This window comes from Panthera leo, chromosome C2, assembly GCF_018350215.1.
Source record: "Panthera leo isolate Ple1 chromosome C2, P.leo_Ple1_pat1.1, whole genome shotgun sequence".
NCBI lineage: Eukaryota > Metazoa > Chordata > Mammalia > Carnivora > Felidae > Panthera > Panthera leo.
In genome coordinates this window covers 74,712,320-74,856,498 of record NC_056687.1, presented here as the reverse complement: position 1 = coordinate 74,856,498, position 144,179 = coordinate 74,712,320, and the positions used below count along the sequence as shown (strand labels likewise).

Here is a 144,179-nt window from a genome sequence, read left to right as displayed (position 1 = left end):
ATTGTCATAGGTATTTTGTTGACTAAAAGGCATGTGCCATAGTGCAATTCACACTTGAAATATGGAACTTTAATAGGTTTGGTTCGTTATCGAAAGACTATTGCTTACCTAATAGATTTCAGGCACTAGACACACTGAGCAAAAATATTTCATTAAAGTAACATACCAAAGAAGGGATGCTCACTCACCAGTCTGCAGCACCACCGCCCTCACGGTCCCGGAGCACGCTCCCTTAGCTTGGATAACCTCTGTCCCACAGAAAAGGACATGCCTTTTATAGTCGGCTTCACTCTGCGTTTTCCAGGGCATGGAGCTCTCCATCTTGGGCAATGGAGTTTTAGTGACTGGAATACTTTCTCCTATAGAAAACAAACATCTCATTTAAATCACGTATGCACTCACTAGGCATGCGGTGGACGTTTGTTATAAGCCTGCAGGGGGTGGCAGGGACAACCCTAGGTATTAGGGATACAAGGAGATTGTTTTTTAGGAGACTTTTAGTCCCAATAAATAAGAATAATGTATTATAAATACTATAAGTATTGTAACATCCAACAAGGACATTAAAGAAGGCTAGAAATAGCTGTGTAGGGAATAGCAAGTTGTGAGGTCCAGAATGTGGGGCATGGGGAGTGAGGGGCCATGAGACCTGTGCAGGAAACCAAAGCAGGGAAGCCCTAGGTGCACATATTTAAGTGTTTACATGGTTTTTGTAGGCATTAGTGGCAGAAGGGAGTGGGGAGATATTTAAGTGTTTTTTTCAGGAGAGTAATATCATATTCATGTACAAGAGAGAGAGTACTCTATCTGCAGTACAGGGAATGGATTGAAGTCTGGTGAGGTTGGAAGCTGGACATCCAGATGGAGAGAACAAAGTCTGACTTATGGCAGCAGGCAGTGAGAGTAAAAGGAAGTCCAGGAGCTGAGAAATAAGAAGGTAAGAAGTTACAAAACTTGGGGAGAGTTTTATATTGGGAGGTCATAGGAACAGAGAAATTCAAAATGGCTTCTTGGTTTCCAACTTGGGGAAATGAGCAGAGGGTGGCATTAGTCATCAACAGAGGGATTTAGGAGGAAGGAAGAGTTGCTTTATGTTCACCATGAGTTGGAGATGTCTTGTGGGATGGCTATGTTGAGACGTCTTGCATTTATTTATTTGAGTCTGGAGTTCAAGGGAGAGGCCTAGACCAGAGACATTTAGTCAAAGTTCACCACCTTACAGGCTATGATTAAAGTCACAGGAGAGAGAAGATTACTGAGGGACCAAGAGTGAGGATAGAAGAGGATAGGACTAGGACATAGCTCTGAGCACTACCAACAATCAGGAGCAGCATGGGCAGGGCGCTATCTTGGACAGTTAGGGAGAAGAGAGTTTTCCAAAAGGAAAGATGGTCAGAATCATCAAAGGCAGCAGAGAGGTCAACAAGAAGAGAAATCTAAAGAATCCATTGGGTTTGGCAATTGGGACATGGGTGACTGCTGCCAGTGACATGGAAGGAGCAGATGGCAGTGGGTTGAAGTGCTAATACAGGGTGGTGAATGATGTTGAGGAAGTAATTAGGGTCTGATCTGTGGAATAAACCTTGTAAAGCCTTCCACTGGCCTTTGAAAAGTGGGCAGTACAAAGTCAGAGATATGTCCCACTGTAGTAGGGCCACTTTTTGCCAGAAGAAAGGTACTTAGCATTGCAGAGGTCCCAGCACTAAAGGAATTTTACAAATCTACGGATTCCTTATATGAAGAAACATGGCCTGCCACGCATTAAAAAAATTGGGGTGGGGGGAGACCATACGCCTGGGTGGCTCAGTCGGTTGAGTGTCTGACTTTGGCTCGGTCATGATCTCACAGTTCGTGAGTTCGGGCCCCATGTTGGGCTCTGTGCTGACAGCTCAGAGACTGGAGACTGTTTCCGACTCTGTGTCTCCCTCTCTCTCTGCTCCTCCCCTGTTCATGCTCTGTTTCTCTCTGTCTCCAAAAATAAATAAACATTAAAAAAACCTTTTTTAATAAAAAAATAAAAAAACATTTTTTGGTAACGTTACATAGAAGAAAGATACATGTTCTTGTCTCCATTTCATGCCTTCCTGGTCTGTCCTAGAGAAATGGATTCAATTTTGGCTTCAGTGGGAACCACAGTATGTCAATGTGTCTTCTCAGCCCCCTAGTCCATCTGTGAAAAAAACTTTATGATTCTTCTTTATCTTACAGAAATGTTGGCACAACATCTCCTCAAATGTGCACTCGTGAGAACTTGAAGCACTGTGATCTCAAGGTCTCTTCTCTCTGGACCTCAGCTTCCATATCCATGAGATGCAGTGACCTCTAAGGTCCCTCCCTGCTCTAGCAGCATACTACTTAAAAATGAAATTCAATTAGTCCTAAAGTCCCAGTGTGTTTTCAGGCAGCAGATGTGTGACAAATCCTTTGTCGTGAACCTTTTCACATATTCAAGCCAAGGCAGGGAAGAGCTTGGACTTGACCTTCTGGGTTTCAGGATGTCATCAATAGCTTTCATATCTTCCAAGTTTATCAAAAGATACAATTTATGTGAAAATACGGAACATAAAAGTCACAGATGATTTGAAATGTCTAATGATCTCTACAGTCTTTTAAGGTAAAGCGACAGGGTTGCAATAACCTTTGTTCAAGAAGAAAATGCTAAGCACTCAGAAAATTACAACTGTATCAAACATAGGACACAGAAAGCAGCTTTAATTTGAACTCTCCCATCCAGAGCAGGACAGTCAAGTAAGAATTGTGGGAGTGTAATATCCCACAGCAAGCCCCAGCTTTGCCACTGTTGTTCTGATAGAGAAGGAACCTGGGAGAGCTTGCCAAGGCTGTAAGTCGTGAGACAGAACCGTACCTGTCAGCATGCCTTCATCTACCACACAGCTGCCATCAATCAGGATGGCATCGCATGGCATTTGCACTTTGTTCCCCGTCAAAATTAATAGATCCCCGGGTACCAGGAAGCGTGATTCCAGCTCTTGGATTCCAGCTGAAAGTGTGAGATGGCAGAGTCAAGTCAGATTTTTTTCTCACAACAACTAGTCCAACATCTAGCTTAATTGGAAATCAATGAAAAAGCAACGTGGATGGAACTGGAGGGTATTATGCTCAGTGAAATAAGTCAGGCAGAGAAAGACAGATATCATGTTTTCACTCATAGGTGGAATATGAGAAACTTAACAGAAGACCGTGGGGGAAGGGAAGGGGAAAAATAGTTTCAAACAGCGAGAGAGGCAAACCATAAGAGACTCTTAAATACAGAGAACAAACTGAGGGTTGATGAGGGGGTAGGGGAGAGGGGAAAATGGGTGATAAGCATTGAGAAGGGCATTTGTTGGAATGGGCTGGGTGTTGTATGTAAGCAATGAATCGTGGGAATCTACTTCTGAAGCCAAGAGCACACTATATACACTGTATGTTAGCTAACTTGAGAATACATTATATTTTTAAAAAAGGAAACTATTCCTCAATGTTGATTCAAAATCTGAGAACAATAAGAGAAAAAAGTAATAAATTGCATAAAATGAAAACAGAGAAAAAACCTAAAGACAAGTTTAGAAAACATATTTGAAATTTACAGTACATTATATTACAAAAGATTAATATTCCTAATATATAAAGAATTCCTGAAAAAAGAGATGTACAGCAAATGACTATAGCAAAATTGCTAGAGATGTTAACAGTTCATACATGCACACACACACACACACACACATACGCATAGAGGCATACGCACAATGCAAATGGCATGCTAAACATTTGAAGAGATCTCATTCTTACTCATAATTTAAAAAATGAAAGTTCCTTCCCTCCTACCTACCTTTCTTCCTTTCCTCCCGTCTGCTTTCTTTTACTTTTTTCCTTCCTTGCTCCATCCTAAAGCTAGAGGGGTTAAATAAGATAGGCATCCTTGCAGAAGGTTGGGTGGTGTGGGGTGTGGGGGCAGCCTGCTACAAGTTTTGGAGCCTAAGCAGAATGGACAGGTGTTTACGTGACCCGGCGCAGGGTGTCAGAGCCCAAGGAGGGAGAGAAGGGCCACATTGGTGACAGTGGCCTGGTGTGGGATGTTGGAATCCAAGAAGGGTGAAAAAGGGGTCTACATGGAAGTAGGGGAGGGCATCAGTAATGATGGATGTTGGGTTCCGCTCAGCAGGGATTGATAGAATAAGTAGATATAATGAGGCTAATAGGAGTCAGGTTTCTCATAAAGAAAGGAACTTACAAATATAGATGGAAATAAACCTAGAATAAACTCTTTGGTATTAGATTAGAATTAGAGACAACAATGTAAACTGACAGTTTTCAATAGATAAATAGGGAAATAATATAGATGTAAATGTATGTGTATGTAAGAACACGCATATATAAAATACGTTTGCTTATCTTTTGATATACATATATTCACTAATTCTGTTCTCTGAGAGGGCCTGGGGGCAGTGAAACCCCAATAATAATGTGCATATCTAGTGCCCAAATTTTGGTTTCTAAATTCTATTCCTCTCCCCAAAAAGAATCCTTATTCCTTAAGGAAATGGCTGATTATAAGGCTGGGTCAAGAAAAGTATCATATAAGCTAGAACATTTTGTTGCTCAAGGAAATATGGAGAAAGAAAAAACATCAAAACCAATTTAACAGGCTTTCACTGCCTAAATGTGTAACAATTTGAGCATCACAGTAAATAAAGATAAATGAACTATGACCCATCAAATAAAATAGGAATTCATGAGTCCATATGATATAAGCACATGGATGAATAAATGAGGAGAAAGATAGTTTTTTCCTACAGTAACTTTACAATTAATGTAGGAGAAAAGATAAAATTAGAAAATCACCATTTGGCAACCATCAAAGTAATAATTTAGCCAAGAAATAGCAATGGATACTACAACTAGTGGGTAAATTTAATGAGGAGAGTTTATTTATATCATCTCAAAGTATCTCTCAACAAAATATTTATTAATTACAAAGGGGAAAAGAGTAAATTTACAGTGGAGAAACCTGGCAGGTACTATTTAGCAAAGTAATCCAAATTAACATCACCAGTAATAGGACAAATTTAAATTATGTAGCACTTGAGAGGAAGCAACAAGGACATAGCATCACTTCTGTGATATCCAGCCAAAAATGCATAACCTGAATTTAACTATTAGGAAACATCAGACAAATCCAGATTGTGAGACTTTCTACAAAATAATCAGAGTGAAAGGAATCAAAGTCATGAAAATCAAGGGAAGATTGAAAAATAAAGAGATATGTTGAACAACACCATTGTGTGATCCCAAATCCTTTTCTATTAAGAACATTATTAACCACTGGGAAAATTCAAATAGGGTCTGAGTATCAGTTTCTATTAATATATCAATATTAACTTCCTGATATTAACGGCTACACTGTCATTTATGTAGAAGAACGTCCTTGTCTTTAAGAAACACACACTAAAATAGGTAAGAGTCATGGAGCCTTAGTTTGGCAACTTACTCTCAAATTGCTCAGGGAAAAAGTTATTTGAACTATTCTGGCAACTTTTCTCTAAGAGTCAAGTTATTCCCTTAAAAAAGAAAAAATAAATAAACATATACATATAACATTGCCCATCTATCTAATTAGAAAAATCTAAAAGTTTGCCGGCATAGTCCGTTGACAAGGCCATGAAGACACAGGCACTCTCACAATTTCTGGTGCAAATGCAAGTTGGTACCATCTCCATGGAAAGAAATTTAGCAATATGTACCTAGCAAAAGTACATACACACATCCATCCTTTAACTCAGCAATTTTACTTCTTGAAATCAATGCCAAAGATAAACTGGTGGCAATATGAAAAGACATATGCACAACAAGCCTTTTTACTTCAGCACTATCTGTAATAGTAAAAACTAAAAAACAACAATAAAAAACATACTTCAATAGAGAATTGGTTGAATAAACAATGGCTCCGCCATACACAAGAGTACTATACAGCTGAAATCACACACGAAAACTATTTCTTTATCCCATTATGAAAGACTCTCTATGAAACACAGTTAAGTATATAAATACACCTGAAACTAATATAGCATTCTATGTCAACTATACTTCAATTAAAATAAAGCATGTAAAACATACACACCAGGAAATGTAAGTTAAATGTGTACGGTATATCCCTGTCATCTAAACAGCAGTATAAATATATATAATCTTCTGGATACATGCGATACAGATATGGATATTATATATAACTTTTGTATCCGTTAAATGTAAGAATAAATCAAAAGCAAACAAAAATGATTCCTATAGAGATTATACAAGGTAGATAAAGAGGGATAGGAGCCTGACTCTCCCAAATGTCTTGTCTTATGGATTTAAGACCTTTAAGATCTTTTGAACCATGCAGTTTATGTAATCATAATACACATTTTATCTAATTTATAATTTATACATTATATATATAATTTTATTAAATTTATACATTTATATTTTATACAATATATATTTGTGTAATACCTACATAAGGGAATACAAAAAACAAATTTGAAAAGCTAACACTAAAAACCTAAGGCAAAATGAATGGGATGACCCTATCAAATTGTTGACATAAACAGAGAAGAATCATTTTGAGTAACTCTGAAACATATTTTTTTTTTTAAAAATGTATAATTTGTACATTTGAAATGGCATATCATAAGTGGGAGAAAAGAAGAATTCCAACAAAACATGAAATTGTTTTTAGGAATTACATTCCCGCAGCGTGTCTTGGTTTGCTATTCTAAGATTAGTGTGTATAAGGAACAGAGCAAATGAGTAATTTGTTGCTATCATTGAGAATCAGGACACTTGAGATAAAGGAGAGACAATCAACAATCAACAATCAACAATCAACAAAGTTAAGTAAAAAGCCCATAGCTCTAAACTTGAATTAGAAAGGCCAGTATGAACTCATAATGTATTGTATCTTTAAGAAATTATTTCCTGGGTGCCTGGGTGGCTCAGTCAGTTAAGTGCTGACTTCGGTTCAGGCCATGATCTCGCGGTTCGTGAGTTCGAGTCCTGCGTTGGGCTCTGTGCTGACAGCTCAGAGCCTGGAGCCTGTGTCGGATTCCATGTCTCCTTCTCTCTCTGCCCCTCCCCTGCTCACACTCTGTTTCTCTCTCTTTCTCAAACATAAATAAACATTTAAAAAAAGAAATAAATTATTTCCTACATCTGTCTCCTAAAAAGGCCTAGCAACAGTGACTAACACGTAGAAACGAGCACTTCCAGTGCACTGTTTGAGGTCTCTAACTACCATTAATTACTAAGAGCTCTTTGGAAAAATGGATGTGTCCAGGTTTAGAGCAGAACTGTTCCAGATGAACGTGGAATATCATACCATATCAGAAAGCAATAAAATTTTCAAAGACTGCTGAAGTCATGGCAAAAGAATTCACAAGCCAACCTGAGGAGGCACTCAACGGCCAAAGATGAGACAATTTGAGCACAGTAAGAATAAAAATTGCCATGGAGAGAAATATACCAACAACGTTTAACATTATACATCCATATTGACTCTAAAAAAAAAATTCTTTGGATAATGCTAGAGGATCAACCCATTATTTTGAAAGCTGGTACATAAAAAAAAAATAATCAAATATTAATCTTTTATTTCTTAAACAAACTGAATCTCAGGGTAATGAAATAGTTGAGGAGGGTTTTTCTTTACTGAAATATTCCGCTTAGTATGTGAAGATGGTATGATACAAGTAGAAATTTGAAACTCCTAATGAAATAGTAAATCTAGGTCATAAACATTTGTTTGCTAATGTCACAAAAAGAAGATAATCAGATAGTATGCACCTCCCATTTTAGAAGTTCACAATATCAGAGTGCCTGGGTGGCTGAGTTGGTGAAAGGTCTGACTCTTGATTTCAGCTCAGGATGATCTCACCATCCTGAGATTGAGCCCCACATCTGCTCTGACAGTGTGGAGCCTTCTTGAGATATTCTCTCTCTCTCTCTCTCTCTCTCTGCCTCTCCCCTGCTCATGAGTTCTCTCTCTCCTTCCCTCTCAAAATAAATAAATAAACTTAAAAAAAATGTTCACTACATCAACTATAAAGTATTCTTGCCAAAAACTCAAGCCTTGGATCTAACTACCAATTTACAGGAATTGCAAGCAATAGAAAATCAAGTTAAATAATTTTATGAATATGCAATCAACATAACCCAAACTGTAGAACCCACAGGATGAAGCACTTCCTTTCTTCAACAACAACAAAAAAATGTGCAAGGAAAATGTAAGATATGGAGGAGGGGATGTGTAGAGTTAAAATAAACTTGAGACTTGGGGCCCCTGTGTGGTGTAGTTGGTTAAGCATCTGACTCTGGATTTGGGCTCAGGTCATGATCGCACAGTTTGTGAAAGTCGGCTCCATGCTGACAGTGTGGAGCCTGCTGGGAATTCTCTCTCTCTCTCTCTCTCTCTCTCTCTCTCCAATGCTCTATCTCTCTAAAAATAAGCATTTAAAAAATTATTATAAAAAATAAACTAGAGGAGACTTACCAATCATTTGCAGTATGTGGACTTTATTTAGATCCTGATTTGAAGATGTATATACATGTATAAACACACACTGGTGACTCAACTAAGAAAGTTTGAATACTTCTATATAATTGATTTTTTAAATTATGGAGCTACTTTATTTTTTTTAGGTAAAGAAATTTAAAAGGAATTGTTATATTTTGCATATATACTGAATTTTTTTTCAAATGAAATCACGTGATATCTGGAATAGCAACAAAATAAATCTAGAGTGAAGGAGGTAGTAAGACAGTTGGAAAAAAAAGATTCAATGAGCTGATAATCATTGATTCTGAGTGAAAGCTACATGGGTGTCATTGTATTCTCTCCATTATTGTCTGTATGCGAAATGTTTCATCATAAAAAATTAAGCAAGAAAATGACCAGGTTATTTTTAAAAGGTCAAGATTCACTTCCAGCCAAGAAGTAGTAAAAAAGAACAGATTTATCTTCCCACCAGAAACAACCAAACCCATACAAAATATGTGAAACAATGGTTTTGGGGCACTGAACATAAGCAACAAAAGACAGAAAACAAGTGAAGGTGCCTTGCAATTGCTTAGCTTACTGCCTTTAGAGACTTCCCAGGCCACTGTGCAGGGAAGGGGAACCCAGACAAAATCCAGAGGTCTCTATGAGTTCAGAATACAGACCCAAGAGTGCTTAGAGATGAATCATCACATGCATTTGAGGAAACTACTGGCAAATGAACAATTGAACATTTACATTTAAAAATACCATTCACAAGACCATCAAAATCATGAAATATTTAGGAATGAATCTTAGAGAGTATGTGTAAGGCCCACACACCAAAAACTGTGAAATACTGCTGAGAGAAAGAAGACCAAATTAACCAAAATCAAATAAATGGAGAGACATACTATGTCCATAGGTCAGAAGACTCAAATTTATTAATATGTCAACTTTCCACAAATTGATCTACAGATTTCACACAATCCTAATCAAAATCTCATCATGGTTTTTTTTGTTGTTAGAAATTGACAGGATGATTCTAACAGTCCTATGAAAATGCAAAGGGCCCAATATCACCAAAGCAACTCTGAAAAAGAGAACAAAGTTGGATGACTACATTATGCTATTTTAAGACTAATTATAAAGCCACCTTGTGGCTTTGGTATAAAGACAGACAGATCAGTAGAATAGAATAGGGAGTCTAGAAACAGATCCGCCTGTATAAGAACAACCGATTTTTTACCAAGATGCAAAGGCAACTGAGTGAAGAAAGGATAGTCTTTTCAACAAATGATATTGGAACATTTGAATGTCTATTTGCAAAAAAAAAAAAAAAAAAAGAACTTCAATCTTTAAAAAAATTCAAAATACAATATAGATCTAAATAAGAAACCTAAAACTATGAACATTCTAGAATCCAATGTAGTTTTTGTTTGTTTGTTTCTATTAATCTCTGAGGGAGACTAAAAACCAGAACCTTTACCTGTCTATCATGAATTTAACGTTATCTGATATGACTGGCCGTTATAAATTATGAGTTTCCAACAAGATTCAATTATCAAGTAGAAGAGTTATAAACAAAATAAGACTCAATCAGATTTTTAAAATCCAAGTGAATTTTAAGAACATTTTTCTCATCTCCCAACATGTCTTCCCAATTTTGTCATTCTGTTGTCTGTTCCTCATTGTACATCAAAGACCTCAGGCGAAGTTTTTTTTGTGATCATTAACAGACAAGAAAGAATCCCAAATATTTCATGGTTTTAGATCCTGGCTTAAAAGGGTCCCAGAATGACCGTGAAGAAGAAAAGCTTCACAGCAGGCAGAACTTTACTTATTACATTAATTTTCCTATTGTGCCTGAAAGGAGAAATAACTAGAAGACCAGATCGATACTAATTTACAGTAGGAAGCAAAGGATTGTCCTGAAAGATTGAAAGTATATTTGTCCATTAGAAGCCTCATTAATGATGTCTAGTCTGGAGGAGGCCTTTTACACCTGGAGAAAAACAGAAACAAAAACAATACATTCATGGTTATCAGCTAGCCACCAAGGACTTCACCGATTGTCTCATGAAAGGAATATAGTGGCAGTGTTGCTGATTATTTATGAGTTCAAAGACGTGTTCTTCCACTCACCAAAGCTAAGTTGGTTATAAACCCTGCTAAGCACCCAATTTGCCAGCAGCAACCCCAAACTCTTAGCCACCATAAGTAAATAAAGCTAAGCAAACAGCCTGGTTTTTGCTACCAATTGTTCAAACAAAAACACGGCACTTAATTTAATCTGAATGTGGCTTTTTTTCTCTCTCATGAAGGACATTCCCCTTTTGGAAAGAACCCCATCACTTGGAGGTCTGAGAGGAAGGGTGACAGGGGGCATCACCCTGCATTCTATGTAACATTATGATCCTGGGACCCAAATCGTTTCTGTTTGGGCTACAAATTTTATGGCTTTTTGTTGCTTGTCTGTGTGATAGAAAAGTATGCATTGTAGTTGTTAATTATAGCCCTCTCTCCTCCTGAGAACCAGGTGTGTTCCAACCTAAGGGTTGGATAAAGAAAGACTAGAATTTTGCCACCAGGTTATATTCATAATTACTATCCCATTTTGAAAACTATGGATTATTTCTTGATGAAATGAGTTATTCAGACTATTCAGTCCTTTAGGAAAGTGTCCTACTTGTACTCCCCAACTTCATATGCAACAAAGTTGTTAAATATTGTTAAATCTGTTCAATCTACCCTAACCTTTAACAAATTTCCCAAATGTGGGGGATTTCCAAGGAAGGTACCAGCTTGTAACCCTTCATTTTGCAAAGGATGTCTCATGTTGGGATGAGCACTGGGTGTTGTATGGAAGCAAATTGGACAATAAATTATACTTAAAAAAATAGCACTCTTTCTAAAAATTAAATATTATAGGTTATATAAAATACATCTAAATAAAACTTTTAAAATTGAAAAAAAGAAAATAACCAATATTTCCCATTGTATGGTTATAAAAATACATTTTCAAATAAAAAATACCTCACATCAATTTATTGAGTAAATATTCATTAAGAATTTATGTATTAAGCACTTATTTACATTAGGACAGCACAGAAAAGCTTGATAACCTTGGATTAGACAAAGATTTCTTAGATCTGGCACAAAAAGCATGATCCACAAGAGGAAAATTTGATAAACTGGACCTTAACAAAAGTAGAAATATCCACCCTTTGGGAGACACTGTAAAGAGAATGGAAAGCTAAGTCCCAGAGTGAGAAAAAGATATTTGCAAGGCATCTTTGTGACAAAAGATTTGTATTCAGAATACAGAAAGAAATCTCAAAAGTCAATTAATAAAAGTGAATCTAGCAGCACAAAAATTTTAACTTCACCAAAGAAAATACATACGTAGAAAATAAGCACTTGAAAAAGTGGTCAGTGCCATGAGTCATTGAGGAAATGCAAATTAAAATTACAATGAGATATTATTACACACCTGTTAAAAATGGCTGAAATTAAAAAGACTGAGCATACCAAGTGCAGATAAGAGTATGGGGCAACTGCAGTTCTCATACACTGCTGTTAAGAATGTAAAATAGTACAAACACTTTCTAAAACAATTTCGCAGTTTCTTAAAAAGTTAAACACTTACCTGCCATATGACCTAGCCATTTCGCACTTTTGTATTTTCTTTTTCTTCTTCTTTTTCTTTTTTTAAATGTTTATTTATTTTTGAGAGAGAGACAGAGAGCAAGCAGGAGAGGGGCAGACAGAGAGGGAGACACAGAATCCGAAGCAGGCTCCAGGCTCCGAGCGGTCAGCACAGAGCCTGACGCGGGGCTCGAACTCACAAACCGCGAGATCATGACCAGAGCCAAAGTCGGTCACTTAACGGACTGACCCAGCCAGGCGCCCCACAGTTATGTATTTTCCCATAAGAAATGAAAGTGGATGTCCATGCAAAAACTTGTACACAAATTTTCATAGAGGCATTATTTATAATAGCCCAATACTAGAAACAACCCAAATTTCCATCAGTAGGTGAATGGGTGTACAAACTAGTCTATCCATACACTGGGACTCTACTCAGAAATAGAAAGGAATAAACTATTGATATACTTAATAAAATAGATGCATTTTAAAATAATTATGAACTTTGATTCCAGTAAAATTAACCCAAAATATCTTATAAAAGACAAAAAATGCCCACTGTACAATGCCATTTATATAAAATTCTAAACACGCAAGGCAGTTGCTTGAGGATGGGGTTGGGTAGGGAGAGGTTACAGACAGAAGGAACTTTTGGGGGCAATGGATAGTCATTATCTTTATTGTGGTAATAGTTTCATAGATAGTTACAAGGATGTACATAAGTCAAAATCTATCAAATTGTATCCTTTAAATATGTTCAGCTTATTGTATGTCAATTTTACCTCAGTAAAGTTCTTTTTAAGGTGAAAACATCTCAAGTCCTTCATTCCTTTAAGTAAGTGCACCAGAAACACACACACACACACACACACACACACACACACGAAGAGGAAAGTAGTAGCAACAACCAGGAATACAAGTTTAAATCCCGTTTTGATTCCTTATGAACAACACACAGATCTAAAATAATGAGACTTACCTCTTCTCCCACATACAGAGACTGTAATGCTATTATGTGACTCAACTAGGTGGTGGAGCTTTACAGATTGCTGAAAAAGAAGAAAGGAAAATGGGAAAAAAGGCTTTTCTACTTGAGGAGAAGTCCCAGGTATTAATTCAGTAAAGTGCTAGTCTCTTTAAAGATAGAGCACTGACTTGTTCCCAACTGAATGCACTGGCTAAAAATGAAAGACCAAGCAGCCTATTAGTTACCTGAAAAGTCATTCAACTTGCTGTGCTGTTCACCAGCAGTAAGAAGTATGTGTTCTTGGATAGAAAGAAATTTCCCAGCATGCTCTGTTCACTCAAAGTAGTTTTTGATGACCATAAATTTGTATTTAGTTCTTTCAGCAGAGAACATCAAGAACTTGAGTCATTCAAGATAAATGTTCATACCTAAATAGCTTTGAGAGCTAAGCAATATCTCAGTTTTGAGTTATTCCACATCAGAGTTCTTAATCTGTAACTTTATGAGGAGTTTTAGTGGTGCCTACTATTCCTCATAGTATACATTGTTTTAATATATGAAATACACAGGACGTTGACAGTGAATCAATAAGAGGATAAAAAAGAAAAACACAATAAAATTACATTTGATTTCACATTTTTAAAGAAAGTGTTGTGTAAAAGAGGGGTTCCTGGGTGGCTCAGTAGGTTAAGTGGCCGACTTCAGCTCAGGTCATGATCTCAAAGATCGTGGGTTCAACACCCGCGTCGGGCTCTGTGCTGACAGCTCAAAGCCTGGAGCCTGCTTCGGATTCTGTCTCCCTTTCTCTCTGCCCCTCCCCCACTCACGCTCTGTCTCTGTCTCTGTCTCTGTCTCTCTCTCTCTCTCAAAAATGAATAAACATTTTTAAAAAAGAAAGAAACTGTTGTGTAAAAGAACTATCTGTTTCTAGGGGTTAAAACTCCTAATCATCTAGTGTATTCATTTTTTTTCTTCTGATTTTGCCATTTATGACACCGCCTAAACCTTCTAGCATAAATCATTTATAAATCTGATTAATATGTCCTAAGAACAATTAATAGAGTAACACATAGTGAAAGACTGTTTTGCTATTAATGTATCCTTTTATTCATTTTTTCATCCACTCAGCATTTATTACACACACTCTATGTGTCAGGGACTATGCTAAGAGGTGGGGATAGAATGTTCAAAAAAAAAAAAAAAAAAGAAAAAGAAAAAAAAAGATATAGTTCTTACTAGCAAGGAATTTACAAACCACTGGGAGAAATATATTTATCAAATAGTCACAAACGTAAATGTATCATTACAATCAATAATTAAAAAAAAAAAGGTATGCTTTTGGAGCATATACAGCCCATAGAAGCAATAATAGAAAACTTCCCTAAATAAGTGACTTTGAATCAAATCGGTTGTTGCATCTATGAGTCTCAAACTCAAAAGAAATGTTTGGACTGGAAATATATACAAATTTGAAAGTCATTTTAGAACTCATTGGTATATACAGCTATCAGAACAGTGAAGAATCTCTCAATATACATACATGAAAAGGCCATGAAGACATACTATTATGAATAATAATAAAGCAAGGTTGGAGATTACATAATGATGCTACCTTTTACATAAGAAAGAAGGAAAAACAAGGTTCATATATTTGCCTTTGCTTGACTTGCCTAAAAATTTCTTCTGAAGAAAACACAAGAAATAAATGTGGTTGCACAAGTGGAGGGGAAGAGAAAGATAGAACATACATTGTATATGCGGTAGAGTATACATTGTATAGTTTGCATATTGTTTTGCTTTTGAGACACTGCCTCCCCCACAAAAGGCCACTAGAGGAGGATGAACTATAAAAAAGATTGAAAAAGAGCAACTAGAGAGGATGGAGAGTGTGTTGTCTCTGAAGTCTCAGGGAAAGAGCGCTTCAAAAAGAAGCAACGGAGCAGTTAACTATCAATTGCAACTGAGAAGTTTAATAAAAGCTGCAGCGTGAAAAAAAAAAAAAAAAAGTGTCCGCGGTAGGAGGGAGACCATGAAATCAACAAACAAAAGACCAAAAGTCCAATAAAAATTAATGAAGGACACAAATACAGTTCACAGTGAAAGAAATGCAAATAGCTTAGGACATGAGCAAGTGCTCAACTTGTAATAGAAAACATGCTGTTGAAGTTATGCAATTCTATTGTCACTTATATTGGCAAAGATAAGGGAAACCAACACTCCTCTACTGTTGGGAGGAGTGTAAATTAGTATTACTTGTTTAAGATGCCTTTTGAGGATGCCTATGAAAACAATATACCTAGTTTATAATTAAGTAATTTCAGGTATAAAAATTTTATGTCTCTATGTCAATATATATAAGCACACATATGTATACTTGTTATATCCATATGCATGTGTAATATAAATACACATAATTTATATATATTTATAAACACACATATATGTGGATGTGTAAAAAGATACATGTGCAAGAATTGTGATTGTTTTAACAGCAAAAGACTAGAGATAATCTAACTATCCATCAACATCAGACTGGTTTAAAAAATTATGGTGCATCTAGAGAAAACATATTTGGGCAGACATGAAAGATATTTAACATATATTAGGTGGAAAATGGGAGCGAGCGCACAACAGTGCACATAGTGTTTCCATTTGTGTGAAACAAATTAGTGCCTGTGTGTTTAATACTGCTCAAGGTCATAGAACTTTTGGTCTCAGTGAATGCCTTTGGAAAGGGAACCTGGATACTGGGAGATCCAAACTGGGAGGGATATTTACTTTTTATTTATACCGTTGTGTTCTATTTGAACTTTTAAAAAATCATGTGCATATATTACTCTTTCTATTAAGAAAAAAATAACTAGTTCAAAAAAAGGAAGTTTTTAATTTTTATTTTAAAAAGTTTATGTATTTATTTTGAGAGACAGTGAGAGAGCGCGCATGTGAGCAGGGGAAGGGCCGAGAGAGAGGGAGAGAGAGAATCCCAAGCAGGCCCCAGGACCAGCTCAGAGCCCAACACCGGGCTCAATCCCACGAACCGTGAGATCATGAACTGAGCCGAAATCAAGAGTCAGATGCCCAACTGACTGAGTCACCCCAGGCGCCCCTTAAAAAGGAATTTTTAAAAAAAAATGTTATAACCACCTATGGCCTTAAGATTATAGTGGTGATCTTAACAAGAGTTCTCTAATGGAGTCACCAGAGAGGAAATCAGGTCAGTATAGTGAGAAGAGACCAGGAGATCAATAAGTGACAAAAGCACACATAAAGAAGTTTTGCTGTAAAAGGGAGAAGAGAGGTAGAGTGGTAGCTACAGGTGGAAGCGGGGTAAAAAGAAATGGTTGCTTCCTTACTTGAGCACATTTAAATGCTAACAGAAAGGCCCTTGGGGGAGGGAGTGAGGAGGTCATTGAAGGACCACAGAAGCACCCTGAGCAGGTCAGAGAGGGTGCTTTGGCAAGCACAGGCAGGGGCCCTTTCTCCTCCCTAACGGGAGAGCAGGGCGGGTGGGAGGCAGAAACAGAGTCCTTTGACAGTTGGAGAGTGGGGAGTTGAGCAAATTCCTGTCTTCTGGCTTCTATCTTCCTTGTGGAACAAGTGGTGAGATTATCTGCTGAATTAGAGAAGTGGACTATGAGATGAACAGGAGATCTCTCTCATGGAGAAATATTTGGTGTGAATTCTTAATTTTGAGAATGGGACAGTGCATTGACCAGGGACCTACAGAAAGCTTGCCCAGATAAGGATGGAATTCATGGATTTAGAGTGTCATCAACCAATCTGTTCTACAGGACTTTTTCCCAACGGCACCTAGATCCCCTGGCGTGGGTATAAAGAAAGCCTAGTGTTGGACTCAGGCTTTGACAAATAAGTACTGACCAACTAGAAAAGGCAAAGAGTCATTATGAAACAGACCCTTCCACCTTGCACCCTCTCCCATCATCTTCAAGATTCGACAGTATTCTCTGTACATATTTTTTCACTTATGCACAATTCATAGATATTTGTAAATTCCTCTGGCTGATCAGCCTGAATAAACTAAAGAGAGGAGGAAAAATAACTTGGAAGGTTAGGAATCAGGATGTAATAGAAGGAAAAGGACTAACGTTGTTGAGTATCAATATTTGTGCTAGATATTTACAAATTTGGTCTCATTTATTGTGGAGTGGGCAATGGCTATTTCCTGATTCTTCTTTCTAACAGTATTTCAATAAAGGTCCTACTGTTCCCTTTCTGTGGCCATAAGATTGGTGGGGGAAAAACTCACCTCTCTGAGATCATATACCGTCAACGCTATGGACGTGATGGACATGATTATGATGGCAAAAGCATATTCCTTATAGTCTTCACTAAACCACAAACAGACACTGAAGAGTTGAAATATGTAAAATGGATTTAAAACCTGTTGGCAGACACAAAAACAGGAAGGCAATGGGGATATTTAGTCTTCGCCCTGAGCTATTCATTGACTTGTTTGCTTTCAAAAGCCTCTCTGTGACACCAACCACCCCATACAATATTCTCATTCTTACTGTATTTATTCAGCAATTGTCACGTGCCAGACACTGTGCTTAGCAACTTTACCTGAATTTTCTCATTTAATTTCCATAATTACCTTATTACCCAGAAGCTTTTACTTATCTCCATTGCAAAGATGGAGAAGCTGAGACTCAGATCTCGAGATCTGAGACATGAGATTCTTGAGAAACTTGCTGAAGGTCACACAGCTGCAACAAATCACAGAGTAGGCCTTGAACCTGGGGAGCTGACCCTGGAGCACTTACTTTTAATCACTGCTGCACCTTATCATTCACAAAGTAGTGTCTCGTGGGTCCTCATGATGACCATCACAAGGGTGTAGGGTGTGGATACTATGAGGTTTAGTTCACATGTACTGGCCCTCAGAAGGGTGAAGTTTTAGTTCAGGTTTACGGAGTTAAAATGCTCTCGAGTCTGTTGTTCTTCCCTCGGACACAGCATCTGCCATCTTCTAAGCCATCAAAGTACTTAGATTTATGGATAAGTTGAAGACTACATTTGCTCATTAGTAGAGAGCCAAGCTGAAACTGGGAAACTGTCCTTGAACATCTAGGACACTGTGGAAGAAGGGAGAGGCTAACTCCACAGTTGTTAGCCTGCTTTGGTTTAAGACATTTTGTACCCTTATTCAAATGCTCTCCAGTTGATTTCCATCTGTCTAAGATGGGAACAGTAATCTTTGCCTCTGGTTGGGGAAGGAGCACACAGAAACATTTCCTATCAGTTTCTTTTGCTTCCTTTCTTACTAGAAATATTGAGAAAATACCTTGGGTTTAGTAAGTTTTTTCAAAAACAAGTAGGAGTAGAAGTAAAGTTCAGAAAAAGACCCAGGGTACAGCTGTATGGTTATAGTTTCATAATAATCACTGCAAAATGAAAAATAAGCTCAATGGTAGACTCAAAGAGGAAAAATTCAACTTAACAAATGATGGTCAAGTCCTTTTTTTCCCTCCCACACAAACATTGAGATCTAGAGAACTAATAAGGCTAATGCTGAGGAAATTATGTTGCCCATAAGAAATGTCTTGAGTTTTTAAATTTTTAATTATTATTTTAGTTTCACAAAGTTGGGAAAGGCTAAGAAACATTGGATTAAAAAGGAAAGAAAGAAAGAGAAGAGGTGCACCCAGTTATTAAAGGATAAGTAGACACATGAGTGTCATTATACTGTGCCAGGCAACATGTGCAAAAGATGGTCTCCAAGGAAAACAGTAGAAAAGAGATATGAAGAATCTATCCTTTGTACTGTTTTAAAATATCACAAATTACGGTTACTTATTAACAAGTAGCATTCTTGATTGTTTGACTAGAACTCCTTTAGCCTCTATTTAGCGCCAAGAGTAAGTCCTGCGTACCTCTTTGATGAGTAGTTTCCAAATTGGTGTGATTTCAACATCGATAGTATTAGGCCCACATATTAACCTCCTATAGGGAGAGATCATAGGTCAGTCAGTTACAACTAATAAAAATGAAGCTCATTTTTCACTCATTCGAAAAAAGGCCTATTCACTTTCTCCCAGTCAAGGTAAGCCTCCCTTGTTCCATAATATCTTCATCCTTCTCAAAATAACTGAGTGGGGAGGGGGTGGTTCCCAAGGACAAAAACAATAAACATGATCCTATTGCATCTACTAAATTAGATTCTTCCTGAGGTCTAAATATTTCCCTGATGGCAATTTGGGTATTTAATATTAGTGGTTGCCTCATTCAAGTAAGTTTCCAGATTGGCACTCTCTCAACTCTGTCCCCAACTGTGGCTCTGTGGATGTGGGATGGAGAGATCATTGCAAGAAAATAGTTTTACTAGTAAGAAGTACTGGACCTACCTTCCTACTCCTGTTTAGTTCTGGGAAGCTGTAGAATTTATTTTGATGTTGGGATCTCAAAGACAGCTCTATACACAAAGTTATACACCCTTTAACTGAAAACCTAGAGGTATATTTCTTAGATTATGCAGAGCAAGGACCCTTTATGAGTTATTTTGCTGTTGGGAACACTGACCACACTCTCTGTGCCTCCTATGTAGAGATTCAGATCAAGTAGCTTGGCCAAATGTATTAGAGCAGTGTCTCCTGAGATTTAGCGTTCATACACATGACTTCCTGATCTTGGTAATGTGAAGATTCTGATTCAGAGGGATGATGTGTGGTCTAAGATTCTGCATTTCTAACAAGCTTCTAGGTGATGCGGATGCTGAAAGGCTCTGGGTCCCTTCAAAGTACTGGAAAATGGGGGTGCAGGGGAATATGAGTATCACAGAAACTTAGGACCAGCAAGGTCTTTCCAAAGTCCTCCTCCCCTTTTTAACAACTAGGGAACCAAAGCCCGGAGATGAGAAGTTCCTTGCTCAAAACCACACAGTGAATTACTGATAGACTTGACATTCAACACTGTGCTCTTCCTCAGCCTGGTTCCTCTGCCCTGGAACTGCTTTGGAATCATGGAGCTGCAGTTCTTGCACAACAGTTTCTGCTGCTCTGAAATTATTATTCAACTATGTGATCTTGGCATAAAATATATTTCCTGATTACAACCCAAACTGGTTCAACCCCATTATTATAACCTTGAGAAGCTCTGTGTAGAGTAGAAAGAGGACTAAACCTGTGAGACTCAGCTCTTCAATCACCTCCCATCCATGTGACCTTTGTTCAGGCCATCGAACCTCTGTGAGCCTCAGATTTCTCATGTATTATGTTGGAATGATGGGGATATTCATTCTACCTCCCCCACAACGCTGATCCGACGAAGCAAGAGAAGGTATGTGCATGCATTGAATCTAACAATACTGAATAGAGCATTACAAAGTTTTCTGATATTGACCAGCTAAGATAATGATTTGCTAGGCTCTCTATTTGGCTGATGGCAACCATCCTCTTGAGCTGATGTAGAAAACAGTAGGCATGGTACCTAATCTCTTGTTCTTCTCTTGTTAGACCTGATCCAAATTTCAGATGTATCTTGGCAGAACTGAGCCAGTCTTCCAAAGAACTGAAATAATAATAATGAGAAAGACCTATTTAGAAATGATATTTTTGAGATAAGTTTCTCTGTTTCAGATGAAATTACTGAAATGACTTACCCAATTTTCTGGAACTGTCCTTCTAAGTTGTTCCAAACATATCTTATTTTCTGCACTTTTATACATCTCACCTGGAAAAGAAAAGTACTAAGAAAGTCTCTTATGTAGGGATCAGTAAATACATAGCAGTTTGGTGGCTAAAAAAGTGCTTGCAGAAGAAGCAAAATGGAGCTCTAATACACTTCTTACACTCCTTTCCTAACTTACTGCAACTTTCCCTGCTACACAAGTGGCATTCTTTCTTAGGAGTTTTCATTCAGTCGAAGTGTATCATGCGTGGGCTTACTATGCAGATGAGTATATATGATAAAACTCTGTCTCTGTGTTCCACTAGGTTATTGATAACCTAACAAAGGAAGAAAATCTGTTACAAAAGTGAAAACTATACCATACAGTCCAATATATATATGTCAAAGAAATAAAAATATGATCAAGATGTATGGTATTGAAATGCCGTAGAAATGTTGAGTGGGCAGATGGTTGAAGGCATCAAGGAAGTGATGGCGTCCGAGCTGCAGCCTTGAAGGGCTGAAAGACTCCTGCCCAGATAAGAAGGAAGGAGGCGATGTCAAAGAGAATCTGCAGAATTCGGTTTTGAGGAGGGGCAAATGAGTGGGTCTACTTGACTGCAGACTGGAGAATGAGGCTGGAAAGATAAAGTTCTGAGTGTACCATCTTAAATGCTAGGGTGGCGTATTTAGGACTTTGTCTTGTGGGCAATAGACATTCAGAGAAAACTGTGAATAGACTGTGAACAAAATTAGCCTGGTAGCATGTTCCAGGAAAGAGTGAGGAGGTTTTTGCAAGAAAATTTTCTCCAGGAAGTGAGCGTAGATGTCAGCAGTGAAAACGAAAGTTAAAGTTAAGGCTTATGGGAATTATGCCTTCTTTTTTCTGAATTCTTTAAGCAACTATATGTGAATCTGAATTTCCATTAACTGGCGACCTAACTGAACAGAAAGAAATATAGTGCCATGTTTTTATGGGGCAATAGGTATAACCTACTTTTGCCCATTGGAATTAACTGGAAGCTTTAAATACTAATGCCAAGGTCTCACCCTCAGACATTCTGATTTCACTTGTCTGGTGTGCAACCTAAGCATAAATTTGTTGAAATTTCCTTAGATAGTTCTAATGTGCAGCCAAAGTTGAGAAATATTGTATTCCTTTTACCTCTACTCTGAGAATTGTGTTCTTGAGAAATTCAAGTAAATTTCTCTGCACTATAATTTTCCCAGAATAAACTGAGGCAATTGAGCAGATTATCTCTAATTTCCACTGCACTCTTCTGTGTATGTTCTATACCTCTGAATAGTACAGTCAGTATAATCAGATAAATTCTAGAACTAAGAGTATACAGCTGAAAACTAAAAAGAGTTCACTATATGTTTTTTGGTAAAGAAGTGAAAGCATGCTTTTAAAACCACATGAACATCTAGAAATAGAGGTGAAATCCCTAAGCTCCAAGATCTGGAGTACAACAAATCAATCTGAATCCTATTCAATAAATATATGTGCATGCACACGAGTGGGCACACACACGTGTGCATGCACACACACATTCATAGTTACCAGTGAGAGAATTAAGTGCTGTATATTTTATTTTACAGGATCGATTTTTTTCAATGAGATCGGTTGCAAAGTAACTTTAAAAAAATCCTATTTTCCTATTGATTTTCTGTATAAAATTTAAAATTGGAGTGCACTGCCACTGGGAGTGATTCTCCCTTCACAAGCTGCAAGTTAGAAAGAGGAAAGAGGGACTGAAGGAGATTGGTTGCCATTGTCCACTTTGCAACCTCATGTCTCCTAACACCTGGCTGTCTTGTTCAGTCCCGCAATTCTGCAGAGCTGGACTGTAGGGTACGTGGGCTTTTGACACATCTTTAGTCTTTTTCATCAATCTCTGGTAGACATATTCTCACCTTCATATCTTTAGTTCACTTTAGGACTTTTGTCCAAGATCGCATCTAGTAAGCAGGGATTGAATTTTAACTCAAGCCCAAATGGCTCCAGAATCCCGTCTCTTAAAGGACAAGATAGTCAAGCTAATCTCAGAAGAAGGTATGAAAAATCCCATAGCTGCCAGAATTCAAGTTGAATTGAGGGCTGCCTCCTTTGTTCCTTCTGTGGTTTCACAAATCTGGGTTAGAACATTTTTAAAGGACACACTGTGGGAGGATATGAGGCCGCTGGTCAGAGAACCCAAATCCAGAGGATGTGAAGGCACAGACTGAAATGAGAAGCTTATAAAACAGCAAACACGAAATGTCAGCAGATGAAGGCAGAAATAATGAGGAATAAAGAAGTTCCTGCTAAGTTTTATCTCAGGTCAGAAAATAGAAGATTCCATTATCTCCTGATAATTTCTTCTGTTTAAAAAAATTTTTTTTTCTTTTTTTCAAGACAGAGAATGAGTGAGGAAGGGAAAGAGAAAGGGGGAGAGAGAGAATTGCAAGCAGGCTTTGTGCTGTCGGTGCATAGCTGGATGGGGGACTCCAACTCGGAAAATGTGACATCATAACCTGAGCTGAAACCAAGAGTCAGACACTCAACGAACTGAACGACCCAGGTGCCTCTATTTGAATTTTAATATTTCAACATGACTTTTGGTATAGCTTTAGTGAAACTTTATTAAGCCTTTTGTAGACAATCGTGGCATTAAAATTTTGTAAGAGCTTAATAACTGTCAATTGGTTTATTCAACAAATATTTATTGATAACTTACAATATGCCAGGTCTAAGCTAAAAAATTAAGAGATTTCACTGTAATGGAAAAAGGGTAAACCATGATCCCAGTTCAAGAGGTGCTAATATTCAGATGGAGGAATAAGCCCTTAAATCATTAGTTTGGGAAACACACTCAAATTTGCCTCCACCGGGATTGACTTGCCTTGAAAAATCCTGCAAATCCTCTAAATCCAGCTCAAATCCTACTCCCTTCAAGAATCCTTAATCCTTATTCTGTTCGGCCAAAAAAGGTGTCTATTCCATCTATCTTCTCCAGTTTATGTAGTAACGACGTGTTCATCCCTTTCCTCCATTTGATTTCATCTTCTTGAAGGCGAGACCCTGTATCTTATCGATCTCTGTATTCTCCAGTTTGGCTAGGACAGTCACTTTCATGTAGGAAGCACTGAATATGTATGGAATTCAAGTAAACTTTGCATTGATTAGTTCTCACTGAGATCCCATATACAAATTTCTTCTCTTACAAAACAGGAAGATTAACAGATGCAATAAACTTCTAGTTAATAGCCTTAATTTGGATGAGATATTATTTGCCTGGACTCTGAGAAAAGATGATAGGGAGGTTTTAATTGTAATAGTATGGTAAGGGTATATTATTTCCACTGAAATAAGGAAAATGTAAAGAATTTTAGACAGGAATCATTGTCACTTGAAACTTAGATCATGGATTACACCACACTACCTAGAGTGTTCAAGCAATACAATGATAACAGAGTATTTTAATTACTTTTTAAGTTTATTTTGAGAAAAAGAGGAGAAACACATGGGTGTAGGGGCAAATGAGGGAGAAATTATCCCAAGCAGGCTCAGCACTGTCAAAGCAGAGCCCGTCATGGGGCTCAAACTCACCAACTGTGAGATTGTGACCTGTGCCGAGATCAAGAATTGGATGTTTATCCTGAGCCACCGAGATGCCCATCTACACACTATTACTGACTGCGTCTGGGGAAGTGTGGGTGAGGCTACCGTATAGAAAAGAAGGAATGTCATGGATAAGACTTGAGATCATGGGAAGAAAGATGGAGTAGGAGAGCTGTGAATGGGAGGAAGTTTTAGCACTAGATGCAACATAGAACAAAGGCCAGTGCAACTGGTCATTGAAAGATCTTGCCGTCTGTGGTTACATCTCTTTCATGTCCCCTTCCTGGGCCATAGTTTGAAGTGAGATTAGGCTTGGGACTGTGCCGTGAAGACTCTACATCGAAATTAATCATTTTCAAAAATAAAATGGTAGAAAAATGTTCTGGGAAAATAAACTATCCAATGGATTAAAAGGAAGAGAGCTTGGGACAAGAAACACAGTTAGGAGCAGCACTTTCTGTTCCAGTAGGGGGCGGGAAGGTGGCGAGGGGGTGAGAGTAGATAGTAAAACGGAAGAAAGGAGAAGGAACAAGAAGTTCAAGCCCCAGACAGCTGAAACTGCTCCATTGGCTGAGAGGTCAAGTGCCCTCTGCAAGCCTTTTCATTTACCAATGACTTTGTTCGGTGCTCCTTTGGATGGTAAGCATGCTTTGATGGGGAAGGTGCTATTCAGAGTACTGAGGTATGAAAGATTTCTTCAGTACTTTGCAAAAGTTTCCACACAATGACCGGAAAACATGTTCACATGTGCCCAAGCCAAAGGCTTTTAATCTTTGGCCCAGAAAAGCAAACGAGGGATATCAAATAGTACCTGAAGAACTGGCTCTTCCCTTCTAATGAGGGAGAAGCAATAGAGACCGAAATGTTCTCACCACGTTTTGTAAATTTCACATTTTAGTACCAGATGGCATTAACTTGCTAGAAATGTCTGAGCTAAAGTTCATTTGAGGTAACGTTTTTGGATTTATTTCATTTTAGTCCATTCCTTTGTTTTCAGAAAACAAAAATTATTGAAATACGTGGAAAAAAAGAGAGAATATTCAAGACAACAATAAAAAACAAGCAGCTGCATTCAATTTTGGAATTAGGATCTTAAAAAAAGACAAGCTGTTAAATTCTAGTTTTTCTAATATAACATGTTGAGAAATAGAGTCTGGTCATTAAATCCAGACCTAAAATTATTTTCAAATATTCTTCCACTATACACAGTTCACTGAAAATATGCTTTAAGCCTGATATTTCCCTAGTAACAAAAGGTGAAATGGTAATATTCAATAAAATGTGATCCTGAGGAGTATCTAAACAGAATATATTGGCCTCACCATTGAGGGCTTTTTCTCTCACATCAATACAATTTTCTTCCAGCAAATATCCTTTGTCTGGGTTGATGGAACATCATTCTGCCATTTTTCATGAGTTGCTAGGGAGTCCGTTGAAGCACACAGACTGTATTGTGACAGACTCGTGTTACTTATACAAGGTATAAATTAGGGAAATTGTAGACTTGGGCATTTTAAGATTCCACAACCCATTACTAATTCATCCTTATTTCTTCTCCATTCCAAAGCCAGTACTTTTCCTTCCACCACGGTTCAGGCTTAGTTTGTATTCAAATTGTCCCAAAATTCATGGGAATTTGCTTTTGTGGAATCGCCTCTTAAAAATCTTGAAGTTTATAAATTTTTCAATGATAAACGGTCCCAGGTCCTGTTCCCTTTGGCTTTCATACACGTTTTTCCTATTCTGAATCTACTATTTCCCTAAAAATGGCAAACATTTTATAAGCTTTCTTATAATTCTCTTGCCAACTCTTCTAATCCCCCATATTGAATACATTTTCCTTAAAAGGACTGTTTGACTTCATCTTGGTAACCTATTATGTTCTTTAGAAGCCAAAGAAACATAAATGTAAGCATCTTAAATTTCAGTTACTGCAATCCAGAGGACTCTGGTGAACTTTATTCCTGCAACTCAGTTTGATCTCACTTGGCATTGCACAGCCCATCTAAAAGCAGGCTAACTGTCCAGTCCACTCTAATAGCGCCAGTTCAGTGTGGGTTAAAATATTATCAGTTCAAGATTCTCCTTTCCTCTCCTCCTCCTATGGGGATGGCATTTGGACTTCAGGAGAAGTTCACTGCAGGGAGCACTGAAGGTGAGCTTGTGGTCCGTGACAACATCCCCATGGTATCTTTTACTAACATAACACATAATGTGTCCTCTCCCGCTGGGTCTTTCACGGTGACCACTCTGTGGTGCGTTGATACTTAAAAGATTTCAGCGCCTCGGTCCCCAGCCAGTGGCTGAAACCACACCTTTCTTTAGTGTATGTTTCTTCACTTCTTTGAAGGAACTTTTTGGCAGATAATGGCTCTCGCTTTCAATAAATTTCCATATTCTATTCATGAGTATGAAATTTTGGATCTCTTTCTTACCGTCTGTGAGATACCAGGAAAATTTAGGAAGGGGCTGTCCTTAGGAATCTGCTGTCTGTATTCATTTCTGTCACCTTACTGCTCCCTCCCATGGCCAGGTGATAAGGGGACTTGCCAGAAAGGAAATTGTTCTCAAAAATCTTCAGCTGGAAGCTGGTCCTGGGATTCCCCAATTTTTAATTTGTTTTTTTTTTAATTCTGTTATTTAAGCACCTAACCCTCTCCTCGACTCTCTGCTACCAGGGATGTTTTTAATAAAGAAGGTGAGGAAAAAGTAACAGAAAATAATTAGTTCAACTGGATGCAAACTATTTTAAAATCTCCACCTCACATCAAAATCATGGACTGTTTACCAAAAACTTCTCCCTCCCAAATTTGATGTTTTTGTCATTATTCTTGCCAACTTCTTTCTCATCCATCACAGGGGCCCAAGTGCTTCTGGGTTCAAAGGAGAGAGGTCATAGAGGAGAACTGCATGCTAATTAGTGTAGTCAGAATGTATACTCTGCTCCCAGCTGGGGTTTCTAGTAGAATTAAGGTTGAGGTGCTGGTGGTAACAATGGAGTACCACAGGATTCAACTGAACGTCCAAGAAAGTAAAGGTTTCTCAAGGTGTATGATGAGTTTTGACTGCACTTGGGCCTAATTAGGAGAACATAATTGTTGTTTGGGGGAGCTGTGTCTCATACTTTAAAATGTCAACCCAGTGTAAGCTGTTAATCAGGGAAGTAGGATAGCATTTTGCGTAGAACACCAGAGCAGACTCTAGCCACACAATGGCAGAAAGACTGCATGAGAGGACATCATAAATCCACTAGGTACAAATAGCATGCGAAAACTCCTTTCAGAAGAGCGATTTTGCACACAAAGAGCCCCGAGGGAAGAGATGGAAATGGAAGCATCCATCAAGTAAGGAAAGGGTGTTTAGAAAATTGCTCTTCCGACTTCATCTATCATACTATCAGAGACTGCTGTGTTAATCCATTTACCACCACTGAGTATGAGCCCAAAGACGAAATGCAGAAATGCTCCTTGGGGAGAGCGTTCAGCAAAACTTCTGCAGAGGCTAATGTGGACAATGGGGATCATCCCCATATCATATCCAAGGAGTATTGACTGCAACTTACACACCAACATGCAGCTGTGTGTGGTTTTTCAAATGAGTCCTTTCTTAATTCTTTGGCTTAAGGAGCATGTTTTTGAATATATGTGAATACATATATTCATGTGAATACATGCTGTAGTTTTATCCCTGACTCTTCCATGGTGTTTGAACTTGTTAATTCTCCAAGGGTTAAAAACCAAATAAGGTCTTATTTCTCTGAATGCTACTGTGATGTATTAGTTCTCCATGTATATATAAAAAAAAAAGAGTGTTAATTAAAAATGTTACAATGATTATGGAGAAACTTTTACAATGTTACTCTCTTAGCTTTTATAGTTGCCCAAAGGAAGAAAAACAAATGCCAAGTGCTCACTGTGCTGCTATATGTTACCAATTTCAATATTAACACCTTGATAATGAAAATAATGTCTTTTGTTTTTACAGTACTTTTCTCTTTCTGTAGTGCTTTCAGAACTTTTATCACATCTGGTTCATTTTTATGAACATTTTGAAAGCTAAACACTTCCTTACCCTATTAACTATTAGTTCATTCAAATGATTGAAGAAATCCCAGTTTTTGTGAAGATCATGTGAAATTACAAGACGGAAACTGTTTTTAGGCCCATTATGCTTTGGTGGTTTCATTGGAGCCTTAGTGACGTGTGATTCTGAGTGACAAAGAGGCCATCCCCTGTGGAATGACCAGGAGTTGCAAAGGCAGCTTAAGAGAGCAAACTGTGCAGCCAGTGTTACACTAAGAAGGATCATTCCCTATAGACAATGGTCTAGGAGAATCATTCATTTATGGTGAGTGCTGATGACCAAAAAGGAGACTTAGCTTTGAATCTCTTCAGGAAATGCATACACTACTACAATTCACTTGTGATAAGGATTACAATACACGTTTATGTTAGTGATTTCAATCTTTTCTGAGCAGAGCCTGTTTTGGACATAAAATATTACACAGATGGGGTGCCTGGGTGGCTCAGTCAGTTAGGCGTCCGACTTCGGCTCAGGTCATGATCACTTTCGTGAGTTCGAACTCCATGTCGGGGTCTGTGTTGACAGCTCGGAGCCTGGAGCCTGCTTCAGATTCTGTGTCTCCCTCTCTTTGCCTTTCCCCCGCTCGCACTCTGTCTCTGTATCTCTCAAAAATAAATAAACGTTAAAAAAATTTTTTTTAAATATTACACAGATAGAATAATACTTGCCTTTATATTATTTGGACCCAAGTCCAACGTTCTCAGGGAGAAGGACCACATCTTTTTAATTCAGCGATCCATACCTTCATAAATATTTGGGTTTTTTTTAAATCATCACACCATCATCTACATACACTTTAGGTAAAAGTACCGTGTCTTTGGCTATGCTTGGTTAACATGCAGATTCTTATTATAGATCCAAAGACCTCAGAGATTTTCGACTCATCAGCTCAGAGCCTCTATCGTTCAACATCAAGTTTATATCCACATATCGATTCATGTATTTATTAATGTGTTCTTTTCACAATTTTAAAGTATTTCTTTTTTTTTTAATTTTTTAGTGTTTAGTATTGACAGAGAGAGAGTGAGAGAGACAGAGCATGAGTGGGGGAGGGGCAGAGAGAGAGGGAGACACAGAATCCAAAGCAGTCTCCAGGCTCTGAGCTGTCAGCACAGAGCCTGAGGCGGGGCTCGAACTCACAGAAAGCGAGATCACGACCTGAGCCGAAGTCAGACGCTCAATCGACTGAGCAACCCAGGCACCCCATAATCTTAATGTATTTCACATGATATACTTTGCATTGCATGATATTGGGTGCCATGGAGGATAGAAATTGCAGATTTAACATAAATGGGGGGAAAATCAGTAAACAGCAAGTAGAAAAAAATATTCAAATGCTTCTCAGAGAGAAAAATAGAAGTTCTGAGAGTGTGAATAAGTGATATGGAAGAGAGTGAACAATTTGGCATATGTCTACCTGAAGTTATAAAAGAAGAGCATAGACGCAGCAGGAGAGAGTCAATATGTGAGGACTTAGTGTCCAAAAGTATTTCAAATGTATTAAAAAACTAGACCTTGGGGCGCCTGGGTGGCTCAGTCGGTTAAGCGTCCGACTTCAGCTCAGGTCACGATCTCGCGGTCCGTGAGTTCGAGCCCCGCGTCGGGCTCTGGGCTGATGGCTCAGAGCCTGGAGCCTGCTTCCAGTTCTGTGTCTCCCTCTCTCTCTGCCCCTCCCCCGTTCATGCTCTGTGTCTCTCTGTCCCAAAAATAAATAAGCGAAAAAAAAAAAAAAAAAAAAAAACTAGACCACTAGACCTTATTTCAGAAAACTGAAAAAATGTTGAAGAGTTTATATAAGGATAAAAAGAAATCCACAAGTAAATGTAGTACAACAGAAGACAAAGACAAAAAGAGAGAAGACAGATTATATCCCTATAGAGAGAAAAGGCAGATTTTCTAAGAGGAATTAGTAGTGAACTGGAAGCAGCTGGAAAATTTATATATATATAATATCTTCAAGGTATTGAGAGCAAAAACCTATCAATCCAGAATTGTATACTTCATAAAAGTATCTTCCAATTTAAGGGGTAAAATTAAATAATTTTAGGAAAAAGTCCTGAGAAAAGGTGCCAATAACTGACTCTTACTAAAGACATTCAAAAAGATAGAAAGGTTAAGGTGCAAGAAGGAATAATGAGCAAAGACAGATAAATATATGAATAAATCTAGACAAAAATCAACAGTATAAAATAATAGTTATAATGTCTATTTTGTTGAGTTAAATAGGTAAAATAGAACCAAAATTCTGTACAATAGTAGCATGTAAATTGGGAGCACCTGATCAGCATTAAAGTCCTCTGAGGTCCTCGCATTGTTTATGAAGAAGGAAAAAATCATGACTTACTTTAAACTTTGCACATTGAAGTTTTTAGAGTGAGCACTAACAGAATAAAAGTATAACTTTCAATTGCTAGAGGGAGAAGTGAAATGAAAGAAAAAATACAGCAAACCCCATAGCTTTGTTATTAGCTATGTAACAAATGATCCCCAAACGTATCCCCTTAAAACAATCATTTATTGTCACTCATGAACCTGTGTATTGCTCATCAGGCAGTTCTGCTAACCCGTGCTAGTTTAATGGTTCTTGGGTGGGATCATATATGTGACATCACTGGGGGCTTGGTCTCTGGGGGCTGGCTAGTACGAGCTGGACTTATCCAGGACTGTTCATCTCTGCTCCACATGGACACTCATCTCCCAGTGGACTTACCTGTTCTCATACACATGGCAACTGGACAAGTTCCAATAGAATGAGTGACAGTCCTCTTGAGACCTAGACCACAGGTTGGCACACTTTTTCTGAACAGGTCCACACAGTAAATATCTTAGGCTTTGTGGGCCATACTACTGAAGAGTTGGAACTACTCAACTCTACTATTTTTCAAGAAGCATTCATAACCAATTCGTAAATGGATGAGTGTGGCTATGTTACAATAAATCTTTACTTACAAAAATAGCATGGCAGATCTGTCCTATGGGCTGTAGTTTGCTGACTCCCAGCCTAGACTTAGAACTGGATTAGTTTCTCTTTCACCTCGATGGAAGGAAATACAGTCTTACTGCCAAAGGGATTTGCATACAGGGAGAGAAATAATTGCATCCCATTTTTAACAACAGCAACAACAAAATCCACCATAATGTCAATAAATCAGAAAGAAATCTAGGAAAGAAGGGGAAAGTCCACAGAAAAAGTAAAATAAGACAATATAAGGCAATATAAATAAATCCAAACATCATTATTCACAAATTCACAATGAATGTGAGGGGAATCATCTCTCATTTTCAAGCTATAAAGCGAAAATTGCTAGAACTGCAAAGAGGAATTTTAAAATTCATCATCACTGCGGGAGATTTTAGCTCATTTCTCTCAGTAATTGATTACGCAAATGACATTATGGAGTGCGGCTGAAAACATACACCCTGCATAACTCTGCAGTTCTTGTCCCAGATATATATTCTGAAGTTATTCTTATCTGTGTTCACCAAGATTCATGTACGAGGTGCCCCACAGAATCAGTGCACGTAAAGCAAAATAACTGGAAAGAACCAAAATGTCAGTCGAAAGGAGAAAGAACGAAGAAAATAGGCTTCAGGCCTAAACTAGAATCCTGCATGCTAGGAAAAATGAGCTTCACCGCACAGATGAGTCTCAGGAACTGAGACTAGAGTGTCCAAAGCACGTTGCAGAAGAACACACACTATCTGATGTCATTTACCTAATGTTCGGAACATGCAAAACCAAACAATGTATCTTTAGAACTAAATACATGTATGACAAGACTATTAAGATGGCACCTGCCTTTGTAGGTTAGGGATGGGAATGGGATGGGGGGGCATGTAGAAGGCTTCAAATACCTCTTAAGGAGAGGATCCATGTTAGATTATCTCTTTCCAATATAAAACAAGTAGGTTTCTCTGAGTTTCCTCTCCTCTCATCCATTACTTCATTTGCATAATACAGACCCTGTGAGGCTGCACTCCTCTTACTGAAGGAGGCAGAGAAAGAGGTTATGTGGCCTGTGACAGAGGACACCATGGGTTTTCATATAAAAAAAATTCTCTTTCACCTTGTAATTACATTATCCAGTTTTTCTGCTAAGCAGAAAAACTTTAAATACCGTTTTTCAAATCTCATTACAAATTATATTTACGCTCAGTAAATATAATTTGATTTTTATCCTTTGTTACTTCTGGTCTTTATATTTGACTTTAATAAATGTGTATTTATGAATTTTTGTACGACTTAATTTAGACTCTTCAAGCTAAAGTCTACCAACCACGTGTGATTGTTTAATCTACCAGGTAAAGTGTGTTACTGTAAAATTTACTCTGGTGTGGGTATTTTCCCTAACCTGACGCCATTAAATCAAGTGGTCCACCTATGAACCTTGAACCCTTCAGGAAATAAAATTGAGTCCTGGGCACGCCAGGCCTCCCCCTATTGTTTGTCTGGAATCCTCTTACTCACTCATTCACTCTTATTTGAGTGGGGTGGAAGGAGAGAAGGAAATTTTTCTAATCTCAACCAAGCCCTCCCTGCAGAGGTGACACCTAGGAACAGAGGGACAGGGACCACTCTCCTGAGAGATGATTGAGTTCACTCCTTCCCTTGTTTTGTCCCTAGTACCGACACAGCTTTATTTTTTTTAATTTTTTTTTTATTTTTTAAAATTTACATCCAAGTTAGTTAGCATATAATGCAACAATGATTTCAGGAGTAGATTCTTTAGTGCCCCTTCCCCATTTAGCCCATCCCCCCTCCCACAACCCCTCCAGTAACTCTCAATTTGTTCTCCATATTTGTTTTGCCCCGCTCCCTGTTTTCATATTATTTTTGTTTCCCTTCCCTTATGTTCATGTTTTGTCTCTTCAAGTCCTCATATGAATGAAGTCATATGATTTTTGTCTTTCTCTGACTTTCACTTAGCATAATACCCTCCAGTTCCATCCACATAGTTGCAAATGGCAAGATTTCATTCATTTTGATTGCCGAGTGATACTCCATTGCACATATATATATACCACATCTTCTTTATCCATTCATCCCTCGATAGACATTTGGGCTCTTGCCATACTTTGGCTATTGTGGATAGTGCTGCTATAAACATGGGGGTGCATGTGTCCCTTCAAAACAGCACACCTGTATCCCATGGATAAATGCCTAGTAGTGCAATTGTTCGGTCGTACGGTAGTTCTAGTTTTAATTTTTTGAGGAACCTCCATACTGTTTTCCAGAGTGGCTGCACCAGCTTGCATTCCCACCAACAATGCAAAAGAGATCCTCTTTCTCCACATCCTCGCCAACATCTGTTGTTGCCTGAGTTGTTGATATTAGCCATTCTGACAGGTGTAAGGCAGTATCTCACTGTGGTTTTGATTTGTATTTCCCTGATGGTGAGTGATGTGGAGCATTTTTTCATGTGTCAGTTGGCCATCTGGATGTCCTTTTTGGAGAAGTGTCTATTCATGTCTTTCGCCCATTTATTCACTGGATTATTTGGTTTTTGGGTGTTGAGTTTGATAAGTTCTTTATAGATTTTGGATAATAACCCTTTATCTGATATGTTATTTGCAAATATCTTTACCCATTCTATCAGTTGCCTTTTAGTTTTGCTGATTGTTTCCTTCGCTGTGCAGGTTTTTATTTTGCACAGCTTTAAACCTTGTGGCCTTGACCCTAGTCCTGATTCATGCTTGCCAGTGGGAGTTGACATCAGAGGTGAATTTCCTGGGCTTGCTGCTCAGCACTCCCTAGCCCAAGGTTTTCACCTGCCTCGGGCTCCTTCTGTATGTGATATTTCGAGCACCACCCTGCCTGACATGGATCTCCCAGTGAGTCAGAGCTACTGAGAACCCCTGCAAGTGAAGTTTACATAATATTATGGCTAAATCTTCATTTATTTGTTCACCCATTAAATTACCACGGATGGTTAAGAATGGTGCCTCTAGAGCAAGACTGCCCTTGGGTCCCAATCCTAGCTCTATTACTTATAGCTGTGTGATCTGGGACAGGTTTTCATGTCTTTGTGCTTTGGCTTCTTCTTTGTGAAATGGATAGAATAAAAGTACCCATTTCATAGGTTTATCTGAAGGGATTAAACTAGTTAAAATATTATAAAGCATTTAGGGCATGCCTAGAATGTAGTAAACACTCAAGTAGTCTTCACAATTCTTACCATTGTGTTTTAAAGAAAGTTCTAGGTACAAAGCGGATTTTATATCTAGAGGTCAAGTATGAATTTGAGAGTGTTAACATTAATACTGAGCAGTAGTTCTCAAACTTTTCATCCCAGGATGCTTCACATCCTTAAAAATTATGTAGGATCCAAATAACTTTTGTTTTTGTGAGCTATATCTATTGACACTTATTAGAAATCAATACAGAGCGATTTTTAAAATATCTATTATTTAAAATATTAATAATGCCCTTTGTATAAACATAATGTTTATTAGTATAAAGTAATAATAACTGTTTTACAATAATTTTGTAAAAAGTAACTGTTTTACAAGGCAAAAATAACACCGTGGTAAAAGTGGCATTGCTTCCCATTTTTTTTCAAATCTCTAACATCTGGCTCAGTACAAGACAGCTGGATTCTCATACCGGCTTTGGAATCAGCCTGTTGTCGTATCACAAGTCCTGTCGCCTTTGGAAAACACTGTATACTTGTGAAAGAATTAGTATGAAAAAGAAAAAAATAATGACTCAGCGTTAGTATGAAAAGTGTTAAGACCTTGTGGACTCCCTGAAAGGGTCACGGGGAACTCTGGGGTACACAGATCATACCTTGGAAACTGTTGTGCTAGAGCATGTAAGAGTAGGGAAAACAAAAACAAAACGACAAGCTTAAGGGTTGGTCAGAAGTGCTGCAAATCCTGGGGCTTTCCTGCTTTGCAGCCAAGGGACCTCAGGGCTGTTGTGCTTACCGGAGCCTCCACCTGGCACATTCCACTCCTGCGTCTTTGCATGGAGGGCCCCTTCTCTTTCTTCTTCGTAGCTTAAATACCACCTCCTTAGGGAGATGGTCCCTGACTGCCCTACTGAAAGAGATCCTTTATTTTGTAGCATAGCACTCTGTTGTTTCCTTTTTAGTACTGATCACAAACTGTAATCACATATATTTGTTTGCTGGTTTATTGGCTGCCTATCCCACCAGTAGATAAACCCCCTAAGGTCAGACCCTTGTCTGTTCTGTTCATCATTGTAAGAGACATCTGACCCCTCTCTTTCTTCCATATCTCATATTCAATCCATCAACAAATCCTGTTGACTCCACCATCAAACTATACCCGGAATCAGGTCATTTCTCACCTCCTCCATCCTGCCACCCTAGTCCAAGTCCATGACCTAGTCGTGATCTGTTAAATAGCCTTCTGAATGAACTCTCCCACCCCTTTCCTTGCCACTTGCTATCTTAACACAGCCAGAATGATCCTTTCTAAACAAAACTCCCTGCTCTGCTTAAATCTTTCCATTACACTTAGAGTCAGATCTAAAATCTGAATCATGTTCTATAAAGTCCAACCTGATCTATTTCTCACTTCTTCCTTTACGTTAGTCATACGTTTTTCAAACACATCAGGCATACTGGAGTCATTGTACTTACTGATCCCACTGATGAAAATACCATTCCTCGAAATGACTAATTGCTTCCCTTCCTTTAGGCCTCAGTTCAAATCTCAGTCATCTTATTAGAAAGATCTTCCACAGCTACCCTCCATAAAGCAGCAACCCCACACTCCCCAACCTTAGTCTATATACCTCTTCACCTGTTTCCGTCTGCTTATTAGCGCTTATTGACACCCAGCATGTTATATATGCTTTTGTTCAAATCTTTCCTCTCTCATTAAAATGTAAAATCTCTGAGCACAGGATTGTTATCTTTTTTTCATTACTACCTGTTTCCTGTGCCAAGAACAGTGCCTGATTCCAGTAGGCCATCGCATTCTTTCGTTGCATGCATGAGTGAAAAAGAGGTCGCTTGAATGCTATGACACTTGATTTCTTGTTCTACGTGATGCGGGAAGGTCAAAGGGGTCTTGTAGTTTTGTTGCAGAATCAGGACAGAGAAGTCATTTTGCTCACCTCCAGGTCTGGGTCAGAGGTTCCCCGAAGAACTCTCCCCGCACTCTATTATGTTTGTGGTGACATTTGGTACAAAGAGCTTGCTTGCTTTTTTCTGAGGACTGTCATAGCTCCGGTGCCTAGCCCAGGGCCTTACCACATAGTGGATGCTTAAGCAGAGTTTGACAAATGAATTATTGCATGAGCAAATAAATAACATGGAAACCAAGGTTTCTAAAAGTAATACATGGTAGCATCTGACTCTTGATTTCAGCTCAGGTCATGATCTCACAGTTCATGAGTTTGAGCCGCATATTGGGCTCTGTGCTGACAGTGCGGAGCCTGCTTGGGATTCTCTGCCTCCCTCTCTCTCCGCCTCTCTCTCTCTCTCTCTCAAAATAAATAAAGCACTTCAAAAAAAGAAAAGCAATACATGGTTCTATGCATATTTAAGCTGTTGTATGAGGAAAGAGGGCTAACCTCTAAAATCAGACTCAAACTGGGGGAAGTAGAGGAGAAACAGAGACCATAAATAACAGCGGCAGTCGCATTTCAACTGATGAAGACTGGAGTAGAAAACCGAACAAAACACTTAGTAACTACAAACTATTTCTGGTCCCAGTTACATAGCTGATCTATAGCAAGTGCTATCATACCATGAGTCACAATTGTTCTTTTAGGAGCAAATCATATTACAGTTCTTTTAGTTTTTACTTGGTATCGATAAATAACAAATTAAAACCCACAGCAACATCACTTGCTCTCAGCAATATATATTCTTTCCTAATGAACTGAACTGGCTAAGGAAGACTCTCCCCCCACCCCCCGCCACCCCAACCTGTGCAAGATGGCTCTGTGAACACACTTCAGTGAGAAAAATCTGGCTGGATCCAATGTAATCTACACTTCTTTATTGAGAAGAGATCATACAATGTCCTCAGTCGGCAGTTCTTAGCCTACCAAACTATCAGTCTATTTTGGGAAAACATGTCAGATTTGCTTTTATTCTCGTAAAAAGGAAAAAAAATGCATTTTTAAAATTTGTAATGGAAAACCTACTAATCCTGGAGAGAATACTCCTGTCTAGGCTCTGCGATTTACTAGCCATGTGACCTTGGTTAAATTATAACCACTCTGACTGTAATTGCTTCATCCAAAAAAAAAAAAAAAAGAGGAATTGTAAGAGATAACTCCTGTGGGTCTCTGGCCCACCAGTTCCTTTCCCCAGCACCTAGAAAAGTGCTTCAGACCCGGAGCAAGCTTGATGAATGTTTCGAGAATTAGGACATGTGATACAGAGAAACTGTGATCTTTCATCTTGTGAATTTTCAGAGTATCCACTCCTAGCACATCAGTGGAGCTTAGAACATGTTTATTAAAAAGGAAATGATTTTTTAGTAGTAATAAAAAGATTAAGATGATGCAATTCAAGTTGTGGGTAATTGAGCCCAAATCATTTTTAAAATATATTATTTGAAAGAAATAAGTAGATGTAGACAAGTCAGTAAATGTGACTTGCTCTTTCCCAATCTTCCCTTGAGAGGCTGGCCAGGTGGTTTTCAGTAACATGCCTTAGTAAGGGATTTTCTTCACACAGAGGAACACCCCACATGAGCTCAAATCTGAAGATCTCAGGACATAGTTCTCAACATGGAAATTGGTGGGAAAGTGAGGTTTTGGGTCACTTGCTTTCGGATTCAATAATACACGTGTCACATCCACAAAGAAGCTCTCGCACCAGCAATAGAAGGAAGGAACTCCCTTACGAGGTACTATCCTCCAGGAGAAGAGCGACTCCTGTGGCATTGGTAAAAGGCATCTACTGTCCGGCCCAATCAGAAAACTTGACAGCCCTTCAGGTAGACACAGCACAGCTAGAAGGTTGTGAGCAGAAGCACTAATTAACAGTGGCTTCGTAGATACAAGAGTTTTTCCATATATCTTGATCTCTAGATAAGACATATGAAAACTCTGTTTATGTCAATCTGCTACACAAACGTGTTTTCCCCAAGATGACCTTCTCACTCACGGATATAAACCAGGTGGGATCTATGAGGCCCTCAGCACTAAACCATTCATCTTGCTGAGAAAAGAATACTCCGAGAATGTTCTACAGATGAAGCGTGTCATTCTCATGTATGAGAAAGTCTATTTCTGTGTATCCAACTGCTACTCATCATTCAAGGTCCAGCTCTCTGGTCAACCCTTTCTGTGAATCCTCTCCTAATCTCCCAGCTGAAAATGAGTTTTCTCTTCCCTTAGAACTCTGTTTCTCAGGGCCCCTGGACAGCCCAGTAGGTTAAGCATCCAACTCTTGATTTTGGCTCAGGTCATGATCTCATGGTTCCTGGGATTGAGCCCCGATCGGGCTCTGCACTGACATCATGGAGTCTGCATGGGATTCTCTCTCTCCCTCTCTACCCTTCCCCCACTCTCTCTTTCTCTCTCTCAAAATAAAATATTAAACATTAAAAAAAACCTCTTTCTCTCTTGTGGCTTTGAGAATTCCTTCTTTTTATTACAGACAGTGTTTCCTTTTTCTTTCCAGTTTTATGAGATATAATGGACACATACATTGTATTAATTTAAGCGGAACAGCATAATGATTCAATATTCGTATATATTGTGAAATAAACACCACAATAAGTCCAGTTAACATCCATCACCTCATAAAGTAACACATTTGTTTTTCTTCTGACAAGAACTTTCAAGATCTACTCTTATAGCCACATTCAAATATGCAATACAATAGTCTTATCTATAGCCACCATGCTGTACATGACAACCTCAAGATTTATCTTACAACTGGAACTTTGTACATTTTGACCACCCTCACCTCACGCATTTTGCCCACTCTCCACACCTTCCTTTGGCAATCAGCAATTAATTCTTCAGAATTATGTGTTTGTTTGTTTTAGATTCTATATGTAGTGAGATTGGGCCTGTGTTTTTATTCCTCCGCTATACCAAGGAGCCTCCTCAGCAGAGCCAATTGCCTGCCAAAGGCCTGTTTAGCATGCAGTTAATAGTGAAAAGGGAATGAATGAAACATTAATCTAATATTCAGAATTAACTATTGCCTTCTCATTTGGATAGAGTCTATTTGATACAGCTTTAGGAACTAATTATACAGAAGCCCTACGGCTTAGTAGCTGAAGTTAGACCTGGAAGTTGGGAGATAATTCTTACTGCTCATTTACTAAGGACCCTTGAGGAAAATACATTACTTATCATTTCTCTCCTGGAATACTAGAACTGAAGGTGTCCATAAAGGTTATTTAGTCTATTTCCTAAGACACCCAGAGGAAGAGAGACTTACACAGATCAGCACTGTATATTAATGATCCAGTCAGAGCAGAAGCCTGCTCCAGACCCTAATCTATGCAATACAAAGTGGAGGTTACTTTGGTGAGGGATTGGCTGGTGAGAGGGGCAAGGAAACTATCTTAGGGGACAGAAATACTCTCTATCTTGACCGGAATGGTGCTTGCTGGAATGTATACACATCCCCCCAGTTCTACACTGAAGATTTGTACATTTTACCAAGTGTAACATACTTCAGGGGAAAAAAAATTAAGCATTTTAATGAAACTGCATAGTTCCTCATCCATTATTTCACTAATGCTATTTAATTTTTTTAAAAAAAGTTTATTTTTCAGAAAGAGATAGACAGAGCGTGAGTGGGGGAGGGGAAGGGGCTTGAACTCGGAAAGGCGTTATCATTATCTAGACCCAAGTCAGATGCTTAACTAACTGAGCCACCCAGACGTCTCCCTCACTATTATTATTAAATACATGTCCAAAATTTTTTCTGATTACAAAATAATACATATTTAGTAAAAATTCCAAAGTATCAGAAATGTAAAAACCTAGAAAAAGATTACCTTTCAAAGAACCACTCCCCACAGAAAAAACAAAATATTGTGTTTACTATACAACCCAGGTTTTATGTTTATATTTAAAAAAGCAGCTTTTTTGAGAGGTTGAAAGTGCTACATGTTGTCACCTGCTCCATAATCTACAGGACATATTGAGTAGTGTCATGCTATTATCTGTGACAACATTGTCCCCCTGCTTCTTAAGTACTTGTGATCTACATCAGAGAGATGAGAAATTCTGCTATCAATTAGAGATTCAACAAGGATATAGCACTAAATCTCCTTTTGAGTATTGATGAATGTCTGTCATTCTACTCTCATGCCATACTTATGTAGAAAATGTAACATTTCATAAAAATCGACCATCAGAGACTTAAATGTTCTTTCTGATAAATAGTGACTTAAAAAAAACTCACCAAGCTTAGAATTTTCATATTCATCAACATGACGAACTCCCCAACCTTCCAAGTTGTCTCACTTCTACGGTGGCCACCTTAACACTGTTTCTGGAATCAGTAAGTCAGGAACCAAGCAGAAAATGGGGCAGTAAGGGAGGGGTGGAAATCTGTGTGGATATTTGTGGTTGTCACATGACAAAGAGCATTTACTGATATTTAGTGGGTAGAGACTGAAGTAACTAGATTGCACAACACTTTGGCACAAGGAATAAATGTCCCGTGTATTACAATATGACTGAATATGTGACTGGCCACTCCTCTGAGTCTGGAACTTCTTTCTGCTTAAGTTAAACGAGAGAGAAATTTTGCAATACAAGGTATTTTTTCCATAAGTTATCAGTGTCAGTCCTCGCATACCATGTTCTTTGATTTTATTTATTTGAGAGGCTGAAAGGCTTCTCATCTTCTGCCACTGAAAGTTGACTCTTTCATGCTAAGTAAGTGCACACTTATGGACACTTTATTGTATCTTTTTGTATAGTCATGGACCGATTATTTACATAAGTAAAATACGTACTATTGTAAATTTACTTCACCTTTTTGTTCAAATAGGGCACAATATTACATATTTTTGAAATTTTGTGCATGGTAAATCATATTTTCTATGAATATCTGGATTTAAAGAGAGAACTATAAGATGCTTAATATCGTAAAAGAGATCTGTGGTTGATCAGGATGAGAAGCATTGCTATAGAAAATTAAACAATTAGCAGAAAAATTCTTTCCCACTTTTTTTTCACTTTTGCACGCATAATTCAGTGTTGGAATCATACAAAGAATGATCATACAAAGGACAGTGGTGTGAGTTTAAGTCTTTAATACGGAATGCAATCCCAATAAACTCTGTATCCTTATACTACTGTGGAGGTCTTAAACTGATTTTCTTTGTCAAGTCATGTCAGCTAGATCCTCTTTGTGTCTGTCATTGCAGATGGCGTTTAATGATTGCTTTAGTTTGAGCTATCCTGGTAACCCCGAGCCAGGGGACTTGATTGAAGTGTTTCGTTCTGGCTATCAGCACTGGGCACTGTACCTGGGTGATGGTTATGTTATCAACATAGCACCTCTAGATAAGTTTTGTTTCCCATAACTCCTGGAGGTTTTGAATTCTCTTGTTATAAGAAGGAATCATGAATGAAATCTTTAAAAAAAGAAAAAAAAATGTAGAAAGTAGATATATTTATCCGAAATAGGTTTAATGAAGGACATAGTAAGACCAAAGTGGCTTTGGTTAAATCACAAAGACCAATTAACATTAAAATGTTAACCGTTTAACATTAGAATCTAGTAAACTCTCTGGATTAAAAAAAAAACATAAAAAGGAAATAATCCACTGGGGAGAATATTGCTCACCAACATAAGCGTCAGTGTCTTTACCTATCACACAAATCATTTCAATTTGTTCAACATCTATTTATAGATTACCCAGTATGTGCCAAAAGCTATTCTAGATACTGGGGATACATAAACAGCAAAATCCCAACAAACATATGGGTAAAGAACTATGAACAGTATGTAGAAGAAGAAAAGAAGTCAATACACATCTTTAAAGGGACTGATCTAGGAATTGTACAACAGAAAAACACATTTTATGCCTATCACATTAGCAAACATTTAAAAGTGATAAAAGCTAGTGTTGATAAGAGTATAATGAAACCAATGCAAGTATATTGTTAAAGGAAATGAAAGTGGATAACTTCATTCATAAAAACAATTTATTATGGCATAAAAACAGACACGTAGACCAATGGAACAGAATAGAAACCCCAGAAGTAGACTCACAAACGTATGGCCAACTAATCTTTGACAAAGCAGGAAAGAATACCCAATGGAAGAAAGAGAGTCTCTTTAACAAATGGTGCTGGGAGAACTGGACAGCAACATGCAGAAGATTGAAACTGGACCACTTTCTCACAAATTTCACAAAAATATACTAAAATGGATAAAAGACCTGAATGTGAGGCAGGAAACCATCAAAACCCTAGAGGAGAAAGCAGGAAAAGACCTCTCTGACCTCAGGCATGGCAATTTCTTACTTGACATATCCCCAAAGGCAAGGGAATTAAAAGCAAAAATGAACTAGTAGGACTTTATGAATATAAAAAGCTTCTGCACAGCAAAGGAAACAACCAACAAAACTAAAAGGCAACCAACAGAATGGGAAAAGATATTTGCAAATGACATGTCGGACGAAGGGCTAGTATCCAAAATCTATAAAGAGCTCACCAAACTCCACACCCGAAAAACTACCCAGTGAAGAATTGGGCAGAAAACATAAATAGGCACTTCTCTAAAGAAGATATCCTGATGGCCAACGGGCACTTGAAAAGATGCTCAACGTCGCTCCTCATCAGGGAAATACAAATGAAAACCACACTCAGATATCACCTCACGCCAGAGTGGCCAAGATGAACAAATCAGGAGACAATAGATGCTGGACAGGATGTGGAGAAAAGGGAAACTTCTTGCACTGTTGGTGGGAATGCAAATTGGTGCAGCCACTCTGGAAAACAGTGTGGAGTTTCCACAGAAAATTAAAAACAGACCTACCCTATGACCCAGCGGTAGCACTGCTAGGAATTTACCCAAGGGATACAGGAGTACTGATGCATAGGGGCACTTGTACCCCAATGTTTCTAGCAGCACTCTCAACAATAGCCAAATTATGGAAAGAGCCTAAATGTCCATCAACTGATGAATGGATAAAGAAATTGTGGTTTATATACACAATGGAATACTACGTGGCAATGAGAAAGAATGAAATATGGCCCTTTGTAGCAACATGGATGGAATTGGAGAGTGTGATGCTAAATGAAATAAGCCATACAGAGAAAGACACCACATGTTTTCACTCTTATGTGGATCCTGAGAAACTTAACAGAAACCCATGGGGGAGGGATAGGAAAAAGAAAAAAAGAGGTTAGAGTGGAAGAGAGCCAAAGCATAAGAGACTGTTAAAAATTGAGAACAAACTGAAGGTTGATGGGGCAGGTCAGAGGGAGGGGAGGGTGGGTGATGCGTATCGAGGAGGGCACCTTCGATGAGCACTGGGTGTTGTATGGAAGTCCTTCGATGAGCACTTGGCATGAGCACTGGGTGTTGTATGGAAAACAATTTGGCAATAAACTTCATATATTGAAAACCAAAGAATTTAAAGAGTGTGTATTGAAGAGTCTTAAAAGAGTTCCTATGCTCTGACCCTGTAATTTTACTTCTCTGAGTCTATTTTTCAGAAATATTTATAAAGATGTAGAATAAAATTCAGCATAAAGGTATTCACTTCTATCTCATAACAGCTTAAAAAACAGGCAATGGCAGAATAACAAATGATGTTGAAGATGTGGAGAAAAGAGAATCCTGTACTGCCATTGGGAATATAAATTGGTGTGGCCATTGTGGAAAACAGTATGATATTTCCACAGAAAATTAAAGTTTCCTCAAAAATACCAATGATCCAATAATTCCACTATTGGATATTTACCCAAAGAAAGTGAAAACACTAATTCGAAAAGATGTATGTACCCTTGTGTTTATTGCAACATTATGTACAAGGGCCAAGATAAGGAAGCAACCTAGGTGTCCACTGAGAGATGAATGGATAAAGAAGATGTAATATATATACTCGCTCACAGACACACATGCATACACACAAATATATATATATACACAAGAAGTTATGTATATGTATATACACATACATATATACATAATATGTAATATATATACAATGGAATGTTAGCCATAAAAAAGAATGAGATCTTTGCATTTGCCTTAACATAGATGGATCTAAATGGTATTATGCTGTGTGAAATAAGATAAAGACAAATACCATGTGATTTCACTTCTATGTGGAATCTAAAAAAATACCACTCACCCAGAAAAAAAACAAAACCCACAAAATCACAAATGAACAAACAAACCAGAAACAGACTCACAAATACAGAGAGCAAATGGGTGGTTGCCAAAGGGGAGGGATAGGGGGATAGGTGAAATATGTGAAATGGGGGCGCCTGGGTGGCGCAGTCGGTTAAGCGTCCGACTTCAGCCAGGTCACGATCTCGCGGTCTGTGAGTTCGAGCCCCGCGTCAGGCTCTGGGCTGATGGCTCGGAGCCTGGAGCCTGTTTCCGATTCTGTGTCTCCCTCTCTCTCTCTGCCCCTCCCCCGTTCATGCTCTGTCTCTCTCTGTCCCAAAAATAAATAAAAAACGTTGAAAAAAAAAAAAAGAAAAAAGAAATATGTGAAGGGGATGAAGAGGTTAAAAAAAAAAAAAAAGAAGCCAACAATGGCTTAGATTCAATAGTGGACTAGTTAAGTGAATTATGACTTTGTCACAGAATATTGACAGAATTCTTTAGTTGCAAGTAACGGAAACAAACAAAAGTTAGCATAAGCAAAAAGGCAAATTCATTGCTTCACTGAGGAAAACTACAAAAAAGGATAAAGATGGTTGGTGCTGGCTTCAAGGATGCCTGGATGTAGGGGCATAAACATGAGTATCAAGACTCACATCTGCATTTCCTTTCCAAGTATTGTCTTAATTCTCCCAGACTATGCCTCTCTAGGAGACTGAACTGATAGTCATCAACATCCTTAGGCTCTTATTCTTACAGTCTTGTGATCTAATAAGAGAGGGCCAATCCCTGCCTGTTGCAGTTAGAAATAGCATGGAGAACAATCTGATTTGGGCGAGTGTGGATCCCATGCCCATCACTGCACCATCGTTGTGCCCTGGAGAAGGAGATACTGTGATTAGCCCGCACAAAATCATTTCCAGAAAGAAAGAGGCAGAGGTGGGATGGGGTGCTAGATAAGCCAAAACAATAGCTATTTAACGGCCATTAAAAATCATATTTCTGGACATGCTTAATTGCTTGAGAAATAATCTTGCATGATATTTACTTGAAAAAAATCTAGATTAAAAATGCAGTGTGTCATATTATACCTACTTTGCAAAGAAATAATATATACCCATGTGAATGCACACATAGGCATGCTTCAATATACATGTGTTAATAAAAGACATAATAGAAGGATATGATAATATTATCAAAATAATAACATGATTATGGTTGGGCAGATAATGGGTGATTTAAATTTACACATTTATGTTGTTTTTTTATATATTTCCTAAATATTTAGAAATAAGCACAAATTAATTCATTTTTTAAGAAAAAAACTGTATGCAAATAACAAGTAGCCTGGAGATTTTTTTTTCTTCAAGTTACATTTAGAAAGAAGTTTTAATAACCTTGGTCTTACTATCTTGGAGATGTCTGAGAATTTTTAATTTTAATGACTTTTGCAACATCTTGAGATATTTGCCTCTTGTTCTAGAATATTGGAAATGGAAATGGCAAATAAAGTGACATTTACGATACACACCCATTAGTTTCTGCAGAGTCTAGTGATTAACAGTAAGCAATGCTGCAATATCTCTGCAGTTTTCACGTCTGGAATACAATAAGAGATTTTTCTGCTCTTCCCTTATTTTCATGTGTTAAGCTCCATTTTAATATGGTTCTAGTACTGAGCTCTGATCCTGTAGACTGAAACGCAGTTTTCTGGTTCTATTGTTAACTACTCAGGTGGTATTTTGCAAGCCAGTTTACCTCTCTAAGCTTCAGTGTCCTCCTCTATAAATTGATAGCATCAGACTAGTGTAAATAAAACTTTAGTAATTCTAACTAGGAGATCTCTGCTCTAAGAACTTGTACAAGAACTTCCAATGTGTAAGATATTAACTGGAAATGCTGCTTGAAGGAAAAGGAACTTGGAAGGTAGGAAAAAAAAGGGAGTGGAAAAGAAAGTTAGCTTTTAGTTATTACAAAAAGGAAGACTCTCTTCACACCGGTTACATGGAGACTCTCTCATGATTGACTTGAACACATAGCCAAGCATAGCAGTCTTGGGCAGATGGAGAGGGACCAGGGCCAGGTGTTAGAGCTGAACACTGAGCAATCATCTGTCCAACCTCAGATACTGGCAGTAGTAGCAGGCCAGGAGACAAAGGTATCTAGACAAAGGTAACTGTTTGCCAACTGAGGCAGTTAAAAGGGAGTTGCAGGGGTGGGACATGTAACAGGTGGGTATGGCATTGCATGGGGCTGCATCTGGTGGACAGGGCCTACTAGGTTAGATTCAGTTTCAGGACTTAGTTTCTTGGCCTAAAGGAACTGGCAAGATAAAAGCAGGGCCCCAGCTTGACCCCAGCTGACCCCTTGGAGGGGTTTCAAATTGGAACCAAATTGAAGCCAAGTTGAAAGAACAAGTGTAAAAAGCAGAGAAAGGGGTAAGGAGCACACTTAGACAACTAGGACGAGCTTATCAATCACAACGCACACAGCTGAGGCCCAAAGAGAGTAGCTGGGAAGGGTTCAGATGCTGAATAAAAGCATATTTTATAGGGAAAAAAAAGGAGACAATGGTTTTATTTGTATTCTGTTAGGGACACATACCAAGATCTCTAATAATAATGCCAATTGATAGAGAACTTGTTTCTCAAGAATGGGTAGTTTTCTCACTCAATTTTCTCTATGGGCAGATACAGGTTTCTCTTCTATTTTCCCTCATTATAGATAAACTACCAAGTGAGTTATTAAGCCTGGTATGATTAAAGTGGCTTCTGGTTTGGTGCTAAGTTGGGAACCGAGCTGGGTTCAGTGACTCCATCACTTCCAAACATGTGGCATTGCAATACTCTGGCATTGGGGTTCTCTGAGCTGGGTCACCACATCTTGCTAACCAGAATTCTCCTTATAGAGGATGGCATTCCTGCAGCATTTACAAGCGCCAAGTCTATATTTAGCAGGAAGGCCCTGGTGAAGATGCAGCCCCTGAAGGATGTCGTGGGAAACGACACATACAGAATAAACAATAAATATGATGAAACTTATCCTCCTCTCCCCATGGAGGAAGTCATGCAGCGGTCAGAGATTGTTATTGGACAAGAGGTGGATTATGACATACTTGTCAACAACTGTGAGCATTTTGTGACTTTGCTTCGCTATGGAGAAGGAGTTTCAGAGCAGGTGAGTTTTCTTTAGAAGACATAGAAGTTGCTTACCTTGGGAAAATAAGCACTACTGACTATAAGATTCTCAGGCCTAAAACAAAATGAAAAGAATGGAGAAAAGGTGAGAATCCTGAAGGATAAGGACAGGAATTGAGGTGTCCAAGATCATGTAGCAGTTATGACCACATTAATGCGTGAACGTGGACATTTTGAATTTGGGGCTGGAAGGAGCTTGAAGCAGAATCAAGACCGTAGCTTTTCTGTCAGTCCTGTTGCGTTCTGTCCTTCAGGGTTCCTTCCTTCCGTTTTTCTGCCATACAGCAGCCTCACATGCTGAAAGGGACATTCTGAAAAGAATGTTGAAATATTTAAATGGAAGTTCCTTTGCCAGAAATAGAGATGGTAACTCTGAGATTCTTCTCCATTACCTGACTGAGAGAGGCCAGCTAATGACAGACATATTTTGGTGGCTTTGAAAATTGTTTCTGTCTCCTTGCAATGCTAGTTTCAGAGGAATCTTGTGCTTTTAAGCAGGTCCTTTGATTGGTTGAGATTTTGGATGATTTCTTAAAATGGATCAATTACTTTATTTTTAAAGTAGCATGCAATGTTGTCGTCTCTCACACTATTTTGTAGCGTGGCAGATTCCTAACTAAAAGCATGCTTGGTTCATTTGCCTTCTTTCTACCTATTGTGGCACCAATCCAATTCCAACGTTGATGTTCTAACCTAAAGATTTATTAAAGGGATATTAGAGAATGAATAAAGGCTCCCAGTATCCTGAAATGGTTGAATCAGTTACAGAAACATCTGTTCTAAGGAATTAGTTTCCAATTCCCCTCACGGAAGCTTGGGAAGATGGGACAGGGAACATAAAAGGATACATTTGTTTTCATTAGGAAATAATTTAATTGGAAATGCATTTCTTTAGGAAATATATTAACATAATGAATGTGCTATTCACATGTAACAATAAATCGCTTGTGAGCCAGAGCACAGAAAATATCCACACAAAAAATCCTGTTCACCTTCGCATTAAAAACTAAGGGTGTAACTAGGAAGTGAAGTCCATTCCTCTCCTTTGTAGAGGATAAAGTTGTCCACTGTGTTCAAGAAGCAATTTTTTTGAATGTGGCTAAAAAAAAAAAAAAAAAAAAAAAAAATGGGATCAGAACCATCTTCTTGCTTTGGCTCTAATTTACCATCCCTCATCTTTTCCCCTTTCATACCCAGAATCAAGACCCATGAAAAATTAATCATTCCTCAACAACTAGAACTGTTCTCTAGCTGGTTCTGTTGCAGGAAGTACAGTGACAGCCCTAAGAACTCACCTAAGCTTTGAAATTGTGCTTACCTGAGCTACAACCACATCTTCCCCAGTTATTAGGTTGGTGGCTTGGAGAACATTGTTTATCAGTTTCCCAACCTATAAACTGAGGCTCTTTGGGGGATTATACTAGATATTTGAAGTCTCTTAGTGCACTGTATTATATATCATCCATCTCAATAAACAATGTGTCTTAGATGAATGTTATTTTTAATTATAGTAATTGAGAATTTTATAGCTCTGTATTGGTACTCCTCGATAAAATTTATGTTGATCTGATAGAAACTGTAGCACATTATTATTATTTTCATTATTATCAACAATTCATAATATTACTACCAACAATAGCTAGTGTTTGATTACTTTTGGGGTCTCCTCAGGGATTAAGGGCCTTTTTTTTGAAAGTTTCAACAAATTTATTTATGTATTTATTTACTTATTTATTTATTTAAATCTAATTTATTGTCAAGTTAGCTAACATCAGCATACATAGTGTCCTCTTGACTTTGGGAGTAGATTCATTGCTTGCATACAATGCCCAGTGCTCATCCCAACAAGTGCCCTTCTCAATGCTCATCACCCATTTTCCCCTCTCCCCCACACCCCCCGCAAATCAACCCTCAGTTTCTTCTCTGTATTTAAGAGTCTTTTATGGTTTGCCTCCCTCTTTGTTAAAAGCTATTTTTCCCCCTTTGCTTCCCCCATGGTCTTCTCTTAAGTTACTCAAATTCCACATATGAGTGAAAGCATATGGTACAGTCTTTCTCTGACTGACTCATTTCACTTAGCATAATACCCTCCTGTTCCATCCACATTGTTGCAAGTGGCAAGAGGTTGTTGCCTGTTTTCTCCTCTAGGGTTTTGATGGTTTCCTGTCTCACATTTAGGTCTTTAATCCATTTCGACTTTATTTTTGTGTATGGTGTAACAAAGTGGTCCAGTTTCATTCTTCTACATGTTACTGTCCAGTTCTCCCAGCACCATTTGCTGAAGGGACTGTTTTCCATTGGATACCCTTTTCTTGCTTTCTCAAAGATTAGTTGGCTGTACATTTGTGGGTCCCATTCTGGGTTCTCTATTCTATTCCATTGGTCTATGTGTCTTGTTTTTGTGCCAATACCATACTGTCTTGATGATTACAGCTTTGTAGTAGAAGCTAAAGTCTGGGATTGTGATGCCTCTGGCTTTGGTTTTCTTTTTCAACATTAGCTTGGCTATTCAGGGTCTTTTGTGGTTCCATACAAATTTTAGGATTGTTTCTTCTAGCTCTGAGAAGAATGCTGGTGCAATTTTGGTATTTCACTGAATGGGTAGATTACTTTGGGTATTATTGACATCTTAACAATATTTGCTCTTCCAGTCCATGAGCATGGGAATGTTTTTCCATTTCTTTGTGTCTTCTTCAATTTCTTTCTTAAGTGTTCTATAGTTTTAAGCATACAGATCTTTTACATCCTTGCTTAGGTTTATTCCTAGGTATTTTATGGTTCTTGGTGCTATTGTAAATGGGATCAATTTATTGATTTCTATTTCTAGTGTTTCATTATTGGCGTATAGAAATGCAACTGATCTCTGTACATTGATTTTATATCCTGTGACTTTGCTGAGTTCATATATCAGTTCTAGCAGCTTTTTGGTGGAGTCTTTTGGGTTTTCCATGTACAGTATCATGTCATCTGCAAAAAGTGAAAGTTTGACTTGTTCTTTGCCAATTCGGATGCCTTTTATTTCATTTTGTTGTCTGATTCCTGAGGCCAGGACTTTCAACACTATGTTAAACAACAGCGGTGAGAGTGGACATCCCTGTAGTGTTCCTGATCTCAGAGGGAAAGCTCTCAATTTTCCCCCATTGAGGATAATATTAGCTGTGGGCTTTTCATATATGGCTTTATGATGTTAAGCTATGTTCCTTCTATCCCAACTTTCTTGAGGGTTTTTATTAAGAAAGAATGCTGTATTTTGTCAAATGCTTTTTCTGCAACTATTGACAGGATCATATGGCCCTTATCCTTTCTTCTTTTAATGTGATGGATCACACTGATTGATTTGTGAATATTGAACCAGCCCTGCAGCCCAGGAGTGAATTCCGCTTGGTCATGGTGAATAATTCTTTTAATATACTGTTGAATTCGATTTGCCAGTATCTTGTTGAGAATTTTTGCATCCATGTTCAAGAAGGATATTGGTTTGTAATTCTCCGTTTTAGTGAAGTCTCTATCTGGTTTGGGAATCAAGGTAATGCTGGCTTCATAGAATGAGTCCGAAAGTTTTCTTTCCATTTCTATTTTTTGGAACAGCTTGAGAAGAATAGGTATTAACTCTGCTTTAAATGTCTGGTAGAATTTCTCTGGGAAGCCATCTGGCCTAGGCTCTTATTTGTTGGGAGATTTTTGATAACTGATTCAGTTTCCTCACTGGTTATGGGTCTGTTCAAATATTTTATTTCTTCCCACTTGAGTTTTGGTAGTGTGTGGGTGTCCAGGAATTTGTCCATGTCTTCCAGGTTGCCCAGTTTGTTGGCACATATTTTTTCATGGTATTCTCTAATAATTGTTTGTATTTCTGTGGTATTGGTTGTGATCTCTTCTCTTTCATTCATGATTTTATAGGTCCTCTCTCTTTTCTTTTTGAAAAGTCTGGCTAGGGGTTTATCAATTGTGTTTATTCTTTCAGAAAACCAGTTCTTTGATGCGTTGATCTGTTCTACTGTTTTTTTCAGATTCTATATTGTTTATTTCTGCTCCCATCTGTATTATTTCTCTTCTTCTGCTGGATTTGGGGTTTCTTTTTTTTTTTTTTTTTTTAATTATTTTTTTTAACGTTTATTTATTTTTGAGACAGAGAGAGACATAGCATGAACGGGGGAGGGGCAGAGAGAGAGGGAGACACAGAATCGGAAGCAGGCTCCAGGCTCTGAGCCATCAGCCCAGAGCCCGACGCGGGGCTTGAACTCACGGACCACGAGATCGTGACCTGAGCTGAAGTCGGAAGTTTAACCGACTGAGCCGCCCAGGCGCCCCTGGATTTGGGGTTTCTTTGCTGCTCTGCTTCTAGTTCCTTTAGGTGTGAGGTTAGGTTGGGGATATTTCTTGTTTCTTGAGATAGGCCTGGATTGCAATGTATTTTCTTCTCAGGACTGCCTTTGCTGCAAGGGATTAGGGGTCTTGGACATAGAACAGTTTTCTTGGGGAATGGCTATGTATTTCTCTGAAATTAAAAAACCTCAACAGCATTTAAAAAGATTAGAAAGGTGGAAGGATCATGGTCCATCTTTTTCTTCTTCGTGCTTTTTTGTGTTAAAAAAGTTATAGGCTTTATTTTTTTTTAGAGTAATCTACAGTTCACAGCAAATGTGATCTGGAATTTTAGAGAGTTCCCACATACCCCCTCCCCATCACCCATATACACGGCCTCCCCAACCATCACCGTTCCATATCAGTGTGGTATATTTGTTACAAATAATGAACCAATACTGACACATTATCCACCAAAGTCCATAGTGAAGGAAACTAGAATATCACCTCAAAATCTGTGTCATAAGGATTATTATTTATTATCAAGAGCTGAAGGCACTTAAGAAGGAGGCCCTGCTCTCCACATATTTGCCTAAAAGTGGGAGATACATTTTGAAAGGTGTCCCTCTTCCCTTTGCTAGCAGGAAGGACAAAAATTAATCATCACAGACAACCAGTAGAGGAATCTAAATAACAACACTTACTGGGGCACCTGGGTGGCTCAGTCGGTTGAGCGTCCGACTTTGGCTCAGGTCATGATCTCGCGGTTAGTGAGTTCTAGCCCCGTGTCGGGCTCTGTGCTGACAGCTCAGAGCGGGAGCCTGCTTCGGATTCTGTGTCTCTCCATCTCTCGGCCCCTCCCCTGCTCACGCTCTGTGTCTCTCTGTCTCTCAATAATAAATAAATGTAAAAAAAAAATTTATATAACAACCCTTACTAACTAGCCTTTGCCATTAATTTCCCATGTTTACCTTACCGCAGTCTGCCATCCTTGGCAGCCTGAAACTGCTTTCTTTTGTCCTGCCATTACTCTACAAATGTATTGATCTTTGCTGAAGATGTGCTATGTAAGCCTGAATTCTAAGCCACCTCTTTGAATTACTCTTCCCTGAGTTTCTCCTGTGTATGTTTGAGATGTACATGTTAATAAACCTCTGTTTTTCTCTTGTCAATTTGCCTTTTATTAGTGAGCCTCAGCTGAAAACCTAAGATGCACAAAGGAAAAATTTTGCCTCTCCTAAAATAGTTTACATTAGGGTTTAGTCTTAGTGTTTTGCATTCTATAAATTATAACTGTATAGTGACATATATCCACTAGTACAGTATCATACGGAATAGTTTCCCTACCCTAAAACTTCTCCGTGCTCTCTTTGCCTATTCGTCTTTCCTCCTCCCAAGTCTCTGGCAACTGCTGAGAAGAATGCATACTAAGCAACATGCATTTAAAATTCCTCCATGTCTTTTCATGATTTGGTAACTCATTTTTCTCTATTACCAAGTAACGCTCCGTTGTCTGGATGTACATTCAGCAACTAAAAACCATCTTGGTTGATTCCGAGTTTTGGTAATTATGAATAAAACTTCTAGAAACATTTGTGTGCAGGGTTTTGTGTAAATACCAAAGGGCATGATTACTCGATTGTATGGTAAGAATATGTTTATTTTTGTTAGAAACCATGGAAGGTCTTACAAAGTGGCTGTGCCCTTTTGCATTCCCACCAACAACGAATGAGAGTTCCTGTTTTTCCATGTCTTCTTCCACATTTAGTATTGTGAGCATTTTGGGTTTTAGCCATTCTAATAGGTACACAGTGGTGTCTCACTATCTTAATGTGCAATTCCCTAAACGTGTATGAAGTTAAGCATCTTTTCATATGCTCCTTTGTGATTTGCATATTTGACGATGTGTCTCTTGAGATCTTTTGCCCATTTTTAAACTGGGTGGCTTGCTTGTTTTCTTTTTGTTGAGTTTTAAGAACTTTTTACATATTTTGGATAACAGTTCCTTATCAGATTTGCCTGTTGGAAATGGTTTGTTTTGTTGTTTTCTAGTATGTGGCTTGTCTTTTCTTTTAAAAAAGATTTTAAGTAGACATGTTCCACTGGTATAGTCTTAACAAGGTATTGAAATGTGCCTAGCTTTGTGGAAGATGGCAGCACTCTTGCATAGGCCTGAACAAGCTGATCTACAATATACCCTGACTGTGCTTCAGTGCATAGCACTGTGAACTTAGAGTCTCAGAGGAAAAGGAATTTTGGTAGACCTTGTGGTCATCTGTGACCCAGCTGTGCTATGTCAGGATACAGCACTCCAGATTCAACTAATGTTTCCTTGGTCATGTTTAGATCCTCAGAATGAGGCTTTTATTATGGCCCACAGTCAGAAAGCCCTGTAAAGGATAAAAGTATGAAGAGTCAGCTTAGGTGACTTTATAATCCTAAATTGTGAAATAAAAGCTCGTGTTCATATAGGTTCTGAGAACATTCTGAGATGTTACAATCTTGCAAGTCAGATCCTGTTACTCAAAACGCCAAGGGATTGTCCCAATCACACAGGGTTTTGCCATCTAGAATGTAACTTGAAGTAAGTGTTTGGGATTTGGGAAACCGCGTGCACTATAGGAAATAGTTTCCTTGTAATTGTATCTGGCCTGTGTGCTGTCAAGGGATTTTGGCTTAGGATCACATTGCTTTCCCCAGGCCTCTTAGATCTGTGGGATTTCTTTCATCTCTTGTATTTCTACTGGCTGAAAGATACCCAGTGAGTTAGGTCTGCGTTTAGCAGATCCCAATACACAAAACGCCAAGGGATTGTCACAGGATTTTGCCGTCTAGAATATAATTTTAAATGTGTTTGGGATTTGGGAAGCCCACAGGATCTTCCCCAGGGCTGTACCCTACTGCCATTTGACTCCTCTCTCTAAAGATACCAATTGCATCTTCCTATTTGTTCATTGCCCCGCCACCACCACATTTCCCTGTATCAGATCTTGGGATCTCAGCATCTGCCTGGAATTATATGAGAGTTAGGCTTGATTATCCGATTGACTGATTATTGATTTTGCCTCTCTTTGGAATTTTGTCCTCTGTCTTGTATCTGCCTGTCCCCCTGGCTCCCCATGGGTAGTTCTGGACTGCAGCAAATTCTGACTCTTTCCCCGGGAAATAACTTAGGTGGTGACTAATTAAAAATTATGAGTAAAATAATCAAGCAACCAAATAAAGTTAGGATTGTAAAGTAAAATAGCATTTGTCATTTGTTCGCCAGCTGCCACTCTCCCTGGCAGCTGGGGATGGTGGCACAGCAGGGAGTTTTGGTGCCTGGCCTTGTCCCTGCAGACCGCAGGGTGATATAAATGGAGTAAATGCTCCTGTCATTGGCCAGGCCCTTGCGGTCTGGTTCCCACAGGGAAGCTGCAGGTAGGGAGGCAGCACTATGTGGCAGTCACGTAGGGGTGGCAGGCTCTGTGGTGGAGACCTGTGGGTTAGAGAGAAGGCATGCTCAAATGTGATCTGGGTCAGGCTTTCCAGCATTTGGGTTGGTCCCTGGAATCATTTGGGGAAAATGTTTTGCTTTATTTGAAAGCCTGATTTCTTCAATCCCAGAGAACAATTGTTGTTTTCAGAATGTCTGATGACTCTGAAGCATCTGAATATGACCTTTGGGTCATAAAACTGCATGCAAACTCATGCAGATGGAAGGCAATATTAGCTGAGTGCCATGAAAATCATGAATATTTATTAGATCCCTCATCATGATGATTAATACCCTTAAAGCTACAAACGTCTGAACTCCTTTATGGACAACTGAGCTTGAGAGTAGTTTATTTTAGTTTGTCTACATGAGAAATTAATTTGTGACACAATAGTTAACATCAGTAGCGACCTCTTTTGAAGTTTGTTTATCAAAAGAGAAATTGTAGCTACCAAATAAGAGCATAGAGGTATTTAGTTTAGATTACATCTGTGAATTCTTTCTCTAGTAGACATTCTTGAGTCAGGAACACACATGCGCACACACACACACACACACATGATATTCACTCTGGTATAGACCAAACTAGGGTGTATTAAGGAGGTAGGGATTGTTTGGAAGAGAAACACATGGTTCATGGCTCAACCCATATCTAAACATGTTGGTGGTATGACCTCAGGCAAATCACTTAACTTACCAAGTTTTCCCAAATAGGAGTAACACTACCTCCCAGATGTACTATGATGATTATTAGGAATTGTGCCATCATGAGTTATAAACTATTGGGGGCCATAAAAATATGAGAAACGTATACCTACATGTATTTAACTATCTCTTTGTCATAATTATAAAAATTATAAATTTATTCATCTTCACACAGAACTTAATTTGGCATGAAGCTTTAAATTTTTCTGGTGTCATTGAAAGGGTCTTCAGTTTGCTTGGATTTAGGACACTGAGGTGCCTTTAGAATAAGCTGTGGTGTTTTTTGTTTCTCATTTCTCTATAGGCCAACCAAGCAATAAGTACCATTGGGTTTGTGACAGCTGCTGCTGGTGTCTTCTCACTCCTGGGCTTGTTTCCAAAAAGACAAAGAGCAAAATACTATTAACAATTTACTGAAGAGATATTGGAACTGAAGGAATTTGTGAGGAGGGAAAAAAAAAACTGGGAATACTTATTTTCGATGCATCATTATTGTTCAAAATTCCAGTGATGGATGGCAGTCTCTTTAATAAATTGCTTACTGATGTTATCTCATTATTGAGCCGTGGAAATTTTTCTCCCTACCAGCAGAGATTTGCTGTGGCAGCTTAAACAAGAAGCAGTAGCCTTTTGAGCAAGCCAGCGGAAGATCTTAACAAAATCACATCATATTTTATCTTTTACCATAAATATTGGTTTCCTTTCTCCTGAGGGTGGGCTATTTTGTACTTGCCAGAGGAATGAAGAGCCATTTGTATGTGGTTTTAAAAGAAATGTTAAGATTCCCAAATTGTTCAGACTGACATCTAACTGAACAGAAAAGAAACTGGGAAATTGATGGGCATTGAGGTGGGCACCTGTTGGGATGAGCACTGGGTGTTGTATGGAAACCAATTTGACAACAAATTTCATATTAAAAAAAAAAAGAAACTGGGAAATTGAGCATTTGGTTAGGCAGTTTGAGGAGCTTTGATTCACAATCCATTTGAGGGTGGACTCCTAGCTCCTAGTTCCTGTGCAGATGGGGGTGGGGCGGATGGGAGCTGGGGTCCTTTGCTCTGGTGTTTGGGATCCAGATTTCCCTGGAAGTCACTCATTTGTCAGGAGTATGTGTCAGGAGTGAACAGCAAGAGTGGGTTGTTCTGTTCTACGGAGCTACATTGTTTTCTTTGAAGTATTTCGGGGGTTTGACCCTTTTAACCCTAACAAGAGATCATTAAATGTAGGTTTGAAATGCCATTTTTAGAAAACAATATCTCGTGTTACTGTTTAAGGCTTTTACTGTAAGTCAAGGAGTGTCATGATTTTATCCTTGCATTTTGTTGATTATATGTTGAATGAAACAAATTACTTTTTAATATGTTCCCAATGTAATTCCTGTTGGCAGCAGGTGGAAAAAAAGTGAATGCAGGTCTCAATACCCTAGGATTGTATCAGACATTGTAACATTACCCTACCAACCACACTGCTAAGCAATGATATCCTTCTTATGTCATAATTAAAAGCATGACATTAAATAAAGAAAAAGTTCAATTAAATGGGGGTGAGAGGGTATGATCAGGGAATAAGGAACGTGGTAGATAAAGTAACTAAACAGAAGACTCAATGAATAGATAGGGTCTATGACCCTATCAATGATAGGGACCCCATCTCTCTTCCTTGTTCCCTGCCTAATCCGTTCCCTTTCTTATGACACCAGTTCTGTCTCCAGATAACTCCCAAACTCCCTCTTCCTCCACTTGTCCTCTGGGAGAGGTGGGTGTCTTCTACCGGATACCATGATCCAAAGTCACCCCTTCATTTTTATTCTACATTAAGTTTCTTCTTCCTTTTATGCTCTCCTTTCAAGTAATAGTAAAAAAAAAAAAAAAAAAAAAAAAAAAGAAAGGAATTTTTCTAATATTGTCAAACTAGGGTGAAATTGGCATCAGCTTAATGTGTTACCTTTCCCAGGGTGTGCTTACCTTTTAATAAAGTATGACTGCAGAGGGCAAATTTTACCCAAAGCAGGAGACTCGGGTGTGGTGGGATTACCACACCAGCCGATGGGAGAGGGAACGGAAGTGGAGACAGAAAGGACCTCCTGAGGATCTTCAGGTCAAACCTTACTAGTGAATTCTAGACCCCTCCACTCCACAAGGCAGTCCTAGCTGTGCTGGGTCACAATTGCACTTCTAAATTGAATTCGATGATATCTTTTCCACATAGGTTGTGTTCAGGCTCCAGTGGTGTTCACCCTGAGAGGAAAGCTCACAAAGGTAGTCATCAGTTTTCCCATAAAAATGTCCATTCTTCATGATGGGCAGCTTAAGACTGCCCAGGGTCATGCTCATTGTGCTTTTATCAAACATTTCTTCCAAGACTATTAAGCCCTTCTCTGAGAGTACTTTCAGCAAGGTCAAGCATAGGGTTCAACTTTATTATGTGCCCTCCCCACACACACACAAAAAAAGATCTATGAAATAAATATCATCATCTATCAGATAACTAATAGGGTGTTGGAAAAACTGGGCAAGGGAGGCTGTACATTTATTGAATAAAGATTTTTTTAATCTTTTTATGTTATCTAAATGTCATAGTGTGTCAATTGAATCTTCTGATTCTGAAGGTCAAATTACTAAATACAAATAACGCCAGTTCAAGAAATCTGAGCTGCCATATATTTTAGGTTGGCATACATTTCTTAATCTAGAATTCTGCTTTGTCTTTTCATCTTTCATTGGTAGTCACTAAATTAGACACATTTTAAAATAATCCCTCTCTAAAGCCATCCACCCAAGAAAAGTTTAAAAAGCAAATAAAGTGTAAATAAAAAGGGTTTGTTTTTATAGGAATTTGCATTTATGCTGCTGGTGTGTATAACAAAGTGTATAGTACTATATACAGCAATGCATTGCTGAAATGTTAAAAACATTTTTTCAGCTCTAAGGATTACAGAATTATAAAGGTATTATTGAATGCATCTATCACTGTTAGGCACATAACTGAAGCTCGTGGGATAGAACTGGTTAGCTAATTGCCTATGAGCCATTAAAGATATGTTAAATTAGCAAAACTCAATTTATGGTCACAAGGAAAGCCTACTAGCTAATTTAAAAGGTTCACTAGAGATGTATGTCCTCTCAAGGTCACCGAGAGGTAGATATATATTAAAGGTAATAGCGTACAGAATATATTTACAGAGGATATACCTTTTCTTGTGGCCATTAGTACGCACATAATGATTGAGTAAAATAATGAAAAGATGAAATGGGACTTGAGGTCGTTCAGCAGCCTGATGCTTGTCATGCTATAGACACAAACATTAGGAGTCCCTACTCCAGGATTGTGTTTTAAGATGAGCAATGCTGAGTTTGAACCAACTTTTTGACTTAGAACCTGAGGGTTTCATCTGTCCATAGCAAAAAATAAATAAAACTGTCATGCTTCTTTAAGTGAAAAGTATAGTTTAACATTTGTCCCATTATCTTTGTGATCTACCACGGACTTTCAGGCTCACTGCTCCCAAAACAATATACTTTGGGTGATGCCAACATCAGTGGAGTTGGCTTAGATATAAGCTGTGCCCAAGCCAAGATTACAGGCAGTTAACAGGCACCTCCATCATTTTCTACTTATTACAGAGTTAATTTTTCTGAAGGAAATCTCAGTTCTTCTTTCTTTATTAAAGCCATACAAAAGAAGCAAAAAGAGGAATTTTGTGACCTTGGGCAAAGATAAGTACATAAATGGTCTTCGCAAGTGAATATAAGGTTCAGTAAACTTGTGATAATTTATTGACAGAAAGACTTTTTCCCCCCACATTCTTTTATTTGTCTGTGAAAATAAAGATATATTGGTGAAACTTTCAAAGACCAAACTCTTCTTGAATTTTCCTTCTACTGATGTTCATATCACTAATTTCACTACCATAAAAGCTTGGGCATTTCAGCCAGGATAATGGTATGCAATATTAAGGAAAAAAAAAAAAAAGACAATCGAGGAAGTTCATGTTTTTCCTCAGTAGTGGAGGATACAGTCAAAATTAGCATATTTAAGGTTCTTTTTTGCAAGGTTCAATACATCGAGAAATGCACCTTGAATTCTCTGATGGATAAAGAAAGGTAGAGGTAGACTGTCATCACCTCTCCACAATATGTTAGTTTCTGGGAGCAAGGAGATGCTGTTAACCCCATATGACAATAATTCTGATTACAGCCTGGTCCAAAAATGCTGTTCTGTGGTTTGGCCTTCCAATTCGAGTTTCGCTTTTGGAATCTGTTCAGGGCTTTCATAGCCACGGTTGATGTAGAATCCATTTTCACCATCGCCTGAATAATCCGTTCTGTTTGTGGGAGGCCAGGTGGAATCTTCTGCCAGTGTTTTTTGCCAGTGCCTATATTGACTTTTAGAATAGAATCCAAATTCTTTTTTGATCCACAGCCAGAGCTTTCGATTTTGAAGGATGAAATCCTGAGAAATCAGGTGGAGAAAACAATCAAACCATCCTTCCACATTCCCCTGCAGCCAGGGTGCTCACTGCCCTCCCGGGGCCTCTCAGATGTACTTATTTAAAGCTGCTTCTGCGGCAACTTTACTCCCTGCTGTCCCCACCAAGTCTAGCAGCTCCCTGGTTCTCTCCCTTGAGAAGGGAGTGTGCTTGTGTTCACACCAAAAGCTTACAGCCTTTCATTTCTACAGATTTCCTAGTTAAATCCTGGCTGGTGATTCACCTAGAATTATTTTACTGCCAGACTGAAATGATAACAAAATAACATACTCGAAATCGAGAAAAGGAAAAAAAAAAAATCACTGCTACCTGCCACAGGCCACTTACAAGGTGCCCCCTGATGGTTTGTTGAATGAATGGAGGAACTCTAGAAATCAAATGGGTTTTGCTTTCCGTTTGGGGAGGGTTCTCTTTTTTTCTATGTTCACATGCACTCACAATGTTTACACATTTATAATAGGAATGGTCAAATTTTGCATTCCACTTCTGGTTATGCTAGACTTTCTGTCACATGTAGCCATAGTCTTCTCAATAATCACTTTTAATGATCCTATACCATTTTTTCAAATTGGTGTATAACGATTGATTTAAACAAACAGCATCTCTACTTTTGAACGTATAGGTTGAATCTAAAATTTTACCACCATAGGGGTACCTGGGTGGCTCCGTTGGTTAAGCGTCCAACTTTGCCTCAGGTCACGATCTCATGGTTCATGAGTTCGAGCCCGCATCAGCCTCTGTACTGACAGCTCAGAGCCTGGAGCCTGTTTCCTATTCTGTGTCTCTTTCCCTCTCTGCCCCTCCCCTGCTCACACTCTGTCTCTCTCTCAAAAATAAATAAACATTAAAATGTTTTATAATTAAGATAAAATAAAATTTTACCACCATAGATAATACTACGATGAATACCTTCATACATGTAGGCTTTTTTTCTCCCCCTTTGGGTTATTTAAAAATCTCTATAGTCTCAGGCACCTGGGCTACTCAGTTGGTTAAGCATCTGACTCTTGATTTTTGGCTCAGGTAGTGATCTCACAGTTTGTGAGATCGAGCCCTACATTGGGCTCTGTGCTGTCAGCAGAGAGCTTTCTTGGGATTTTCTCTCTCTCCCCATCTCTCTCTGCCTTTCCTCCACTCGTGTTCTATCAAAATAAATGAATAAAAACTTAAAAAAAATAAAATACGTAAAAATATATATAGTCTCAAATGGAATTCCTTAGAGTATGAGAAATTTTACACTCATTGTATACAATGATGTGTGTGTCACACACACACATATATTTATATAGATTTGTTTGAACCCTTTTCCCAAGGGATTTACAACACATGAATCTTTTTTTTTAAACTGTCCCTTAAAAAAAATAATACCCAGGACTTTCACTGAGTAGGTAAAGTCATTTAATGACAGTGAATAGAAGAAAAATACTATAGGGGAAGACTTTCAAGAGTAAGAATTGACTAGATGAGCAATGTTTTCCTTCCACTCTTAATTAAGGAAGCCCTTCTGAAGACAGCTCTTCACGCTGAAAGGTCTCATTGAATTTTAGAGCTTGTAGGTCACCTGGTCTAGTCTCTACTAGCTTATTGATAATACTAGAAAAATACACTACGATGCCTTCATGGGAGACAAAAATTAGAGTTAATTTGATGTTTTGCCTTCCATGCTAAACATGGATCCTGAGAACATTTCTATGCATCCTTTAGAGAAGTTTAAATCACTCTCCAAGAGTTTCCCCCAAAGAGAACATGCACAGTTCTTATAAACCGTTAATAACTATCACTTTGGGAGACAAAAACGGTCCATCTAAAAAACAGGTATGTGTTGAGAATGAGACCCTTTATTTGTTTATTTTCCCAGAAAGAGTGTAAGAGATGTACAGAAATTTACCTCTATGAGGAAGGCCACACAGAATTGGGTGAGGGCTGCCACCAAAATCGAAACCCTCCATGATGTCAGTGTTGGGATAAACTGTTAAAAAAAGAATCTTACCTTTATACCATGCAGACCTTAAATTTTGAACACACACACACATAAACATTATCTTATTTAATTTATGTATTTGTAACAGCTCTCTGAGCTTGGAGGGTAGGCATTGCTTTCTCCACTTCACAGATGAGGTCAGTGCGTTGCCTAAGGATGCAAAGCCAATCAATAAATAGAGCCAGAATTCAAATCAGAACTGACTGCCTCTTGGCCTGTGTTTCCTCCACTGCCTGAGAGTAAACATTCGGTAAAATGTGCCATGGGTCACAGACATGAGACAAAACACTTTGGAACCTGTGTGTCTCTCTTCATTTTTATCTTTTCAAATGGAGGTAAGAGGATGCAGGATTAAGTCATTCATCTAATATTGCTATCACTTCTAATCCTCCCAAAGTTAAAATCTACTTGGAGTTCATTCATTCAGTGAAATTGACGTATGAGTAAAACATAAAGGGCACAGAGGTTACCAGTTACTTTTGATACTAGGTGGAAACTTTCCGAACCAAGGTTCCCAGCCCTAAGTCTAACGGCTTGATCAACGTTGAACGCACACAACCCACCTCCTTTTAAGGATTCAAGGGTACCTATTGGCCACCAATTATGATTAAATGATAGGTATTAACACTACAACTTCCCATGCTGGCATCAGTGGCAAAAGATTACTCCCACAACTCCCTTTCTGATCCCAAAGTCAAATATGGGGGCTGAGCTGTTGTTGGGACTAAAACCACAGATCCTCCACAGCATCTGATTGCCCCCTTGCAATTCTCATCCCCAGTCAGATACGGGTTATTGCGCTTTATTTTCTCCCGTCATGTAGAGACAGCCTTTCTCAGGGTTGTGAGACAGAGCACCTGGGTGCAGAGCTGTCTGGAGACTGTTGTGAGATCTGGCAGTGGGTCAGAGCGTAGTGGAGAACCTGGTCCTTCCCCTCCCTGCTGCTCCTGCCCTGATCTGAGAGGACTCCTCTCCATCCCTTGGCCTGGAAAACACTTGTCACACTGCTTTGGAATTATCTGCCCACGGGATGGTCTTCCCTCCTAGCCTCTGAACTACTTGAGAGCTGTGCCCACGCACCTTACACATCTTGGGCTCGCTAGTGCCAAGCATGCTCTGGAGCTTCATAATGTCTTGTAAGTGACTAATGGTCTAGGTTCTCATTTCCTAACTGCATCTCCCTCCATAGACTCTCTGCTCAAGCATATAGCATCACGTAATTAGGCTGCCATCACGTAATTAGGCTGTCCTAAAAGCCCTGCTGGAAAGCCTGCTCAGATATCTTCATTGACTCTCTGTTGCTCTCAGGAGAAAGCCCAAACTCCCCTGGCCACCTTTGTCCAGCCACACCACGCCTTCCTCACATTCCACAGCATGTTGCCTCAGGCTTTGCCAATCCTCCAAGCATTCTGTGAAACAAGTCTTGTTTTCGATTTTTATTTCGGCCACCTTACATTCTTTTGCATTTCCAAGACAAAAGAGATTCTTGCAGCCTTCTCTGCTTGTGCTCAGGCTGTTTTCCTGGTTTGAAATACCCTTACCTCCTACCTAGCAAAATCCAGCCTATCCTGTGGACCCAGATCAAGTTGAGCCTCCACCATGAGGCCCTCCATGATGGTACAGGGTACAGGCCCCGTGAGAGCTCCTCCTTCCTGTGTTCTTCCCACTTCTCCCTACACCCTCTACAAGCACAGGTGGTCCCAGGTGGCCATGTCATCATTTCACTCGCATAGGACACAATGTCCTCAACAAAACTATAGACTGCAAGAGTCAATCCCTCTCTTTCATTTCTCCCACAATGCTGGCTCTAAGAATGGGTTCAATGACCTCTTCTTAAATTTTATTTTAACCCACCACCCCTTGGGTTAAGTGATGCCCACTGAAATAAAACTCCCCATAGTCAATGTCTGACAGACAGAACCTGATTGGCCTACAGGTCTACTTTTTCTTACTCCTTACAACTACATTATAAAGGATTTCTACTATATGTTTAAAAAACGACACTTGAAGAATTACTGAATTAGCACATCAATTTATCATATTAGCATAACATGGATGAATAAAGTATCCAAACAGCATTTTTAGGTGTGAATAGGATAAATGTTCTAGATTGATAATACAGATGATATGGGAACAAGCAGAGGTTAGCATATGTGTGATGAGTTATTTGTTCCTCTAGGAAGTCAGAATAGCCTCACAACATGAAATGGTTGGAGAGAATACGGTAATACCTGACTTGCAAATTACAGTGCAAATATGGTCCCATTGCACATATGAGTCACTCCAGAGGTGGAAATGAATACCACTTACCTCCATTCCACGATATATATCTTGAAAGTCAGAAAACAGAATGAAAACTGTGAGGCCCAAGGCAGATATCAGCAGAAATGAGAATATATCTGAAGAAACACCAAACGTTATTTTTAGATGCTAAACGAATGTTTCATATAATTTGGCACACACTGCAGAATCAATTATCTCTGTTGGGCAAATATCGGCTCTATCTTCAGATGTTTTGATAGATCCTCATATGTTTTAAAATATGTTCTAATGCTTACCAGACAAAGGTGACAGCTTCACATCTTTCCTTTGAAAGGCGTGCTATGGAAAACTGCTGATCTAATACAGGACACTCCATAAAGGAGTCACGTCAGCTGAGAAGTCCAGGAGGGCCGGGACACCCTGCAGTGACCAGCCTACGTGAAGGGTCACCAGAGAAGCCCCAGTGCTTTATCACTGCGTGTCTGGGGAATTGTGCATGAATGGATGAACGGTCAGTCCTCTTAGTATCATTGCATTCTTTGTTGCCTGGAGAATAAAGTCCAAGAGTCTTCAACTGATATTCAAGGTCTTCCTTGAATGGAATCCAATTTCCATCTGCCTTTCTGTTCTAGTCTCTTATTGCTCTTTCTTATGTGTTGGAGGGGGGTTAAATCACAAACCTGCTACCTCCATGGAGGACTTTGTTCACAAAGTACCCTGTATAGCGGATATTCTTTATGTCTTGGCAGTTTTTCTTAAATTTTTCTTAAAGAGCCCAATTCAGATACCACGTTCTTTTTAAGGACTACCCAGGCCTCTCTCACAAAGTTTTCTTTCATATGGTTATGTAACACTCTGCTTTGCAAGATCTTTATGCATCTACTAGACTGTAACCTCTTAAAAGTGACTTTGTATGCCCTTCTGTAGGACTCTGAATTGAAAGAATGAGGAGCTATCATGTACATCTGCTGGGTTCTTTCTCTCCAACCTGCCCGAATGGCTTTGCTTTAGGAAGCTTAAACTTCCCAGGATGCACTGTGCCAACACCACTGTTTTTATCCCTCCGGCCCTACCCACGTCTGCATCCACAGAGCTTTTACACACTTTGTAGATGGGCCTTACAAATGTTTTCTGATGAGATTAGCACCTTCAGGCCCGAACAATTGGATTTCATCAGTGTTGCCATGATATAAAGGATCCTAACACGCTCTAAAATTTATAAACAAACAAACTGGATGTTCTCTTATATTCTCTCTACCTCGTTTATTCCAAGGTTTATGGCCTGCCAGCCCCCACCTCTATACAGGTCTATACGAACCAAAAATCGGAGATGACCGTGCCGCTGCAGCTGGCCCTATTTTTGTGAAGACATCAAAGCTCTGTTTCACCCCTGTGCACCTACACACCCCCTCATATTCATCCAAGCTTCACTTGATATATACAGCTAGATGCCACACCTCCCAGAAGAAGAGCCAGGCTTGCTTGGGAGGGGTGTGAAGCAGAGAGAAGAAAAAGCAGGGGCACCAGGATCGCTTATTTCCCAAAATAATGTGTGCAGCTGGGTAAGAAGAGCCCAGGAGATGGCTGTGTGGATTTTTCATTTATGTCATTGTTTCCATGTCCCAGGGACCCAAATGTTGGGAAGAAGATGACGCCCCAAGTGTCCATCCTGACAAAGGCCTGGTAGTCACAGCAACTGAGTGGAGTGCTGGACACATCACACCGTCCTTAGACTAATGATCTGAAAAGCAGGCCAGGTGGGCACACGAATGACCAGTGTGGAAGGAAAATTATAAGGCCTTCATGTAATTCAGCTTTGATTGGAGAACATAATGATGAACGGAAGTGATTGTTGCCTCCCTAGATCAGTTGCTGTTGATGAGGAAGCTTGAAAGAATGGTACTCTTTTTGCACACGTCATTTGGGAAGACATGTCCTGGGCAAGACACTACAGATTGTTTGCAAGGAAGGGAAGGGTTTGCAAATAGTCACATCTGTTTCCATAAAGATTAAGTTTGTATTCTTTCTAGATCGTCTCATTATAAAGTTGATCTGCCAAAGGCTATCAAGAAAGATACAGAGTTGAAAATAAAATTGCTTGATATTGTAATAGAAAGTTCCAAGGACTTTTGAGACTAAGTGACTTATTAGGAGATTCTGTTGTTAGAATATTTGTTTATAAAACTTGTTTTTAACTTAAGATTTTCAGTTATTTTCGATGTAGGACTTGAGTTTACCCACAAGCTTTAAGTCACTATGATGTAACTAATTCGGTTCTCACTTAATTCAATGTATGTAAAAAGCTTTGTAGTTACTGTTCAAACTAAAGTACTTGCCAAAGTAATATATCATATCCTCCTTGTAAAATACATTCACAATCAAAAAAAGGACTATAAGTGATTTAGCTTAAAACATAAAGCAGAATCTTGATTTGTTGTGACAAGAGCCAAGGGCATTATCAAACACTGAATCAAAACTAAAAAATATCATAAGAAAATCAGGGAGAAGTTTATAGAAAATATAAAATGAAAGGAAGGTCTTAGCATGCTCTCAAAACCTTTGAAAAAACAGCTGTACCAAAAAAAAATGGGGTGTGGTAGTGACAATAGATAGAATGGTAAATAATTACTAAAACTAGTTTAACATAGTCAAGGTATATTTCTAATTTAGGAATAGGAATGAGGCTTACTTTTCTAATATCTATGACTTATTTAGAAAATTACAGATTGCAGGTTATGCCATACGATGGCAAAACTATAGTAAATTCCCCAGAGCAGAAATTTTACAGGCCAGGTTCTCTGATCAGGACAATAAAACTAGAAATTATTAACTAAATTTAATGAAAAATCCCTTCTAACATACAGATTTAACACAAAATTCAAAACATCAGCTGGGACAAAAAAGCAAATCAAGTCCATTTGCAGACTGTTGAATAAAGAGGACTAGAGGAATGAAAACGAAATCCCTTTCCACTTGAAAAGGAAACCTCTCTATTCTGAAAACTAGGTGGGTCAGAGAAGAAATCAAGTCATAATTAGAGACATGTGAAAATGTAAAGAACGTGGCCCAAACTTTGTTGATCTTGAATGATTTTCTTGTTTCACAAGAATCAAAAGAAAATACTTACATTATAAAGTCAATTCAAACATTACAATTTTTTCAGAGAAAGTAAGAAGGAAGAAAAAGAATGAAAACAGCAAAATTAATAAGTTAGAAAAGAGAAAGCATACAGAATTTATTAAATCTGAGAACTGGTCTTTTAAAGAAAACTAGCAAAAATATCGTTCTTGTAAGAATATATGAAAAAGGTAACACATACAGGATGAGAATATTCAAAGAGTTATAAAAGGAAATAAAATTATAAGAACATACGACTCAAAATCTTATGCTGAGACTCAATAATCTCAATGAACTAGAAATATCTGGGGGAAAACTTGTTATGTGAAAACACAGTTTAAAAAGAGGATAATTTGGGGCACCTGGGTGGGTCAATCGGCTAAGTGTCCGACTTTAACTCAGGTCATGATCTGGCAGCCCCTGAGTTTGAGCTCCCTGTCAGGCTCTGTGCAGACAGCTCAGAGCCTGGAGCCTGCTTTGCATTCTGTGTCTCCCTCTCTGTTCCTCCCCCACTCACACTTTGTCTCTCTCTCTCTCTCAAAAGTAAATAAACATTAAAACAATAAAATAAAATAAAATAAAATAAAATAAAATAAAATAAAATAATAGAAAGAGGGTAACAAATCAGTCCTTTAAAAAAAACACAAATCTTTCAAAGGAAGGATTTAGAGCCAGATTATTTTACTGGGTTCTTGCAAATTGTCAAGAATAGACCCAGGAAAGAAAAAGTCAGAGTTTTCAAGCCTAATAATAAACCTAACAAAACACTACCCACACACACAAAATCAATCCAACAGGAAATGCAGATATCAAAAAGCTATAAAATTTGGGGGGCCTGGGTGGCTCAGTTGGTTGAGTGTCCTACTTCAGCTCAGGTCATGATCTCACAGTTCCTGAGTTCAAGCCCCATCTAGGGGTTTGTGCTGAGAGCACAGAGCCTGGAGCCTGCTTCAGCTTTCTCTTTGCCCTGCCCCCTTCTTTCTCAAAAACAAACATTAAAAAAAATTTTTTTAAATAAAGAATGAACAAATGGAGAAGCATAATATAGTATGTCTTTAAAACTGAGGACTTAATTGTGTAAACATTATAATTTCCCCAAAGTATCAAAATTCAAAAAAGGAATTTTAAAAAAGCCTTACAATTTATTCTAGAGTTTATCTGGAAAGATGAATAAGAAAGAGAAGTAAAAAATGTTTGAAAACTGAAGAGTAATGAAGATACATCAATCTAACTGCTTATTAAAACTTATTATAAAACTATAGCTAAATAAATGAAACTATAATTTTTAAAGTATAGTGATAGACCAAGAATAAGCTGGCATGTTAATGAGACAGAAAAGATAGTCTAGGAACTAATTAATTGTATATAAATTAATATGTAAGTATATAACAAATATAAAAACTCACATAATATAAATTATGTATATAATGAAGCCATAAATATACATGAATATGTAGGTATGATAAAGGTGGCATATAATCGGTTGAGAAATAAATGATGAAAAGAAATATTAAGTAAAATCTGCTGGGAAAACGAACCACTAGTTAGATAAAGTAGTTTGATCTCTACTTCAAACTGTATGATGAAATTAACATTAGATTTAAAAAGCAATAAAAGAAATTTAAAAAACAAGAGAAATTCTAATCTACCTGATTTTGCAATGGGAAAAACCTCTCTGTGCCTAAAGGCAATGGGAAGAAAATCGCAAAGGAATAAACTCATACAAATAAATAAGAAATAGAAGAGTGACCCTGTTGGAAAAGAATGGATAAAAATGTACGTAGGCAATTCAGAGAAGAGATGGCTAAAATCATGAAAATGTGTTCATCCTCACTGGTGATTCAAGAAATGCACAGAATAAAGTAACTTGCCCAATGTTGTGAAGCTACAAAGAGGTCAAGTTGTATCTGAATTGGTTAGAAAAGTCTTTTACAAAGTATCTGGATATATATACTCAAAATCATTCTTGATGACTCACAACAGGACAGGACTCGTAACTATTTAATAATGCATGTGTGTATCTGCACATAAGGAGTTTCCTGCCCAGGTTTCTACCACTCATGAAAATTATCCTTCAATACTCCATTAAAAAAAAATTTTTTTTAATGGAATTACATTTAAAAAAAATTTTTAACGTGTATTTATTTTGGGGAGAGAGAGACAGAGTGCAATTGGGGGAGGGGCAGAAAGAAAGGGAGACACAGAATCTGAAACAGACGCCAGCCAGGCTCTGAGCTGTCAGCACAGAGCCTGATGTGGGGCTCAAACTCAGGACCTGCAAGATGATGACCTGAGCCGAAGTCAGACGCTTAACCTACTGAGTCACCCAGGCACCCCTCTTTTTTAATTGCAAGATAAAGCTGAGAAAATACAGAAAGTGAAAGAAAATAACAAAAAAAAAATGGTGGATAACTAGAGGGAGAGCTTGTAAGAATGAGAGCAAGTCACAAAAGCATTATACAACCATTTGTAGATACTTCATTCCAGAGTTCAGCCATCACTTTACCACTGAACTGCAACCCTGGGGAGGGTGGGGAAATGGAAGGAAAATTAAACTTCATATACTCACAGTTTGTGTAGATGGGTTTTCGAAATGGCTTTCCCTTAGAGAAGATAAACGCTGCTGTGATACAGTTGATGGTGGTGAGGGGCCACAGTGTGGTACTCTCAAAACTTAAAACTGAACCAGGAATCAGCGTTGTATTTTCAGTCCCATTTCTCTCCAAACTCATATTCATTGAGAAATTACTTTGGTTGTCCAGAAAGCACTCACTACAAGAGAATCGCCAACATTTATAGGATTTTCTATTCTATTTTTATCCAGGTGGCGGGAAAACAAAAAAAGTTTATCACTGCCATGGAGTCTCAGCTTTCAGATTGTCCCAGCCAGTAACTACCAAGACATATTTTGTTCACCTCTTGCAATGACAAAGCAGAAATAACACTTAGAACAAGTCAAAATTATTCTTTGTCTCTCATTCCATTTAGAACAAGTGATTTGTGTTGAAAGGGCTTGGATGATAATTTTCTATGAAATTCCTTTCAGTTCAGAACAAATGAACCATGGCTGCCCATGTGTGTGCATTCGTGCATGTTGGGGGAGGGTTGTGGTGGGCACATGTGTGTGTGTGTGTGTGAGAGAGAGAGAGAGAGAGTATGTATGTGTTGTTTTCTCTTCTGAGGACTAATATAAGCCTACTACCTTAGGTCCTGAGTATGAATCTGCCTGCTCTATATCACTCTCTTCCTGAGGATCCAAAAATGACCCTCTCCTGTTTCTGAGTGTCAGTGGCTCTATTTTGCTAATAAATTAAATGCCAACTTCTCAGGCAAGCCCAGAAATCTTCGAATCTGGCTTCCTGCCCTTATCTTTTGCCAGCCCTTCTCTGCTCCTTATACTCCAAACACATAGGAAAATTTTCTGTTCCCCAAGTACTACAGTTTGCACACGCCTGGGTCGAATACTCTATTCCGTCTCCATCCCTCTGTTGTCTTTAGTTCACTGGAAAGTTTGCCTACTGCTCTCTGTTCTTGCTTCTAGTGCTGTATTTAGCTCATTGTTCTGCAATTATTCATTCACATGTTTTTATTTTCCACCCCTGGGATGAGAGTTCCTTGAATATGGAATTTCTCTTTTGGGTTTACTTTGTTGTGATTTTACCCAAATTTACAACACCTTAACACCTAGCACAGAAATGCCACAGAATAGTTCCTCAGAAAAACATTTGTTTAAAAGATGAGCCTTCCCAGTCCAGATTGATCTATTTGCAATGTTTATTTTTTTTTAATCTCCAAACTCACAAATTAGTTTGTATCAGCTTTCTTGTTCAGCTTGAAACTTTTTACTCTTGTAACTGTTTATAGATGAAATTAGTTCCCAATAAATAGACCTAAGTCTTAATATCTTTGGTTCCCTAGGGTCCCACAATGTGTTTGGCATATGGTAGATGTTCAATTAATGTTTGCTGAGTACATTAATGAAACAAATAATCAGTAGTCACAAAATGTTTTTGCACAAGACAGATAGACCAGAAGGCCTGAATTATAGAGTTTAACACAAAAATATATTTATTCTGTTATACTTACATTGCAGATAAGAGAGTTAAGATCTAGTGTTGCAGGGTTAGTGATAAAGGCAGGACTACCTAGCCATCATCCATTTAGCTATCCCTGCTTGTCTCCCAGATTCAGAATTTTACTTATCTGAATATATGCCTTCCGATGAGGAGAAAAATCTGGTTTTGAGACAAAAATGAATTCTCTACTCCAAGCAATAATACTTGAATTGCTGAATTTAGGGTGTAAATGGCAATCTTAGACATCATTCAGTAGTTTTCAATCTTTCACTGGATGCTGGGGCTCCGGTGCTTCAGGAGCATCATGGAGTCTGTGAAGAGGAGTTTGTCCAAGCCTTACCTCAAGGCTTGAAAAACTCAAGCTAATTTAAGCCAATCTCTCTTGTAAATCAGAGGCCAGCTGACTAAGTCCATAGGCCAAATCCAACTCAACACCTCTTTTTGTAAATAAAGTTTTATTGGAACATAGTCACACCTACTTTTTATTGTCTATGTCTGCTTTTCACTACAACAGTAGTACTGAGTAATTGCAACAGACACTGTCTAGTCCAAAGAGCTTAAAGTATTTACTGTCTAGCCCTATGTAAGAAACGTTTGCTGACCTCTGGTCTATATGATAACCAAACCACCAGGGAATGAATGCATTCATTTACTAAACACATTTAGTCTACACATTAACAACCAATGTGAAGATCTTCCCCCCCCCCCTCCACTGACATGGCTCACCCCAGGACTCCACCTATTAACTGTGTTTGGTGTTCTATCCTGACATTGGTAGCATAGAACCCTGGAGACCCAACTGTTGTTAATTAAAAATTTAGGGTGTATGTTCAACCAAGTTGTACAGTGACATTGGGCACTCGTTGTATCACCTTCAGAAAGGAAAACTAAAAAAACTGAACTTTACCTGTATCTGTAGACCTCACAATACCAGGGCTGCTTCTTCACATAGAGAAATGCACAGATTTGCACAATGCAGGTAAAACAGGTGTTCAAAAAGACTGAGAGCAGCAGAGGGGGAGAGAGGAGCTGTCCGGCCGGTCGGTAAGGAGCCAGTTTGGGGTAGGCATGAGTTGAACTCACTGAAAGACAAATGCATTTTCCCCTATTACAGTTTCATTATTGACAATAGAAGATTGAGATGCCTGTTATCTTGAGACTTCCGTTAGGATTCAGATTCAGCAAACATGAACTCAGGGTTTACATCTAGGAAAGCACATTGCTTAGGTGTATATCCAATGCTACCAGCCTTTGCCTCTTCCATGCTTTTGTTTCACCTTCAGAAGCAAAAAGTAATAGGTTTAAAAGCTCTATAAATAATACATTTACCATATTTCATGGTGCATATATTTTCTTCACAACAAGATGACCAGGAAATGTATGTAAAATAGAAAGGTGGCCTTCCACATGGATAAGCAGTACTATGATCTCTCAGTGCTGGTAGGAAGGCAGAGAGTTTAAGATAAGGAGAGTAAGAGGCATCAGGCTAGATTAATCTTCATATGCTGGAGATTATGTTTTAAGTACCGATTTTATTATTCATTCATCCAACATTCTCTGAGCACTTTAGTGTACCAGGATAGATGCTAGAGGTGTGTTCTGTTCCCTGCTGGATAAGTGTGTAAATGGAGAACTGCTAGAGTGTATTAAGCTTGGTTAGGAAAAATAACTCAAAACAGTCTTGCTTCCAGATGAGAGTATTAAAATGTATTATAGCTTTGATCCTAGAGTTTATGTATTTTTTTTTAATTTAAAGGATAGGCGATAGGCAGAGATTAAACAGAACCACAAAAACAACAGACTGCATCCTTCTTAGGAGCCATATGTTCTAACAAGCTATTGAAAATGGAATGTACTTTACTTCTTAGGGCAGTGCAGGGAAGAAGCATGGAAAAGTCAGGAATTAGATACATTACATCAAAGGTTTACACAAGAGTCGTGTCTCACTTCTTGTCTTCATAGCTGATACCTTTTCCTTTTTCATAGCAAATCATTGGTTTCTTTGATGTAAGGAAGAAAGTAGACTGTGTATGCTGAGGTTTGTGTTCATGAATGAAGGGGTAGGGTGGTAGGAGCAGGTGTCCAGTCTGGGATGATAAAACTCTAAAGTAGGTCTTCAGTTTGCTCGGTGGGTTCTTGGGTAATCACCTGAACCCTCTGGTACTTCATTTTTCTCAAGTACAAAATGAATGTGTTGGAATATCTAAATGGTCTCCAAAGTCTCTTCCAACTCTTTTACTCTAAAGCTCTATGACTATCTAAGGATTTACCTTTTTTTTGCTTAAGTTTATTTATTTATTTATTTATTCATTTGGAGACAGAGAGAGTGAGCAGGGAAGGGGCAGAGAGGGGGAGAGAGAATCCCCAGCAAGTTCTGCACTGTCAGCATGAAGACTTGATGCAGGTCTTGAACTCACAAACCGCGAGACCACGACCTGAGCTGAAACCAAGAGTCAGAGGTTTAACTGAATGAGCCACCCAGGTGCACCTAAGGCTTTACCTTTACCAATTTAATCAATAGTTGCCTGGGACAGTGCTAGGCTGCAAGCTGTGAAGTATGCACAGATGAGGAGGTCATCTCATCTGCCCCAAAGAACTTGAAGTCTAATGGAAGACAAAGACGGGTTGTAATAAAGAATTTGGTTGGCTTTTATTCCCAGTTCCTGGGATGTATCCTCTAAGTTGTTGGGATTTCCTAAGTTGATAGGAGTGTCTTTATTCATGATAGCAATGATGGTTTATGCAAATAAGATGACAGATGGCAGGCATAAAGAGAGTTGGTGATAAAATGATAATCCAGCATATAGATGCCATGACACCAAAGGTTGAGATCAACTTGGGGCATCTGGATGGCTCAGCTGGTTTAAGCATCCAACTCCTGACTTTAGCTTGGGTCATGACCTCGTGGTTCATGAGTTCAAGCCCCACATCAGGCTCTGTGCTGGCAGTGCAGAGCCTGCTTGGGATTCTCTCTCCCTCTCTCTCTGTCCTTCCCCTGCTTGCCCTCTCTCTCTCTCTCAAAAATAAATCTCAAAAAAAAGAAATTTGAAAAATAAAAAGATTGAGATCAACTTCATGGCAAATGATTCCACCAATCATGTCTAAATAATGAAACCCCAATAAAAACTCTAGACACCAAGGGGCGCCTGGGTGGCGCAGTCGGTTAAGCGTCCGACTTCAGCCAGGTCACGATCTCGCAGTCCGTGAGTTCGAGCCCCGCGTCAGGCTCTGGGCTGATGGCTCGGAGCCTGGAGCCTGTTTCCGATTCTGTGTCTCCCTCTCTCTCTGCCCCTCCCCCGTTCATGCTCTGTCTCTCTCTGTCCCAAAAATAAATAAAAAACGTTGAAAAAAAAATTAAAAAAAAAAAAAAAAACTCTAGACACCAAAGTTCAGGTGGATTTCCTTGTATGGCAATCCTCTGCATATTGTCACACATTGATATGCCAGGAAGATAAGGCAAACTGACACCCCACGAAGAGGACAATGGATGTGTGGGGATCCTCCCACCAGACCTCACTCTCCCTTTGGCTGGTTCTGATTTGTATCCCTTTGCTATTATAAAACTGGAATCATATGTATAGCACTTCCCTGAATGAGTTGTTGATATGAATCACTGAACCTATGGGGAGAAGAAGAACCCCCCAATTTTGCAGCCAGCTAATCAGACTTGTGGGTGTCATGGGGACCCCCAAACTTATGGCTGAGGTCTAAAGTAAGGGCAGTCTTGTGGAGGCTGTGCCCTTAAGTTGTAAAGTCTGGCCTCACTCTGGATGGTTGGTGTGAGAAGTCATTGCATGGCACGCAAGGAAGGGGCACCATGTGGACTGTGGTCAATGCAAGGAGACTGTGCCCTGGGGCCACAGAAGGCAGAGAGGCTACAGTGTTTCTAGTTCTTCCCATGTTCCTGCACTCAAGGAAGAAGACGGCCACCAAATGACTAAGTAGGCTGTGGATAATGGAGAGAAGTCTAATTGCATCTCTGTGTATTCTGCTCTCCGGTACTCTCTTTCTCAGATGCTCGCTGAGCTTCTGACTTTTCTTTTACACAGAGACTGTGCTAGATTGAATTATTGGCCTCATTGTGGTAGAGTGCACTTTACCACCCTTTAATTTTGGTTTTGCTTTGTGATTTTCTCTGGCCGAAGAGATGTTAGAGGTTTGAGGCCTGCTTGCATGGCAATGCTCACTCTCCGTGATCATGCTCAGGTCTGTTAGGCCAGCCTGGCTCCAGAATTAAAAATGTGGAGCTGACTTGAATGAAACCCCTAACCTGGGGCAAGACCAACTGATCTACCTCCTAAAACAGATCAGATTCAGCTGACCTAGACCAGCTGACTATCTACAGAGCAATGGTATTGTAAGCCACCGGGTTTTGGGGAGAAGTTTGTTATACAGTAGTAATGTGGTAATAGCTGATTGATAGAGTCCTAACATAAAGAATATTTTAACTTTTCCCATATTAGAAATCCTAATACTTTCTGATAGAGAATGTGTATATCTGACTATAAAATTAACGGCTAGCGTTTAAGGGCCCCTACTATGTTCCAGAGGCTATGCTAAGTGTCTTATACACATCATTTCTTTTTTTTTTTTCTTAATGTTTATTTATTTTGAGAGAGGGGGACAGAGGGCCAATGGGGGGGGGGCAGGCAGAGAGAGAGGGAGACTGAGAATCCCAAGCAGGCTCTGCACTGTCAGCGAGGAGCCCGCTGCTAGGCTCGAACCCACAAACTGTGACATCATGACCTGAACTGAAATTGAGAGTCAGATGCTCAACTGACTGAGCCACCCAGGGGCCTCTAAACGTTATTTCTTTAAAAATCAATGCAAAATAGTTATCTCTATTTTACAGGTGAAGAAACTGAGCTTCAGAGAAGTAGGGCCCCTTATGTAAAGACCCATAGTTTGTGAGCAACAGCGTGGTAAAATAAACTTAAGTCTGTAAAGCCCCCCATTCTCTGCTCTATAGCATATCACAGTAGTGTGGATTTCATGAATCAAAAAGGATAAAAAACTTTTCTGAATTGCCCAGGTTTCTTCAAAATGATGATGATATATGCAATCATGTTGCATGGAGAGAAATGTAAGCTTGTGAAGTGTTATATTTTATTCAGAATTAATCACTCTCTCCTCTGAGAGTCCACAGCACATTACTCATTTTGCTGCCCTGTAGTGAGGATGTCTCACATTAAATCTAGTCGTTGACACATGCACTCAGCAGACTGTGAGCTCGTTGAGGGAGGAAATCTAGGCTCATACCATTTCCTGTCCCTTACTGAAATTAGTACAGGGCCTGCTATGTGGGAGGACCTAGCAGTTTCAAATTTTTATTTTCAAAAGATACTCATAATTTTCCAGCATTATTTGAATATAATGTGGGTGTGATTCTCCTAAATAGTTGGCTTGCTTTATATTATGGACATTTCAAGTCATGTAACTCAAATTTCCAGAGCCTTCTGAACCCACCTGAACCACATGCAAGATTTTGAATGTGCCTCACGAGGCTTTTAAGGTGAAAAGATCTCTGTCCTCCATGATACTCTCCAAAGGGACCAAGAACCAAAAAAAAAAAAAAAAAAAAAAAAAAAAAAAAAATTTACGATTCTTTGAAGCAATGTTGGAATTTATGTAAGAGATGCATTTACATAATGGATGGAGTCCCTCCTACAGCCTTTTTCTCTGGACAGTACCTCCTTCCACACACTGAAATGGTTGGCCTGAATGGAGCCAAATTACATGACCTCATTTTCATTCACAGAAATGACTGGCTTAAGGTAGACATCTTACTCAAGTTAGGTCAATGAATTTTCTCTCCAAAATATTTGCAAATGAGACACCGAGAGGCTGAGCTAATTAGCTGTGCAAAGACAAACAGAAAGGTTATGGAGATTCAATAATAGAGACACCATTTAGGGTCATTTGCAAGGCGAATGAGTTTAAGTCAGATGAAAACAGAGTGGAAAGGAGAAGAAAGAGACAAGATGGTTTCTTGGAAATAAAAAAAGTGGCCTCTGTTTTTCACTCTTTGGTGTTCTAGCCCTTCTCTGGACTGGGTGCTTCTGAGTTTCTAGTCTCAGATTTTTTCTGAGAATTATATTCATAAACATCCCCCTATCTCTATTTTCTTGATCTAATTTGAGTGGGTTTTGTTGAAGAGGATAGAGATGCAGCTAGAACAAATTCCTTTCAAAATGGCTCCTATACCTACTAGGGTCAAATTGAGCTTTAAGACATACATTTTCTTAATTGACTTCTCTGACTTCATTTTACTATTCTGCTTGATTTCCCCTTTAATATAGCTTGTCTTATTAGCTACCTTTGTGTTACCTTAAAATCTTGTAAGAACAAGACAGGGTATATATAGATATGCAGGTGCATAAAAAATTAAATATGCAATGGTATTGTCTTTGTGCCATACTAATTCAGGCTTGAGGTTAAACACCCTAACCTGGGAACCTGGAAAGAAAAGAGCCTTGGTGAGAGTGATTTTATATTAATCATCCAATTGTCAATGACTACTAACATCTGCAGATGAATGTCCACGGTTCTCAACCCGGTAGTCAAGTTCTATGATCTGACCCAACTCATCTTTTCAAATTGCATCTCCTGCTGTTCCTTTTCACATACGCTACAGTGTGGTCAAATTGAAAAACTCATGCCCCAGCTCTCTCTTGCTCATGCTGCCTCATTCTACTTGAAAAGCTCTTCTTTTGGGAAAAGATTTTTGAAATCTGTCCATCCTTTCTATTTTGGTGCAAATGTTACTTCTTCCATGAAGCCATCCTTAGTATTTCTCTCTTTTCTCCATTGCCATCTCTGCCTATTATCAGAAATAACCTCTTGTTTCTCTGAACTCCCAAAGCACTTGCTGTGTTCTGGCACTCACTACTTTTGACTTTCATTTCCTTCATACATTTGTGTGAAGCCCCCTCCCCAACTAACTCTATACTTCAGTGATCAGTCTTTTCATGCCCCAGACACCTATGTGCCTAACATATAGTAAGAGGTGAACACATCTAAGAGGATGTTGAATGGGGCTTTTCCTCTGTCTGGGGAATTTTACTGAATCTCATATTTGATAATGATAAATCCCAACTGAATGTAAAGAGAGATCATGCCATATCTCTGTTGTACTCATTCAGAGGTATCCATACTGGTCCTTCAAGTGTAGCCATGCCCCTACCCCCAAGCAATTACCTATGTGCCAAATACATAAGAGAAAACCATGCTTTAAAGGAAATTGTTAAGAGCTGCAAGAATTATGGTTATCTTCCTAGCATCACTCCAATCCAAAATTAGGGGAGGTCATAAGAACTACTCTAGGAGAGACCTGAAGTGTCTTGAGGGGGAAGATTGCCTTGCCACCTTCGGTTGCAATATCAGAGGAGAAGGACGGGGGGCAGCAGCGAGAGAAAGCTATATATCTATCCATTAGGTGAAGTGGATGCTATGGAAATTAGCCAGGCTGGGGCTGTGTTGGAAGGAATCTGCCCAGTGGGGGCAGTCTGCGGGGGCTAGGGAGCCAAGCAGTAGAAAAAGTCTTCGTGGTGTTTACCACCAGCAGGCAATTGTTGAAAGGAATCCTGGGGAGTCAGAGGGAAAGAGTACCACCCATGTCAGGAAGGAGTCTAGTCCAGAGCAATTCAAAGGAATCTGAAAAACCCCCAAACTCACCAGTGATCCCATACCAATTGCCTGAAGTTTAGATGCCTGCCACATTAGAGGGTACTCGACAGGACAAAACTACAATACCCCCACGTGTATAAAGGGCCATTTGCTTTTGTTGTTCCAAGGCTCCCTGAGCAAGGGGCCCAAGGAAAGTAGAGAGTATGGCCTTCTCTCCCACTGCTTGCTTCAAGGTCAGGTTTGATCTAGAGGAAGAAAAAGTTTGAACTGGATGCAAACACAAAATGTGAATTTACGATACCTAGACTTTTGATGTCTGAAGATGAAATCATTTTAATACCTGATATTGACCAGGAAGTGATGTGCCCGTGGGATGATTGGGCTTGCAGTGATGGAAAAACAATAGCGTTTGAAGGCAGAGGAGTAAAACACAAACACTACTACCCACGTTTTTGGATTTTGAACCAATCAGCCTAGCTGTACGCATTCTAACTCTGTTCAAGGGCTCACTGAGTTAGCCAGTTATTTCAAAAGAAGAAAAAGAGATTAGGTGCAGGGTGGTATCATTCATCTTGCTGTGAGTGCTTACAGTGTGTGACACACTGTGTTGTACCCTTCACATGCATTGTTTTGTCTGATCCTCACAACCATATGAGAACATTTCATGTCAGAAAATTATTTCATAAATAATTTGCCAAAGTTCTCAGAGATAGGGAGTGGTGGAGAATAGCCATAGCCTTCACCTTTATGCTACTACTGCTAGCTTAGCTCCTGGAAGTTCCTGGTGGGTTTTTTTCTTCTTCTTCTTCTTTTCTTCTTCTTTTATTTAGCATCATCAACCATGTTCACAAGTAAATCATACAAAATGCTTTAAAATAGCCAACACTGCAAAGGCAATATCATTGACTCAAAATGTTCCAGTCATGTGACCATTAATAATGCACAGAAAAATAGGCTAATGGACTACAAATACACACTTTCACCTTAAGAATCGAAATTGATGTCACTTATGTTTCTGACACTGGTAAATTTTGCCACAGGGTTGATGTATCCGTTTCATGTTTTAAGATGCTACATGAAATTCTCAAGGTTATTAATATTCTGCATTGTCTGATTTTTTTAATCTGTTTTCATAACAGTCTCATTGTTGAACAAGGAAAAAGAGATGACTATGTCATTCTTTTTCTTTGCTCTCTGTTGAGGCAGTCTCCTTTCTCCCTTAAGAGTTAGTATGAAGCCCTGAGTCCTTGGATAAGAAATACTTTATCGCAGTGTCCTCGCAAAGGAAGGAAATGAGCAGTAGCTGCTGTGAGTCACACCTTGCTTTTGAGAGAATTTCTAGAGTTAAATGCTCGCATTTGTTCTCAACATGTCAAAGACCTGGCAAAAATCTGGTTTCATATCAGTGTGAAACATAGCTGAATAATGGAAAGTCACCTTTGGGTTTTAAACGTTTCCCTTTCTAGGTTTCTTGTACAATTTTCTATGTACAAGACACAAACCCACAAGGAACTCAGAATACATTGACCATTTTATGAAGCTAAGATTTATTTGCTATCAGGATGTTTTAGTGCCAAATCTCAGGACTTCAAGCCTCCACTTACTGCCAACACCTCTTTCAAAAAATTCACAAGTACAGTGGTTTCAGTAGTAAAGGTGTATCTTTCTCAAAAGCTTTTATTTGTATGAGCATTTCTAGAATGTCATGGGTAAATAAATACAAATAATGCTGTTTACTTTGCTGAAGTACTTACTTGTTAAACAGACCATCAAGGTAATGGCTACGTCTTGCATGAGATACTGGTAATTCCCAAAGAGCTGTAGCTGCTGGAAAGGAAATAAAAGTAAATATAAATGTTGCTTCTGCCATTGTAGCATTTTTATTATTGCCAACTCTCTTTCTGAATGTAATCAGGAAGCAACTGTTATTTTTCTCTCCTCTTTAAAAAGAAAGTAACTTACCTATGATCTTTAGCATCTCATTGTAGATAATGAAGCCAGATCACTATTTTCCCAGTGTTTAACTTAATTCCATGTTAGCAACAAGAGTCAGTCCGTTGGGAAACACCCGGGCTTGGGCCACAGTAATCTGACAGCTGTAGTCTCAGCCTGGACATTTGAATTCTCGACATAAGATACCCGCTGGGAACTTCAAGCTTAAACATTTGAAATCCAAGCCTCAAATCATTCAACAGGTGTTCCTCTCCATCCTATCCATGGATTGAGTTCACAAATAGTTCTCTTGGGGTCCATTCATTTTTACAAACTGAACAACTGCCACTATTCCCAAGAAAGCCCATTACAGACTTCAGTCTGGTGTGCTTGACTTTCTAAGGTCTGTGTAGACATAGAAGTTGTTTGAAGTTTACATTTATGGAGTCATATATAAAAGTCAGCATATAACCTCCAGAAATTTGCCTTGCAATACCTTTTGCAGCCAGGTCTGTTTATGTGCTTCATAGCTGCTGACTGAGCACTAACTTATAACCTGGTCTGAGCCATTATAGACCAGATTTATGCAAATGAGAAATATTTCTGGATTTTTAGAGTGTGAACCCAAGGCCCTGAAGTTTCTAATTTAAGGTCTCTGGGGGACACTCTTTTCTGGGTCTAAACCATCAGAATGAATGGCTTCAGGCTAGACTATCATTCCAATTCTATGTGTGAAGACTTTGAACTGAGAAATATTTCAGATTTTTAAGAAGATACAAATGATTCCTCATCCTCCATAAAGGGTTCCCAATGGTTCTCATCCTCTAAGTCTCTGTCCTCTTTACATTTCTTTCTCACATCCTTCCTCTTCTTTCCCCCTCAGAATGGTGCAGTTATATATAGGCAGGGTGACACGAAACAGGGAGGAATTTTCACAGGCAGCTTCAGTATTTGTTCCGGAAGCAGTTTTCATAGAACTATGGGGATCTGCCAGCCTGACCTCCCAGAGGCATATAAAGGCTTGGTCAAGGGCAAGATCTAGTATGTTCTTAGTGATAAAGGCAGAATTTGAATCTAGGTTTTCTGACTCCCAGTCCAGTTTCTGTTTCTACCCACCTGGTTGCCCCTTAACCCTCTGTGTGTGATTCTTGTGCTTAATAGCCCACCAGATGCTAGAGACCTGTGGTCCTCATTCATGTCTCAAATGTCCCAGGAAAGCAGTATAGTAATAAATGCTCTCTGAAGCACTCCCTGAGTCTGTTGGATCATTTTACTCTAGAGCAAGTTATGACTGAAATAATGAAGATTTTCAACTTATACATATCCCTTCCATATAGCTATTTAATTTGTAAGTGATTATTTTTATCATTTAATTGCAAAAGTCTTTTTTTTTAAATTTTTAAATGCTAATCCTTTACTAATGACATGTCTATGTGTCTAACTTCTGGGCGAGTTCAGAAGTAAAGCTCCAGTATGTGAGTTTTCCTAGTTTTTGAGCCCTTCAAGGTCAAATTCCAGAACTTCTCTTTCTTTTTATCTCTTCTTAGTCTTTTGCCCATAGTTGGAGACCGACTTCTTGTTGAGTTGTATTTACGCTGTTCTGAAGTTCTCTTCATACTCCAAGTGGAGAACTAAATGCTTGAAGAGGTCAAGTATCTTAGGTTATCTAGAAGAAAACAGCACTGCTAGAAAACTGATCTCTAGCTACTTATTTCTAGCTCCATGCTGTATGTGCAGTTATGTCAAGTTCCAAAGTTTGCAGACATCTGTTTTGAGAAATGTCATTTATTTATAAAACATTAAATCCTGTGTAGGAGCCACACCCCCAAGAACAAACCAAGTATGTAAATGCAATTAAAACTGGGAAGAAATTATTTTGGTTCATACCCAATAGAGCAGTGATGTACCAATAAGTTGGATTATGCCGTACATGGTCAAGTATTTAAATACCCCAAAGGATGAAACCAGAGCAGCTCGGCCTTCTCTGTTTAAGAAAAGATAAAAATAACTGGTTATGCATAATATACATCTCCCAGTCTTTTATATTTCAAAGGGAGTTCAAATTTAATAGCTTGTTAATATACATTCACTTAATCAATGATTCATCGTCTCAATTATTTGTTGAAACACTCATCTGTTCATTCATTTTCAGCTTCTATCATGACCTCACTCATTGACTCACTTTTATTTAGGGCTTATAAGGTACCAGCATTGTGCTAAGAGTCATGGAGGATATAAATGAATCAGACACAGTCTTTATTTTCAGTGAATTAAAAAGATTAACACATATAGTAGAAACACATGACATTATGATGAGATACAAAATGTCAAGCATTGACTCAGCTGTGACTCTTTACATCCTAACAACAGGCTTCTGAGAACTGAAGTGTGTATGTTTTGGAGTCCTGTGGAGACATTAAGCTAAAGGACAGGTGCTTTTACATGTTAGGAAGTGTGGGTGTGCCTCCAATATGTGAGATGAATTGGGTTTTGTTGGTTTCCATACTCCAGGGAGAACCCATGGTAATAATCTGAGCTGGTGTGCCCTTCAAAAGACACAAAGACAACAGTAAAAACCGCAGGTTAAGAAGTAAATATCCACCCCGCCTTGAAAAATCCTGTTTGGCTGCTATTCCCTTAACTGAGGCTTGGTGTGGTGGTGGGTTATGACAGGCCAAAGAAGACAGCAACACGAGGCAGGAACATGTGATGGAGGGATGGTGAACTTGGCAAACAACCCCTCCTGCAGCCTGCTCTCATCAAAGCAGAAGCGAATTCACATGGGGGGCAGCCCATATCACCACCACCACCACCCCCCCCCCCACATTGACATGGGCATTAGTGCTACTTGAAGACTTTGTCAATGAAATGGGGACTCAAGAAGGAAAACCTTAAAAGACAAATAACCACCTGGGCTCAGGCAGGATGAGAATGTTTGGGAGGGATGGGCCAGGATGCGTTGGGCAGATGTTCTCCACCAGGCTGTGAGGCACTAACATTTGTTTTCAGCACAGAGGGTGCAGCAGCAGACAAGCTGAGAGTGGGGCAGGCATGTGAAGCCTAGACCGTTTTCTGACATAAACTTGGTGGTTTCATCCTTTTTCTCCTTTTGTGAAGGGCTCAAGAAGCCATTCTAAATAAACTATGGGTCTCCAAAATTACTCCTATAATTATGAATTTTAAGAAGCCAATTCATTTATTTATGCAGCCTACAAACATTCATCCAGTGCTCTGTTGTGTCCAGCTTAGTGCTGGGCACAATAATACAGAAATGAATAAGGTGCAGTCCTTATCCTAAAAGGCTTCCACTCTAGCAACAAGTCAGTCATGTTTCAAAAGATACAAATGAAAACCTGTGGACCTATGCATTTAAAACAGTACCTCGCTGCCCCTCTGGAGGATGTTTTCTCAGAAATAAGCATACATCAAGGATAGCAAGGGTAAAATGAGCCTAACAGAGCTGAACCATATCTAATTTTTATGAATCTAGGAAATAAAAAAGCAAAGAGCTTCCACCTTGAGTCTTACTAAACCATCTGCCACTAGAGAAATTTTACACCATGACGTGTATCTTAAAACACTGCATTCCATTCACAAATGAATTGGGCCATGTGTGTGAGGCAGCATCTGAAATTCAAATTGCACTGCTTCTCAGATGGATCAAATAGGCACTTGTGCAACCATCCAAGAGTTTAAACTCCCTCCACACCTGTTGCTCCAGCTTACCCTCCATAACTCCCACCTGAGAAGCCTCCCAACAGGAGGCTTAAGGAGGCTTGAGAAGCCTGGGCTATTGGGCTCTACACTCTCCAGTTAAAATCCCATTTCTAAATGTGGCTCTCCACTTCTCCCACTTGGAATGTTCTCCCACCTCCTTCCTGTTTACGTACTTCCTATCCATCCTTCAAGTCCCAATTCCCCTCCTGAAACCTTCCCTCCTGGCTTGAGTTACCAATTGGAACTACTGGAACAATTACCATATTGTTTGAGCATTAATTTTTTTAAAACTAATTTGTTGAGCACTTCTCACTGATCAGGCAGATGATTCTCTGTTTTGTGATTATATTTCTATCTCTCTGTACCTTTACTGGAACATGAGTCTTCCAGGACAAAATCTGTCTCATCCTTTATCCGCCATATTTCCAAGCACAATATTTTAAAAAGCTCCATGAGTTGTATTGACATAGGGACAGGGTCCTGGGCACTCTCATTTCGTAGTCACTGGCTAGGAACCAAATTTAAGGCAGTAGAGAGTAAGGAGAGGACTTGGAGACAGTCTCCCAAAGACAATCCAGTAAAACATAATGCCTGCTTGGCTATGGATGAAGAAAGGAGAGAGTTCAGATTTCTCTGAAGTTCTGAGGGCTCTAAGGACCAGATAGTTCTCAGAAGCAGAGAACATGGGAGTTAGGAAGAGGAGTCTCCTGCTCTGGAGGCAGAAGAGCTGCTGATGTTTGAGGGTGTGGAAGGACACAGGGACAGGCACCCCGAGATCAGAGAGATGTGTCAAGCTATTTGCTATGCAACCAGACACGGGCATAGAATTTCAAGCCTAGCACCTTTAGGTGAGTAACTCCTGCTAGTAGGTGCCCATTCAGATGCACAGATGCACCAGGGGACATGCTGGAGAACTTCATGTTCATCCCTTTGGAATAAACTTCAAGTTTCAGGGATGTCTTTCAAACCACTGGCTGTGAAGATGGCCTAAAGTTACCCCACAGTGTTATAGGGAGCAACAGAAGAGTACGATTTGTGAACAAAATATAAAACCTAACATTTTATTCTTAACTACGTTTAAACTATGAGTAGAGACGAAAATCAGTAATGAGAGCAGAATGGAGGTGAGGGAGCTATCTTGACAAAATAAATGGTCTTTAATTCCTTCCCCTTCCCTCGATTATAAAAGTCTTGCGATCATTTTGGATATTTGCTGATTGGTATCTTGGAGAGATAACGTTATCTGGGGAGGCTATGTGATGGAGTGTTTTCTTTGTGCTGCCTCACCCTTCCCAATCCCCAGGAGGAAGGTTCCAGTAAGCACCCAACATACACGATAAGGGAGAGAAGTAAGAAATGCAATCAGTTTTTAAATATCAACTCTACCTTTCAACTGTCCATACAATATAGCCTTTCATCCTTTCAGCCTCGGCAAAGGTCACTTTTTGTGGTTTTTACCAGCATTCCCAAGCAGCACAAATGGCCCCTTAACTGGTGCTCGGATAGCACTGTACCCATACCTCTGTGTGACATTTATCACTTTAAATTGTGGTTGAATTCTGTACAGAGCCAGACAATGAGCCCGTCGGTCATGAGGGTGGAAGGGAACTAGTGGCTTACCTGATGAGATGAGGCACACACGCGATGTTGGCTATTTTCGAGGTGAAAGGGGAGGCCACAGATGCCTCCTGCTCTGACAGCGAAATGCCCGCATGAGCCATTTTCAAAGCCTAGAAGGATAAATCCACGTTACACCCATGACTCCTCGGGCCATGTTCTATTTGAACACCATGAGCTATTCTTCACATTATTGAGTTTATAACCCTGTAACCTTCCAGCCCTGGGTGTCTGTTTACGCTGTCCCTCCACATGGAGTACTATCCCCCTCCAGATCCAGAAAGTCACCAACCAAAGAGGCGCCAGCTAAACGATGCTCCTGGGGCAAAAGAGTGGTGCGTGCGTTCATATGCATGTGTGTGCATTGCTTGTGCGGATGTAGATGTGATAAGCAAAAGGAAGGAATAATTCAAGAAGTCAACTGAAAAGGTGATAGCATTTGGATGGGTATGTGTGGGGGTCTTCCTCATCAACAGTTCTTACACTCAGCAGACCATCTTCACGAACGATAGGAAAAGAGATCAAATCCCCACCTTTCCCTGGGCTGCCTGATATAGCCAACCAGTTAACTGTTGGGACAAAGTACGGGGCTCACAGCATCTTCACTGGAGACAGGGACCGAATCGTACTTATCACACATCCTTCTAGGACCTGTGTTGCCTCACTAAAATAAAGGCTAAATCATTGTCACAAGACTCGAAATGGCCCAGAGAGAGCGTAGAGCAGACAGTGGCCAATAAGCAGGCCAGAGTCAATTTTTTAATCCCATAAGAATTGTATGAGCATAAAATGAGATTTCGTAGTTCTGTAGTTCTGTAGAACCGCAAAGCATCTGTTTACCGTGGCTGGCACATACTAAATTCATGTTCAATACACATTAGAATAGTTCCTTCTCCCTCTATTCTCTCTTAGTATTTTGTATCTCTATTACATATTTTAAGATCATCTGTTTTATGCTTGGGTTAATATATAATTTTTAATGTTTATTTATTTTTGAGGGAGACAGAGCATGAGCGGAAGAAAGGCAGAGAGAGAGGGAGACATAGAATCCAAAGCAGGCTCCAGGCTCTGAGCTGTTAGTACAGAGCCTGACACAGGGCTCGAACTCACGAGCTGCAAGAGCATGACCTGAGCCGAAGTCGGATGCTTAACCAACCGAGCCACCCAGGGGCCCCTGTTTGGGTTAATATTATGCATGATTCTTTCCACCACTAGATAATGAATTTTAGGGGGGCAGAGACTATGTCCTTTTTTAGCATGATTTGTTTTGTTCTAATTTCTACATAATTATGGGAATGGGTAACTCATTTTAGGTTTTGAAGCATAGACTAACAACGAGCGTCTTCTCGTGAAGCATAAGGTAGAAAAATTCATAATAGATCTCTAAGCGTGAACACAATTTTTCACAGAACTTAGACGAAAATATTTAAAAAGAGAGGAGCACAACTACCCAGATCCTAAGGATCTAGTAGGCTTTGGAAATACAAAGCAATCCCGTTCAGTTTTGTGCTGAAGATTTTGTACTGAAAATATTTGCTTACGCACATAAATCTTCAAGGTGGGCTATTATTTCAACCATATCTTCAACACTCAGAGTCTAAAACACGTACTGCTTTCTCTTGTGTATGGGAAGGCATCTGCTGAGAATTATTTAATTTAGGCCTCTCTATAGTTTGTAATAGCCACATAGTTTGGTCTGCGATTTCACTGATATGTTATGCATACATGATTTTATACATAATTCAACACTTTAAACCATCAGTTTCAAACGTTTCCTTCACTCGGCCTTTACCACTCATGTGTTCTACTCACCCCACAGTCATTAGCTCCATCTCCGCACATGCCCACGTAGTAACTGCAGGGGACGGATAAAAAACATTAATGCCTTAACGCCTCTCTTGGGTAATTTTCATCACAACCAACTCACACGTGATGTATGTGTGTGTGTTGAACACACGTGGCATCAGGCTCATGGCAAACGACTTGGACAGCAATATCCCCAGAGGAATAAGGGTGTTGTATTTAAGTTGTTTCCACCATGTGGAAATGACAGTGATTTTGCCAAGGACGGCCACCAAGAAGATTACACATTTCTAAACAAGTCCTGGGTGATTGTATCCATCAGGGCTAAGCTTAAGCGTGTGCAGCCATAATCACAGCACTTCCCACACCTGATGCACCGAATAACCTGATCCATCTGTGTTTTTTGGTGGCTGATGCCACTGGAAGTTTAGACACTAGGATGAGAAACCTTTGGGAAATGGTTGAACAGAAAGAACCAAAAGCATATACACATAATCTTGAGGCATTCTGGAGTGATATGAGAGCATATGCTCCTAATCTCTACCAGTTTGGTGTGCAAACACCACAGCATGAATAGAAGAGTAATAACAAAACCAATACAGGCAAAAAATAAAGTTCTTGGACAGTTTCCTTATGATTGACACATAAGAGATGGTCATTTTTATAAGTCAAAAATGGTCAAAAACAAACAAACTCATAAGATTCAACCCAATATTTGGCAGGTATATACGAAAATATTCTTATAAACATTTCATGGGCTCACACGCATGTCATGACTGTGTACATTTGCTGAAGTGGGTCCTTTTCTTCAGGCTCAAATCACATATTTAGTCTCTATATCACACAAAGAATCTTACATCTTCAAGTGCTCCCTGAATTCAGAAGACAACTCAGACAACCTTATGTGCATTGTCAGTGATAAAGTCAGGAGGAATAAGATGGGGAAATCGAGAAGACAGTTCATTCCGAGACAGCATATTTTCCTGAACTGATTTTTCTTTAAGGGAATATAGCTTTTCAAAAGTAAGCATATAAATTGGCAAAATTTCTTAGGCATTTGAGATGGGTAAAATTACTTTCTTCGCCCATTATCATATAATGACCATGTAAGTAAAACAGTCACTTAAACACTGGCTACTAACCCAGCCTCAAGGCATTATGGGAGTTGACAGGCATTCTCTTTAAAACTTCCCAAAGAATGTTTTGGCAACACAAAATAATAGTGAAAGGCAGTCTCCTGATTTTAGCTACTACTTGTCAGTAATTATATGAAGTTTCACTACTCTCTTTCCTTTTCACTTTCTGGAAATATGTAGCTCAGAAATTATAACATTCCCAGAAAATTATAGGTAGGTCTGGTCTCAAGAAGAACCATTTCACTCTGATGTACATGGTTATCTATATTTTGAAGGAGATAAAAAAAAAAGGACTTTTTTTTTTTTTTTTTTTTTTTTTTTTACTTTGGCCTCCATACCCAAACCATAGCCAGGGCCAGATATAGTGAGACTATCATTCCACCTCTTTCCTACTGGTCCTGGAATCATTCACATATCTTCTAATGGACCAACCTCAAATAATTCCAAGGGATGACTCACACACTTCCTCATTTTTCTCATTCTGAGATATATAAGCCCCTATTTTTTCTATTCCCCACATCCAAGCAGAGGATCTTCCTTTAAGTTATGCTGTATGGGCCACAGAAGGAATGCTGTATGGGGTAGGCAGCTTCCAAATGGCTCTAAGATTGCCATCTCCTGGTGTTCAAGACGTTATATAAAGCCCTTCCCTGGGTGTGGGCTAGACTCAGTGAAGTGCCTCTTATTAGAGAATACTGTGCTGTATTAGAGTATTAGTGCTGTATTAGAGAATACAGCAAAAGTGATGCGATGTCTCTTCTGAGATGAAGATATAAAAAATGGTGATCTCTCTCCTTCTCTCTTTTGATAACTCTTGTGGATGCTAGCTACCACACTATGAGCTGCCTTATGAAATGATCCATGTAGCAAGGAGCAGAGGGTGGCTTCTGTCCAACAGCTACAGGGAACTAAATCCTGCCAACAGCACGTGAGGGAGGTCGGTGGCGGGTACCTCCTCCTCCAGCACTGAGGTAGCTGCAGTCCTGCCTAACACGCAGCTTCAGCCTTGTGAGAGGCCTGAGCCGGAAGACTCAGCTCAGCACACCTGGCTCTCTGACCTGTTGGAATGTAAAATAATAAGTGGTGTTATTCTAAGCCACTAAATGTGGGGCTAATTTGTTACGCAGCAATAGATAATGAATACACTCTCCTTTCGTGCAATAATACCTACTTTAATTTCTGAAATTCTTCAATAAGACTAGATTTCTGCCCAGGAGACATTCTTGCAAAAATGGTTCCATTCACCAGGATCTAAAGAGAAAAACAACTACTGCAATAAGATTAGGATGAAGAACACTTTTTTTTTATTTTTAAAGTTTGTTTATTTATTTAGAGAGAAAGGGACAGAGAGAGAGCAGGGGAGGGGCAGAGAGGGAAGAGAGAGCGAGAGAGAGAGAGAGAGAAAGATAATCCCAAGCAGGCTCTCTGCTGTGAGCATGGACCCACCATGGGACTCGATCTTATGAACCACGAGATCATGACCTAAACCCAAATCAAGAGTTGGACACTTAACCACCTGAGCCACCCAGGAGCCCCCAAGGACACTTTTTTAAAAAAAGAACAGCCCTGAAAGTCATTCTCAGCCACTCTTTGAATATAGCAATAGGTGGTGTGTGGTTAGCCCAAATGTCAGGACAGGGAGAAAGGGGACTCAATGCTTTAATATTTAAGTTTCACTTTCATCTCCCATCACAACTTTATGACTTTTTTCCTGGCCATTTTTCTGAGATGGGATAAGCTCTAGTTAATAATAATAGCTGAAAAGCAGCAGAGTATATGGGACAAAAATGCTTAAGGAAATACAGTTCTTTCTACTAAACACTATCACCACAATTGCAGCATAGATAGAGGAAAAGTGATAGGTGAGGAGTGGAGACCAACGTTTCATTCTCAGCTCTGGTCCCACTAGCTGGGCAAAGCTTAGACAAGGGACCTCAACTCTCTGAGTCTCAGCTTCCCCATCTCCTCAATTAGGTACTGCACTAGAGCTTTCTAGAAGCCTCTGGGGTCTAGATTCAATGGTCTTGTCTGTTAAGGTGACAGAATTTTCAGGAAACTGCTAACAGATGGTTGCTTGCCCTCAGCTTGTGCTCCACTTATCTCCTTCACACTGACAGCACAACCCTGCACAGCACTATTTTTAAATAGACACACAGAGGACAAGATAACAAATGATTTTGAAAATAAACCACGGGGTCTTTGTTTCCTGCTGCTGTAATTTAAGAATCCAGACAGGAAGGGGAATAGAGCTCAACCTGACATGAGTTGGTGGCTTTCAGAGAGAGGCTGACCCACAAAACAGGCAGCACATTTGGAACTATTTGGAGGTCCTCCCTGCTGGGGAGGGAAAGGAGGAGGGAGACTGGGATTGGGCTGGCCATGGGGGGGGTGAAGAGCTGTACCAGAGCTCAGACTCTGAAGAGGGGGTTATGTGCATGTGCAGGATCAGGTAGGGCTGGGGAACTTCTGAAGGAGCACCTTTGGGGGTGTTTATTCCCCAAATCTGAGACAACCTCACTGATCATCACCTTCACTATTCTCTTCTTTTTTTTTTTTTTTTTTTGCCTCAATAATTTGAGAGCAAAACAAAACACTTCATTTCACCAGTACTTACTTTTGGAAGCAAGCTGTTGAAATGCTGAAATATCACTTGGTAGGATTTCCCACTCATTGCAAAATGGTAACAGCTCCCTCTTGCTCCATCAGGCACCGAACTGTTCCCAATGTTAACGCAGGTTTCCTAAATTCAAAAGGGCATTGTTTCCACATGGGCTCTTAAAGAATGTCTCTGCTTTCCTATGTTTTATGGAAGGAAGTGTATTCAAGTTATGCAATAGTGTAATGCCAGCAAATGCATAATGTGCAATTTGTCCATGGAACCTAGACTCCGATGAAGAAGACACTCAAAATGTCCTTCCCAAATTATGTGAACATATGAGACATTGACAACACAATGCTCAGGATCATGTCCTAGGAGTTAATACATGTATGTCAGTCTGCTGAGGAAATCCTTCCGAGGTACCCGTTAGTGATTCCAAGGAAGAGTAGAAAACATTCTTCCCTCCTCTTTCCTCTCCTCTTCATGCTTTTATTTCCTAAGATCTTTTACCAGTCATTCACTCACCAATCATTCTCCAATTTCTTCCTTGTAAAATAGGCAGACTCTTTCTTCAGAGCCTAGCTCCTTATAGCACCTGCCTTCTCCCCACCTCAACAGGCAACATGTTCCTTCATGGTGTTCCACTCCTCTTCCATGCCCTATGTTCCATTGCACCGGCTCTTTCTCTCCTGCCCTCCACTTGTCAATGTGCTCCCATCACTGCAATCTAGCTCTACCTGGCTCAGCCCCAAGAGAGAGCACCCGATGAACGCACATGCACTCACAGTGTTGACAGCTGATCATGCTTTTTCATGCAACATTTCTCAGGGGTCCTTACATTAGTGTAGAACTCTGAGTTCAAATAGCATAGAAGGTGAGAACATTCTTTTCACTAGAGGGATTCATCTTGATATTCTGAATTGGGAGGCAAGGAGATACACCCCTCTCTTTCCACGCCCCTTCTCCCAACTGCAAAATAGCCAACAAAAATATGCTTAAAGCATTCCACATGAGGCAAGGAAAGAATTCCTTCTGCTTTCAATAGAAAGTTGGATAGGGAAAGTGTGGTGGGAGGGAACCAGACTACCCAGCGATGGCCAAAACTTCAGTAAAGGTATTAAATTAGTGAGTGGGTAGTGTGAGTGGACTGTTAAAAATTAGTGAAGACCTGATTTTTATCACACAGTGAAATGGAGGCAACATGCATTGACACAGAAGCAAGCGAGTTTGCAAGGATATAAAGCACCAGAAATCTGCTGAAAGTACAGATAGAACTGTCATCTTTTACAGCCAATATGATGGGGTTTGAGCCAAGTAGGGGTAGGGTCACTGTACAGTTGTGCAGTTTGTATACTGTACGAGGTCTACTCTACATTTAACAATCCAAAGGGCTGGTCAGCCTGAAGGAAGAGAGCATTTTTGTAATTTATCACCTGGAGGACCATCTGGAATTCAGACAGGCAGATGTGCCACATTTAATGATGGAATGTCAGGCTGCAGCCCATTTTTTTCACAAAAGCACAGGAAACTTGCTATCTCGAAAAGCTTGACACTTGCTAACTTAACGTCACGAACACAGCACAATCTAAATGGCCATGGATCTGGGGGCTCCTGGGTGGCTCAGTGGGTTAAGCGTCCAACTTCAGCTCAGGTCATGATCTCACAGTTAGTGAGTTTGAGCCCCGCGTCGGACTCTGTGCTGACAGCTCAGAGCCTGGAGCCTGCTTCAGATTCTGTCTTCCTCTCTCTCCGCCCTTCCTCAGCTTGCAATCTGTTTCTCTCTCATTCTCACAAAATAAACATTAAAATTTTTTTTAACTTAAAGAAAAAGTACTTCTGAAAAGTCTTTAAAAAAATAAACAAGTAAATGCCCATGGATCTGGGTGCTATCAAACAGACCTAAATTTGATTTCCTGCTCTGCAACTTGCCAGCGGTGTGTCTTGGGCAAGTTTACCTTGTTGGACCTCAGTTTTCACATTTGTGAATTGAACAGTTTGTCAACTGTATAGGCCAACTATGAGATTCAAATGGGAAATATGGACATAAGTTCCCAGCCACATTGGAATCATGGGCTGATGCCAGCTCCCAACCCAGAGATTTGGATTTCACCAGTAAAACCTTGGCACTGGAAGCTTTAAAACTCTTCCAGGTGATTTCTTCATGCAGCCAGGGCGAGAAGTGCTAGTGGAAATGCTAAATGCTTTGCAAACTTCAGAACCTACAGCTGTGAAGGGTTTTGACTTTGGTGACTTCTAACGCCCAGAGAAGGCTGCCCAGGCCAGGGCTGTATGCCATCAGCCCAGGCCACCAAGGGGCCTTCTAACATTTGCTCACATTCTTCTCTGGTCCATTCTCCTGGTTCTCAACCAGCTGCCAAGTCACAGAGGCAGGAACAAAATCTTCTGGTTCATTGGCTTCAACAAGGATCACTTGGCTTCCTCCAGGAATCATTTCAGAATTCTTTGCCACAGTAATCGCTGTTTGAAGGTTGTCACCTAGATGACAAAGAGAGTCAGCTTGCTTTCTGTGTAAATCTCTCAGCAGCTCAAATTGAGCTCTGCCTCCTCTGAGTGGGCATACCCCAATATTGGTGCTCTTTGTGGGGCATTTCCCACTTTGGGCCTTATTTGATAACCATTTGTCTGTCCCTCTTGCCCAAGCCTGTCTGTCTCTAGTGGTCAAAAACAATGTCTGCATCTCCCTGCCACAATGGTATCATGTCTTCAACACTGAATATTTCCAAAACATGCAAGGATGAATAAGGAAATGGTTACATGCTTTTTGATGAACCCTCACAAGACTGAGAGCCCCAAGTGGTGAAGATAACACGGGCCCACTCTGATCGCATGCAACCATTTTGGGGATCTGGGTTGCAGTCAAACAGAGACTAGAACACTGAGGGCTGGGCCATGCGTGGACTGGATCAGCATATGCTATGCCTGCCCCACAGCCCTGAAGGACAGCTAAGTAGAGTTTTACACACTTTACACAGACGTCTCACGGGGGTTCTTGATGAGCACATATCCGTTCTTGTGTTTAAACATTTACTGTGAGCCTATTAACTCTGGACCAGGCCCAAGTAGGGAGAAGGGGCATTAGACAAAGAGAATGAAGTATGGTCTCTGCTACCAAATCTCACAGTCATCTTGGGGCTGCTGCACTTGTGCCGCAAGAAAAGGAGTCAAAGAACAGTAACACATGACAGCTAAGTATTTTTCCTTCTGCCTCAGCCACATGAACCCACTTAGCTCACATGGTCTTTTTCTGACACCTGGGATACATTGAACGTGTCAGGCCTCCAGAAGTACACACCAGTAATCATCACGGTCCTGATGCAGGCTTCATGCAGTTCCTTCAAGACTGGCTTGCTTTCTTTTTTCAAGCGATTCTCCATTATGAGAAGTCCCAGAAATGTCAAGTCTGACTCCACCTTCTCTCTTGGGATTCAGGAGAAAATATTAAAGCTTATTTACGGAGTCTTGACGGTTGAATTTATTTCTTCCTTAAAAAACTTTTTCTAAATTTTATCAATGTAATGCATGCATATGTTTTAAAAATAAAAAAGAACCCAAAAGCTTATGATGAAAACCAATAGTCCCTGTCTCCACCCCTATTCACCCCCTCTCCTTCCCAGAGGCAACCACTTTTATATCTTTTAGCAACTTCTTCCATTTTTCAACTCCATTTTTTAAAAGAATGTGTTTATCTACCAACTCTTCTGTTGGTTTTTAAAATTTTTGTTAATCACACATATTTTGTTTTTAATTTCAAAGAGCTTTTTTGTGACCTGGTAATCAGTTTAGTTAGGCATTTAGTAAGTCTACGGGATACTACGGTCACAGTTGAATATGGAATCATTCCTTTCAACCTCCATCTGTAACTTCCAGAAAATATATGATATCAGCTAAGCCTTCAAAAAGTTATCAGAATTTGAAATTGGAAGCTTGGAGTCTAACTGGGTTACACTCATTTTATAGGAACTCACCTCAGGAATGGAATAAATCTCAGGTGACTGTTTAAAAAGTCAACGTGGGGGGCCAAGATCTCTTTCTGAATCTCGCATTGTTCCTTTTTCTGCCCAGGGAGGAGTTAAGATTGCAGGAGGAGCTGGAGACCTAGGGACCTAACCTTGTTGGGTACAATCTCCCATGTTCAGTCCTGTCCCACGTCTACCTTCCACAGTACGTGATAGAGCTGAGTCTCTGCCTGTCAGGCTCTACAGGGTGGAGCAACTTCCCTCTCGCCATCTCTCTCTCTGTCATGGCGTAGACCACACTTCTTCCATCCCTACTGATTCAGACTCCATTCACCGCCCCCCACCTATTTTTCATCTTACAGAAATGGTAGAAATCTCCTGTCTGCACTTAATCACCTTTCTAGTTTTCTTTGATGTTATTTCTTTTCTATCATGCTGGTAGGACTTGGGAGATAGAAGAAATAAACACGCAGTCAGTAAACCTTCTTCAAGAGAAAGAGCAGAGTTGGATTTCTTGATGAAAAATATTACTCAAACTTAGATGGGAACACAGTGAGGAAACTTCTCTCTGGAGTACAGAACAAGTTACTCCATCTTTCATTCAAAAGTCCACTCACCAAACAATCACTCTGTTTTAGACCTTGTATTGGGCACTTGCTGAGTACTCAGATTATCGGATATGAATCCTGCCTCAGTGATCTCAGAGAATATTATGAAAGACCTACCTAAATACAGAATGTGTTAAATTTCTATCATTTAACTTCATAGCTGTCTATTATACATTGGATTCATATTTTCCCATTAGCTAGAACTAAAACAAAGAATCGTCCCACCAGTTTCTTCCAGTTTTGGTCTCTATTTGAGGACTCTTCCCTTTTCCGCCAATTCAGGCACTTGGGCCTCTTGCTACCTTGCAACATTCCCGGCAAATCCCTGTGTCAGGGCCCTTGCACTCACTCTTCTGACTGCCTGCAATACTCTTCTTCTGGATATCCTCATGCCATATCTCTGTTCAAATGGCACCTCTTCAGAGGACTTTCCCTGATCACTCCATGTAAAATGGTATCATTATCTATCTTTCCCAATTAGGATATAAGCTTCTGAGGGCAAAGATTGTCTCACTTCAGAATCTTCAGTGCCTTAAAGAGTATCTCGTGCACCCTCAAACTCAATAGAAATTTGCTAAACCAATGAAAGGGAGAATTTTGACAAAGTATTTCTTCTGTTTGTTAGTGTGGGTGTTTTATTTTTTCCAAAAAAAAAAAAAAAGAGAGAGAGAGAGAGAGAGACAGAAAGAAACTCTTCTACTTCCCTTTTATGACACACCAGTTTTTAAAGAAGTTTTTGATCTTTCTGATTCGAAAACTTTGCGAAATATAATTTGATTCTAAAAAAAAACTGAAAACACTTTTCCCTTACTCTGTTTGAAAATAGTAGCGAAATTTTAAGAAGCATAATAGGATCCTGATATTCTCTGGGAAAATCTGAGATGATTGGAAATCTAGCACATTTGATCATCACTTTCTTATTCTGTTATATTTATAATAATGTCTACTCATCAGTGACTTTTAAATGAGAACATCACAGCTACATTAGTGTGTGGCAGCTGGGTGGTGGCAATATTCCTTGTCAAACTACATGAATTTTTTCTTCACACATAACCTTAGCTTTTGTTATTAAAATTTTTGCCTTGAGAAATTACAAAATCCTGTGTGTTATGGGTCTTCGTGCTTGCTCAAGAATAGCTAACACCTTTAATGTTAAATCTGAGAGTGCCATAATTTATTTCATTGATTTCAAAATGAGCTTTCTGATTCTATTTAGAAGATTAAAATGTCATGGCTGAAAGGCTCCTTAAAGATCATCCAATCCTACACTTGAGAGACGAGGGAAATAGACACAGTGCAAGGAAGGGACAAAGATTCTATTAGAACACATGGACATAGCTTGTAAACAGTAACATTGAACCAAGGATATCCACATCTTATGTGAAGGTACTAATTGTATATAAGTGAGGGTTTCTCTATCAGCAACACTACATCGAAGATAATGCATAGTTTGTTATTCAATGTTCCGCAGTATTTCACTACTCCTTTGTCTTAGACAATTCAAAAATAACCTTTAAAAACTGAGAAACATTAAAAGAGAAAAGAATCTGCAGATTATACTCTCAAGAGGACATCTTATCCATTAATGTAATTAAGAATACTGAATCCTATTTCATATAACTCAACTTAGACTCACTACATCTCCAGGTCTGAAACCAGGTTTAAAGCATACTGGAGGTCAGTGTGTCACAGCGCCCACTCTCTCCTTCTCAACCCGTTTGTACATGGGACCCCCAAGCCAGTCAGCCACATAATGTTCCAAGATTGAAGGAGTGTTGGTTATTTTTGATTGGATGATGGACTGCCGGGCAGAGATAGCTCACTGACAGCTGGGAGTCAAGAGATCTGGACTACCATCTTTGTTCTACCTCCAACCAGTCTTCCCCAGTGTGGCTTACGGTTGCCCGGCTCCAAGTTAGGAGATTGGATGAGACGACTTTCCATCTCCAGGAGGCTTCCTCGTGATTGGAGCTGTCCTTCTGTCCATCTCCAACATTCATTTACTTCACACACACAGAGCCTGCTCTAGTGTCGATATCTGACTTCCTTACCTGGCTAAATTCTCTACTTCTGAAAGCTTCTTCATCTTCAAGCCTTTATGGGCAAAAGCAATGACACGGAAGCCTTGTATTGTGTATTTCCTGAGTTCCTGTGGGAAATTCTTGGGTACTGTCAGGTGAGAGGAAAGAGGTAAAGGTAAGGTCACACTGAAGACTGCCCACCTCCTAAGCAAGACTCTGGGATCCACTGTACCTTGTTTTAAAATTCCCAAAAAAAAAAAAAAAAAAACTTTAATAGAAAAACTACAGCTCTGGCTAAAAGCCACAACTTCATTAGGGTGCTCTTATTATTCTGACAGAAATGAATGCCAAGGATGCGCCGGTCATCCCCTGGGTGTCAACTCCACTGGCTGGCTTTAATAAGGTTAGACCTCACGACTATGTCTACAAGGATAAAATGAAAACAGCTGATCCTCTGGATCAGGGGTTAGCAAACTAAAGGCCAAATCTGGTCCATTGCTTGTTTTTGTAAATAAAGTTTTATTGAAATGCAACCATGTCCATTTGTTTATCATCTATGTCGGGTTTGGGGTCACAATGGCAGGGTTGAGCAGTTGAGACAGACACCATGTGGCCTGCAAAACCAAAGTTATTTTCCACCTAGCTCTTTGCAAAAAAGTTCGCAATCCCTGCTATAGAGGACAGATGACACAATGCCGTTTGTGTATTTTGACATGGTAGTCATTACCAATATTACAATATTTGTGAAATCTTTATGGCTCGTAGGATGCCTAGAAGAACATTAAAAAGAACAGTGTAATGGAAGTGTAGTGGCTTAGGTAGCAAAACACTTGATTTCTAGTATCCACTCTACTGCCAACTAGCTCTCTGACCTTGGGCTTGGTAGGTCTCTCTTCTGGCTCCTCAATTTTCCCATCCATAGAATGAGAGGGTGTGGACCTCAGTATCCCCATTCAGCTCAAGCTTCCTGTAATTCTAAAATGATCCAGAAGGTGGGGATCAAGGCATCTCCTAGCTCTCTATTTCCTAAATACAGGGGGAGAAATCACTGACGTTATTAGCATATGTCAAAGATCTGAGGTCAGGACAAATAAGAATTGGGCTACCAGAAGGATGAGAGGTGAGAAGTGACAGGCCCAAACCCTTACCAGGGAGCAAGGGCAATAATCACCAGTTAAAATTTCAAGAAGATACTCACTTGCATCTGTGAGACTGAAAAAAAAAATGTATAGCAAAATATAGGCCATCAGTCTGTGAGGGATAGAGTGATAGAGGGATAGAGTGTTAGAGGTCATGGGAGTTCTGAGGAAGATCAAAGTCAGAAAAAGGGGCCGCTTCTAAGGTAAAAAAGGCTCTAAGTAGAGGGAGAAGTTAAAGCAATCATTTGCCAAATCTAAAATTGTGTGCACAAGTTGATGGCTATCAGCAATCTTTGGGAGAATGTAGATGAAAATCAGGAGAAAAAGGCCAATTTTATCCAAATGAACTCATTTGAATGCAACAATATCCTTACAAATCTGGGCTGCCACTTAGAGAGTGCATATGTTTGTAAGACAAAGAGACAATACAAATCAGCTCAAAATCTGGCCCAGAAAGATGAAATTGCTGTGAAAATGATCAATTGCATTGCTCTAATACCGTCTAATTTGCTCTAATTACTTTGTGTGTGTGTGAAAGATTTATCTTGTCTGTATTCTCCTTCCATTGACCTGCACGAGGCCCTTACATGGTGCCAGCCCCCAGAGGTGTCAGGCGGAGCACCCCAGCTGCAGGCTGAGTGCAGGGCCCAGACCTGTCCCCTTATTCCCTTCCCACGTTCCTGGTTCGCTCACCCTTACGTAGCTTCCTGTTCTGGCTCCTGATGTTTGCTTCATATCTCCTTCCCTGATACCCCATTGTGGTTGGACTTTTCTGGATGGATCAAAGCCAGATATTTACTCTCTGCCTCACGGCCTTGAAATGATCACCTCTGTCTTATCAGATCTCCTGGGCCCACTTCTCACTCACTGAGAAAACAATCACTTCCACATTCATTTAGTCTTGTGTGCTCTGTGTGTTTGGGCTTCTAAAACATTTTTACCTCCTGAAAGAGAGAACAGGGTCAATTAGTACCTGTTTCAGACTTGCAGAACTTGGCCAGCATCTCCGGGGCACCCTTCATGTACACATGGAAGTGATCCTCCCCTGCCACCTGAGCGACCACAGACATCCTCTGCAGGCTTGAGGAAAATGGAAACTGGCGCAAGATGGCTATGGCTTCCACGGGACTCTGAGACAGCACCAACAAAGGGGAGCTTAAGATGCTTGTGAAATTTCACAGATGCACACCAACAAATAGGACTTGCTCTGCAATGAACCCAGGGATGTCATGAAGTGGTATGTTTGTCACAACATTGATACTTTTCTGTCTGCCTCGACGGCGATTCCCTCATCAAGTTGTCTGGTTCTGCAAGGCCTTTCCCTTTGACTGCCTGGAAAAATCCTAATCATCTTCCAGGCCAAGTTCACAGGTCCCTTCCTCTGTGGCACTTCTCTCTCATAAATAGTATTCACTCTCACCTCTGAACGCCTGCAGCTCTTTCTTCAGCCTTTATTATAGCAGTCGGCACAGGGTATTGCACTGATTTGCACCTATATGGATTTTTCTACCAGCCTCTGTACTCCTCCAACACAGAGCCCCACACATCTAGCTCTGAAATCACTCTATCCCTTAGCACCTAGCGCAGTGCTCTAGCATAAGACAGGTTCATGAATAAATTTAAAAATAGATTCAGGAATGAAGGGACGAGCAAACCAACTATGGACACTGTTCGTTTCAAGGAGAAAGAGCTGTCTGATTTGAAAAAGCAAGTCATACCCAACTGGCTTTCGGTCCTGGCTTTATTATTATGTGTGAACCTGGCATCCCAAATGTGCAGTAGTCTGCATCACAATCTTCCATTATCTGTTTCAAAATGAAAACATTCATAAGATTCCTTAGAGCAAAATAGTAAGAAAGAAATACCTCTCATTTGCATAGCACTTGAAACTTTTCAAAGCCCCTTCCACATATTTTCTCTTGTAGGCTAATTATCTGAATACCATCATTGTCAAATTTCTGTTGTGTTATTAAGGACCTTGGAGAATGTCAAAAAGCCAGAAATATTGTGACTACAGTTTAAGTGGTAATTGATGGAAGAAATGCCGGCTACAAGCCAATGGCTCTTCCTGAATGGTATGACTAGCAATTGGATGAGAATTTAATATAGCTGAGCACATTAGCCCTCAGTTGAGTTAGGATTGGGTCTTGAGATAAACCTGGGATTAATTCTTATTCTGTATCTACGTTACTAGCCTAATTGGTTAGCTAGAGAGTTAACAAGTTAGCTGCTGGCAAATTAGAAAGCATATTTGAAAACAGTTTGCATTCTTTGGAGGTTGCAACAGTATAAGTTACACCATTTGAGAAACCAATATTAACCTAAAATATAGGAAAGGCAGTCAGATATACAAATCAGAAAATAGGAGACAACATTTGGCCTCTGCTCCATCACTTACCTGTTTAACGTTGGGGACAATGCCTCCATTTCTCCAGATCCCAAATTTCTTCTGAAAAATATTCTGACATCCCTTGTAGCACTAAAATTATTGGAGTCTACAAGGATATTTTCCCTCCTCCTTATGTTTCATGACAGTTTCCTATCCACCAAAGGATATTTAATTCGAGACTGAAAGTTTCTCACCTAGTTTTAAATTCTGCAAACCACTTTGCACTTCCATACTTTGCTTGGGGTGGATACCACTGCTCTTAAAGACAGTTCTTACAGAGCTAATCCTAGCAATTTATGTTCCTGCACAAGACCCCAACTTGTATGTCATGTGTACAAATAGACCAACACCCCTCGATGGAGAAGAGCCACCGTCAGAACCATGATCAAAGTCACATATAGTAAGAATGACCCTAAGCAGCTCATCATTGTGTCTACGCGAAGGATGCCGGTGAGGACAATGTGTAATAATTACACTGATTCCTCTCCGTTAAGATCCAGGAAAGTGATTATCCCTTTGTGTTTAAGTAGAAGATTTCTCCACAGCAAATGCTTAAATTTTAACTTGCTGCTATCAAAACTTTCCATGTTTACCAGGTTTCCTCTTTTATTATTTTGGCTTCTAGAAAGCTACATTTTTGCCAGTACACACTTTTTAAAATTTTTTTTTATAAGTTTACTTATTTTTAGATAGAAACAGTGTGGGGGGGGAGGGGCGGAGAGAGAGAGGGAGAGGGAATCCCAAGCAGGCTCCACACTGCCAGTGGAGAGCCCAAGTCGGGGCTTGAACTCATGAACCCGTGAGTTCATGACCTGAGTCAAAACCAAGAATCGGACACGTAACCCACTGAGCCACTCAGGTGCCCCTCCCCCCACTATAAATCTATACATCTATAAATCTGCCTTTTTGTGAGGTGTATTTCATGTCCCTGCAGTCATGTGTTTTCATTCCTTTAACATTCTGTTTAAATGCTGCCCTGTAGTTAAGATATCATTGTCAGTAGCTTGAAAACGTGTTTTGTTTTGGTTTGGGTTTTTGGAGAGCAGAGTAACGTAATTAACTAAATAGTGACTGCCTGAATGAATGAATGCTTTTCACTTGGTGGGCACTTTACAATGCAAGCAGACCCTGTAGGCTCATAGGATCAGTGCTTACCACAAGTCGGTGAGTGAGGCATTATTATCACCAATGCACACCTGAGGTAACAGACTCAGAATCTTGGTTCTGGATTTGGGGTCACACAGCTAGAAAGTGATGGGGTCGAGAGGTCTGCTCACCATGTCATGACAGCCATGAGAATGGGTTTATACCCTTCAACTGTTCACACTCAGCTCAAAAAATTGATCCAGTTGGACTGGGAAACCTTCAGGCTAGTATCTAGACCTATACTGTCTAATACAGTAGCTACCAGCCACCTGTGGCCATTTATATTTAAATTGATTAAAGTGAATAAAATTGAAAATTCAGTCCTTGGTTGCATAGCCAAATTTTAAGTACTCGATAACCACATGTCGCCGGCTAGTGGCTACTATACTGAATAGCACTGCTTTAGACCACTGTTTCTCTGTGAGTGTTACAGAGAATGTACCATGTTTTTGGCCTGTCAAGGTTTTGTGGTCAAGAAGGTTTGGTAAATGCTGCTTATCCTATTCCTTCTTGAATATTCACAATGCACCACAGTATACTAAAGAAATCTGGTAGTCAAGAAATCAATTTTACTTTCTTAAAACAGCAGGTTCCCAAACGATTTGATCACAGAACCTTATTTCAAGCTGCGCTCATTAACAGAGTTCTTGGGAGCAGATACTGGGAAATTCAGGTAGAGTCGAACCTTCCTTCAACGTTGTTACAAATCTTCTCTGAGCTTCAACCAAAGTTAGAAAACTTTTCCACTTTCAGTAAGGATTTCTTCAAGTTTTTCTCATTTAGCCAAAACAAGAAACTATCATCTTACCCAGGCAGTGCCCTCAAACATTTTGAGGTCCAGTGGGTCTCCTTGGATGGTCCCATTGAGAAGGATCAGAGAGTGGCAGCTGGCCATGGCAGCACACAGCGGGCCCCATGGCAAAGCCTTGCCTGAGGCAAAGCTATTCACTTCCTGAAAACTGGGAGAGAAGATGATTAAGAAATGAAAGTCTTCAACAAAATCATTTTACACACTCTGCCCCTTAAATCTTGCCAACACAGAGTTTCAATAATGCTTAACCTTTATGTTCAAATCCTTCCAGAGCTCCTCATGTCCCGTATGATAAAGTCTAAGTGCCTGGATATAATCACAGAGACTTCTGTCAGGTTACTTGAGGTCAGTGCCTAAGGTGACAGTAAGCTCAGAACCTGCAGCCTGCTTCAGAATCTGTCTCCCTCTCTCTCCACTCCTCCCCCACTCATGTTCTCTCTCTCTCTCAAAAACAAACATTAAAAAAATTTAAAATAAAAGAAAAGCACACCTGGACTCTGAAATATTTCTCACGACTCAGTCCTTTGCCCTATTTCTAGAAACTCCTGGCATAGATATCCAGCGTCTCATTTTCCTTTATGATGGTAGACTGGTACAGTTTACCATTCTCATTTCCCATCTAATAGCCAAATGAGAATTGTAGACTGTGGTTTCTACACCCCGAAAACCTGAGCATTTGGGGAAAGGAAAAGAGAGGAGGGGTGAAAACCCTAAGCATCCTATTCCCCTTTCACTGGTCTGGCCAATAGAAGACAAAGCAGTGCCTGCCCGGACAAAAGCTTGGCCCGGCCATCTGAGCAACCAGGAGCTGAACCACATGAGTAGGGTTGAACCCAAGTATTTTCTGCAACATCGCACTGCCTGTCTGCTGTTATCTCGTGCCAGAGCTGTGTTTGGCCCCATCACTGTGCTGGAGAGCCCCTGCATGACTCAATGACAGAGGCTCAACCACTGTTTAGAGCCAAGGGGGGATATCTAGAGCTGAAGAGTCAAGGCATCTTGTACTTAGACCGAGAGGGCAGATCTCAGCCCTGTGAGGAAGGGGAGCAAGGGCCCTCTCCTCACTATCCATTCTGGGGTAGCATCTCTGTGATTGTTCTCCCCTCTCCTGTGGCCAGCTTTTCACCTGTGTCTGTAAAAATGGTAGCCATATACCCTTTAACATTCTATCTCAAGTGCTATCTTTGTCAGGCGTTTTTCCTCATTCTGTTCATTTCCAAAATTAATTTCGACCTTTTATTCACTATGTTATTCCAAAATCCAAGACTGTGTATTATATCAAACAATCATTATTATTTTTTCTTCTCTCTTCTGATATGCATGCCTTAATCATAGCTCTTTCCATGGACTGTATTATGCGTAGAAGATGAATGCATTTGTGCCTTTCAATCCCATGAGATGTGAGCTACATGAGGGAAGGGAGGGAACTCTTCCTTTCTGGACTCCTCCCCCCACCCCGCCCAGTCCAATAACCACCAGCAAATCTTTGTGGTTTTTAATTAAGTACACTTATGATTTCACTCTTTGCTCCTCTTTTTTATTCATTCAGCTTCTTACTTATCCAGTTCGTTCTATTTTTTCATGTGGAGTTTGAAGGCCTATTTTCCCCATCTGACTCTGAACTTAGAACCCATTTAATTTAACAAGTTAGAATAATTGGGACACCAGAAGGACGGACTTGAATAGAACCAAGATAGCTACACCAATCCCACATCCCATCTTCACTGAAGTGCTTACCAGTTGTCAGCAGTAGGGACAGTCCCCCAGAGGTCCAGCCCATCTTCCGTAAGAGTGCCAGTCTGGAAGAAGTTAGAATTGGTATTAGCATAAGATTTAGAACTTTTGGTTATATCATGATTTAAACAAAACCCAACCTCCCAAAACATTAAAGTAGATCTAGTTGTCCAAAGTCCTTGTTTGTAAGCATTAAATTTTGTTTTTTTATTATTTTTAAAATATGTTTTTAATGTTTATTTTTAACAGAGAGAGCGAGCATGTGTGCATGTCTTGAGTTGGGGGGGGGGGGGCAGAGAGAGAGGGAAACAGAGGATCCAAAGCAGACTCCGTGCTGACAGCAGTGAGCTTGATGCTGGGCTCAAACTGTGAGATCATGACATGAGCCAGTCAGATGCTTAACCAACTGAGCCACTCAGGCACTCTTGCAAGCATTAAATTTTAAATCAGAGAAGGGTACCTGAAGGAAGAATTCAGCAGGTGACAAATGATTCCTGAAAAGACTGTGTCGATAATGAAATGATTCTAGATACTAATCATTACAATCAAATGTTAGTGTTTTGCTTTTGTGTGTTTATTTTTGCACTTGCTGTTGTTAAACGAGAAGCATTTAGTGAATGGAAATCCAATAAGGACCAGTACGAGTTTGACTTTATAGTTGGCACCTGCTATCTTTCTAAAGCAGAGTTCAGAATTTTTCTTTCTTTTTAAGACTGATTAGTTCATAGTCTGCCATCTGGCTCACAGCAATTTTCTAAAATATGGGTGACGTGATGACTGTCCGGATTGATAATGAAATGTTGATAAAGGGCTTTTTGAGAATTTAGAGAGAAATGAAGTGCTAATAATAAATACTCATTAATGCCCATGAATGAGTTTTATTGTTAGATTGTCAAGAGGAAAATGGTTGGGAGATTTGATTTGCTATATTATGGGAGAGTATTTATCACATAATGTAACAAAGAAAGCAACATGGAACTAAGTACTATGACAGCACTTTGAATTTGCTTATTGCTTCATAGCCCACCATTAATTACAGACCCCGGTGTCTTTATGCAAGAGGCCAACACCCAGTCAGAGTAACCATGTGGCTCCCGCTACTTCAGCGCTGTCAAGGCTGAGCAGAACATTCCCAAGTGCTGGGGTGTATCCCTTTTCAATACTGACACCCAGGTCTCTGTCATCATTCTTTTTACAGTCATTTCTGTATAAGACACTGAATTTTCTAGCTTCCTATCAAATGACATTTCTTTCATTACAGCACATTAAATTGGCATAACGCTTTATGATGAAGTGCTTACAATGCTTCTAATTCTTACAATCGACTAAATAGGGAAGGGACATTCTCAGGTTAGAAGTTAAAGGAGCAGCCTCAAGGTCCAGTGGCTTGCAGGTTGGAGAGAAAGAACCAGAATCTGGCCCATCTAGAATCTCCCTCTAGATGACAAATGTTAAATAAATTTTGCAAAGCATGCAGAAAGACAAAACCCATACTGGACTTCCAATTAAGGAATGAAGGATTCTTTGTTTCATTAATTTATTTGGGCTTCACAGAAAGCTAACACGCTTTGTGTGAGTTACTCCTTGAAGAACAATAGAAAAAAACTTATTTGCTTCATTTCCCTCCTGCATTTTATGAGGGTTCTAAACCTCATGCAACACACAACCTGTGTGTTTAGATTCCAAATCCTCTTGAGTTATTCCATTTCAAAAAGAGTTAGCAGCTTAATTCAAACTGAAATGTTTCCCTGATGATCAGATTATATTTTTACACATCAATATTTTGAACATGAAAACAGAGATTAGATGGCAGCAAACAGAAATGGGACCGTGTCATTTCTCTATGTGAAAGTGATTCTTATACTATAAAACTAGCCATGAACAGAAAGAAAACTAAATTATAGTTACAGTTGTAAAAGGAATAAGACAGAAAAAGCCAACTTCTTAGCATAAATACTAGCCCAGGCTTGGGCTGAGCTGAATAGAAAAGAGAGAACTGTTTTAGAGAACTAACAGACCAACATAAACTAGAAATATGTGGGAATAAGAAGCACATGGTGAATGTCTTGTAAGTGGAAATAAAAGTAGACGGGGACCTCGATTAATTGTGGGGTGCTTCATTCCAACACCATATTGGTAGAGTTTTACAATGTACAAGCTGGAAAGGCACCGAGAGATCATTGGAGTTCAAATTTCTCTTGATTTCTCATTTTGCCGATTCCCAACCCAGTGTTTTTTGCACTATGACATGTTGTCATGCCACTGGGGTTTGGCCAAGCGTGCCGAGGAGCAGTTCCTCAGTTGGTCTAGCAAAGGAGCACATGAGGACGTGGAGGGGAAAAGCTTTGTATGAGACGTAAAATGAACAACTGGAAAAATTAGTTTTAGAAAAAGACAAATATGTAACGAACCTAACTTTATAAATCTCCCTCTTATATTACAGGCACCAGTGAGGCTGCTGGGTAAATAATGGGAATCCCTACCAGAAAACTTCCAAGGCCGTGGAACTAAAAGAAGCCACTGTTAACCCTAGTGGTTAACTTGAGGAGTGGTGATTGAGGGTTTTCTTTGCCAGAGGAAACTCAGCCAGAATAGAATGGAACTAATTTTAGGGCTGAGCTGCTTCCAGTGTGGAGCCAAGACTTGTCAAGTCTACTCATGGTGTCTCTCCAGTTTGTCCTATACTCTCCATTCTTGCCCTCCTTGCTTAGGACAATGACCCATCTCTTCAGTCTTCCCTAGATAGCTTCCTGTCTCAGTCCTACCTCCCTTTTGTTCCTTCTCACCAATTACCCTCGATGGAATAAACAAAACACACCTATAAAAATGTCTTTGATCGTCTTTAAAAAAAATGGTACGGCTCCCATTCTCCTTCACAAGGCCCCACTTCTTAGCTTGACACATCAGGCCCTGAGCAATTGGGCTCTTCCTCTCCAGCTACATTCCCTACCACACAGCCCCTGTTGTAGCCACACCCACATGCCACAGGCCATGACATCCCTGTGCTTCTGAACTGCTCATCTCTGAGCCCATTCTGTCTAACAACCAAAGCCACGGCTCAGCGGTGACCTCCCATCCATGGCAGGTAACTTAACTTGGACGCTTTTCCATGCCTCTTTGAGCATGCATTTCACTGCATTATCATGGTTTACACTTCCATTGTACCTGCTTCCTCAGCTAAGTCACGAGCTTCTCCAGAGCAAGGACCCTCTTATTAATGGGACTCTTGGCCAAGGTAGGTTAATTAAAAAGTGTCAAAGCCTTAATTTATTCTAATACAAACAAAGTGAAGACATGGAGGGATCGGCCAGGCCCACTGTGTTACAACAATTAAATTGGCCTGCCCAAGCAGAGGGCAGGATCTGAACAGCAGGTGGATGAGGCTGAGGTCCCTCCAGGGACACAGGACCCCCACAGGAGAGTCACAGAAAGAGGTTTTAGACCTGTCCCAGAGCAGCAATCCTTCCCATTTGGACATACTTCTCCCCTGCTACCTCCAGAACCCTAAACAGTTACAGGACAACATTCTTCTAGTCCTGAGTCCTGATAACCTGGGGGTCAAAGGAGAAAGGAGGGACTGAGTGCATTAACACAGGCACTGTCCCCTCCCTCCCTTTCCTTAAAAGAAGCAGAGGAGAAAAATGGAATATTTTCAATTAAACACAGGACAAAGTATTTCAGGAAACAGAAATGTTCCTCACAAATTTTTTTGCCTGAAAAAGCCAGTCAGTCATAGAAGTTATTACAATAAGAGATTGTTTTGAAACCGAATACGGGCAAAAAATATTAAATTTCATAGGGAAGAAATTTATGATGTGATATAGCTAAACCACTTCCTTAGGACTCTGTACAGTGGGCTTGTAGAGCATGGTCTCACCACTAGCCCACTGTGTGACCTTCTCTGGCCTCAGTGTTCCTATATGTAAAATGAGAGCAGTGAACCAGGCATTCATTTGGAGGCCTTTCCCAGCTCTGCTCTGCCTTGAAATCAACCTCCAATCAGGAAAGTTTAGATCATACTTTGTCAAAGCACACGAGGTTTATTTGTCCACACATATTGATTCTCTGTGGGGAAATACAGAAGATTTTCTTTTTCTTCAGCCTCTTTTGTGCATACACGATTCCTGTGGTCAGGGCAGCTGGTAGCACAGGAGGGACAGTCACGGTGAGGAGAAGCAGGGCCATGGTTGCCGTGTCTCTTGGAGAAACCTAGGGAGGGAGGGACATGGAGGTTAGCCTAGCAGCACAGGGCGGCACCCTTTCTAGCACCATCTCCTGCAGCACTCCAAGAGTTCTAGAAGCTCAAAATATTTAAAGAGAGCTGCTCTCTCCGTGGGGCTGAGAGATCTCTTGGGTGTGCTTAAGGAACAGACAAGTTGTCTCCCATTGTGCACAAAAGAAACTCTGATCCCTTTTCTATGTCCACCCTGCCCTTTTTGACTGTTTCTCTTTGCTTGGTATTCCCTCCACCCAGAGTACCATCCTTCCTCTGCTCATCATAACACACCCTCTTAGACTCCCCAGGCACTGAGACCATTTTTGAGTTGTAACATTTCACACACGGGCTTGACAGTTGGGTTATAAATCTCCCCCAGTCGCTTCCAAACCGCTTGGGTGCAGCAGCTTGGCTTATACATCTTTGAAGTCCTTTGCAAGTTCATCTTATTCATCTCTAGATATAGAGCCTAGCACAGTTTCTGACACAGGAACTATTAAATGAATGGTAACCTGATAAAAATGATGACCAAGAGTCTGCTAAAGGAAAGTCCATAGTAAAAATAGCTTGTTCTCACTGCACACATTCTGGGGCGAGAGCTGGATTAGGCTACATAAATGATTTAGTTACTCCTCACAACAACCTTAGGATGTAAACACTGTTATTTTCTCCATTTAACAGATAAAGAAACCAAGGCTTAAAATATTAAAATAACTTCCCCAAGCCATCTGCTAGTTAAATGGTGAGGATCTGAACCCTAGGCTGTCCCACTCGGGGGGCACAAATATGTGACCAGTATCTCATAGTATCCAGTCAATTCTCATAGAGTCAAGATCCCAGGCGGGTCCACAGAAATTCACATGGCTGATAAGAATAGGGCCTAGATCAAATCACAGCATGGCTTGTTTTATTTTTCACCTTCTCTAGAAATTAATGGCCTTACCCTAGATTTTTATGAAATTAACCGTAATTTTAGCCACTAAAGTCCTCTTCTGAGTACTGGGAATACAGATTCAAGTTCAATATCAAAGGCTGCTAGATACATCATTGGTCCAATCTCAGATTGTCACAAAATCCAGCGTTCTCTGTTTTTCCCAACCACAGCCACAAAGTGTTGACACTGAGGACTCAGCTCTGTCTATTCCTGAGACAGTACAGATGAAGGAAGCCAGCAGGGTCACAGGTTATGACCCACAAGAAGGTGGGGTCTACAATTAGTATCGCTGCTTTGGTGTGTATTAGATGTTGAGTTCTACCCGGGAAATCTTCATTCCGAATCACTGTGGGTGCTTCCTGGTCCACAGAAGAGGGCCTTTTGCTTGTTTTCCTGCTCAATGCTCCTGCTCCCCAGATGAAACTGGCACAGTGCCTCAAGTTCCAGTCCCACTTGCTTTAACAGTCTGCCCAGCTCTTTCCAGGGTCCATTCTAGGGGTGCCAATATGTCCTGGCCTCCTTTGCCTTTGCCTGACCTAGAAATGCTGCCTGAAGGCTTATATCAGACTGAAATGACTACCCAGAGCTCAAGTACGAGAGTGAACATTGCCTGGAAATTCTCGTCACTCTGTCCATCAATATTTACCCCTCTCCCCGACAACACACACATAGAATGCACTAAATTTGGGCATTGTAATTAAGTCACCCATACCCAGTTTCATACCTATGTTTGGACCCTTTTATTTACATTTTTTTTTCTTCTTCCCAATGAGCCCACATTGCTAACATCCCAGTATGTCTTAAAGAAGAGATTACACAGTTCACAAAAGAATCACACTCTCAGGACCAGAAAGGACCTCAGAGGTCATTTGTGAGAACCCTTCCTTCAGCCATCACAACTATTAAGAGAAATGTTCAAACAAACCAAAACCAGACCACTATGAAGTTTAAAAGGAAGTGGGGATCCGTGCAGCATATAGTTCTGTAAAAGTGGACAGTCAGTTCTATTTTAGAACCTAACAAAACATAGAAAAACTCACTGGGTACATGGTATGTTGGGTATGCCTTAGACAATGTACACACTCAAATATCTCAGCATTCTCAAATAATCCAAATTTCTAAGCACGGCATTCAAGATCCCCTTCAATGTGACCCATTTTACCTTGCTAGACTTAATCTCTCAGTTGCTTGCTGGTTCCAGAAGACCCATCTGCATTTCTTCCTTTGTCCTTTTCTCACTCCAACTAACATGCCCTTTCTCCTCCCTGATCTGATTGACTAAATCCTCTCCATTCTATCAGACTTGAGAAACACCTATTTCCTCTGAGGATGTTTGGGCTTCGGTATTACCAATGCCACACATGAAGTAACCTCTCATTCGCATCCAAGTGGTGAAAGAAGTCATGAACTTTGCAACTTTTCATAGCTGTGCCATCCAATATAATTTTCACTAGCTACATATGGCGACTTGAATTTAAATTAACTAAATAATCAAATCACTAAATTACTTAAATTAATTAAAACTAATTAAAATGAAGTAAAACTGAAAATTCATTTCCTTGGTCACACTAGCCACGGTTCAAGTGTTCAATAAGCACATGTAGTTAAGGGCTACCAAACTGGACCATGTAGGTATAGAATAGTTCCATCATCTAAGAAAGTTCTATTGGACAGAACTGATCCACAGAATGATGGGGCTAAGAGAGAACCTTATCCAACCCTTTTGAGTTAGGTGAGGATCCTTGAAAAAGCTATGTCATTAAAAAGCCTTACCCCCAGTACTTACTCCATGGTACATATATACACCAAGGGCATAGAAGAAACCCACAATGCCAAGGAAGGCCAGGAACACTATGAACTTGAAGGCATCATTGTATAGCTTGAAGTTCAGAGGTCGGGGATAGAGGATGGATCTCACCAAGTCCCCTTTGGCAGTATTGTAACCTGCATGAAGGTAATCACAGGTGGAGTAAGTTCCTTTAATACAGTTTACCACGACACCCAAAATGATTTGCATTGAATTAAGGATTGGTTAATAGTGTCATCTGAATATGGGATGAAGACATCACTGCAAACAGTATATTTACATTTATTATCCCTACAAGTCACTAGGAACAATAAGTGGTATTCACTTAACCTTGTTCAATTTCTCTTGCTCTGGAAGTCAGTGCTACAATGGCTCACACAGTGAAGCTCCTCACTCATGCATAAGATTGAGGAAAAGAAGACTGAGGACTGACAGACACAGTCACCAGAGAAGACGAGCTGCTAAGAGAAGACATTAAAGCTCAAGTATGTGTTGAAAATAATAGAAAATGAAGACAAAAGGAAAGCACAAAACAACTAATTTCTTAAACACATATACCTCTGATCATGTCATTCTTATGCCCAAACACCTTCCAGAACCCCTGATTTTTTGCAATAAAGTTAAAATTTCTAGGCACGGCATTCCAGATCCTGTCAACCCTCAGTATACTCCTGTGTTGCTAGACTTATCTCTTTACTGCTCGCTGCTCTCAGAAAACCCCAAGGCAGTCCTTCTTTTGTGTTTTGCAGAAATAGATTAGCATGTTTTTTTAGCTTTCTGCTAGGACTGGCTAAATCTTTCCCATCCTATCAGGCTTGGCTCAAAATGCCGCCTCATCAAATAAATATTTTCAGAGTTCTACTCCCACACTTCCTATCAAAAATAATTTCTCCCCCTCTTTGGGGTCCCTGTAACACTTAATCATGTGACATCTATCATTGCTCTGTGTTTAGTTAGCTCTAACTCCACACTGTTTCCTGCACCAGACCACAATCCTCTTTAAGGGTAAGGAATGTCTCCTAATTTTTTTCTTTAGCCCTCAGGGCATGGCACTTAGTAGATCTTCATTAAAATCTAAGTTATTGGCAACAAAAGGGGGGGCTACTAGATATGAACCACTGTTGTATGAAACACGCCTTAATCCCACTGCTTGGTAAACATATAGTCTCCTCAAACATGGCTTTGTAGGCTTTGGAGAAAAAGAGCAGAGTTTTCTCTAACTTGTTGCCTCAGCATTTTACAAGCTCAGATAAGGTGGTTCCCATGATTTCCATTCATTAGCTCATGCCCACTGACCCCTTTGAAGCAAAACTTGATATTTTTAATTTAAAAAAATCAGGTAGAACAATTGAATCATAGGCTAACACATAGAGACAACAAAGTTCAAGGTGGGTTTTGGATCTGTGCATATGTGGCTGGCAGAAACACAGGTCAGGGGTAGTGTTGGCTGTGTGATGTCCTGTGAAAGACCGGGAGTAAGATTAGTAGTCTTGAAAACTTTTTGAGCATGGTGTGTGTAAACTGCTTCAAAATCTGCTTTAGAAATATGACTTGGTGGCAGATCCAAGGGGAGGTGGAACAAAAGACAAGGCAAAGTATTTGAGGCAAAAGCTGAAAGGGAACAGTCAAGAGAATATTTCTGTTGCAATGGTTAGACAAGAGATGATGAAAGGCCTGGACAAAACACCAACTGTGGGGATGAAGGAAAGGGAGACAAGACTCAGAAGGTATTTGTAGAATTGATAGGATGTGGTGTCCTACTTGGTACGGGAGAAAGTGGGAAGCTAAAGGTGATGTGGACAGACCGGCTAGATGGTGATGCTGTCGACAGAAAGAGGAGAAGTCCTTTCGATGCCTTGACTTTGAAGTGTCTGTAGGGAACCCAGAGGGAGGCATCCAGCAGGGACCTGGAAATAACAGCCCAGCAAGCAGCAGTTTGAAAGGAGAAAGTCCTCAGGTGATAATGGTTGGAACTTTTTTCTTGGGAATCACTTAGAGTTGGTATAGAGGGAAAAGGAAAGAAGCCTGGGGACATAAAAAACAAACAAACAAGAACACAGTCTTGCCTTTGAGGCAATGTATTTCATCTCTGTATCATCAATGTATTTCATCTTAGACAAGGGTTTTAACAATGAACCAGTGAGGTTGGAAATGGTGGCAACTTAGAATAAATAAGGATCTGACTAGAAACAAGTATGACTGTTATTACCAGAAGGTGGCAAACTCCATAATCCTAAACCAAATTTCCCCAATCCAACTCCCCCACCTCTAAGCAGGGACTACATTTACAAAAGTGGAATCTACTAACCTGTTTGCAAAACAACTGCTCTCACTGGCCCCTGCCCAGACGGCTTGACCTGGATAACTTCTGTCCCACAGAAAAGGACATGTTTCCGATAGTCCTCCAAGCTGTGGGATTTCCAGGCCACGGTGTTCTCCGTATGGGGCAGTGGCGTCTTTGTGACAGGTACGCTTTCTCCTAAAGAAGATTGTGTTTTGTTGATTCTGTGTGAACTCAGGTATTCAGAGTTGGTGCTTGACAGTTTTGAGACAGTATACAAACCATAGCTATTCAGGTCTTAATGCCCATTTCCTGGGTCAGATGATTTCTCAAGGATGCTGGCGATGCAAGCAGTGGTGTACTTGGTTATATTTTACATATTTATTTAAGGTCCACCTATATTTTCCATACCTGGTCTGCATGGTTTGCTATCGTAATTTAAAAAGCAGGCCATTTTAACAAAGATAGTTGTCACCTAATTGTCCCCTCAAGTGTTCTTTAAGCCCAAATTTATGCTAGGTAATTAAGGAGCTATAAAGCAAGTATATAGCTATTGTTATTTGCCTCTCATTTATTTATCAACCCATTCATCCATTCACTTGACAAATATTTTTAAGTGCTTATTTTGTGCCAGGCACTGTTCTAGGTGCTTAAAATAATGAAGACAGAAATCCCTCCCTCAGAAAGCCCAGGGAGTCAAGCCAGTAAATAGCAGTAAATAAATGATTAAAGTACAATAAAGTAAGGATTTTGGTAGTATTACTGGGTGATCTGAAGATCTAACCCAGAGGACCAAGAAACATTTCCAGAACAACTAATAAATGACAACTCAAAAGGAAATGAGGCCAACTAGATCAAGGTGGAAAGGAAATTGTTCTTGGAAGAAGTGAAAGATCATGCTGTGCCCTTGGCACTAAAAATGGTTGAGAATGTTTGGGACATTGAGTGTAAGGGTAGAGGTAAGCGGTCCTAGAAGTACAGAGATGAATGAGAAATTATGCCTTCATAAAACCTCTTAAATGTTCTTCATGATCTTTGTGGAGCTTGCAGTGAAAGATAAAAACCAATATAACAAGACAGGGCCTCTCTTTTTTCTTTCTGGATGATCTCAGCTCCATTCTCATTAATACATAATTAATTAACAATTAAAGTGTTAATTAACAATTAATTAAATAGCTAGATCGATAATGTCTAATCTTCATTTCCTCTCTCCTGTGCTTTTGTTCTATGTTTCCCAATGGTGGGCTGTTCATCCCAACCTGGATATCCCACTAGCATCCCTAAGTCCACATACCTAAAATCCATACTAATATTTTGTTTGATTTTTATTTTATTTATTTTTGAGAGACAGAGTGGGGGGGGGGGGTCAGAGAGAGAAGGAGAGAGAGAATCCCAAACAGGCTCTGCGCTGAAAGCCCAATGCGGGCCTTGAACTCACAAACCGGGAGATCATGACCTGAGCCACAATCAATAGTCGGATGCTTAACTGACTGAGCCATCCAGGCACCTCCGTACTAATATTTTTACCACTAAACATCCTCCTTTTTCTTTGTGGTATCATCCTTTTGCTGAGTGACAGGTTTACAGTCTCGGAATCACCTTTGATTCCTCCTCTTCCCGTGCTCTGCCCTCTCATGGTCTGATTCCCCAATTCCTAACTGCTTTTCTCCATGAGTATGTCTCACCAAGTAACTCTTGGACTCTTGCGTTTGGGTCCCAAGGGCTTCACTAGCAATCACTATCTAGTGGTGGCTGCCTTACCAATGGATTACCTATAATTGGCTCCTTGACATGAAAACCATTTTAATAATAATAATTTGAGTCTATGGTAGAACTAATATTTCTTTTTTATGAAAAAGTATCTCACCCACAATATGCCTTGACCTCTTGAGTTGGAAAAGACCTCCAGTCCTTCCTCCTATGTGTCTCCTTTGCTATGAGGCTACTACTGCACTCACACACTCTTGATGCCGTATGGATGGGGATTTTCCCACAACGAGCAGTTCCGTGACACTAGCTGGTTGTCCTACAATTCAATTCAATTCAACTCAATTCAATTCAATTCAATTCTAGATATAGCATCAGATCCCACAGGTTAAGGACTCAGTCCCACAGGACTGCTCCCATGCCACCTCAGATGCTAATTGCAAACCCACATTGTCAACTGTGCTTCTGACTAATAAATCCGAGGTTCCCATAATCCCCTTCTTGGGTTCAATTCATTTGCTAGAGCAGCTTATAGAACTCAGGGAAATACTTACATTTACCAGTTTGTTAAAAGATCTGGTAAAGAATATAGGTAAATAGCCGGATGAAGAGATACATAGGGTAAGTTTTGGAGGGGTCTCAAGTGCAAACTCTTTTGGTAGATTTTCAAAGCCACCACAATCTGAGCATCACTGGCTCTTTTTCCTACACACTCCAGCTAATCTAAGCCACTTGCATATCCTGTTATACATATATATATATGTATTCTTACATGATACCATTCCTCTACTTCCCCTGATGGTGGGAAGACAGGGTATTTAAGATACAAAGAAAATTAGCTCAGAGTTCAAAAGGATACATTTCAGAGATAAAAATAAAAGTGCTAATAACTTCCTCACTCCCAGATTTAAAAAGCATTAGAATGAATTTAAAATTCCATCAGTCTTTTGCTAAATGTTCAATTAGCAAAATAACATGTCATATTTCTAATTTGGAAATAGTATTCTACTGATTATAGTTACAAAATCTAGGTTCTATCTCTCCTAAGTAATAACTGGTGGCAAGGACTTTGACATATATAACTTTTTATATTCCTCATTTTCCTTGCTGGTATGTGATAGGTTGAAAAGACTTATTTTTGCTGAATGCCTGGATGAACTGAATAAAAACAACTGCCCAGGTTTTCCTATGATTGGTTTTTCAACAACCAGTTTTCTACATGGTGCATTTTTTATATCCTAAGGTGCAAGAAGCCATACAATTTTTATTAGTGATCTTGAAAAATCTCAGGAAATTCCTTTAGCCAGGCATTGTCCCTAACTCACTGTCTTTAAAAATTATGATATTTAGCCTTTGTTTGATATTTATCCTTTGTTTGGATTTACCACTTGTGGTCTAAGTGGCTTTGGAAAAGGGATAGGACATTTTGACAAATCTCCAAATCATCATAACACATTGTTTTGAAATCTACCTTTGTGAAAGCAGATACTTAGAGATGATTTCTAATGTTTTTATGCCTATGAATCACTGAATATTAATCCATTATATATTCATAGACTAATATTAGTGGATAGTTTCTGCACACACAACCAATGACATTCGTGGCAGGCAGACATTCAATCAACCAGGGATGGAAGCCATTTGGAGATAATGTTCCAAAGATAACATTCAAATCAGATATGATTTTACACAGAAATGACTTTCAAGTCTCTTTTACACTACTCACATATTAATAAGGAGCCTCATGCTTGGCCTTTCTTGGAATCTCAAGAAAGGACAATTTGCCTACAAATCTATGGAGTTCTAAGTAGCCCGGAGAGTGTTTCACAAGGAAAAACATTCATCATCCACTTCACCTGGCTTCTAGGACCCGGAAGTCCTGGTGCTGTGAAGCGGGATACTCTCCCTTGTCCCCAGTGAGCCAGTGCCTCTGCATGGAAGCAGTGTTTGAAATGCCATGCCCTTCTTTGTTTCTACTTCTGGGGCCATTAGACTGTGAGCTGTGTAAGGGCAGTGGCCATCTCTCATTTGTCTTGGTGACTCCAGCACACAACATAGTGCCTGGCGCAGAGGAGGCATTTCTGAACCTTTACTGAATAAGTGGATGGGCAAATGAATAACTGAAAGAAAAGGAGAAGTGAGAGACTGGAGGAAAGGAAAAAGGAAGAGGGAAAAGACTCATTAACTCATTATAAGCTTGTCGGACAGGATGTAAATGGGAAATCACCACTTAGGAAAATTTCTGTGTACCCAACTGGGATCTCTGCATACTTCCCCCCCACCACACACACACGTTTCAAATACATCGCTGATTCTGTGAGTAGAGGGAGAAGGAGGGGATTGTGGCAGAGTGAATGAATCCTGCCACTCTCTGCCATAATCACCTCTAAGAGAATGAGGGAGCAGTAGTTTCAAGCATAGGCTCCCAGGTCAAAAGGCCTGGGTTTGAGTGTTTTCGCTTCTTCATAGAATTTATAAGCATTGGAAATTTATGTCATTTACCTATTTTCATGTTTTCTTTGTCCCCACTAGAACATCACCTCTATGAAGACAGATTATTATCTGCCTTGTTCACTGTTGTATCCCTAGCACATAGTAGAGCATTCTGGAATAGGAGCTAATATACATTTGTGGAATGAATGAATGAATAAACAAATGAATCCAAATAGCAACTCTACCACTTTTAAGCTGTGTGACTTTAGGCCAATTACTTATCCTTTCTGGCCCTCAGATTCTCCCACCTTATAGATTCATAGGTTGAATGAAATAATACACGTAAAATATCAGCATAGTGCCTAATACATATAAGAAATAAGAAAAATTAGCTTTTGTGCCAAAAGAAAGTTTCCAGGCATTAACATAATTTCCCCCACATAATGTCCCCCTTTTGCCTCTTGACCACTTTATGAGGAGCTAGATCTTGAAGGAGCCCATTGCCTCCAGAGGCAGAAAGGATAGAGAAGTTGATAGCTGGCTTCTGGGTTTTACACATCATTCGTAAGTTTGACCATGAATTTTAGAGACTACATGAGAATAAGAACAAAGCTTTCCCGTTCACCTGCCTTCCCTCCACTACTTTTCTAGCTACATAAAAATCCCTAGATTGGGAGTTGGAAGAAAATCCAAAGGAAGCTTAGATGTTGTGTGTACTTGAGAGAAGGGGCCGGCACAAAAGTAAGGTAAGGAAAGACCCTAGAAGTTTGTGAAAACAGAGAAAGAGGCATCAGTAGGCCTCCTTTTACAGGGAGATAGGCTTGGGACATTTCTCAAGCCCAGAGCAGAGTGGAAGCAACCGAAAGGAGGGCTGCCCTAGACAGACCCACCTCCCCAGTGCCTTGCACAACTTCAAGTAGCCAGACTTGAGTCAGGAGACCTGCCAACTGGTGGGGACAACTGTCTGACTTGGACCAGATACTTTGCAACACTGCTTACTTTCAAGGATGGCAAGATTTGGAGCAAAAATTAAAAAGTAAGTGTAGTTATACGATTACGTTTCTTGCATAGTTGAGCTTATGGCAGTAGGACGAGGCTAAGGAGAGGAGGATGAAGAAGACCCTACAATGGACGTGTGTTATGGGCAGGACTACCCAGTGGAGAGAAAAAGATGAGGAGGCACAAGGAATGTCAGCTCTACCCCTCTTAGAATCTGCTTCCTCCTCACTCCGGTGGCCCCTCACGTCTGGGAGCAAAAAATACCACCTCCAGCCCTGATACTGGCTAGCTGGGCAGTCTGGTCCCTTCTCACCTGCATTTCCTCATTTGTAAATTGGGCATTATAATAATTCCTAATTTGTTTATCCTATGATGAAGTGAGATATAAAAATTATTTATAAAACATTCATTGCTCTAAAGATGTTTGGAGTATTTGCTAATTCTCTTCTAAATAAAGACCTCTATATATACGAAAGACTGGTTTGCACATGGGACAAAAAAAAAAAAAAACAAAAAAACCCAAAAAAACAAACAAAAAAAAAACCTGAGTCACATTCTTGGACAAATGCTCGAGGAAGACATATGCAGTTTCAGGAATCTAAGCATAATCTTATTGTTCAATCAGGATCCTTTTTACAAATGTATACGTGAGTGGGCAGATCTATGTAGACTATGTAATAAAGTATTTAGAGTATGATGGTCTTAGATCTTTCCAAAGAAAACAATGAGAAAGAAGTATATTTCTATTTTATGTGTCTGTCTCTAAAACGGATTTTTACCAGTACATAGTTTACACAGATATTAATGCTGGTGACCTTCTTTTTCTAGAAGTAGACCTAAGAAAAGCCACTCACTGCTTAAGATCATTTTAGGTCAGTTTTGCACATTGAAAGGCAGCTTTGTTTGCCAACTCTACCATTTCTTTCTCTGAGTTTTCCTCAGAAGTAAGGCAAGAACCAAGCACCCCAGTCAGTAGACCCAGCGGAGTAAACACTGCGATCTCTCCTTCCCTTTTTTCTCACAGCCATGCTCTGTCACCAATGAGAGAAGCCATTCTTCACTGGCAGGCTGCTGGGAAATGTGAGACAGTTGCTGTCTTTGGTTTAGGAGGCCAGTTTTTCTTGGGCATGAGGTTTGCACGTTGGGTGCTATGGCAACATTCCGGATGAAAGATATCATCAGTATGCAAATCCTCATCACTATCATTATAAGGCAGTTCGATTTCAACACACTAAAGGGGCATTTTGTAATTATACCGAGCATAGTTATGTTTACTACATTTCCTTGTCTCAATTTTAAATTAAGCAGACCCATTTTTAATGTGAAATCTGCTTGTGTTGAACAATTTAGGAATCGATGATTCTCTTTACATTTAGGTGATATTAAAAAGGTGTGTGTGTGTGTTTTCCTGTCTTTAGCAACTTGGGAACAGAAAAATACAACAATTTGTAAGCACGAAAGACACATTCTTTCTATTTTTGTGTTGTTGTATAGTTTCTTCTCTCATCATGATGTCCCATGTGTTTTGGTTTTTGCCTAAAGAATATTTTCTAAATAGTGCCTTCCTAATTACACAAATTCAAGTGAACTTTACAAAGCGCAAATGAGAGCAAGGACGACAGTTCAAATCGTTGTTACAAGAAAACTGGCTTTCTGCTTGGTCGGATCAACTGGAAACACAATTCTAAAGAACAGAATGTTACACTGACTTTCCTGAAGGTTCAACTCAATACTCTTCCAGCAAAAACTGGGGCTCCGTTTTCCATCTACAGAGAGCAGGGCTGTATAAAATCTCTGCATCCTGCCAATTATAAGAGTTGTTGGTTTCCGGTTGTGTTCTGTTTGGATAGGTGTGTAAACCATGCTCATGTTTATGAAGACATCGTGCATCAAGTAGTCTATTCTCTCACCGTCCTCTGAACCAAACGATCTTATTCACCCCACGCATCAGGAAATTAACCAATCACATATATTAGACTTTTCTTCTAATTTTGTATTTATTATCATTTGATTCTTTTATTACGGGTATACATTATATAAACGGGATACATTTTATCCCGTTTGCATTTATGGAGTCTTCACCTGCATGAATAGCCTAGCCGTGTCTACCTCACCTATCTTTCAATATCTTAATATCAGGCAGGTAAGGATATGTTGATCTGCTTTGCTCTTGGCCGAGATGTTGGACAGGAAAGAAGCAGCTCCATGGCAATGGCCTACCTGTGAGCATGCCTTCAGTCACCACACAGCTTCCATCAATCAGGATAGCATCACATGGCAATGAAGTTTTTCCTGGAAGAATAAGAGTATCCCCAGGAACCAAGAGATGGGATTCCAGCTTCTGCAAACCTACACAACAAAGTTCCCGTGACTGGCTGACCTTTTCCTGTTTTTACTTAAGAATGGGGGAAGGGGAAAAAAATTTAAAAAAGTTACAGAGAGGGAGGGAGGCAAACCACAAGAGACTCTTAAATACTGAGAACAAACTGAGGGTTGATGGGGGTTGCAGGGGAGGGGAAAGTGGGTGATGGGCATTGAGGAGGGCACTTGGGATGAGCACTGGGAGGAGGGCACTTGTTGGGATGAACCACCCAGCCAGTTTCTGCTACTCTGGGCTGCAGCTCCCTGCTCCTTACAGAGAGCCATGGCCACCCCAACCCAGGGTAAGTCAGAGCAAATACCATTTACAAGCATTCTTCGGGTCTGGATTCTGGATAACAGATTGAAGTGTTAGAATTCAAGGTCTGTTTGGGATCATTAGTTGGGGAAATCAAAACGCCTCAAGAAAGCTTACCCAGTAACATTCCAGCGAGTGAAATATGGGAAGGCAGAGGGAATTGGAAGTGACTCAGACACTGGGTCAAAATGGTTCAATCAGGAGGAGGCATGCAAGGTACTCAGGGTACAAAATTCAGTGAGGTGCTCACCGTCTGGGTCCTGGAAAAGCAGGTCAGCGTTTGCCTGACCTTTCCTCCTTAAGTTTGTCATCTTAAAAGTCTTATTTACCTTACTTTAGCCTCCGTCCTGGGTTTCATCAGAAGAGGTTTTCTCCTCAACTAATAATCGATAACAAATGGGACTGGTTCCACTCTGAAATATCAGGATGCTGAAGATGGCAGAACATATCACGTACCTTTGTCCTTTACCATGACTGTAACCTGGACTTTGTTGTGATCCTCCACAAGGTTGTGCAGCTTCACTGATTGCTACCAATTCAAAGTCAACGTTTAAGTATCAGATAGTCCATAACCGGAAAACCACATGATCTCAATACTGTAAATACCAAGCCTGTCACACAGCAAAACTTCCTTGGGCAAAGGCTCACACTCTAGCGTTTCTGCTTCCCTGCCCCAATTCCTACTGCAGCCAACCCCCGACTTATAGCAACAAATATGGTAATTAGTTTAGTGCTATTTCAATTCCAGGAAACATAATGCACAACCACTGTCCCCAAGGACCAACGCTAAGCCCCCGAGGTTGTACTTCTTAAGGGCGCACAATGACACAAGGGAAGAACAAGACCATGAACAGATTAGGTTCCCTCTCGGTACCCGTTTTCCTGTCTATAAAACAACAAAAATGAATTTGATCTTTCCATTGTAAAAGCCTGGGAATATTTGAGTTATGTTTTGATTTTACGTGGAATTTTATCCCCTCCTTTACAAACTGGTGGATTTTCCTATTGGGTCAGTCTGGAGACTGAAGCCATGATGCTCCAGAACCCTAGTGCTTCCCCTTAGGCATTATTCAGCTTAGTTAACTCCCTTTTCCTCATCTGAAAGTGGAGATATTAACAGTACCTCTTCTAGAGGGTTTTCAAAATTTAAGTAATGCTTCTCTTAGTTATCCCTTTGGATATTACTCATTACGATGGTAAGAGCTCAGCAAGGGTTAATGATTAATAAGAAAGTTGCTGTTGCAAAAACAGCATTGTTTTGTCTAATGCATCCCCTTGGAAGATTTGCTTAGGGTGGAATTCACTGAGATACCACCCTGGGCTAAGTGGAGGAAATGGAAGCAGCCTGGAGAAGCGAAGGCAGCATCTACTGGGATAACTCAGGAGACAGGAAGGCAGAGGAGTGAGGGCAAATTGTCCACACAGTTCCATACACTGACTGTAGGCGACGCCATTGGCAGAGGCATCCCTGGAAGGCACTGCCTCCTTCTGTATGGACGTCACTTACTTGGATACTTCTAAGTAGAAGAGATCTGAATACCGTCAACAGTACTTTAAACATAGCTTAACCTAATTCAAGTATAAAACTTTCCCTTTTAGATGATAGGGTAAATTATTTTTATCTGCCCTCTTGATGATTTTTAAGGTAGCCAATGTCACCAGATAAACATTACACACAATTACACAATTTTCCTCTTGAGAGAAATTAATAAATTTGGTGTTTCTATTTATACAGAACAATTTCTTATTTACTCCATTTTTTTTAGGAAAGGCAACACTTCAATCATTTGGAACAACTGAATGGAAGAAATGCTACTGCTGTTTGTTAGGTACATAGTCATTGCCCTAACTTGACTTTCTGAGGCTTCCCTATTGGGGCATCCATTTTACTGATGGGTAGTAGCGAGAAAGTCAGCCGTGGTTCTGGGACAAGAACACTGGATTCATTCAGGACTCCTGAGTCGTGGGTCAAGTTTACCCACTAACCAGCCATGTACCTGTATATAAGAAATTTCACTTTATGTTACTTGTTCTTTCTGTAAACAAATGACATTGAATTGAATCATTTTCAAGCTCCTTCAAAACTCAACATGTCTGATACGGATATGTTTTGCATATCAGAGATTTAGTCAAAGCCCCTAAGACTTCATAGAAGAAATAACCTGGGGTTTATAAATGGCTCACAGTATTATTATTATTAGGCAGTTTAAAACAGTAAGCAACTCCTACGTGCCAGGCACTGTTGTAAGCACTTGAAATGTATTGCTTGATTTTTTTTTTCTCCTCAAAATAATCCTATGATGTTATTGTCTCCAATGTACATATAACAAAATAAAATGACCAAAAAGAAACAAAAAACAAAAAACAAAAACAAACCAGGGTCTTGGAAATGTTAAAGTAACTTGTCTTCAATCATTTACTTACTAAGTATTAAGATTGACAGTAAAACCTGGGTTTATCTGACTCTAAAGCCTTTTCTGTTGATGAATATGTTCCCCTAAAGTGTTTGAAAATAGCTTTTTTCCTTTAAGAAGATAAATAACCTTCCTTTGTTATAAATTTCTTTAAGTTACTTTCTTGCTTAGCAAACTCTTCTAGCCACTGCCATGAGAATTTCACCCTAGCTTAAGAGGATGATAATCAACACATTTGGAAGTGAAGTATAAGTTCAAAATGCCCTCTCAAAAATCATTATGGCATCAAGCTGGATTTATTCATCAGGCTTAGCATTCTGCGAAACCTGCCATGCTTCCATGCCTTCGTTCAAGCTATTACCTGGAATGCTCACCCAGGTTTTCTACCAGCAAACTCCTAATCCTTCACATAAAGTCTGGCTCAAACGTCACCGCCACTCCATAAGTCTCTAACATCTCAGAAAGAATTCATTGTTCTGCTCCCTGTGTTTCCGCCTGTATTAGTGTATGACCAATTCCATTACAGGCGTTTTCTTGTCAGGTCTCCTGTGTGAGGCAGGTGGTTCAAAGAGCCAAACACTCATCTATGTACCCCTGGAGTCTGTCACATAGTAGGCCCTCAGCAAACATTTACTTAATAGAACTGAATTGTTCCACGTCTCCCGACAACACTGGAGAAGGATAATATAAGCTTCCTCTCTGAGCTAATGTACCCAGAAACTCTACAAACACAGGTTTCTATGACAACCAACCAGCTAGGAGAAAGCAGGTGCTATGATGCTTGCCGTGATTTGGAAGCTCGTTGCCTGATTTTCATTAGGCCCCCTCTGGTTTCTCCAGTCCCGGTTTAGTGGGACCAGGATCAGTTTCCAAGGCTAATTTGCATATTGTTATTATTCCGGCATCTGTTGCTGTGTGTCCTTGTGTTTGCTGTGGCTGGATTTCCTCCAGAGATGAGTAATGAGGGCACTAACTCAGGTGTCTTTTGAGCCCAGCTCAGTCATGGCTAAAGGCAAAGCACCATGGGTCAGATACTCTCAGTGCTATCTCTAGTGGCCGCCTGTGGAGCCAGCAATAGAGTATGCAACACGGCTCAGTGTAAATACAGTTGAGTGCCAGCTCAATTTACACTCATACCTACACCAAACTTGTTAGAGAGGGGCTGCCGAGGGTGTTTCTTGGCGTAGGCAAGGTGCCTCTCTCTTTGCTGCATGATTTGGGGCCACAGTAGATGCAGAAAGATAGTTTATTCCACTCCTGCAAACACCTCCCCTCTTGCAATTTTCAAAAGCTGTTATATCTTTAGCATGATTTGTAAATGACAGTAGATGCTCCTTCCATTTCTAGCAGCCCCTTTCCCAAATATTTTCGTAATAAAATTATCAATCGTTTACTGCTGCAAGGAAACGCATAGGTCTCTTTGAGATTTTGCTCCGTGGGACAGTGTGAAGTACTTGATGTAGAATCAGGAAACCCGGGGCTGGGATCTATAGCCACGATTACCGAGCAAGTCACTTCACCTCCCTGATTGTCCCCATCCCTCCGTCTCAGGTGGTGGGAGGACACCACAACCACATGCGTATCATTTTAGAGGCTGCCATGCCCCACACAAGCACATCTGTCACAGACGGGGGGAGCCCGTTACAAATTGTGCTAAAGAAATATTGATTGGTGAGCATTTGTGATTTAAACTGCAAAAATAGTTTCAGGCAACTGGCCCGTTTTGTATAATGTTACAAGATCCCTTAGAGTTTGGGTCTGATAAGCTTTTGTTAACAAATATTAACTGCAAGGGCACCTGGGTGGCTCAGTCAGTTAACAGTCCGACTCTTGGTTTCGGCTCAGGTTATGATGTCACGGTTTTGTGGGTTCAAGTGCCCCATCAAGCTCTGTGCTGACAGCTTAGACTCTGCTTGGGATTCTCTGTATTTCTCTCTCTCTGTCCCTCCCCCCTCGCACTGTCTCTCTCTCAAAATAAATCAATAAAACTTGGAAAAAACCCCAAATATTAACTGCTAATGGAATTAATGTCTCCTTGTTAAAGCTTTTGCAGTTCTGCCATCAAGTGAAGTTCCCAGGTCAGTTACTATTTTAAACAAAGACATGTAGGGATTTTAAGATGTAGAACCTGAATATTTAAGATTCATTAAAGATTTTAAAATAAATATTGAGAAAATTACAAATAGAACAGAGCATGCCTACTTTTAGAAGAGCACTTGAGCAGCAAAACAAGAAAGGCAGAAACCCAGAAAAAAGAGAAACATATTTGACTGCACACATTTTAAAATATCTGACAAAAGTCAAGTCAGAGGAAAAATGATAGACTAAGAAAGAAAACTTTTCCACATGGATGATGGATATAAAGAGACAATAAATAGAAAACAAAAATGCATATATCTTTTGGAGGAAAATGTATCTAATCTCACTAATAATTAGTGGAATATAAATTAAAACATCATTGGGACACAATTTTTTTAAAATACATTAGACTAAAAAAAATTTAAACATCAATATATAACACTGGTGAGGATCTGGAGAAATGGATACTCTCATATGTTGCTGTTATTTTATTTAAGAAAATAATAAATATCGCAGGATCTATTAACATCCAAAATATACATACCTTTTGATTCAGCAACCTGGCTTTTGATTATTTTACTAAAAACAAATGCAAACACTCATATGTAAGGACACATCTATATTGTAGTTGTGTGTAATTCAGCATACTTGTGGTGGCAAAAATTGGAAAGGAAGCCCCCTATTTTCTAGAAATAAACGAATGGCTGAACAAATTATGATATACCATGGAATTTCACACCGTTATTTTTAAACGTGATTTAGAATTATTTATTTACTTGGTAGATAGCCGTTATATTTATTGTAAAGTGACAAATGCAAGTTCCAGATTAATGTACAAAGTATGTTCCTGTTTTATTGAAACAAATTAACAAATACATAAGTAAATCTCCACATAAACTTGTATTTCTCTGCATCTTATAGAGGAGAAAAAATGAAATATATATTTAGCTAATGATGACATAAATAAATAAATAAATAAATAAATATATGTATTGGGGATCTTAGTGCTTGAATTTGTCTTTTGGTGGATTCCTCTGGAACAACAGCTCTTAAGCTTTCAGAATGCATGACAAGCACCTGTTATGAAACTGTGAAAAAGCACAGATTCCTCTTGTTACCTTGGATATTTTGACTTAATGGGTCAGGAGCTTAGGAATCTTGACTAATTCTCTCACTGAAACATTGCCCTCTAGAGTATTGAATCAAACCTCTTTTCTCTGTAACCCTTCCCAACTCCCACACAGGAATCTCTATATTTCTTTTCTGTTTCCTTAAAGACAGTTATACCTACGTTCCAAATGAAAAAAAATAGTGTAAAGGAACTTGAGGAGAGACTGAAATTTGTCATAAACATGTAGATGGGAAGTATGTATTTAAGTCAGGGGAAATATGTGGAAATATTGTAAGGGGTGTAACACATCAAGTGGTAACACCACATTTACTTAGGACCCATTGATTACAGGCAACAGAAATTGGTTAAACTGGTTTAAGCAGATGAGAAATTGTGAAGATGCAGGGACATCTCACTAACCTAAGGTGGGAAGTGAAGCCAGAGCTCCCAAAGGCTTCAAACAAGAGCAGGAAATGCTATGAAGAGTAGGTTATTCATTCGGTCTCTGTCTCTCTGCCCTCTCCCTTTCTGCTGGGCTCCATATGGCTCACCTCTGTGTCTCTGTGTATTTGGTTCGTTCTTTGTGCAAGTTTTTTTCTCTGCTGTCCACACACAAGGATCAAGGGTTGCCACCCTGGTCCTAGCATCACTTTTCAGATCACATTCCTGACAGAGCATGACAGATAGCTTCAAGTCTTAGGCTTGGATCCCAGGCTAAAAGATATATGGGCATCATTCCTGCTGATGGACTGGCTTCCGCTGGGTCAAATACCCCCGTTCCAACTATGTGTGCCAGTGGAAAGAGAGAGCCACCTAGAGCAAACTAGTTGCAGGCTGCCAGAGTTCTAAGAGGAGGGGGGTTGCAGTGCTTGCCCCAAAATATGTGTACTACTTTCATGCTTGTCAGGGAATACGAGGCTGGAGAGAGTAACCCAAGTTCATGGGTACAGGCTCCATTAAAGTCCACTGTACTTCATGTCTTTGGGTCCTATGAGCTACTGGTACATATTTATAGTACATATCCCTTTGATGATTAGGGTAATTTAGACAGGTTTCTATTCTTCATACACATCCTGACTTGAGTAGTTTAGGACTAAAGTCCAAGTGAACACTATTAGGGTCCAATAGGAATTAACTCCAGTTTGCAGCACATGCTCTCAGATTTCCAGTGGCCAGAAAATTTCTTACTAGCATTCTAAAGTTTTCAAGGGCTTTTTTTCATTCCTTGTCAGTGGCCCTGGCAAAATGATAGAATCCTAAAATGGTGAGACCTAAAAAAGTAGGGTATAACCTCCACCATGTATATAGCTGAGGAAAGTGAGCCCAAGGAAAACAGAGTCCTCGGGCTCATATGAGTGAACCAGCAGTTGTTACCAGCCCTGTCCCGATGGTCCCATGCTGCCTCCTGTTCTCTTCAATCTCTGTACCCCCTCCCCCTCCCATCTGTCCCTTGCCAACTTTCCCTAACTTTTAATAATAAAAACAGCAACAGCAATATCAATGATAACAAGAACTAACATTTTACTAAGTGCCTACTATGTACCAGAAATATAAGTATTCAAAGTGATTGTTTCATTTAATTCGCTCAACTCTAACACCAACACACACCCACGTGCCCACACACATACACACCTTCTACAGATGAGGAAACTGATTATAACAGCACCAAGTAACACAAACAGGAGAGGTAAGGGGGAGGTTTTCAATCTGACTAGATAAGTTCTCCCTCCCAAAAGGCCTCAGAGAGTTCTGTGTTTTTCCTGCGAACACTTGGATGGTTTATGACGATATATCCGGGTGACTGTGCGTAGATGTCGCCCCAGTGGAAGGAACGACATGCGAGAAGGGCTGTATTCACTGATGTGTGACTTAAGCCAGAAAGTGTATGAATGGCTTGCACGTATCAAATCAGATATTCTATTAAGGAAAGATTTCTCAAAACCCAGAAACTAGAAATTCTATCTGCTGGCTTCACATTACATACCTTTATCAAATGACTAAGGTAAAAGCTTAGGACACTCTACTTTTCTATTGAGACTCAGCAGAATAGTCAGATCTTTATTGTCTTGGTGTCTATGGTCATGCTTTTGCTCAAAGGCCCAGAGTTCACCAGAAAGACAGTTACTCTCCCCCAGGCCTCGGCAGCCAGGCAAGTTGCTGGTCACTCTTCACATCTTTGGGATATAAATTAGTTTGTGAAAAAACACACCTAGGTACTCACTTTTTAAAAAGGCAGAAAACCAGAAACAAAACAAAGTCCTAGTAGCCTGGTCTCCAGCTCAAAGTATCTCCATTCATCTAACTTTTCATTTTTAGATCCTGTTTCCTAACTCTTTACATATCTATTGTCTTTCATTTCTCATCAAGGACTTCATAACTCAAAATTTGTAGGATCTAAAACCAGATAACGAGCCGATATTAGATTTAATATTGTTGAGCCACTGAAATGGAATAGGAATGAAAGCTCCCTTTCAGTTAGGCTTATGTAAAGGCCCCACGTCTGCCTTTCTGACTTGTGCCCAGTGCTCACTGTGTGGACATCGAGAACTCATCTCCCTTCTCAACACTTGTGTTTGACTTTCATTCCCAGCTGTGACACTACTTTGGAAAGTGCCTTATGCTAAGGAAATATCGCACATGTGGCAGAATTTCATTTTATGAGGAGCCAGAAGCTCTGACTCTGTCACAAAACCAAACTCTGATTTGGAACAAGCTCCCTGGATCTTAGTTTTTTTCCCTGGAGATGAAGGATGAAACTTGAGACTAGGCAGTTTCAACAGTGCAGTAGAGTTGACAGGCTGACACAGTGTACCGTAACAATGCCCAGCCCCCAGCCCCATCTCTACAAAGCTAATTCCATAGTCAAGTTTTCAAAAACATACAGAAAATACAGTGAGACATCGTTTTTGGGGTTGCCTCCTGATTTTCAGGCTGATGATTCTTAAGCAAAGTAGCCAAACGTTTTCTAGAAAGATACTGTGGGGGCTGAGACTTGCAGGGACTGTGGAGTTATAAGTAATATTCAGCAAAATTCTATTTCAGAATGCACTGCTATCTCATTTAGAAGACTGATTATTTTGGGGCACCTGGATGGCTCAGTCAGCTGCGTCTGAATCTTGATTTCAACTCAGGTCATGATCTAGTATTTCATGAGATCAAGACCCATGTTGCCTTATTGGAATTCTCTCTCTCCCCCTCTCTCTTCCCCTTCCCTGCTCATGCTCACTTGCTCTCTCTCAAAATAAATAAACTTAAAAAAGAAGACTATTTTTTAAAAAGGAAGACTTTAAATCGCTACAAGATGGGGCGCCTGGGTGGCTCAGTCGGTTAAGCATCTGACTTCAGCTCAGGTCATGATCTCACAGTCTGCGACTTCAAGCCCCATGTCGGGCTCTGTGCTGACAGCTCGGAGCCTGGAGTTTGCTTCAGATTCTGTGTCTCCCTCTCTTTCTGACCGTCCCCTGTTCATGCTCTGTCTCTGTCTCAAAAATAAGTTAAAACATTTAAAAAAATTTAAATAGCTATGAGATGAACAATGATGGAAAGGTATGCTGTCATCATTAATCCATCAAAGCATTCTTTCCCACCATACTCAGATACAGCCTCGGAGTCCTTCTGAACACTGTATGCGGGTCAGCCTTCAGTCGATAAATCCGGGTTTGCAAAGACATTTACATCTACCTGCTATTTCTGAAGATCTCCTCCTGAGTTCTCACATTTAGTAAGCCCTTGTTTTTTTTGCTTTATGACTTAAGTTTCACAAAGCTACTCCTTGCTGTCAGTGGAAAACCCATAGGCTTTGCTTCTTGTGCACCATAAGCTTAATAGAACCCAAATGTGATTTTAGCTCTTACCTGTCGCAAATCATACACACTTAAGACAATGGAGATAATAGACAAGATGATGATGGCCACAGAGTATTCTATGTAACCTTGAGACAGCCACAAAGTTAGGGTAAAGGCTTGGAACACGTAGAATGGATTTAAAACCTGCAAGTACAAAAACAGCATGTGTGTCACTTGCATGGATCACATCATTTCAAAGAAATTGAAGAAGAAACAAAGAAATGGAGAAAATTTCCATGCTTATGGATTAGAAGAGCAAATATTGTTAAAATGTCTAAACTACCCAAAGCAATCTGTACATCCAATGCAATCCCTATCAACATACCACCAGCATTTTGTCACAAAGCAAGAACAAACAATTCTAAAATTTGTGTGGAACCACCAAAACCCTCAGTATCAAAAAGTCATGTTGAAAAAGAAAAGTAAAACAATTCCAGACTTCAAGCTATATTACAAAGCTGTAATCATCAAGACAGTATGGTACTGGCACAAAAACAGACACATAGATCAATGGATCAGAATAGAGAACCCAGAAATGGACCCACAACTATAGGGTAGCTAATCTTCAACAAATCAGGAAAGACTATCCAATGGAAAGAAGACAATCTCTCCAGCAAATGGTGTTGGGAAAATTGGATGGCAATAAGCAAAAGAATGAAACTGGACCACTTTTTTACACCATACACAAAAATAAATTCAAAATGGATGAAAAGCCTAACTGTGAGACAGGAAACCATCAAAATGCTAGAGGAGAACATAGGCAGCAACTTCTTTGATCTTGGCCACAGCAACTTCTTACCAGATACATCTCCAGAGGCAAGGGACATGAAAGCAAAAAAGAACTATTGGCACTTCATCAAGAAAAAAAGCTTCTGTACACCAAGGGAAATAATCAACAAAACTAAAAAGACAACCTACAGAATGGGAGAAGATATTTGCAAATGACATATAAGACAAAGGGCTAGTATCCAAAGTCTATAAATAACTTATCAAACTCAACCTCCCAAAAATAATCCAGTGAAGAAATGGGCAGAAGACATGAACAGACATTTCTCCAAAGAAGGCATTCAAATGGCTAACAGACACGTGAAAAAAATGCTCAACATCACTCATCATCAGGGAAATACAAATCAAAACCACTGCCAGATACCAGGTACCACCTCACACCTGTCAGAACGGCTAAAATTAACAACTCAGGAAACAATGGATGCTAGCAAGGATACAGAGAAGGGGGAACCCTCTTACACTGTTGATGGGAATGCAAACTGGTACAGACACTCTATAAAACAGCATAGAAGCTCCTCAAAAAGTTAAAAATGGAACTATCCTATGATCTAGCAATTGTACTACCAGGTATTCATTCAAAGGATACAAAAAAAATACTGATTTGAAGGGGCACATGCACCCCAATATTTATGCAGCACTATTAACAATAGCCAAATTATATAAATAACCCAAATGTCCATTGACTGATGAATGGATAAAGAACATGGGAGGTCTATGTATATAATGGAACATTACTCAGCCACCAAAAAAGAATGAAATCTTGTCATTCGCAACAACGTGGATGGAACTAGAGTGTATTATACTAAGCAAATAAGTATATGCTTAGAAAGACAAATACCATATGATTTTACTCATATGTGGAATTTAAGAAAGAAAACAGAGGAACACAGGGGAAGTGAAGGAAAAATAAAATAAAAACAGAGAGGGAGGCAAACCATGAGAGACTTAACTATAGAGAACAAATGGAGGGTTGCTGAAGGGAGGTATATGGGGGGTTGGGTCGAATGGGTGAAGGGCATCAAGGAGGGCATTTGTGACGAGCGCTGGGTGTTGTATGTAAATGATAAATCACTACATTCTGCTTCTGAAACCAATAACGCAGGACATGTTAACTAACTTGAACTTAAATAAAATCTTGGAAGAAAAAACAGATGATGTCATTTTATCGACTTTTTAAATCATTTTTTACAACACACAATGATCTCTAATATTTATGAATTCACTTAGAACTCAGTTTCAGTGGAGTCAGTGTCAAGCACATAGCATGTGCTATGGTGGAAGCAAAATTATTTTAAGCACTCAGAGCCTGTCAAAAATTGATTATTCTTATTTATTTTGAATTTTGAAAAATGTTTTATCAATATCAAAATCTAACGATTTACCTTTCTAAACATTATTTACCTACAATGGAGAATTCAGTCTCTTAAAACACACTTCATCTCTGACCTTTTTTTTTTTTTTTAACATTTATTTATTTTTGAGACAGAGAGAGACAGACAGAGCATGAACAAGGGAGGGGCAGAGAGAGAGGGAGACACAATCCAAAGCAGGCTCCAGGCTCCGAGCCATCAGCCCAGAGCCCAACGCGGGGCTCGAACTCACGGACCGCGAGATTGTGACCCGAGCCGAAGTCGGACGCTCAACTGACTGAGCCACCCAGGCGCCCCAGATCTCTGACCGTTTTTATTGCAGTTTCTTCTTCCCATACTCACATGCTGCAGATTGAGTCAAGTTGTGTGATGAAAATAGAAGACTGCATTTTTATCCAGATTGTTGAAAAATAACATATTCGTCACATCACAGGTTTTTAGCAAGATGCTCTGAGCATCAGGCACATCAGCATGGGCCCCTCCTTTGAACGGTATGGGGGGGTGGGAGTCATCTTACCCAAAACTGCAGTGAAATTCATGGGAAGAATGTATCACAAGCCCAAAGCTGGCCATCCATGCACATATATTTTGGTCTCTTTATTATACCTTTCACTTTTTTTATTCCCTCAATTGTCCCCATTTTGGTCCTGCTGGCCCCACTGTTAATAATGATAGCAGAGAGGGCAAACCTGAGAAGGTAGATGTAGTCATCTGATGTACAGACCTAGTGTGAATGAAAAAACCCATCTGACCAAAACAAGGATTATTTTCTTGGTGAAGTGCTCTTTACAATGATTATGAATTAGATGAAATATTACCTAAAACTGGTGCCACTCTGTTACCTCTACTTTCTATATTCTCTAATATATTAAACTTCTACTTTAGTCCTCACAGTGAACTGACATCCAGTTAGTAAGTTAATAGGCTGCATTTTAAGAGTTTCTTAAACACTTGGATATATTTTGTGCATTAACAAAGCTTTTGTTCTTTAATGTTTCTTATTATTTCCATTGCAACATGCTTTTCTTACAAAATATAGCTCTTCTCTTTGCTTGGCATAAAATGCTCTAATTGTAGATGATACACTAATGATAATACGATTTTGAGTTTATATAAACTCAGTAGAAAATGTGGTTAAATACTTCTTGTATAAGAAACAACACCATCATAATTAATTTAACTCCCTTATTCAATATTCTTTTGAAACCAAAATACAAAGTAGTATTACTTGCTTTTTTCCTACTGAAGGCTTAGTAAGTAGATGGAGAAAATACTACCACTCCTTTCAAAATAACCAAATTGACACCTGGGAGAATCTTTGACAAACTGAAAATGTATTTGAACAGGAAGTTTAAACAGCAGCTGGCTTTTTGATAGTGGAGGAAACTGCATATGTGGGGAGCATGGGGTATGTGGGAAATCTCAGTACCTGCCAATCAATTTTTCTGCGAACTGAAGACTGCTCTAAATAAAAGTCTAATTATCTTTTAACATGTGACCATGCTAAACAAAGTGACCACTGTTGTGGATTAGAAATAGACTAGAAATGTGCAGTATGGAGTGGAGGTTAGCACAATCAGCTCACTGGGCTCCACCTAAGGAATGGAGAGTGGTGGGCTAGGGACTCATGCTACAGGGAATATGATTGACAGTGTGCCACAGCGGCAGGGGACAAAACCAGCCTTGCTCTCTGACCCAGGAACAGAGGCCAAGGAAAGTCACAACCAGCAGCTGTTCACTGGCAGAGGGCAAAATGGAAAAGAACAAAGTTCATGGTGCCACTGTGAACTTGGCCAAACCCAAGCTGGCTCAAGGCCTGAAGATGCTTGATCCTGGGGAGTAGAGCCCCACCCTACAGGAGTTGGTTCTGAACTGAGGGCCATGGGGACTACCAAGAGGCAAACTCAGAGCCATCCTACAGGGACAGTGGACACAGAGAAAAAGAGAGAAATGTAGACAAGGGAAGTACCACTTAAGGGCAGCTCACCAGAGCTGCCTCCATCACTACCAGAGCTTCCATCACCATCACAAAGAATAATAACTTCAATATTTGCAAATGACATATCAGATAAAGGGTTAGTATCCAAAATATGCAAAGAACTTATCAAACTCAACACCCAAAAAACAATCAATGATTATTATTAAGACATTATTAAGTCAATGATTAGAGGGAAATATATAATTTTAGATGTGTATGTAAGAAAAGAAAATAAATGTTTGAAATCAATGAAATAAGCTCCCAATCAAGAAGCTGTAGAAAGGAACTGCAAACTAAATCTTAAAAAGTATAAGGAAGGAAATAATAAAGAAAAACAGGAAAAAAAGCAGAAATGAATAAAATAGAAATCAGACTTACAATGGAAAAATCCAATGATGTTGAATTTGTACTTAAAAGTTAACTAAAATTGATAAACTCAGAAATAAATCAGAATATTTTTATGGCTCCTAAAGAAAATTAATGTGTAACTAAAAGCTTTCTACAAAGATATCTTCAAGTCCAAATGGCTTGTGAATGCTTTCAAATATTTAAGGTAGAAGTGATATGAATTTTGCACAAACTCCTTCATAAGTAGAGGAGGTGGAAACGTTCACAACTTGTTTCATGAAGTTAGCATACTCATATACCAAAACCCGATAACGTTTGTTAAAAGAAAGGAAAATTACAGGCTAAGATCTGTAAGAAGCATAGATGAAGTAATCACAAAATATCTTATCCAGCTAAATCAGTGATATATATTAAAAGGTAATATGTTGTTACCAAATGGAGTTTGTTCTAGGATTGCAGGAATTTGAAAATCAATCAATGAATTTTGGTATGCTAACATTCGGGAAGAAATTTATAATGTCATGAAAATTGGTATAGAGAAATACTTTCATAAAGTTCAACACTAATGCATGAGAGAGAAAGAAGGAAACAAGGAAACAAAGAAGCCTCTCAGCATACTAGGAATAGACAGAAACATCCTTCAGCTAATATGCTTAATAATGAAATATTGACTATTCCCCCTATGAAGTTATAAGTAAAAGAAGATTACCAATAATCACCACTAATGTTTAATACAGTTCTGATAGTTTAACAGTGCAAAAAGACAAGAAAAAGTAACAACATTTATAATTGAAACATAAGTAACAGTACTATATTATATACTTGATAGTTTCTAAAAAAAGTAGATCTTAAATGTTCTCACCACAAAAAAATAAATAGTAATTATGTGAAGTGATGGAAGTGTTAACAGACACTTTGATGGTGATCATTTCACAGTATTTAAGTGTACCAATCAACTTGTACACCTTAAATTTACACAATGTTACATGTTACATCGTTACACAATGTTACATGTCAACTAAGAAAAAAAAGTACAGCTCTCTGTGTGAGTAGATAATGTAATTATTAAGAAATCCAAAATAATGTACAAATTATACAAGTTAATAAGTGAATTTGTCAAGGTTGCTGGATACTGGGTCAATATAGAAAAACAACTGTGTTTGTAACAAGCAATTTGAAAATGAAGTTAAATGCCATTTGTAATATCATCAAGCCAAAAAAATCAATATACTTATAATAGTCCTAATCAAGTTAGACAAACCTCTAGACTGAAAACTGCACAATATTGCTGAAAGCACAGATCTAAATAAAAGGAGAGATATATTAAGTTTGAGGGTTAACCAGGAGCAATCCCATTTATACTCACATCAGACATTTTGTGTGTGTGTGTGTGTGTGTGTGGTAGTTGAGGAGCTGATTCTAAAATCGGTATGGAAGTACAAAGGACCTAAAGCCATCAGGACAATTTTCAAAAAGAATAATTGTGGAAGACCTACACTACCAGAAGTGAAGACTTACTACAAATTCCTACTAATTACAAGCCAAAAATGAAAAAAAATGAGAAACAAAATAGAGAGTCCAGAAAGAGACTCAAAGATATTTCATCGTTTCATTTACAAAAAAAGGAACCATTACAATTCAGTAGGAGAAAGGATGGTTGGCTCAATAGGCAGTTGCTAGAGCAAAATGAACAGTGCTAGAAAAATGAGTTTTCCCCCCCATTTTACACCATATACAAATTAATGGTGGCACATGTACTTAAATGTGATAACTAAAACAATAGATCATCTGAAAGAAAACACAGAAAAAATATTTCATGAACTTTAAGTAGGAAAATATTTCTTAAACAGGAAATAAAAAAGGTAAAAAAAGATATCTTACTTTAATGAAACTAAAAGCTTCTGTTTATCCAAAGGTCTCTGAAGAAGATACTAGCTATCTGTACTTATGTATAAAAAAAGAATCATATTTGGAAATATCACAAATGACTACGAATCAATAAAAAATGTAATGTATACACAATAAAAAATGAGCAAAAGACTTGAACAGTCATTTTACAAAAGAGGATTTCCAGGATAATATTCCACAAGGTGCTCAATATCATGTCATTAAGAAAATGCAAAATAAAACTACAATAACATATCACAGCCAGAATAGCCAAGGCAATCCTAAAAAAAGAACAAAGTTGGAAGACTTCACCAGATTTGAAGACTTACTCTAAAATGACACAATGATAAAATGACACAACAATGATAAAATGACACAATGACATAGCCACAGTATAGCTAAAGTGGAAAAAACTGATTATACCAAGTGTAGATAAAAATGTGAAGCAATGGTACTCATATACATTGTTTTGGGGAGTGTAAATTGGTACAAACGTTTTGAAAAACTGTGTTGCTAAAGATAGGATCACTCTATGAGCTAGTAACTCCATTCTTAGATTTTTACACAGAGAATTGTATATGTTCGCCAAAAGATTTGCACAAGAATATTTGTATCAGTTTTATTCATAAGGGTCCCAAATTGGAAATAATCTAAAGGTACATCAACAAGAGAAAGATAAATATTGTGTTTTCGTATAACGTAACACTACAAAATAATTTTTTAATGTAACTTTTAATGCGAACAATAAATGTGAATTTCACATACGAGTAAATAAAGGATGGTAAATCAAGACACAATTCTATTTATAGGAAATGAGCAAAAATAACTGATAATAGAAGTCATTGAACTGTCTGTTTAAGATCAGTGCACTTTGTTGACACCACTGAATTTATATATGTCAACAAAAAGTAATAAAGGGAGGGTGTTTATTAGACACCCTGTTCCAAGTTGGTGGAAGTTACTTTAATTACTTTAATGGAGTTATATCGAGAAAGAGAAAATAACAGCAAAAAGTCACAGTAACTTTCAGAAATATGTAGCTCCTTGAGCAAAGATGAATAGAAACAGTATTTTTGCTTCCTTGATAAATTGGCCTCATAAACCTTGGTAAATTTCCTATCATGTCTGTTTTCCCAAAGGTTATAAGCTAGATGTGGGACTTGAAGTTTCGGTTGAATCATTCTTTCATCTGGCATTCTTTTTAATCAAATCCTCTCAGTCAGCTTGCCAATGTTTGTGTAATTTGAGTTTATCCTAGTGTATGTCTCCATTTTGACCAATGAATCTCAAGTATAATTTCAGTGTTCTCAATGATTATTCTTCTGAGGCAGTTAAGAGTCACTCAGATGCCTCCAAAGTACTGAACACCCATGGGTAAAATCCACTAAGAAGTGTAGGGTAGAGGAAGGAATATATGTGCTGTTAAGAGGAAGGTAAGTAGAATCTAGAGGCCTCGTAAATGTAAAGACATTGGGAACAGAGAGAGGAAGGATCGGAACCTCAAACGCACTACATGTAGTTCCTTGCGGTAAAGTGGCTTTTGCCACCTATAAGCTATGTGACCTCAGGACTTACCTTCTCTAAGTCTCAGTTTCCATCTCTGTACGTAGGGGATAACAGCACACACCTGGAAGCATAGTTGTGAAGAGTAATAGAGGTGGAAGGTGTTGAGCACAAAGGAAGCTTTCAATCAGTGTTAACAGGTGATCTGATAATTGGTTCAGCCAAAGGTGGAGAGAGTTTTTGGTTTTGAGTTGTGAAATACTGAAACAAGGTTGGTAATGGGAAGCGGCTGTGTTCCACAGGGTGAGGAACCCGGATCTACCACCTACTAGTGAGTTGAATAGCACAAAGGTTGCGCCATCTTCATATAGACTTGATTTCTAGTCTCTGTTGCCAGTAATGTTCCCTCACTTTTTTGTTTCCTACTAGAATTCCATGCTCCCAATACCAGGAGAGGTACCACATTTCTAATGGTCTTTTCCTTGGCCCAAAATACAAAAGGAAGCAGCCTGGATTCGGAGTAACAATGAAATATGCACGTGCCTTTCAACAGAGGTTGCTGCTAAAGGGCACAATTTAGAGCCCTATCCAGGTCTATCAGCAGAGCCTCTGTTCTTTATACCCCACCCCATTGCCTTCTAGAAGCTCTCGCTTCTGCTCCTTGCTCCATCACTTACTAGTTAATATGATCTGGGTAAATGATTTAAGTTCACTAAATTTTTAGATTCCTCATGTGAAACTGTGGCTGCATGAGAAAACTCAGCTCAAATCATCCCTCTACCACTTAACCCCATATAAGTCGTCGAGCAACCCACTTTATTTCTTCTGATGACTCACTTTCCCCTTCCATAAAGGAAAATATCAGTATCTTCCGGGTTTGTTCCAAGAAACCAATGAGTTAATGCATGCAAAGCATTTAGCAGGGCTCTTGAAACATTTCAAGTATGTAGTATACATTAACGGTTAATATTAGCTTGAGTAATGCACAGGTCAACAAAATTTCAGTAGATTAAAAACGGCTAGTCCCATTGGAGTCATTGTGAAATGATTTGACCATAGGCAATATTCAGAACTAAATGCTATTTGAGAAAACCATTAAGTTGTATTTCTAAAAGTGATTGATCCAATGGCTTAAGTGGAATTTTTGCTTTTCCCACAGAGCACGAATTGTCAAAATTGAAGTCAAACACAGGCCAAAAAGTAAACTGCTCACCTTCGTGATACATGAAACTGGGAAAAGAGCTTTAAGATAAACGCCAAATTGATTGAAAAACTAACTAGCTTAGTAACTAATATATAATATATATTATATGAATCATGCATTAGAAATTATATGTACATATGTATTATATATATGCATATATATGTATATATACGAGCATACACACACACACAGTACAATCATCTTCACTCATATAGGAGGAAAACCGTGTAATAGGGGATCCTCCCCCCCACCCCGGGTAATGTGACTTTGCATATGTTACTTAACTGAGCCTCATTTTCTCAGTATAAAATGTATATCTGAGTGGCTAGCTCATGGGGATTAAATGAGAACATACAATATGGAGTTCTAGTGCATAAAAGGCACTTTTAAAATCATTTTCCTTTCTTTTTTAACGTTTTATTTATTTTTGAGACAGAGAGAGACAGAGCATGAACGGGGGAGGGGCAAGTATAAAATGTATATCTGAGTGGCTAGCTCATGGGGATTAAATGAGAACATACAATATGGAGTTCTAGTGCATAAAAGGCACTTTTAAAATCATTTTCCTTTCTTTTTTAACGTTTTATTTATTTTTGAGACAGAGAGAGACAGAGCATGAACGGGGGAGGGGCAGAGAGAGAGGGAGACACAGAATCGGAAGCAGGCTCCAGGCTCTGAGCCATCAGCCCAGAGCCCGACGCGGGGCTCGAACTCACGGACTGCGAGATCGTAATCTGAAGTCGGCCGCTTAACCGACTGAGCCACCCAGGCGCCCCTTCTTTCTTTTTTAAATAAGTAGGTCTTATAATTACCATCAGAGATGGAACTAAGATTGGCCAAATTCCGCAGGAAAGGAGAGTTACAGGGTGCAGCTTCATCTAAACATTGTCTCTTCCCCCGAGTCCTCTTTTGGAGAGCTCCTCTTAGTTGGGGCGCAACCGTCCCCCAGCTCTCTGCTTATTTTTGTTCCTGAATTTTCATTGCATCTAGAGCACTAGCATTTGTGTGTGACTGGTGTTGTGAACAGGTCCTTTTGCATTTTTGTAAACGCTTTTATTCTTATGCTCACCTTTCATGTGTTTATCTAAATATTTCTTTTCAGCAATGTTTAAAGTTTACTTTTATTTATTTTGAGAGAGAAGATAGAAAGAAGTGCAGGAGGGGCAGAGAGAGGGAGGCAGAATCTCAAGTAGGTTCCGCCTTGATGCAGGGCTCCGTCTAATGAACCGTGAGATGGTGACTGGAGCTGAAGAGTCGGAAGCTTAACCGACTGAGCCACTCAGGCGCCCCTGCTTATCTACATATTTCTTGCGTACTTACCATGCACAGGCACCGTAGTATCTGACTCAACTCTTTTAGAATGGGTCTCTGGGTTACAGTTTGCAACACATTCACTTACTCAAACCCACATTCTCGCAGCACCAAGTCAGTATTTACTCAACCAAGACATAACATAAATAATTCTCAGTACGCTAATTACCTCTGGGAATGGCAATGCCAGTTTTTTGCTGTGAAGTGTTAAGCCCTTCCATGCAGAGGTGCTCCAATAGCCTTAGAGTAAGTTAGCTTTTTCTGGGCAGGCCTCAAACTTTCCCTTGAACCATGGCCAAGGAGATGATACCTCTGAGTCCTTTTATGGGCCAAGAATTCATCGTGTTTGTCCTTTTTCTCAAACAGCAATCACAGCACCATGTTTCCATTCATTATTCACAATCTACCCTTTGTCATCTTTATCTGGAGACCCAATTGTGTTCCTTTGTGTGATAGGTGAGTGAAGGTTCTCCTCTGCTCTCTTGTCTCCAACTCTGCCGTGTTCCCAGGTTCTTTTCTTTAATGTTAGGGTAAATATCTCTGGTTCATGGATCATGTTAACATTTTAAGCCTACTTGTTAATTTTGAGAGAGAGACACAGAGAGCATGAGTGGGTTAGTGGCAGAGAGAGAGTGGGATAGAATCCTAGGTAGGCTCTGCGCGGTCAATGCAGAGCTGGATGAGGGGCTCGAACTCATGAATCGTGAGGTCATGACCCGAGCCAAGATCAA

At 39.5% G+C, this 144,179-nt stretch overlaps 3 protein-coding genes across 7 annotated transcripts in view; 1 reads left to right on the top strand and 2 right to left on the bottom strand.

Annotated features, from left to right (window-relative positions):
- Nucleotides 1-20,816, bottom strand: part of LOC122230234 (probable cation-transporting ATPase 13A4) — a 77,305-nt gene extending 56,489 nt beyond the window's left edge. The window contains exons 1-7 of the mRNA XM_042955989.1: nt 20,749-20,816; nt 20,577-20,657; nt 19,025-19,094; nt 17,398-17,532; nt 13,143-13,212; nt 2,867-3,001; nt 189-359 (exon numbers count right to left, since the gene is read on the bottom strand). Coding sequence (XP_042811923.1) covers nt 189-359; nt 2,867-3,001; nt 13,143-13,212; nt 17,398-17,442 — 421 coding nt within the window. The 5' untranslated portion in view covers nt 17,443-17,532; nt 19,025-19,094; nt 20,577-20,657; nt 20,749-20,816. The remainder of the gene's footprint in view (nt 1-188; nt 360-2,866; nt 3,002-13,142; nt 13,213-17,397; nt 17,533-19,024; nt 19,095-20,576; nt 20,658-20,748) is intronic.
- A 20,959-nt stretch (nt 20,817-41,775) lies between these two features.
- Nucleotides 41,776-56,933, top strand: LOC122230085 (phospholipase A and acyltransferase 1-like). Its single transcript, XM_042955759.1, has 3 exons — nt 41,776-41,914; nt 47,605-47,873; nt 56,683-56,933. Exons 1-3 carry the CDS (start codon nt 41,776-41,778, stop codon nt 56,782-56,784), a joined length of 510 nt encoding a protein of 169 aa, XP_042811693.1. The 3' UTR covers nt 56,785-56,933.
- A 2,023-nt stretch (nt 56,934-58,956) lies between these two features.
- On the bottom strand, nt 58,957-133,265 carry LOC122230084 (probable cation-transporting ATPase 13A5). 5 transcript variants are annotated; one of them, XM_042955754.1, is made up of 24 exons: nt 133,071-133,265; nt 124,069-124,141; nt 123,156-123,284; nt 115,824-115,994; nt 113,495-113,652; nt 110,579-110,767; nt 106,562-106,623; nt 104,822-104,972; nt 102,197-102,283; nt 101,452-101,608; nt 99,370-99,487; nt 96,047-96,171; nt 95,069-95,229; nt 92,749-92,874; nt 91,306-91,385; nt 89,008-89,050; nt 87,199-87,308; nt 83,749-83,845; nt 81,684-81,756; nt 73,211-73,385; nt 70,797-70,999; nt 65,159-65,247; nt 62,756-62,836; nt 58,957-60,830 (listed from the first exon to the last, which is right to left on the bottom strand). In XM_042955754.1, exons 1-24 carry the CDS (start codon nt 133,239-133,241, stop codon nt 60,570-60,572), a joined length of 3,090 nt encoding a protein of 1,029 aa, XP_042811688.1. In that variant the 5' UTR covers nt 133,242-133,265; the 3' UTR covers nt 58,957-60,569. The 5 variants fall into 5 exon arrangements, with proteins under 5 accessions (XP_042811688.1, XP_042811689.1, XP_042811691.1 ...); XM_042955755.1 differs by having other exon boundaries at nt 81,684-81,753; XM_042955757.1 differs by lacking the exon at nt 124,069-124,141 and adding an exon at nt 123,730-123,872 and having other exon boundaries at nt 133,071-133,111.
- Nucleotides 133,266-144,179: the final 10,914 nt, after the last annotated feature.

Excerpts from the sequence above, each read along its gene's own strand:
- LOC122230085 (XM_042955759.1), top strand. The coding sequence starts at position 41,776 with ATGGCGTTTAATGATTGCTTTAGTTTGAGCTATCCTGGTAACCCCGAG. Across the intron at positions 41,915-47,604 it reads TATCAACATAGCACCTCTAG|AGGATGGCATTCCTGCAGCA; the intron begins ATAAGTTTTGTT and ends TTCTCCTTATAG. Across the intron at positions 47,874-56,682 it reads GAGAAGGAGTTTCAGAGCAG|GCCAACCAAGCAATAAGTAC; the intron begins GTGAGTTTTCTT and ends ATTTCTCTATAG.
- LOC122230084 (XM_042955754.1), bottom strand. The coding sequence starts at position 133,241 with ATGCAAGTGACACACATGCTGTTTTTGTACTTGCAGGTTTTAAATCCA. Across the intron at positions 123,285-124,068 it reads AGTCATGGTAAAGGACAAAG|GTTTGCAGAAGCTGGAATCC; the intron begins GTACGTGATATG and ends TTTGTTGTGTAG. Across the intron at positions 87,309-89,007 it reads ATGGAGCTAATGACTGTGGG|GCTTTGAAAATGGCTCATGC; the intron begins GTGAGTAGAACA and ends TTATCCTTCTAG.